Source organism: Hyperolius riggenbachi, chromosome 7, assembly GCF_040937935.1.
Source record: "Hyperolius riggenbachi isolate aHypRig1 chromosome 7, aHypRig1.pri, whole genome shotgun sequence".
Taxonomy (NCBI): Eukaryota; Metazoa; Chordata; class Amphibia; order Anura; family Hyperoliidae; genus Hyperolius; species Hyperolius riggenbachi.
In genome coordinates, this window is record NC_090652.1 from 276,315,137 (window position 1) to 276,459,315 (window position 144,179).

Here is a 144,179-nt window from a genome sequence, read left to right on the forward strand (position 1 = left end):
CATCACTAACCTGCAGGTTAACGACACAGCTGCACAGAACTCGGGTTCACTTCACAAAGAATTACCACATGCAGTAAAGCAAAAAAACTTATTTTAGTAAAAATGTCAAATGTCAGTTTACAAAGGGTGCTGCCACATGGAAAACTAAAATTCCCGGATAGTGAGGTAAATGAACCACTTCTGGAACTTGCTAATTGAAACCTTCACCATTTGGGACCTGTTATCCCTGCCAGGGCGTAGTTTTCAATTAACCTGCCGCTACCACCAATTGCGCTGTTCTCCCACCGCTGCAGCCCACTCGCCCTGCCGTCACTATAACAGCAGAGCTCTGAACCGGTCAGGAGGCAATTTCATTGGCTCCTGACCCAGTGATCACTGTCAGCCAATCAAAGGGTCACAGACTCAGGAGCCAATGATATCGGCTCCTGACTGGCTCACAGAGCTCTGCTGTTATAGTGACGGCAGGGCGAGTGTGCTTCAGCGACAGGAAAGCAGTGCGAATGGCAAGAGTGACAGGTTCCTGCAGCGTGAAGTCGTTGAGCTACATTTTATTGTACCAGCGGTCTCTGGTCCTTTAGTGGTACACAAGTGGTTAAAGACTTGTGAGGTAAATGTCAATTCACAGCACATGCAGTAAAACAAGGGAGATGTTCGGTATTTTATCTTCAGCCTGGTACGGTCTGTAAGAGAACAAACAGCCAGTTACAGAAGGATGTTAAGAACGTACCTGAGATAAACAATAGATTAGGACTTATACTTTCTTTGGGCTTACTCCAGCCCCCTGTAGACAATCTGCTCGATCACTGTCCACACGATCCCCTCCGCCCTCCAGCAGTGTGAGCCAGTAAATTCTACAACTCTACCAGTCGCGGGCCACTGCGCATGCACAGCTCCAGCTGCGCACACTTCCCAATCTCGCTCTTATGGCCGGAAGAGTTCTGAGCATGCACAGTAACAAAGACTGTGACTGCACTTGCACAAAATCGGGAGTCGAGGCCAATACCATGCGTGCAGTGGCCCGCAACATGGCTGGATCGCCGACTCAATTGCAGGAGAACGGAGGGGATCAAGAGGATTGCAGTGCATGGAGGCAAAGTTTACGAATTGATAGCACCTATGTTAATTGCTATGCTCTACATATGTTTGGTTCTTTTTGTATTATTTTATTGAATGCGTCTTTGTGTTTTGTTTTTCATAAAACTTTGTCATGTCAGTAGAGATGATCAGTGAGATGCATTTTTTTTTTCTATCTTGCATTGAAATTTAACACGCAACTTGGAATTGCACCGAACTAAATCCGCAGGAGGAGCGTTTGATTGCCTTGATTTTAAGCTGCATACAATTGCGTTAAACCTGAAGATAGAAAAATTGCATCTTATTCACAATCTTTGCTGGTCAATGCAAAAAAACAAGCACCTGAAAAGCATTGGACATAGAGGCAAATCCCGAGCCTAGAAGCAATAACAATAATGTTGGTAAATGGTGATCAGTAATTGTGTCAGTGAGGTTTTTTTGTTTAGCTAATTTGTTGCAAAACGGGCCAAAGTTTTGTTACTTGCTTGTTAGTTTTTTTCATAAGCGATTATTTTTCTTTTTCCGCCTTTTCATCACTGTGCTTGGCTCACAGTGATCATGAGGTTAGGAGCCTATGAAAATGGCTCCCGATGTACTTTAGACATTTGAGTTCTGTGTCATCGTGTATGGCTGTGATTACTGTATTTTTTGGGCTATAAGACTTACTTTTTCTCCCAGAAAAGTGTGTGTGTGGGGGGGGGGGGGGGGGAGTCACTGCGTCTTACAGTGCAAATTCAGGGAGTTCCTGAATTGTGAATGCCTGTCAATACCAACCTCCAACCCGCCGCATTGTCTGGGAATCCCTGTACTGTGCCCATGCAGAAAAAACAGGGGGACACAAAGGGGCATAGAGAAGGCCACAGGGGACACAAAGGGGCTTAGAGGAGGACACAAGGATGACAGAGGCGGACACGTGGAACACAGGAGGATACAAGGGGGACAGAGGAGGACACAAGGGGCATAGAGGAGGACACAGGGAGACACAAAGGGGCTTAGAGGAGGACACAAGGGGCATAGAGAAGGACACAGGGAGACACAAAGGGGCATAGAGGAGGCCACAGGGGACACAAAGGGGCTTAGAGGAGGACACAAGGGGCATAGAGGAGGACACAGGGAGACACAAAGGGGCTTAGAGGAGGACACAAGGGGCATAGAGGAGGACACAGAGACACAAAGGGGCTTAGAGGAGGACACGGAGACACAAAGGGGCTTAGAGGAGGACACAAGGGGGGCAGAGGAGGACAGAGGGAGACACAAGAGGTATAAGGGGGCATAATCCACAAGATGCCTCTTCACCATGAATGCACCAGGTTTAGTATATATTTTTTTCCCCTGGTTTTTGCCCTCTAAACCTAGGTACGCTTTATGGTCAGGAGCATGTTATAGTCCGAAAAATACAGTACTTCCTGCTTCAGCACATGATAGTGACCAGCAAATTAGAGTTTTAGAAACCTGATAAAACTGAATACACGCATCTACACGAGTTATTGACAGGAGCATCACTCCAGTTACTATGCAGCTTTACCATCCATTTAATTTGTTGCATGTTGCAACTGTGTTTTAGAGCTGGAGAAGAGGTGTAAATATTTTTAAAAAAAAGGCTAAGGGCTGGTTAACATTGTGATGCAAGCGCAGCGGATACGTAAACTGTGCGGCAATCGCATCCATGACTGATTGGAGACCAGAGGAAGCATTGGGCTCCCTGTTGGAGTATACAACAAATCAATGCGAATGCTACCTGTGAACAGGGAGGATTCGGATTGTTGCACCATGAGCCAATGAGAATTTTCCTCATTGCAGTTGGATTCCCACTGCTATTGTGCAAACCAGTGGAGCGCCCCATGTATCTTCTGGTCATTGATTCCCTGCAGTGGACCAAACGGGGGCAGCAGGACCGAATTCACAGGATAGGTGAGCGGTCTCCATGTGGCGACCAGCTTAGTGGGAACAGATATTGTTTGTTCCCATAGGCTTCCATTTGGTCCAATTTGTGGTGCGATTACGATACAGTTGCGGTAGAGTCCATGCACCTTGCATTCACGTTCCGATTGGCAGCATGAACACATTCTAATAATAACATAGGATGTGTTCGCAGTCTGATGTTGCGTTTTCCTGCGTTCCAGAAAAACGCTGCATTTTTTTCCTGTAAAGTAAGTGTGAGCGGGCCCATATGCACTTGAACAGTAAGCTGGATAGGTTCATTATTCATGACTGATAGGCAACTCATGGATCTCTAGTTTATGATGTAGCTATAATTTCCACCAACAAATTCCTCCACCAATAGAGGGATTAAATACACAATCTGACAGCGTCACCACTCCCCAAAATATACACATATAAACTAGCAGCGTTTTCCGCAAAATAAACATGATCTGGCATCGTTCTTTGGTGATGCGGTTGGAGTGTTTATCACTCCGCACCATGTCAGTCTAGCTGGCTCAGCATGGCCTAAGGTCACTCCGCTGCCGCTCTGCCTACTGGGACCTTGGAGGGGGGAAAAGACATACACGGTGCTAAGCCAACGGCTGGCAGGCAGCAACATAAGGCCTGGCAGGCCAGTTGTGGCCCATGGGCTGCCCGTTAGACGTCACAGCTCCACAGCAAGTGGGGGCCATGCTACCCTTTTATCCAATTCAAGCTTGCATTGTCTCCTGCTTGTGTCCCTATAATTCACACAGCTCAATGGCTTACACCAACCCCCAACTCCATCTTTAAACTGAGCACTTACCACATATAAAAGCATCTTTTGGGCAAATGTAAAGCAGGATCGTTTTCTGGTGAGCAGACCAAATAACATAGTGTATAGAAGTAGAATATAAATATATATATTTTGCCAAAACTAGGAGATATTTGAAATGGAAATAATTAAAGCACATTTGTATGAATTAGCACAAGGTGATTAGTTTACATAAAAAGAAACACCTATATTATAAGGCCTGTCAGGAACGGCAGCTGTGTTTTTAATAATGAAACATAAAAACAAAAAAACTAAAAACTGTACATTGTTAAAGCCGATCAAAGACGTCTTCATTGAGCGTTCCATGCAAATGGTCATTCGTGGCGGTTTACGGCAGTTTGTGAATATATAATGTTATTTTTACAGGTGCGTACGTTTCATTCACATTTCACCTCCCTAAAATGGTATTTTCATGTACAAAAAAATAATTTTTTGCAAACTTTCTTGCCGTGGTCTACCGTATGGTGTAAAAAAATAAAAGGTTGTATTATAGGGGACTTCACATATACACAGGAAAAGGAAGCCATTTTGTACCATGGCAGCCATTTTGTGACAAGGCAGTCTTTTTTTTTAGGGATGTAACAGAATTCCTCAGTCTTAACAAGATTAATCGATGGGGTTTGCGGTTTAGAAATCGAATGCCGGAAATATGACACCACTTTTAATTTAATATGCACAATGCTGAAAAGCAGACATTTTTTTTACTATGAATTATTACCTATCTTAAAATATTGAGAACAGCTTGTTTTGCAGTCTATTCTGTTGACAACATACCGTATATCCTCGGATATAGGTTGACCTCGTGTATAAGTCAACTCCAATATTTGACCCTCTTAAGCTGGATTTTTTTATTGACTCAAGTATAAGTCTACCCAGCAAAGGTAATGGCTGCACTTGGGGACTAGGAGGAATTAACAGCTGCACTTGGCGACCAGGAGGTGTGAATGACTCCACTGCATACAGTACTGGAGCCAATAACTCATCCAGGTCCCAAAGTGTAGCAATTATTTGCTCCCTTTCCTGCAGCCCAGTATCCCCCCTTTCCTTGTTAATTATTGTGGTCAGCACTTTCAGACCTGTGTTTTCTTGGCATTTCCTTTATCAAGGAACTATCACTTACCGCTGGATAAATTGGTGCAAATGGGAATGTCACTAATACAACACACATTACTCAGTGTTGATCATGACTCGTGTATAAGTCGAGCCCTATACTTTTATTTAGTGAGTCATACCTAAATTTCTAGATTTATAGCTGACTATATACGGTATTATACAGAGTGCAGACAGTACAGCCACATCCCTAACATCCAATCCAGTAAATGAGAAAGGCCACAATCCTGATTATTTTTACAAATGTAGGCTATTTATCTTGGGAGGGAACAGACATGCATAAAGCCTTGATAACCTTTCCATGCATACATCAAATTCTCCTTGGTATAGTTTTGAGCCATTTCAAGATACCCAGTATAATTATTGCTCAATGGCTGCTACTGTTTACAAAATAGCTTTCTTTGTTGCGTGCGGGGGATAGGCATAATTTAGCAAGAGCACATAAGTAGTTTGTGTTTGAAAAGATGTTTATGTGTATTTTCAAATAAAAAAAAAATAAAAAAAGTTTATGATAAAGGAATTTAAAGAACGACTGAGCAGTTATATCACTGACCTCTAAATAATCTCTAATATTCCTTAAAGCAGATGCAGATAATTACCCTAAAAAAAACTCACACTATTTTAACGTATTTTCAGACAGGTAAAACCCAAAGTTGTACTGTTGGGACAAATTTTTGCCTTTTACGAAACCAAAACAGTCAAAAAAAATTGTAAGGTTTTTTTTTTTTCGTTTTTGTTTTGCTGACGAACCCTTTCTACTTTTATCTATGGCTATGTGTAGCATTCGACAAGGCATGCTGGGTAAAAAAAATAAAATAAAATGACTATGCAAAGACGTACAGTGTTGCATGCTCTGCTATCCCTCTGCTTTAGTGGCTTACAGAGATTAAAAAACAAAAAAAAGTGGTGTTATTTTTGTGAACAACAAAAAAAAGGAATCTTAAACAAAAGCAAATGCAGAATGCATGCTTTCAGCATCCTAATTTCTCTGGACTTGTTTTACGGAATTTAGAAGTGTAAAAAAAAAAATTGCATTAACATTTTTTTCTATAATAAATGAAAAATCTTGTAAATTCATGTTAGATGACTCTTTATTTGGTATGAATGGGGGGCGGCTGGTGACAGTGGGCTTTGGGCGGTAAAGAGTACAAATTCAGCCCTGGGCGTCACTAGGGGGGTGAGGTAAGTATGGACCGCACCAAGTGTCACCAGCAGAGGGGGTGACACCGAGCTCCAGGCTAAGGGAGAGTGGAGTACAGGCATGAGCAAACTTGGGCCTCCAGGTGTTGAGGAACTACAAGTCCCACAATACATTGCAGGAGTCTGACAGCCACAGTCATGACTCATAAAGGCAAATGCATTGTGGGATTTGTAGTTCCTTAACAGCTGCAGGGCCAAGTTTGCCCATACCTGGTGTAGTAGGTTATGTAAGTACAGACCAGGCAGGGGCGTAACTAGAAATCACTGGGCCCCCATGCGAATATTTGGATGGGGTCCCCCCCATAGGTGCCAAATAATCGTAATGGGGCAGCGTTTCACTGTAAATTAATTGTAAAGTGGGCAGCATTTTACCAGACAATCGTAATGTGGGCCAGAAAATCGTAATGTGGGCAGAGTTCACCAGAAAATCGTAATGTGGGCCTTTAGAAAATCATAATGTGGGCAGAGTTCACCAGAAAATCGTAATGTGGGCACCAGTCACCAGAAAATAGTAACGTGAGCAGCAGTCACCAGAAAATTGTAACGTGGGCAGCATTTACCAGAAAATCGTAATGTGGGCAGCGTTCACCAGAATATCGTAATGTGGGACAGAAAATCGTAATGTGGGCAGAGTTCACCAGAAAATTGTAACATGGACAGCATTCACCAGACAATCGTAACTTGGGCAGTGTTCACCAGAAAATCGTAATGTGGGCCAGAAAATCGTAATGTGGGCAGCGTTCACCAGAAAATCGTAACGTGGACAGCATTCACCAGACAATCGTAACGTGGGCAGTGTTCACCAGAAAATCGTAATGTGGGCCAGAAAATCGCAATGTGGGCAGCAGTCACCAGAAAATTGCAATGTGGGCATCAGTCACCAGAAAATCCTAATGTGGGCAGCAGTCACCAGAATATCGTAATGTGGGCAGCAGTCACCAGAAAATCCTAATGTGGGCAGCAGTCAGTCACCAGAATGTCGTAATGTGGGCAGCAGACACCAGAAAATCCTAATGTGGGCAGCAGTCACCAGAAAATCGCAATGTGGGCAGCAGTCACCAGAAAATCGCAATGTGGGCAGCAGTCACCAGAAAATCGCAATGTGGGCAGCAGTCACCAGAAAATCGCAATGTGGGCAGCAGTCACCAGAAAATCGCAATGTGGGCAGCAGACACCTGAAAATCGCAATGTGGGCAGCAGACACCTGAAAATCGCAATGTGGGCAGCAGACACCTGAAAATCGTAATGTGGGCAGCAGACACCTGAAAATCGTAATGTGGGCAGCAGACACCTGAAAATCGTAATGAGGGCAGCAGACACCTGAAAATCGTAATGAGGGCAGCAGACACCTGAAAATCGTAATGTGGGCAGCAGACACCTGAAAATCGTAATGTGGGCAGCAGACACCAGAAAATCATGATGTGGGCAGCAGACACCAGAAAATCGCAATGTGGGCAGCAGTGACCAGAAAATCGCAATGTGGGCAGCAGTGACCAGAAAATCGTAATGTGGGCAGCAGACAGAAAATCATAATGTGGGCAGCAGACACCTGAAAATCACAATGTGGGCAGCGTTCACCAGAAAATCGTAACGTGGACAGCATTCACCAGACAATCGTAACGTGGGCAGTGTTCACCAGAAAATCGTAATGTGGGCCAGAAAATCGCAATGTGGGCAGCAGTCACCAGAAAATCCTAATGTGGGCAGCAGTCACCAGAAAATTGCAATGTGGGCATCAGTCACCAGAAAATCCTAATGTGGGCAGCAGTCACCAGAAAATTGCAATGTGGGCATCAGTCACCAGAAAATCCTAATGTGGGCAGCAGTCACCAGAATATCGTAATGTGGGCAGCAGTCACCAGAAAATCCTAATGTGGGCAGCAGTCACCAGAAAATCTCAATGTGGGCAGCAGTCACCAGAAAATCTCAATGTGGGCAGCAGTCACCAGAAAATCGCAATGTGGGCAGCAGTCACCAGAAAATCGCAATGTGGGCAGCAGTCACCAGAAAATCGCAATGTGGGCAGCAGACACCAGAAAATCGCAATGTGGGCAGCAGACACCTGAAAATCGCAATGTGGGCAGCAGACACCTGAAAATCGCAATGTGGGCAGCAGACACCTGAAAATCGCAATGTGGGCAGCAGACACCTGAAAATCGTAATGTGGGCAGCAGACACCTGAAAATCGTAATGTGGGCAGCAGACACCTGAAAATCGTAATGAGGGCAGCAGACACCTGAAAATCGTAATGAGGGCAGCAGACACCTGAAAATCGTAATGTGGGCAGCAGACACCTGAAAATCGTAATGTGGGCAGCAGACACCAGAAAATCATGATGTGGGCAGCAGACACCAGAAAATCGCAATGTGGGCAGCAGTGACCAGAAAATCGCAATGTGGGCAGCAGTGACCAGAAAATCGTAATGTGGGCAGCAGACAGAAAATCATAATGTGGGCAGCAGACACCTGAAAATCACAATGTGGGCAGCAGTGACCAGAAAATCGCAATGTGGGCAGCAGACACCTGAAAATCACAATGTGGGCAGCAGACACCTGAAAATCGTAATATGCCCCCCCCCCCCCCCGGGGCCCGCTCGGAGTTTTGTGGGTGCTGGAGGGGTGGCAGCATGAGGGGAAAGCCTTGCCCACAGTCGGCGGGGAGAGGGGTAGTTCCCCCCTCTCCCTCACCTCGGGGCTCTCCCCTCTGTGCTCCCCTCCAGCTCGTAAGTGTCTGTGGGGCTGTGGTGGGCAGCGAGCGGCGGGCAGATACATACCTGCTACCGTGCGTTCCATCGGAGACTTCTCCCTCTAGCGGCTGACGTTACTTCCGGAAGTGACGTCAGCCGCTAGAGGGAGAAGTCTCCGATGGAACGCACGGAAGCAGGTATGTATCTGCCCGCCGCTCGCTGCCCACCACAGCCCCACAGACACTTACGAGCTGGAGGGGAGCACAGAGGGGAGAGCCCCGAGGTGAGGGAGAGGGGGGGAACTACCCCTCTCCCCGCCGACTGTGGGCAAGGCTTTCCCCTCATGCTGCCACCCCTCCAGCACCCACAAAACGGCCCCAAGCGGGCCCCAGGGGGGGGCCGGGCCCCCCCGCGGGCGCAGGGGCTATTCCTACGCCCCTGAGACCAGGCTAGTGCCGGATGTGCTTCTCCCTCCTGCTCTTCTCCCTTCTGGCTGCTCCGTGCTGAGCTGATAGAGTTCAGAGGCCACCAGGCAATGTGATGATCATCTTAACATTCCCCATATAACAGTGATGGCTAACCATGGCACTCCAGCTGTGGTGGAACTACAAGTCCCATGAGGCATTGCAATACTCTGACAGTTCTAAGCATAACTCAGAGAGGCAGAGGCATGATGGGATTTGTAGTTTTGTCACAGCTGGAGTGCCAAGGTTATCCATCACTGCACTATAAGAAGACTACCTGGTGAGGTTGGAGGTCCATGGGGTAATAGAGGGTGACACCAGGAGTTTCTGCACTGGGTGACACCTCTGGGAGTGTCTATCTGTGGCTGCTCCCCGGGAGTGTCCAATCAACCGAAATTTACTATCCAATCCTAATTTTTATCAATTTTGGCCACAAATCAATCAAAATTAGGATCAATGCAGGTTGTCGAAAAACAGATAACCATCAGTTTCAATCACAGTGATCGAATCTGCCAGTGAAAATCGATGTGTGTATGGCCAAATTTATAGAAAAGATATATATATATACAACCACAGACAAAAATAAGTTTACCTGTATTTACTATGTGCAGCTTATAACAGGTAAGTGAACGCTTTAAAGTGGTATGGAAGATGTAAGTGCTAAATAAACACAGAATAATTATACACAATAATAAAGATACAAAAGCAACAGTTTGGGTAAAAAAAAAAATCATTGATGTGGATTAAAAATTACTGTACATCTTCTAGTTCTCTACCAACTTTGCACAACAGCAAATGAAAAAGGACTTTCAATAAGTTGTCCCAGTTCCATTTGAAGTGAACCTAAACTGAGTAAAATTATTTAAAATTAACACGATGTACCTGCAAATGAATATTGCATACTTACCTCACCGTCAGTTCCTCTCAGAGGCTGACCATTTTCTTCTAACAACTATCCCTTCCATTTCTGACAAGATCTAGACAGGAAGCCCCTTTTCACTAGATCAGTTGTTACTGACCCGGAAGCTGTTCATCACTATTTTTAAAATGGAGGAACAGAGAATTCCAACAATCATAGTGGATAAACAGAATGCTGGAGAGGAGAAAGAGATTGATAAGTAGACTACACGGGAGGCGTGTATCGAGGGTCGGATTCGTACCGCTTACCGCACAAGGCCCACTATCAGCAGCCGTCCAACCCCCCCCCCTCCCTTTTTTTTTTGAGTTTTATCTTACAAATCTGATGTACAGGTCATTGACAAATGCTAAGAAATTCTGCTTATGTTTTTGTGAAAAAAAATAAGTCTTGCTATATCCTCTCTTCGCTACGCAGCTACATACCACTGCTTTGTTAACAGAACTAAACATATTCTGAGTATACATTACAAGGATTAAACACCCCCTCTAAATACTAAATGTATCCTCAAGTAAACCTTCCACCACTCACTTTTAGTAGAGAAAGATAAAGAGGTGCAGGGTTGATCTACAGTGTTTAGTACACATGAAGTGTGCATCCTGTACATTGATGATATCTATTCTAACATTTTAATGTTTCGAGGGCGTAGCTAGAAATGACTGGGCCCCATAGCAAAACATTTTTATGCCCCCCCCCCCCCCCCACGACCTTCCAACCCCACAGACCGCAGACCTCCCACCCCAAACATTCCTCCAGGACACTTCATCCCAACATTCCCACACCCCTCTAAGTACAGTATAAGTAGCCAGGTCTATAGGTGTCCCCAGAATAGGTGGCCAGGGGTATAGATGTCCCCAGAACAGGTGGCCAGGGGTATAGATGTCCCCAGAACAGGTGGCCAGGGGGAGAGCTGTCCCCAGAACAGGTAGCCAGGGGGAGAGATGTCCCCAGAACAGGTAGCCAGGGGGAGAGATGTCCCCAGAACAGGTAGCCAGAGGTACAGGGCCGGTTCAAGACTGGCACATATGAGTGGGCAGTCAAAAATGGGTAGGGAGCAACATGTTCAAGGAAATGTTAAAAATGGGCGTGGCCATGATGTCATGTGGGTGGGGCTAACTGTAATGTAGTTATACCAGTTACTACACAAAAGACTAAAAACCAGGGCACTGAGGATTGCAAATGACTCCTCACACCCTGGCCACCGCTATTTCAGCATTCTGCCCTTGGGACGGAGACTACGAGCCATCTCCACTAAAACCACGAGACATAGGAACTCGTTCTTCCCCTCGGCAGTCAACCTCCTAAACTCCCTCCACTTTCTACCATCAAAGCAAACGTCAACGAGCGGCGAGGCCGGCGGCGCTACGGCTGAACAGCCGACCAGCCCACAAGACTAACTGACTTTCGACATCGTAGGGACACACTGGGATTGGAATGTTTTTTTACAATGTTGTGTTAATCTGATTTTGCCTTCTATGCACTCTCTTTCTCTTTCTATGCACTCTTCCGGAGTCCTGGTATTGTGCCAAAAACAAATCCGGGCATGTCCCCTCATGCTTGGCGAAATAAAAGGATTCTGATTCTGAGGTATATGTCCCCAGTATATGTAGCCAGAGGTATATGTCCCCAGAAAATGTAGGCAGGGGTATATGTGCCCAGTATATGTAGCCAGGGGTATATGTGCCCAGTATATGTAGCCAGCGGTATATGTGCCCAGTATATGTAGCCAGAGGTATATGTCCCCAGTATATGTAGCCAGAGGTATATGTGCCCAGTATATGTAGCCAGAGATATGTCTCCAGTATATGTAGGCAGGGGTATATGTGCCCAACATATATAGTCAGGGTATATGTCCCCAGTATATGTAGCCAGAGGTATATGTCCCCAGTATATGTAGTCAGGTGTATATGTGCCCAGTATATGTAGTCAGGTGTATATGTGCCCAGTATATGTAGTCAGGGGTATATGTGCCCAGTATATGTAGCCAGAGGTATATATGCCCAGTATATGTAGCCAGAGGTATATGTCCCCAGAAAATGTAGGCAGGAGTATATGTGCCCAGTATATGTAGTCAGGGGTATATGTGCCCAGTATATGTAGGCAGGGGTATATGTGCCCAGTATATGTAGCCAGAGGTATATATGCCCAGTATATGTAGCCAGAGGTATATGCCCCCAGAAAATGTAGGCAGGGGTATATGTGCCCAGTATATGTAGTCAGGGCTAGATGTGCCCAGTATATGTAGTCAGGGCTAGATGTGCCCAGTATATGTAGTCAGGGCTAGATGTGCCCAGTATATGTAGTCAGGGCTAGATGTGCCCAGTATATGTAGTCAGGGCTAGATGTGCCCAGTATATGTAGTCAGGGCTAGATGTGCCCAGTATATGTAGTCAGGGCTAGATGTGCCCAGTATATGTAGTCAGGGCTAGATGTGCCCAGTATATGTAGTCAGGGCTAGATGTGCCCAGTATATGTAGTCAGGGGTAGATGTGCCCAGTATATGTAGTCAGGGGTAGATGTGCCCAGTATATGTAGTCAGGGGTAGATGTGCCCAGTATATGTAGTCAGGGGTATATGTGCCCAGTATATGTAGCCAGGGGTATATGTGCCCAGTATATATAGCCAGAGGTATATGTGCCCAGTATATGTAGCCAGAGGTATATGTGCCCAGTATATGTAGCCAGAGGTATATGTGCCCAGTATATGTAGTCAGGGTATATGTCCCCAGTATATGTAGTCAGGGTATATGTCCCCAGTATATGTAGCCAGAGGTATATGTCCCCAGTATATGTAGGAAGGGGTATATGTGCCCAGTATATGTAGTCAGGTGTATATGTGCCCAGCATATGTAGCCAGAGGTATATATGCCCAGTATATGTAGCCAGAGGTATATATGCCCAGTATATGTAGCCAGAGGTATATATGCCCAGTATATGTAGCCAGAGGTATATGTCCCCTAAAAATGTAGGCAGGGGTATATGTGCACAGTATATGTAGTCAGGGGTATATGTGCTCAGGGGTATATGTGCCCAGTATATGTAGTCGGGCAGCAGCCAGCAAGTCCCCCGGGCCGGCCCCCATTTCCACCCACCCACCTCCGTTCACTGCAGGCAGCAGCACCAGGAATGCACAACATACTTACAATGCCTGCAGCTGCAGCTTGCCAGCTTGAGTCGGGTCGGTGCTCCGCTCTCCTCCTCTCAACCGGTCCGCTCCCTCCTGGTCGCACGTCCATCTGAGACTGTCCTTCTCCCTCCCTGGCTGGCCGGAAGCCGGAACTATACAGTAAGTGTCGGCCCGGCCGCCAGGGAGGATCAATATGCCGCCACGTAGTCCCCCTCCTCACCAGCCACCTTATCAGAGGAGGGGGGCCGGGGGAGGCCTGGGCGCTGTGCTAAAATTATTGGGGGCGGGGGGCCCGGGGGAGGATGGCATCATTATTATAATTTAAAAAAAAAAAGTCCTCTGACTCGGCATGGGTGACGGGCCCCCTGTGGCGTAGGGGCCCCATAGCAATCGCTATGGTGGCTATACTGAATGCTACGCCCCTGGTTTCAAAATGTAATACCCACCTGTCTATATCCCTGCTTGATCACCTGCACACTTAAGTTTACAGTTGTGCTGCTAGCCATATTCTGCTAGCACAGAGTTTGTGCATTTGCATATGTAGTGTACAGTAAGAAATAGCCTGCCCCAACATAGAGCTGAGTGAGCAGTAACTTACTGGCTCCTGCTCTCCACAAAGTTCCTGCCCTCCATAGATGTTGTAGCTGCCAGCTGACAGATTCATTACCTGTCACGTTTGTCCATGGTACCGCTACTGCTTGCCCGATCACACGATATTCATATAAATCCTCCTCCACAAAGTTCCCCTGTCTTGCTGCGCTGCCCGGGGCCATAGATCGAGCTACATATCCTCAGCATCGGTAATGGCGCCATAGACTTTGAATACAGGAAGTGAGCAATGATGCTACTTCCTGTAAACGGCACCATCATTGGGCACGGATTGCTCTCGCAGGACAGTACTGAGAGGGGCGCCGCTTCAGATATGCAGCTCTATCTATGGTCCCAGGCAGCGCAGCAAGACAGGGGAACTTTGTGGAGGAGGATCTACTTGGACATCGGGCGGGCGAGTAGGAGCGTTACCGCGGACATAAAACAAGCGGCACAGTTAATGACACAGCTGATTTGCCAGCTGAAAGCTCGCCCTAGCCAAGTTGCCGCCCTAGGCCATGGCCTTTGTTGCCTGCCCACAAATCCAGCCATGCGCGTATCACGTGTGTATGTTTATTTTGACTTTTAATTTTCAGTTCAGGCTTGGTTTATAGGGAATCTAAACCCTAGGGAAAAATGAGATTCACTTACCTGGGGCTTTTACCAGCCCCCTGCAGCCATCCTGTGTCCTCGACGTCACTCCTGGATCCTCTGGTCCCCCGTTGGCAGCTAGTTTCGGTTTTGCCGACTCTGAGTCGGCGGGCCACCACACATATCATTACACGTGTTATCGCGGTAACAGGAAGCTATAGTGGGTGTCAACGCTTACAAAGGTACGTGTTGACACCCGCTATAGCGTCCTGTTACCACGGTAACGCATGTAATTATACGCATGGCAGCCCGCCGACTCCGAGTCAGCAACAACGAACTAGCTGGCGGCGGGGTACCAGAGGATCCAGGAGTGACGTTGAGGGCACAACTCATTTTTTAATAGCAGCAAAAGCTATGCGCATCTCTCTTGATCCAATGGTGCCAGCGTCTCCTCTCCCTTCCTGTTCTGTTGAAGAGAGGAGTGGCTGTGGGCACCCTCAAATAAGGTGAGTCACATGCTCGGCTTTGCCGCTATTAATAATACATGACGAAAGTGGAGGAAGACACGGGGAAACAAACGAAGACACAGGGGGACAATAGTGGACACACGGGGACACAAAGGGGCAGAACACGGGGAAAATGGTGGACACAGAGACACAGAGGAGAACACTTGGGGTCAATGGTGGACACAGAAGAACACAAAGGTGCACAGAGGAGGGACACAGGAGGATAATGATGGACACAATGGGGCATGTAGGAGGACACAGGGTAACAATGGTGGACACAAAAAGGCCTAGAGAGACAATGGTGGCCACAAAGGGGCATGGAGGCAGGCACAAGGGGAGGTGGAGGCAGACACAAGGGGGCATGGGATAGAGGTGAACACATGGGGGAAACAGGAGGATACAAGGGAGACAGTGAAGGACAGAGGGGGACACAAGAGGTATAAGAGGGACATAATCATTGGGGAGAGCATCCACAAGATGAACCTGCACCAGGTTTAGTATTTTTTTTTTTCCCCTGATTTTTATCCTCTAAACCTAGGTACGTCTTATGGTCGGCAGCATCTTATAGCCCGAAAAATACAGTAAATTTACACACGGTCAATTTGTCTTCCCGCACCTCAACAAAACCTAGCATGTAATAGTGATCATACCGAGTAGCTAAAATCAAAATTTAAATGAGATTGGGCTGCCAGCGGCAGAGGGGGGGTTAACTTACCCAATGCGTCCACCTTAGATGATGCGCTCCATTTGCATCCTACGTCACTCGCATGCTTTCTTCTTCCGGAGAGTGACGCGGGATGCAAATGGAACACATGTTTTAACCACTTGAGGACCGTGGGCTTTACCCCCCTTAAGGACCAGGCACTTTTTTTCCATTCAGACCACTGCAGCTTTCACAGTTTATTGCTCGCTCATACAACCTACCACCTAAATGAATTTTGGCTCCTTTTCTTGTCACTAATAAAGCTTTCTTTTGGTGCTATTTGATTGCTTCTGCGATTTTTTACTATTTATTATATTATCAAAAAAAATGATTTTTTTTTAACTTTCTGTGCTGACATTTTTCAAATAAAGTAAAATTTTTGTATACATGCAGCACGAAAAATGTGGACAAACATGTTTTTGATTAAAAAAACCCATTCAGCCTATATTTATTGGTTTGGGTAAAAGTTATAGCGTTTACAAACTATGGTGCAAAAAGTGAATTTTCCCATTTTCCAGCATCTCTGACATTTCTGACCACCTGACATGTTTCATGAGGGGCTAGAATTCCAGGATAGTATAAATACCCCCCAAATGACCCCATTTTGGAAAGAAGACATCCCAAAATATTCACTGAGAGGCATAGTGAGTTCATAGAAGATATTTTTTGTCACAAGTAAGCGGAAAATAACACTTTGTGGAAAAAAAAAAAAGTTTCCATTTCTTCTAACTTGCGACAAAAAAAAAAAAAAATGAAATCTGCCACGGACTCACCATGCCCCTCTCTGAATACCTTGAAGTGTCTACTTTCCAAAATGGGGTCATTTGTGGGGTGTGTTTACTGTCCTGACATTTTGGGGGTGCTAAATTGTAAGCACCCCTGTAAAGCCTAAAGGTGCTCATTGGACTTTGGGCCCCTTAGCGCAGTTAGGCTGCAAAAAAGTGCCACACATGTGGTATTGCCGCACTCAGGAGAAGTAGTATAATGTGTTTTGGGGTGTATTTTTACACATACCCATGCTGGGTGGGAGAAATATCTCTGTAAATGACAATTGTTTGATTTTTTTTTATTTTTTTTACACACAATTGTCCATTTACAGAGATATTTCTCCCACTCAGCATGGGTATGTGTAAAAATACACCCCAGAACACATTATACTACTTCTCCTGAGTACGGCGATACCACGTGTGGCACTTTTTTTGCACCCTAACAGCGCTAAAGGGCCCAAAGTCCAATGAGTACCTTTAGGATTTCACAGGTCATTTTTGTTTCCAGACTACTCCTCACGGTTTAGGGCCCCTAAAATGCCAGGGCAGTATAGGAACCCCACTAATGACCATTTTAGAAAGAAGACACCCCAAGGTATTCCGTTAGGAGTATGGCGAGTTCATAGAAGATTTTATTTTTTGTAGCAAGTTAGCGGAAATTGATTTTAATTGGTTTTTTTCGCAAAGTGTCATTTTCCGCTAATTTGTGACAAAAAATAAAATCTTCTATGAACTCACCATACTCCTAATGGAATACCTTTGGGTGTCTTCTTTCTAGAATGGGGTCATTTGTGGTGTTCCTATACTACCCTGGCATTTTAGGGGCCCTAAACCGTGAGGAGTAGTCTTGAAACCAAATGTTGCAAAATGACCTGTGAAATCCTAAAGGTACTCATTGGACTTTGGGCCCCTTAGTGCACTTGGGGTGTAAAAAAGTGCCACACATGTGGTACCGCCGTACTCAATAGAAGTAGTATAATGTGTTTTGGGGTGTATTTTTACACATACCCATGCTGGGTGGGAGAAATATCTCTGTAAATGACAATTGTTTGATTTTTTTTTTTTTACACACAATTGTCCATTTACAGAGATATTTCTCCCACTCAGCATGGGTATGTGTAAAAATACACCCCAAAACACATTATACTACTTCTCCTGAGTATGGCGATACCACATGTGTGACACTTTTTTGCAGCCTAGGTGCGCTAAGGGGCCCAACGTCCTATTCACAGGTCATTTTGAGGCATTTGTTTCCTAGACTACTCCTAACGGTTTAGGGCCCCTAAAATGCCAGGGCAGTATAGGAACCCCACAAGTGACCCCATTTTAGAAAGAAGACATCCCAAGGTATTCTGTTAGGTGTATGGCGAGTTCAGAGAAGATTTTATTTTTCGTCACAAGTTAGTGAAAAATGACACTTTGTGAAAAAAAAAAAAAAAAAATCATTTCCGCTAACTTTTGACGAAAAATAAAATCTTCTATGAACTTGTCATACACCTAACAGAATACCTTGGGGTGTCTTTCTAAAATGGGGTCACTTGTGGGGTTCCTATACCACCCTGGCATTTTACGGGCCCAAAACCGTGAGTATTCTGGAAACCAAATGTCTCAAAACGACTGTTCAGGGGTATAAGCATCTGCAAATTTTGATGACAGGTGGTCTATGAGGGGGCGAATTTTGTGGAACCAGTCATAAGCACGGTGGCCTTTTAGATGACAGGTTGTATTGGGCCTGATCTGATGGATAGGAGTGCTAGGGGGGTGACAGGAGGTGATTGATGGGTGTCTCAGGGTGTGGTTAGAGGGGAAAATAGATGCAATCAATGTACTGGGGAGGTGATCGGAAGGGGGTCTGAGGGAGATTCTGAGGGTTTGGCCGAGTGATCAGGAGCCCACACGGGGCAAATTAGGGCCTGATGTGATGGGTAGGTGTGCTAGGGGGTGACAGGAGGCGATTGGTGGGTGTCTCAAGGTGTGATTAGAGGGGGGAATAGATGCAAGCAATGCACTGGCGAGGTGATCAGGGCTGGGGTCTGAGGGCGTTCTGAGGGTGTGGGCGGGTGATTAAGTGCCCTAGGGGCAGATAGGGGTCTAATCTGATAGGTAGCAGTGACAGGGGGTGATTGTTGGGTAATTAGTAGGTGTTTAGGGTAGAGAACAGATGTAAACACTGCACTTGGGAGGTGATCTGACGTCAGATCTGCGGGCGATCTATTGGTGTGGGTGGGTGATCAGATTGCCCGCAAGGGGCAGGTTAGGGGCTGATTGATGGGTGGCAGTGACAGGGGGTGATTGATGGGTGGCAGTGACAGGGGGTGATTGATGGGTGATTGACAGGTGATCAGTGGGTTATTACAGGGAAGAACAGATGTAAATATTGCACTGGCAAATTTATAAGGGGGGGTCTGAGGGCAATCTCAGCGTGTAGGCGGGTGATTGGGTGCCCGCAAGGGGCAGATTAGGGTCTGATCTGATGGGTAACAGTGACAGGTGGTGATAGGGAGTGATTGATGGGTGATTGATGGGTAATTAGTGGGTGTTTAGGGTAGAGAACAGATGTAAAACACTGCACTTGGGAGGTGAACTGACGTCGGATCTGCGGGCGATCTATTGGTGTGGGTGGGTGATCAGATTGCCCGCAAGGGGCAGGTTAGGGGCTGATTGATGGGTGGCAGTGACAGGCGTTGATTGATGGGTGATTGACAGGTAATCAGGGGGATAGATGCATACAGTACACAGGGGGGGGGGGTGATCAGGAGGAAGCAGGGGGAAGTTTAGGGAATAAAAAAAAATTGCGTTGACAGATAGTGACAGGGAGTGATTGATGGGTGATTGGGTGCAAACAGTGGTCTGGGGAAGTGGGCAGGGGGTCTGAGGGGTGCTGTGGGCGTGGGAATCAGTGTGCTTGGGTGCAGACTAGGGTGGCTGCAGCCTGCCCTGGTGGTCCCTCGGACACTGGGACCACCAGGGCAGGAGGCAGCCTGTATAATACACTTTGTATACATTACAAAATGTATTATACGATTTGTATGCGGCGATCCGGGTGCTAGTAACCCGCCGGCGCTTCCGAACGGCCGGCGGGTTACAGCGCGAGGTGGGCGGAGCCAGTCCCCGGCGGCCGATCGCGTCACGAATGACGCGATCGCGCCGCCCATGCCCCTACAAGGACCGCCGCCTCCGGGCATGAGCTGGTCCTTGCGGCATCCACTTTCCGACCGCCTCTGTGCAGTGGGCGGTCGTTAAGTGGTTAAGGCGGACACATTGGGTAAGTTAACCCAATGGGCAGACCCTTAACAAGCATGCAGATCAGATGTTTCTGGCAAATATCTGACAAGATTAGCAGCATGATTGTTACAGATGTGTGACTCAGACACTACTGATTTCAGGAAGATTAGCAGAATGCCAGGCAGCTGGTACTGTTTTAAAGGAAATAAATATGGGAACCTCCATATCCCTCTTACTTCAGGTTCCCTTTAAAGCAGGGGCGTAACTAAGACCCACCGGGCCCCCCGGCAGAAATTTTAAGCGAAACCCCCCCCCCCCCCCCCTCAGGGCTGTTTTGGGGAGCTAGAGGGGGTCGCAGCATGAGGGGAAAGTGTGTGTGTGTGTGGGGGGGGGAACCCATCATCCCCCCCCCCCCCCCCCCCTCCTCACCTCAGGCTCTTCCCTCTGCGCTCCTGTGGGAAAATCACTCCAAAAGTTGAGGAAGATTTCTTCAAGTGTTTACAACACATTTTTAGACAATTTAAGGCAGAAGCCTGGGGAACCTCCACAGCGGCACGGTTATTGGGCCCGGAGAGGGGCCCCCAGTATAAGTATCCTGTGGTGAAGCATTTATAAACAGCACTCCAAAAGTACAAAAAGCTAACTGCAGGTATTCAGATTGCTATAGAATTCCTTACAAATGTTTAAAAATTTGGAAGCCTGGGTCGCCGACGTTCTATTCTCATACAAACATATTGTATATACACACACAATATATTTAATAAAGCTTCAGTTAGACTTACTAAAAAAAAAGTCTATTAATAGCCCCCATCCTCCCCTAGCTCCTCAGTGGAATTAAAGTAGTTACCCACTAACACAGAGAAGAGGGAACATAAGACACCTCAAAGAAGTGTATCTAAACAACGCCTGTTGCCGGGCACTTTCTGCGCATGTGTGTGACATCATGAGTGACATCACGCTTATGCGCAGAGAGTGTCCGGCAACAGTCGCGCGATCAAAGACGCGTACCGCCGGCCCAGCGCAGCCGTACTACCCTAGAAGTAGTATTTGCCCATAGAGATTTGCTAGCGAACGGTTCGCTAACATCTCTACTTCTCACCACATAAAGTGCAAAAGAAAAAAAAAAAAGATGGGTTAGGTAGTGCCCCGAAATACCATTACCAGAAAGTCTAACTAGAGCTTTCTCCAGCCATCATACGAGACAGTGGAGAGATAAGCAAGTAATCTGAAAAATAAGACCTAGATAGAGCAGGACAACAGCCTGAAGCACCTTCCTGACAAAATGACAAGTCTTGCTTGGACAGGACCTCCACTCTGTAATGCTTGGAGAGTAGAGGGAAATGGGCTACAGTTCCGTCTAGTCAACGTCTGTTTAGAAGCCTGCTGGCCCCTGTTCTTTCCTTTAAACAGGACAAACATAGGACTAGTCTTCCTAAAATCTTTTGTCCTTTCCAAGAAAGCCATTAAGGATCACCTGACATCTAGAGAATGGAATTATTTTTCTCTGGCACAGAAAGAAGGTAACAAAATATTCTGTGATCTTCTAGCTGAGTTAATAGCTACAAGAAAAACACATCTTAAATAAGTGAGTAGTTTCAAACCAATCTCTTCAATAGGTTCAAAATGGAGGCTTGGTCAGACAATTGAGAACCAAGGAAAGGTCCCATTGAGGAAAAAAAAAAATCTTTTGTTTGACATCCAAGGACCTTTGCACTGCTTTAAAGAAATGTCTAACCAACCCCTCCTGAGCCAGTTGTCTATTTAACAAAATGGACAAGCTAGAACACTGAACCTTTAATGTACTTAACCACTTGAAGACCCAGACTTTACCCCCCCCTTAAGGACCAGCGCTGTTTTTTATGATCTGTGCTGGGTGGGCTCTGCAGCCCCCAGCACAGATCAGATTGCATGCAGAGCGATTAGATCGCCCTCCTTTTTTCCCCCGATGGGGATGATGTGCAGGGGGGGGTCTGATCGCTCCTGCCGGCTGGCATGTTGCGGGGGGGGGGGGGGGGGGACCTCAAAGCCCCCCTCCGTGGCAAAATTCTTCCCCTCCCTCTCCCCCCGCTATCAGTCCTGTGCAGCCTGTGACAGGATGTCCTCTGTCACATGGCGGCGATCCCCGGCCGCTGATTGGCTGGGGATCGCCGATCTGCCTTACGGTGCTGCTGCGCAGCTCGCAGACTAAATGTAAACAAAGGAGACAAACGTCTCCTGCGTTTACATTTAGTCTGCGAGCTGCGATCAGCGGTTCGCAGGCTATTCACAGAGACCCACTCCGTGATCTAACAGGAAACGGCTGCTCGCGCGAGCGGCCTTTCCTGATTAATTAGGGAAGCACCTGGCGACGCAGATGTGCGTCGCTGGTCCTCCAGCTACCACTTTGCCACCGCACGGTATGAGTGTGCGGTCGGCAAGTGGTTAAAGTCAATCTTCTCCAATCCATCCTTGAGAAATTCCAGAACAGACCCCAATTCATGCTGAGCCCTGCTAGGAGACGAGTACCAAGAACCATAAACGTTCATGTAAATAGCCTGCGTGACAGGTTTGCAATATCCTAAAATGGTATTAATAACTTATGGTATTAACTTATGGTATTTAGGTATTTAGGTCCGATCATCCAGCTCTCTGATGGATAATGAGAAAAGCATACACCCACATATAGGATTTTCGCCTTTCGCAGTTACAGAACTATCACATGAAAAAGCCTCACATGGCATCTTGCCAAACTAGTGGTCAAAGCAACAGCCAGTGAGGCCTCTTTTCCAGGGGCAGTTGAACTGTGTGCTCAGGAAGAGTTTGAGAGGCATCTCACTGCCTATCAACTGTTTGTGGAAATGAGGACTTACAGTGCCAAAGTTTGGCAGGAAGAGTGGAATGGGCATCAGCTTCAGCAAACCCAACTGAAAGCACAGCAAGGCCCAACAGCCAATGAAAAGAGATCCCACCACAGGCAGCACATATATACAAGGGTGGAGGGAGGGGTTAGTCACTCCATCTTGTGTTCTATGAGTTAGGAGGTAGACAGAGCCAGGAAGAGAACTATAGTGTCAGGGAGAGATTGCAACATAGTATAAGGTACCCATACATGACACGACTCGCAGCTATCGACCATCCCAATTCCATAATCAATGATGCTCATCACAGATTAATCACGAGTAACCACAGTGGTTACTCGTGATTCAAATGAGCTGTAATTTCTGCAGCTGAGCAGCTAGATGCGGCGGGGTTAATTACCCATAATGCCGCTCTCTGCCCAGCGTTTCAACGAGCTCACAAGTGTCCTAATGGACGCATAGCTGGAAGGAGGAAGTGCTCCATAGCGAGGCTTGCAACGCGTCCATTAGGACACTTGTGAGCTCATTGAAATGCTGGGCGGAGAGCTACATTATGGGTAATTAACCCTGCCACATCTTTTGAACCATGAGTAACCACCGTGGTTACACGTAATTAATCCGTGATGAGCAGCTCTGTCCATAATTATGAAATTGGGGGAAAAAAAAAAAAGTGCTGCCAACAGCATGTCCAGTTGAACATGCTGCAAGATGTCAGTCAGCAATGGTCAATCAGGTGCACGGCGGTCATGGCCAGTGATATTGGGATGAGCAACAGACACAACAGAAATCCCGGGTGCTGTTCCCCAGTGTGTAAATGTACCCCCTGTGTGTGCGCATTTATACATGACTTGTCTTATGTCGCCCACCACACGGTGTCCATTAGTCTTCAGAATGCGCCGCTTTTCCATACATGCCGCCAGCGCATAGCACACGATGCTTGTGTGACGTCACACACTGCATGCCGTGTGTCGGTGGTGTGTATGGAAGAGCGGCATATTCCGAAAATGGATGGAAATAGGCGTGGTGGACGACACAGGACAGGTCATGTATAAATGCGCACACACAGAGGGTACATTTACACACTGGGGAACAGCTGCGGACAGATTCCTGAGAAACTTCATGCTGAAATCTGCCTATCATAGCTAAATGCATGGCAACAGTGTTATCACCACAGATCTGGGTTTCATGAGATCTCACTTGCTCATCCCTTCCTCCTGAGACTCACCAGCGGAGTGGTTTTGGTATGGCTGTGATTTATTCTATGGTTTATTCTATGGTTTATTCTATGGCGTGTGTGCATTCTGGGAATGATTACCGTCATGAGATACAAATAATTTATTCTAACATTCAAATTTCATGAAAATTATACAGCTTGAACCTGTGCCAAATAAAAATTGACAGAATGTTGTTCTGATTGGTCCAACTTCAAGCTGCATATAACATTTACAAGTCATTTAAATGTTAAGAGAAATTTGCATCTCATTGATCATGTCCTAGTTAACTCCACCCCTAGTTAAATCCACCCCTCCCCAAATGTTAACTCCTCCCCCTCCATGCCATGGACAAGCCCAAGACTCACATTGTGTATCCTGTACAAATATACCAATAGAAGGGAAGCTCCATTGCACATTACCTATGAAGCAGTTTAGAAGCATTTAACAGTATGCTTCAGTGCAGCTGTAAATGTATCTGTCTGCCCTAGTGTGACTAGCCTTGAAGTAGGGGACACAATTGACTGTTTTGTGTGCATTTTCTGCACATAAAAAACTGAGAACTCTATAGGGCCTTTTTCCACTAGCCTGCGATTTGCGATTTGCTTCTGATCGCAAATCGCAAGGTACATTAAACTAATGGAAACTGCAGCAGCAATTTCCATTAGTGCGATCCGATTGCGATGCGATTTTGGTCAAAGCGCAATCGTCGTCCTGCCGCGTTTTGTATGCGATTGAGCTGGACTATAATGAGTATAGTAGCTCAATCGCAATCGCACGGTGGAAATTGAAACGCGATTGCGATCGCGATCGGAATCGCGATCGCAATCGCATTTCATAGTGGAAAAGAGCCCTTAGGCCTCTTTTCAGACGACAGTTGTACTGTGTGTTCAGCAAGCAGTTATCCGGCAGCAGTGAGCAGTTAGGCAGTAGCCAGCAGTTGTGAGAGTTTGTGTGGAATTTCCCTGCCTATCAACTGTCCATGGAAAAAAGGCCTGAGGGTCTGTTTCCACTACACGCAGATTGGATGCAGAAACACTCCAATGAATGCCTATGAGAAAATCTGCATCAGAAAAATCGTGTTTAGTGGAAACAGGCCCATAGGCATTCATTTGACACTGATTTTTTTTCAGTCAGAGAGCCCCGTCCAGACACAATTGGTCATCCAACCTTTTATGTACCTTAGGCATAGAAGGTTGGAGTAATAGAAGGTTGGAGTAATAGGATGCACAACCTTCACAAATCTGGCCGTATTGTCGTCGATGACAGACCTGGTGGCCGCATCGTCAATAATGGCAAACAGTTCCCGCCGGCACCTGCCGACCCTAGACGCAGAGACCCTCACGTAGCACTCACGCTAGTTCAAGATATCAAGGAACATACTCACATACATATTTACAGACATAATGACCACGTTGCCCCCCTTAGCAGAGGGCTTAACAATCCATTTTTTGTTGTTTTCCATCAAATCACGTAACGTTTCCCATTCCTCCTCATGAAGATTGTCCACGGATGCTCTGCGGCCTTTAAGTTTAATTAGATCTTTCTCAACTACATTGATTAAAAAAAAAAAAAAAAAAAAAAAAAAAAAGTCTTTAAAAATTTAAACTTAGACTGAAAGGAGGGAACTTTTTGGATCTGTTTCGTAACCCAATATCGTCAAGGCGGGGCAAAAAGAGAGAGGGACCTGCGCCAAAATTGATCTCACTTGTATCCGCATCTGCAGGTGTATTTTCAAGTACCAGATCATGTAATGATTCCAACGCAATCAAATCCTGATCAGACCACAATTGATCATCCCAACTCGATACCTGTTTGTTAGTAAGATCGCCATATAAAGCCTGCAGGAGAATCCTGCGGCCAAACATGTGCAGATCTACAATAGTATCAAATATGTCAGCATTATAGGTGGGGCAAATGCCTAAACCTTTAGATAGCAAAGATAGATATGGTGTTGGGATGAGGTCTACGTTCAGATTGATGACCTGCAAAGCGTCGGAACCCGACAGATCTTTTACCGCCCCGTGCTTATTTCCCCCCTCCCCGCTTGTGCTGCTGCTAAAAAACTGATGCTGATGATGAAGATGAGGAAGCGCTGATATTCAGGCTAGGTGTGAAATTCTTCAAGTGTGATTATTGTTTTGTTTGAAGTACAAGTAGAGTTTGTGGTCAATTAAGTCTAATGAGGTGATTTCTTATCTGTTGCTCTGGGTCCCCAGTCCTTTCATAGACTGAAGAGGTGCTATTTTAACCCTCAAATGTAAAAAAAAAAGATTAGGTAAACTGAAAGGTGTATATATATATATATAAATAAACCACATTTTTAGAATGCATTTTTAATTTGCTATAGAGCTGCCCTGGGAGTTAAAAAGGATACAAAAAAGGAGAAGGAGGAGCGCTCCATAGTGTAACAAAGCTTTATTAAAACAAATGCGCAAATAAAAAAATCACTTACTAGATGTAAGTTGAATACAAGCATGTAGTCAGGCTTTGCAGCCTTAAAATCCTTCCTTGGTGGGGGCACTTCAGACTACCGTGGCCATCGGAGTCGAGTGGATCAGGTGGAAAGCGACCCTCAATGCTCCCCCAAGGGGCAAACGTGTGCTGGTAGTGTTATTATGCGTTTCTGCGTTTAACGCCTTCGTCAGATAACATGTTAAAATACTTTACCACCCCAAAACAATATGATAAGGGCAGCACGGTGGCGTAGTGGTTATCGCTCTCGCCTTGCAGCGCTGGGTCCCCGGTTTGAATCCCAGTCAGGTCAACGTCTGCAAGGAGTTTGTATGTTCTCCTCGCGTCTGTGTGTGTTTCCTCCGGGTACTCCGGTTTCCTCTCACATCCCAAAAACATACAGATAAGTTAATAGGCTTCCTCCTAAATTGGTCCTAGACTACAATACATACACTGCACAATACTTACGTAGACATAGGACTATGGTAGGGACTAGATTGTGAGCCCCTCTGAGGGACAGTTAGGCGACAATATACTCTGTACAGCGCTGCGTAATATGTCGGCAGATGTGCCTTCCATCATCTGTTGCTCCTCTGTCTGCAAGTCCTTGCACTGACCGAAGAGGTAGAAGGACACCGCTTCATTTAACCCCTAAATGTAAAAAGATGAGGTAAAATGAAAGTTTTAATAATAAACCACATTTTTGGAATGCATTTTTAATTTGCTATAGAGCTGCCCTGGGAGTTAAAAATGATGCTCTGTTCACTTTAAGGTGGTGTCACAGGAGCCCTAGTGGCTGACCGCAATTGGCCTCCTAAGCGGTGCCAGCGCACAGATCGTGCGAACTCTGGTCGCAGTCAATGCGCAGGAACCGCTAAGAATTAACCGCAGACAAACCAGAAGGGAGCCTGTGAGATACGGGTAATTACAACGGACTGACTAGTCCTGCGAATAAAACGGTTAAACACACGGTATTCTGTCTAGCCAACAACAAACAAACAAACAGTAGCGTCTCTTCAGAGACCCGGGATCAGTTCTGTGTGTGCTGATAAGCAGGGTAGCGGACAGTGAATATTCACAGCAATATAAATAATTTATATATACAGACAATTATTAAAATCAACAATTATTAAAACAGTAATAGCCAGTATAAAAAATAAAAGAAGGGAGAAAAATACTTAGTTCCTGGAAAGATGTCCTTTTTGTGGGAAAAATCAGAGTTCTGGGTTTCAATCAAAGTTCAGAGTTCAGACCAGGTGGATGCCAGCATATCCTCAAGCTGGCACCGATGAGTTCAAGATGTTTTCAGGGTGGAGGACACTGAGTTTGGGTCTTCTGCCATTCTTATGCCCCTGATTCAGTAGGAGGGAGTGAGGGCGGGCCCCCACACCCCCTTAGAACATGAGATGAGTCCTCCCCTTGTCCTGGGAACCAGAAATCATACCTTAACCATATATGGGCTCTACCTCACAGAACCGTACAGGTCAGGGCAGATTTACTAATATTTTCAGGTCTGCCTCGATGTACCCAGCGCCCTGATACCAGACATGAGGGGTGGGACCCCTGTGGTATCATTAGGGCACTGTTGAACTGCCTAACTGGCAGTCTTTACCTCAGAATGTTCTGAAATGTTCTCAGAACCAACGCCAGACAGGGCCCTCCATGCTGTTAGTTTGGAGGGTCTGCCAGCCTGGCAACACAGAAAATATGACACATATAACAGTTTATGGAATATGATCTACCTCTGGGATTGATAGCAGGTCATTCCTAGGTGAGGTCCCTTTTGAAGCTGGCAGCAGCAAGCCACATGTCAGCTCCCCTGCTGGGGGAAGGAGTCGGAGGGTCTGAGTTTTCCCCCAACTAGATTGCTTCTGTCATGGTCTATACCTGATGGATGGGCCATCAGCACAGCTTGAAGCCAGGGATTCTCTGGGCCCAGGCTCATTAGCATATCAAAAGAGCCATCCTGCAGTTCGGCTGATGCTACCTCTCTGCTGGGAAAAGACTCAGCTGCTCCTACACACTCAACCCAGATGGTATCTGTTTGAAGCGCAATCGATGCAGAGAATCGAGTGCGATCGCTTTTCTTCACGGGCGGTTACAGGACGCGCCTGCGGCCCCGCAACCGTCCGTGACAGGGGCCATACATCTAGCGATTTAGCTGCACTATCGACCATGTGATTCTATCATTTTATAGAATCGAGAAAGAATCGAGTGTGTTCCAAAATTCCCATTCCATGAAAAGTGGCTAATTTCATGTTGAATTGACCAGCTGGATGCAAGATATCGGCCAATCGCATAGGAATCGGCTACTGTTCACGTCATTAAAATGACAATCGAAATTTGCATTCAGAGCATGGAGACAACATCGGTCAAATCGAATGTGAATCGCATAGGATGTAGTTTGCAGTGTGTGGGTCACTAGTCGATCAACTTTCTATCAGCCATACTGAGGTCGATGCCTTAATAAAGTTGATCGCTTTGTCAATTGAATCAGAATCCCTAGCCGTATGGCTAGCTTTTCCACGAGCAGTTGATAGGCAGTGAAATGCGCCTCAAACTCTCACAGCTGCACGGTAACTGCTTCCTGATAACTGCTCACTGCTGCCTGGTAATAGCTGTGCTGTGAAAAAAAAAAAAAAAAAAAAAAAACAACAAGAGTGTCCCCTGCCTTGAGGACCAGTGTCACAAACAAATCTGTGTCAATCAGTGATGTTTACTGCTGACACATACACAGTGCAAGTCACCAGGATTTTTAATTTGTTGCACAGGAAATAAACTTCATGAAATCAATCCTGTGCCTGTACTGGCGTCGGGACGCACTACTGCTGAGTAGGGGGAGCATAATCAGCCTCTCACCCAGCTGATTAATTTAGGAGTCTCCATGTGCATCGCTCGTTAGGAATGGTCCACATTGGCTGGGGGAGCATACATGAATCAGCTGGGTGAGAGGCTGATTATGCACCCCCTACACAGCGGTAGTACATCTCAACGCCAGTACAGGCATGGGATTGATTTCCATTTCTGCTGTGCGTCTCCTCTACTGGGCAGACTGTATGACCAGTGGTGCACATCCAGATTCCGGATAACCGAACTACCCAGATAATGCGAAATTTTTCAGCTATCCGACCTTGGATCCGAATTCCTTCGCAAATCCGAATAGCACTACGCGGATATTTATCCGCAACCCGGATATCTGGTTGGATATCCGTTGGATATCCGAATCCGGGTACTGAAGCCATGGAGATGACGTCCATGATGTCATTGAGCCAATCAGAGGGCTCCCAGCAGAAGCCCTAGTAACCAATCACAGAGGGAGAACTCTGGCCAGCCCCCACTGTATGTAAAGAGGTGGCCATGTTGAGGGAACTCGTCCTTGCTTTGTGACTGCTCACTGAGAGACATCTCCAGTGCTGTTTGGCTAAAGCAAGTGCTTTCTACTGTGTTAAGCCTAGTGTTTTTGCACATTAACACCTGTACTATAATACTCTGATTGTTGCAGTGCTGTTCAACTTCATGGGCATGGAGGGCCATTTTTTTTTCTGACCCCATGGTGGAGGGCCGAAGGTTCTTGCTGGAGCCGCAGCCCCCCCCCCCCCGCAGTAAAAAAAAAATGCAATTAAGGCCCGGTTCACATTAGCGGGCGCCGTCCGGAATCGCCGTGCCGGACCGCATGCGGGACGGACGGAACGGACGCACGGCATAGCAATGAAAGCCTATGCGTGCGTTCACATGCGTCCGTTTCGTCCGGACCGGATCCGGACTCCGGCATAAGACCCAACATGCGCTATTTTTTGGTCCGGCTCCTCCGGCAGCCGTATCCGGGGCGGAGCCGGACTGCACCATCCGGCCAATACAAAGCAATGAGAACCGGAGAGCGCACAACACACTGGCTAAAAATCCGGATGTTCTACCCCACTTCCTATGCGGATTGTTGCGGCGATTTTGGATGGGGACCCATGGGCAAGCATTTTGGAGTGGAGCAGCAGTGACTTTAAACGAGCTGGAGATGTTGGCAGCATGTCTGAGGTGGAGGTGAGTGCTAAACAGCGGAGGGCCTGATTCCACAGGTCCACCTTCTGCTGACCTCCCAGACCCCAACATTTTATTTTATTTCTACTCTCTTTTGCCAAACGGATCCGGATCGCATCCTGATGAACACCTGATGCAACCTGACCGGATCGGATCCGGATCAAAACCGTACGGTTCCGGTCCGGATCCGGTCAGGTCATCCGGTCCGTTTGGCAGAGAACCGCAAGTGTGAACCGGGCCTAAAGGACAATTAGATTGGCAGCACTTTCCACAAAATGCAATGCAATTGGCAGCAGATGCCCACAAAATGCAATTCAAGAGGTCATTGAAGTTGCGCGCGCTGAAAAACAAGGGTACCGTTCTGCGTAGCGCGCCGCGCCAAAAAATGGGTGTGGCCACGGGTGGAGACAAATTTACATGAAGTTAGCAATGTGGGACATTAGATCAGGACAGTGGTGGCAAACCTTTTGGAAGCAGAGTGCCCAAACTGCAACCCAAAACTCACTTTATCGCAAAGTGGCAACAGCAATCATGATGCCCCCAACAAGACAAATTTAGCAATCATGAGGCCCCCAACAAATCATGAGGCTCCCAACAAGACACATTCAGCAATCTTGAGGCCCCCAACAAGACAAATTCAGCAATCATGATGCCCCCAACAAATCATGAGGCACCCAAGAAGACAAATTCAGCAATCATGAGGCACATAAATAGACAGCATTTCACATAAATAGGCAGAATGCCCCCTTAATATGGTTGACACCTCTCACCTGGCTTTTAAATTCTCCTCTACTGGCTGCTGTGCCTGGCAATAGTGTTTTTGGCTGGATTGGGGATGATGTGTGGGCTGAAAGGCCTTGCGGTGATGCTGTGGCCGGGCTGGCGGTGATGCTGTGGTGTGGCCAGCTGAGGTAGGGACAGGTGCCCCCCAGTTAGATAGTGACAGGTGTCCCCCCAGCTGAGGTAGTGACAGGTGCCTCCCAGTTAGATAGTGACAGGTACCCCCCAAGTTAGAGACAGGTGCCCCCCAAGTTAGATAGTGACAGGTGCCCCCCAGCTAGATAGTGACAGGTGCCCCCCAAGTTAGATAGTGACAGGTGCCCCCCAGCTAGATAGTGACATGTGCCCCCCAAGTTAGAGACAGGTGCCCCCCAAGTTAGAGACAGGTGCCCCCCAAGTTAGATAGCGAGGTGTCCAGTCCCCGTTACCTGTCATCAGCGCTGTCCTCTCCCGTGTCCCCGCTGGCGCTGCCTCAGCTCAGACCTCACAGATCGCGGCGACTGAAGAGAGCAGAGTGCGCATAGCACCCGCGCGGAGGAACTTCACATGCGGAAGTGACAAATGATGTCACGTCCGCATGTGAAGTACTCCGTGTATGCGGGTACTACACATGCGCACTCTGCTCTCTTCAGTCGCCGCGATCTGTGAGGTCTGAGCTAAGGCAGCGCCAGCGGGGACACGGGAGAGGACAGCGCTGATGCAAGCCAGCGGGGACACGGGAAAGTGCGCGTTTTGAGATTGCAGGCATGGCGCCTATAGCGGAAGCCATGCCTGCAACTCAGGGAGACGAGCGGGCCGCAGCTGGAGGCCTGGCGGGCCGGATGCGGCCCGCCAGTTGGACAGCGCTGGTTTAGGGAATAGGATTACTGTATTTGTAGTTATTTAGTACACCACACTAGACAGGCACCCTAGTGAGGGTAGACGTGTGCTAGGCTGATATGGCACTGTAGTTCAGCAGCTCCCAAAGCATGAAGAGTAGAGATCAGCAGCACCACGAAGATGTATTTAAGCTCTTTATTGCATAAAAGATAAAAGCCCAGGGACAGCGACAGATGCTGTTTCGGAGATGAACTCCTTCCTCAAGCTGTATAGGCTCACACAAGAGAAATAACCACCACAAAGCATTTATATACATTCTCAATAAAGTTCACATGGACCAATCACATAACACCAGGATACATGTGAACACCAGTGTCCAATCATAGAACAAAGCATAATGAGAGGACCTGATGGAAGACAGATATTTAAAGGGATACTGTAGGGGGGGGGGTCCAGGGGAAAATGAGCTGAACTTACCCGGGGCTTCTAATGGTCCCCCGCAGACATCCTGTGTTGGCGCAGCCACTCCCCAATGCTCCGGCCCCGCCTCCAGGTCACTTCTGGAATTTCTGACTTTAAAGTCAGAAAACCACTGCGCCTGCGTTGCCGTGTCCTCGATCCCGTTGATGTCATCAAGAGCGCACAGTGCAGGCCCAGTATGGTCTGTGTCTGCGCAGTAGACTCCTGGTGACATGAGCGGGAGCGAGGACACGGCAACGCAGGCGCAGTGGTTTTCTGACTTTAAAGTCAGAAATTCCAGAAGTGACCTGGAGGCGGGGCCGGAGCATTGGGGAGTGGCTGCGCCAACACAGGATGTCTGCGGGGGACCATTAGAAGCCCCGGGTAAGTTCAGCTCATTTTCCCCCGACCCCCCTACAGTATCCCTTTAAAATGAGTAGCCGTTGCAACAGCCAGGGACGGATCTAGGGGGGGGGGGGGGGGGGCAAGCGGGTATCTTGCCCCAGGCGCAGTTTGTTGAATTCTTAAAAAGGCAGCAAAATGAATGGCAGCTTAAGCGCCAAAACCTGACCTTGCCCCAGGCGCAACTTGGTCTTGATCCGTCCCTGGCAACAGCACAATTTAAAAAGTGTCAGACCCATATGGACCAGTCAGCACTCACCAGCCTAAGAGAACCTGATGGGAAACCACAGCTTAGTCGTATCGCTCCTCCCAATCTCCCAGAGGGCAGTGGAAGATGCGAGCTGCCGGAAACCGGAAAAAGGAAACAAAAAACAGAACCTGAGCGTCATGATGTCAGACGCTTCCATGCGTAAAATCGTCCTGATGATGCGCAAATCAATGCGGAAAAATGGACGCAGAAAACAGATATGGAACCGTACATCTGCTCTCAAGTATGAGAACAAAACGCATAAACACGCAAACTGACGCGTACAGACGCAATAACATCATAATAAAATACTAATAAAGACAAAAACATTAAACAAAAAAAAATAGAAAAAAAATGCCGAAATGCTGTGGAGTAGAGCTGAGGGTCCATAATAGGTAAAAGACCTCTCAAAATAATGCAACATGGTACCAGATGTACAAAGTACTATAGCAATAAAGAGAATCATACATCAGAAAACAGCAACTCCCAGTGTACTAATAGTGTAACCCAGTAGGGAAAACACACACACCTGGATCCAGCAGTCACACTGACAACACAGTATGACTAACCGCACAAATATAAGCAGAGGCACAATATATACACAAATTCTATCCAATTTAAATGCAAAAGGATAAGTCATAATCATGGTTGAGTCCACCCCCTCCCAGGGTACCCAGTCTCCTGATCCACCCGCCTTCTGCCTAAGTAATTCTCTTTCCCTATCACCCCTAAAATGAGCAAGAACCCCATCTATAACCTGTACCCGGAGCTGTGGTATAGAGTGGCGGAATTGAGTAAAGTGGGCCGAGACAGATTGAGTCCTATTCCCGGCCCTGATAGCAGATTTATGCGATGAGATACGTTCATGCAGACGCTGGATGGTCTCTACCACATATAAACAGCCCACATGGGCATTTTAATAAACTACATATGAAGAATCACATGTTTAAAGACTACGTATGCTGAACTCGGTAGCTTTAGATGGATGCCTCAACTTATCTCCCTTAAATAGAGTGACCAGATTTTTGTTGGTTCAACCTGGGACAAGGGAGCGCCGAAAAATTGGGGGATGCCGAACAATTGGGAGCACCGAACAATGGGTGTGGCCATGACATTATATGGGCGAAGCTAACATAATAATGTAACAGCGAGGCAGAAGAAAGCAGTGTTTATGCCATGATGTGGTCAAACGAGGTTTCACATCATGGGTGTGCAGAAACTGTGTGATGCTATTTAAGAGCATACTGTAACCCCAAAGCAGCAAACATAGCCAACTATGACCATTAAATAATAAATGCAGCAACAGTTTCCCCCAGACACCAGAAAATAAACACAATGTGGGAAAAATTTCAGCACAAAATAAATGCAATGGACAACATGTCAGTACAAAATAAACGCATTGCGGGCAACATGTCAGTACAAACTAAACGCAATTTGGGCACCATGTCAGTACAAAATAAACGCAATTTGGGCAACATAACACCTGGAAAAAAATAAAAAGCATTTACTCACCTGGCAGAAGTCTCCTCTCGCTCCTGGCCAGCCTCTGGCGCGCTGCTCCTGGGACCGTCTTGCTCCTCCTGCAGTCTCCCGCGCTAACAGGCAGAGAAGGGCTATGGCAAGATGGCGCCCGAAGCCCTGTACTTGAGACACAAATAGTCTCCAGTACAGGGCTTCGGCAGCCATCTTCCCGTAGTCCTGCTCGCCTGCCGGTGTCGGAACACCGAAGACTATGCAGGCTGGAGCGGGGCTGCGGGCAATGAACTGGCACAGCGTCTGTAGACGCTGCTGCCGGTTCATGCAGATATAGTGGCCAGAGTCCCGCTGCTAAAAGCGGGACGTTTCCCGGGACCTCATGCATCCTGGGTCAGGGGACCCCGAATCTGGGACGTCTGGTCACTCTACCTTAAAAATCAGGCTGCACATGTGACATCCTAGACAAGGGAAAGTACCCAACTTCATGGTGCTGCTGATCTCTACTCTTCATAGTTTAGTACTGCAGTGCTAGTTGTTAGAGTAGTACTGTCTGTGTTAGCTTACTACTACAGATTACTGCATTTCTGCTGTGCTGCTGACTGAGTGTCAGTGTGTGTGAGATAGACAGTGTACACACTGTTCTACTCTGCTGTCCGTGCAGATTCATTAAAGTCAAACACCGATTTCAATAAAGTGCAAGTACCCTACATCCATCTGGCGACATCATCACACAAACTTGCACTATGTCTGCTGGCACTGGCAGCCGGGGGCAGGGCAGTAAGGCCAAGAAAAGAGGGAACATTGCTGGCACAGTCACCGCCAGGAGTTCTGTCGTGCCAGTGTCCATTCCACTGATAGCCACTGGCCGTGGACGCACTGGGTGCCCAGCTGTTGGAGTCATGCTGCAGAGGCGCAGCAGCGTGTAGCGGCCATTTTTCAGCAGGGTCGTCGCAGCAAATTGGAGGAGAAAGATGCCGAGCCTGTGATGCAGCTGATGGTGGATGAGCAGGCCACCACCAGCTCAACAACAGGGAGCTCCACCCCCACCACCACTCCTGTTCGCAGGAGAAGCAGCAGCTGCCCAGCAGTGCATGGGGACTTGTCAGCCATCATGTCCACCCCAGCGGGCAGCCTACCCTCAGTCAGCATGCTCTTTACTCCAGGTACCGCGAGCGCAATCAGGGCTGTTACTAATGAGTTTGAGGAGGATATACTGGGCGCAATGGGGTATGTAGAGGAGTCACAGATGGTGACTGTGATTGTTGGGGGAGTCCGTGCCTGATGTGTCAGCAGAAGAGGAGTTTGGGGGGTCAGCAACATCCCAGCAGTTGTTTGAGGGGGTGGGGGGGGGGTTATGGGGGAAGTATGATGCTGATAATGATGATGAGATGAAGGACCAAGACTACCACCCACGTGAGGGGGATGTTAGCTCTGAGGAGGAGGATGCGTCTGTGGGTCAAGGAGGATCAGCATTGCTGACATTGGCAGGAGCAGCAGTGGGCGTAGAATGCGGGACCCACAGCCTACTGCATTATCTTCTGCCGCTACCACCAGCCGCACACAAGGCCCCAACCACCGCAGGGAGAAAAAAAAAAAAAAAAAAAAAAAAAAGCAGCTCATTCAGGGCGTAATGGCAAATTTCTATCCCCAATCTGGCAGTTCTTTGATCTGCCCTCAGTGGACAGCCAGTTTGTAACTTGCAACGTGTGCCAGATGAAGCTGAGCAGAGGTTGCAACCCCTCCAACTACGGCACCTCCAGCTTCAACCATCTGGCAAAAAAAGCATTATGTTGAGCATGAGGAGTTTAAGAGGCTGAAGGAAGCTGGCGCTGGCAGTGTTCTGGCAAAAAGCACCACCAGAACCTACTTTGCCACTCCTGCCGCCACTGAGGCCTGTTCAGGCAGCCAGTCCTCAGCGATCTCCTCTGCTCCCTTCTCCTCATCCCGTGCAAGCAAGAAACGCCACCAGACCCTGCTGAGCGAGTCATTTGTTGTCAAGGCTCAGCCTCCTGGCAACAGTTGAATCCTCCAGCTGAATGGCCTGCTTGCACGGGCCATGTCCTCCCATACTCCTTTGTGCAGGAGGGGAGCGACATGCGTGTGCTCCTTCAGGGTGCATCGCCGGAATGGCCTACCCCCAGCCGGCACTACTTTTCCCGCACGGCCAGCCCAGCACTGCATCGCTTCACGATGGCCAATGTGGAACGTGGCCTAGACCATGCGTTGGGGGAGCGGGTCCATGTGACCATGGACTCATGATCAAGCCGGCTTGGGACAGGCCGCTACTTGTCCTTTACCACTCATTGGGTCAGTTTGGTGGAATGGGGTGAGGAGGGGACAGCAGCATCATCAAGCCAGTGGGTTGTGCCACCCCGCAGCAGGGTCAGGGGATGTGCAGCAGGTTCCTCTGATCCGGTTCCACTCTCCGGCAAACCTGCCGCCGCCAAACACCCACGTCTCAACAGCAGTGTGAAGGCCCGCCACTGCCAAGCGCTGCTGGAGATGGTCAGCCTGCGGAAGCACCGACTGACGGCAGATCATGTCCTGGCCAAACTCCCAAGAGCAGAAGAGGAGTTGGCTGACCCCCAGAGGCCTGAGAGTCGGAGAGGTGGGGTCTGACAATGGGGCCAACCTTGTTGCTGCCATCCACCGGGGAGACCTCACCCACATCCAGGTGGTGCCTCAGCATCCCTGGAAGCCATGCAGATGGAGCTAAACCTGCCCCGGCACTGTCTCATCACAGACGGTTGTGCCACCCCGCAGCAGGGCCAGGGGAAGTGCAGCAGGTTCCTCTGATCCGGTTCCACCCTCCGGCAAACCTGCCGCCGCCAAACACCCCCGTCTCAGCAGCAGTGTGAAGGCCCGCCACTGCCAAGCGCTGCTCTAGATGGTCAGCCTGGGGAAGCACAGACTGACGGCAGATAATGTCCTGGCCAAACTCCCAAGAGCAGAAGAGGAGTTGGCTGACCCCCAGAGGCCTGAGAGTCGGAGTCTGACAATGGGGCCAACCTTGTTGCTGCCATCCACCGGGGAGACCTCACCCACATCCCCTGTCTGGCCCACGTCCTGAACCTGGTGGTGCAGAAATTTTTGAGCATCTAGCAGGGGATGGACCCCCTGTTGAAAGTGGCTAGGAAAACGGTGGGTCATTTCCGCCGCTCGGGTGGTGCCTCAGCATCCCTGGAAGCCATGCAGATGGAGCTGAACCTGCCCCGGCAATGTCTCATCAGACGTTCCAACACAGTGGAATTTCACCCTGCCCATGACAGTGGAATTTCACCCTGCCCATGTTGGATCGTCTGGTTGAACAGAGGCAGGCTGTCAACCAATACCTGGCCAAAGCCACCACAGTGTTCGGGACTGGCACCACCTACCTCCCAGACATCATCCTCAGTGCTGAGTGGGGCAAAATGGTGTGGTGTGCTTGGTGCTGGCACCCTTCCTGGATGCCACCAACATGGTCAGCCGGGACCGTGCGCCGCTGTGTGAGTGGGTGCCCCAGTGTGCATGCTGGACAAGGCTGGAAGTGGGAGAGAAAGCCTTGATCCAGCAGGAGCAGAAGCCACCTGCACAGTCCACCTTTGTGTGGCAGGAGAAGGAGGTTGAGGACCTGGAGGAGCTGTAGGTCCCTGACCTTGAGCATGAGGCACAGCCAAGTGCAGCTGCCGTGGTGCGCGGGTGGAGAGAACAGGGGGAGGCTCAGGAATCAGAGGAGGAGGACCGCACTGGGGGAGATGATTATGTGTCAGCAGAGATGGCAGTCCTCTCCCCCATGGCAGCACACATGCTGCAGTGCCTGCGCAGTGACCCAAGGGTGAAGCAGATGCGTGGTCGGGAGGACATCTTGATCACCCTGATGCTGGACCCACAGCTGAAGGGGAAGCTGCATCAGTTCTTGCCTGTAGGAGGAGACCCTGTGCGTCGAATGAGGGACTTGCAGCGGTCCCTGGTTCAGCGCTTGGAGGAAGCCTTCCCCCATACTTCCACCCCCCCCCCTGCTGTCACAGTCCAGCCAGCACAGCAGCAGGTCCCTACGTCCAGCAGCAGAAGCGCCCATCAAACCTGCTGTCTCTCACAAAGGCGCTGTACGCCACGCCGGTACAGCTGCCGACTGAGGAGGTGCCTGCAGCAGCATGTGGCTTTTAAAGAACCAGCGCCTGACCCGTGTGGTGGCAGACTACATGGGGTCCTACAGCGGGCTTGACAGCGACACCCCTGTAGACCCCTTCTATTGCTGGGTCAAGCACCTCGATATTTGGAGCGAGCTGGTGCAGTATGCCCTGGAAATCCTTGCTTGCCCCCCTTCCAGCGTGCTGTCCGAGAGGTGCTTCAGTGCGGCCGGTGGCGTGGTCACCGAGAATCGCTCTCGTCTGTCCACCCAGTCTGTGGACAGACTTACATTTCTCAAAATAAATCAGGCTTGGGTGGTTGGTGAATTCCTGGCCCCTGTTGTTGGCAATAGGGGGAAATTAAGTGGCTGGAAATCACTTTGCCTGCCTTACCACCCTTTACCACCACAACCTCCAGGCTCCATCTTGAGTAATAAGCCTGGTTCAAAAAAATTTTACAGCCGTGGTACCAACACACTAGGTGCCATGGTCTAAACACAATTGCTGTGTAATTTTTTTTGGAGGTGTCTGGGCTGATAACTGTGCTGTCCGTGTTGTGGGGAGGCCCCAACTGCGGCAGTACGACCGCTTCCTGGAACCTCTACTTTGTAATGTTTTAACTGTGCCGTGGTACCAACACTAGGTGCCATGGTGGAATATCCATGCTGCCTGCCACACGTTACACTTCTCCTCCTCCTGTCTCCTGCTGCCTGTGCTGCTCCCACCGCCAGGGTGCATCTACATGACTACCTACTTCTCCTCCTGCTGCTCCTGCCTGTGGTACCCACCACCACCAGGGTCCACACAAAAATATATCTTCTGCTGCCACTACCAGCTATTACGCCCCTACAATAGCTGCATCTACCTACTCCTCCTGCTGCTGCTGCGGTACCCACCACCACCTGGGTTCACGCAAAACTATATCTTCTGCTGCCACTACCAGCTATTACGCCACTACAATAGCTGCATCTACCTACGCCTCCTGTTTCTGCTGCTGTTGCTGTTTGTGGTACCCACCACCACCAGGATCCACACAAAAATATATCTTCTGCTGCCACTACGATAGCTTCATCTACCCACTTCTCCTGCTGCTGCTGTCTGTGGTACCCACCACCACCACCAGGGTCCACACAAAACTATATCTTCTGCTGCCACTGCCATTGCCACCAGCTATTACGCCACTACAATAGCCTGCCACCAGCTATTATGCCACTACAATAGCTGCATCTACCTACTCCTGCTGTGGTACCCACCACACCACCAGGGTCTACACAGAACTATATCTTCTGCTGCCACTGCCACCACAATAGCCTGCCACTGCCACCAGCTATTATGCCACTACAATAGCTTTAATTTTTTTGAGATGTCTGAGCTGAAAACTGATGTCCCAGTTGTGCGGTTGGACTTTGGACACAATGTTGTGGGCTGCACGACCGCTGTCTGGAACCTAGTCCTGATGTTAATTTACCGCCATTTTTTCTTTTTTTTATTTTAAGTCTCCACATAATTCGTATTGCCCTTAAAGCGGAATATAACCCTGCATTTCAACTTTGCTCTAAAACATTATTTACAGTATATTATATGCAACCAGCATTTTTTTTTTTACTAGACCAGCATTGGAAGGGTTACACAGGGCTTTAAAGTCCCTAGAGATTTCTGCAGACGAATCCGAACTTGAGTTAGATACTTTTTGTTTACAAATATGTGTTTATTATGACTCATCTCTCTCACTGAGAAGGAGCTTGGAGGACAGCCAAAGAGATGTATCTATTGATAAACAGTTACACACTAACTAAATAGAATGTAACTATCTGAATGTCTGCACGGAACTTAAAACCTCTGTGTTTAACCCTTCCAATGCTGGTCTAGTAAAAAAAAAATGCTTTTTGCATATAATATGCTGTAAATAATGTTTTAGAGCAAAGTTGAAATGCAGGGTTATATTCCGCTTTAAAAAAAAAAAAAAAAAAAAAAAAAAAAAAAAAAAAACACACCACATGTTACATGCCTCATTTACCCTAAAAAACGTTTTGGAAGCAATTTAAAGGCCACTTCCGGTTTCCTATCCGGATATCCGAATCCGCACGGATAATGCGTTCGGATATCCATGTATACGCGGATACCGAAAAGTTCAGATTCTGATATCCGACCCGGATATCTGGATCAATTCGGATTTTGATAAGGTGTATCCGAGCACCCGTGTATGACTGTCTACCCTTAGCCTTGTCTGTAACATAACTGCATTTTTTCATTGTTCATATCACTGCAATTGGAAAGAGATAAAAAGGGTCAATAGTTCATAGATTTTAGTTCTGGCATACTTCTATGAATGTGTCATTGAGCAAAAACAATAAAAACTTAAAAAGATTTAAATATAAAATAAAACTGTGGAATATAAATAAAAAAATCATATTTAGGAGAAGAAGGAGGATGAATACAATTGTTTATTTCATTAGTTTATTATTTTCACCTCGGGTGTCCTTTAAAAATTAGAATAGATGAAAAACATTTCCTGTAATTATACCACTGAAGCCCCATACACACGCTCAACAAAAGTCTTTTAAATGCACAATTATCAAACAACTTTTGCTGTTGAAACAAACCAAAAAGGTTGTTTGCTATCGTTCAAGCAACTGATAAGACCCAGCTCAAGTCAATGCAACAGTTAGATTGACTTGAGCTGGGTCTTATCAGTTGCTTGAACAATAGCAAACAATTTGTTTTATAATTGTGTATTTAAAAGACTTTTGTTGAGCGTGTGTATGGGGTAAAGGCTCGTACACACACGTCTGATCAAAGGCAACGATGGGTCCGTCGTCACCTCCCGCTGGGCGGGTTTTCAGCAGACAGTACAGCGTGTGTACAGTCTGTCGGTGGACTGATAAGGCTGTTTCTGAGCGATCCGCCGGGCGGATCGCTCAGAAACAGCCTTATCAGTCCACCGACAGACTGTACACACGCTGTACTGTCTGCTGAAAACCCGCCCAGCGGGAGGTGACGACGGACCCGTCGTTGCCTTTGATCAGACGTGTGTACGAGCCTTAAGCCTGTTTACAAATCAGGGTTGTGGAGTACAAAAATCATCAAACTCAGACTCCTCAGTTTATAAAACTAGCGATTCCAACTTCAACTCCAGGTACCCAAAATTGCTCCGACTCCTCCAACTCCACAGTCGTTACAAACGTTAGAATGAGTTGTCACCTGATCCCATCTTATCGCTGCCCAGGTAGGAGCTGTTACTGTGTACGCTGATGTATGACAGGACCGAATCACCATTGCTGCTACACTCACTGCAGAGAGAAGAGAGCAGACACCATGTGACACCAGAGGAATACAGAGATTTATGTACGGACTATACACTAAACACAAAAATACATTGTAGTGTTAGGATAGAATTACGCCAGGCCCTGCCCCCACACAATATGAATACTATGGCTGCAGGCTAAATAAAAGCGCTCAGGTCGGCTTCTAGAACTATAGGAGACAAAAAAGGTAAAGGTCATGCAGAAAGCAAATAGGTGGTCTGGCACTATCAGCAGAAAGGAATCTATTCCTTCCACACACAGCACAGCGATTGTATCTATCCTAATTGAAAAGCAGCAGTCCCCCCCACCTTCTCCTCCAGCACAAGTAGCCGGGTGGCTGTCCCCCCACCTCCTTCTCCAGCACAGGTAGCCGGGTGGCTGTTACCTGCTTACCCTCCAGTACAAGTAGCTAGACAACAGTTACTACCCTTCACCCACATGGCCCAGTTAATGGGCCTAAGAGGCGACTCGAGGCCATGCCATTTACTCTCTTAGCTCTAGACACTAAACATGTTGTGTTATTTCTGTTCAAACAATACCAGTTGCCTGGCGGACCTGCTGGTCTATTTAGCTGCAGTAAAGTCTAAATCACAACAGAAACAACCATACAGCTAATCTTGTCAGATCTGGCAATAAAGTCAAAAAACACCTGATCTGCTGCAAGGCATGCATGCATGCTCTGGGTCTATGGCTAAAAGCATTATAAGCAGACGGCCAGGCAACTGGTTTAGAAAAATAAATAAATATTGCAGCCATAATATACCACTTGCTTCAGGTTCCCTTTAACAAACATACCGGAGTCCACACACTTATCCAATCGCTCCAAAAGTTAAGGAAACTCACTGGAACTCTTCACAACACATTTTTTAGCTAATTTAAAAGTGGAGGCCTGGGGCCCCGACGCAGCGGACCGCGGGTCGGGCCCTGCAAGGGGCCCACAGGCCGTCCTTGTGAAGAGTTCTAGATATAGGTCACAAAGGTTCTGTTCTGTTCTGTTCTGTTCTGTTCTGTTCTGTTCTGTTCTGTTCTGTTCTGTTCTGTTCTGTTCTGTTCTGTTCTGTTCTGTTCTGTTCTGTTCTGTTCTGTTCTGTTCTGTTCTGTTCTGTTCTGTTCTGTTCTGTTCTGTTCTGTTCTGTTCTGTTCTGTTCTGTTCTGTTCTGTTCTGTTCTGTTCTGTTCTGTTCTGTTCTGTTCTGTTCTGTTCTGTTCTGTTCTGTTCTGTTCTGTTCTGTTCTGTTCTGTTCTGTTCTGTTCTGTTCTGTTCTGTTCTGTTCTGTTCTGTTCTGTTCTGTTCTGTTCTGTTCTGTTCTGTTCTGTTCTGTTCTGTTCTGTTCTGTTCTGTTCTGTTCTGTTCTGTTCTGTTCTGTTCTGTTCTGTTCTGTTCTGTTCTGTTCTGTTCTGTTCTGTTCTGTTCTGTTCTGTTCTGTTCTGTTCTGTTCTGTTCTGTTCTGTTCTGTTCTGTTCTGTTCTGTTCTGTTCTGTTCTGTTCTGTTCTGTTCTGTTCTGTTCTGTTCTGTTCTGTTCTGTTCTGTTCTGTTCTGTTCTGTTCTGTTCTGTTCTGTTCTGTTCTGTTCTGTTCTGTTCTGTTCTGTTCTGTTCTGTTCTGTTCTGTTCTGTTCTGTTCTGTTCTGTTCTGTTCTGTTCTGTTCTGTTCTGTTCTGTTCTGTTCTGTTCTGTTCTGTTCTGTTCTGTTCTGTTCTGTTCTGTTCTGTTCTGTTCTGTTCTGTTCTGTTCTGTTCTGTTCTGTTCTGTTCTGTTCTGTTCTGTTCTGTTCTGTTCTGTTCTGTTCTGTTCTTAATTCAATATTTTACACATGTACGTATACACAGTACTGCACTAAAATTTAAGGCAGGTGAGAAACAATTGCTGACAATTTTTTTTTTTTTTTTTTTTTATTTTTATAAATCCAAGTAGCATTTATTTTTCATCATTTAAAATAATGCAGTGAACAAACAAGACGAGAAATCTTCAACAATATTTGGGGTGACCACTCTTCACCTTCAAAACATCAATTATTTTAGGTACACTTGCAGTTTTTGAAGGAGCTCACCTGGTAGGTTGTTCCAATCATCAATGGAGAATTAACCTCAGATCTTCTGTAGATGTGAAGTTGTACTCTTCCTCACAACCTTCTGTCTCCATGTAATCCCAGAAACACTCCATGTGGAAATCAGGTCTCTGTGGGGGCCAAACCATCACTTCCAAAGACTTCTTTAAAGAGAATCTGTATTGTGAAAAAAAAAAAAAAAAAAAAAAAAAAAAAAAAAAAAAAAAATCGCACAAAAGTAAACATACCAGTGCGTTAGGGGACATCTCCTATTACCCTCTGTCACAATTTCGCCGCTCCGCGCTGCATTAAAAAAAGTGGTTATAAACAGTTTTAAAAAGTTTGTTTATAAACAAACAAAATGGCCACCAAAACAGGAAGTAGGTTGATGTACAGTATGTCCACACATAGAAAATACATTCATACACAAGCAGGCTGTATACACCCTTCCTTTTGAATCTCAAGAGATCATTTGTGTGTTTCTTTCCCCCTGCAGCTATCTTCCACTCAAGTGTCAGGCTGTTTCTTCCTGCAGAGTGCAGACAGCTCTGCCTGTATGCAATTCCTCAGTATGTGAAAGCCCAGCCAGCTCAGAGGAGGATTTATTCAGCTTGTAAAAAAGAGAAGAGAGAAGCTGCCCTAATCTAAATAATACACAGGCAGTGTGCAGAGAGGGGCCTGGAGGGGGGAGATGCATCACAGAACTACAACACTGAAGAACTTGGCAGCCTTCCAGACACAGGCTGACAAGTCTGACAAGAGAGAGATAAGTTGATTTATTACAGAGATGGGGATAGTAGAACGTGCTGCAGTAAGCCAGAACACATTAGAATAGCTTTTGGAACTTGTAGGATGATAAAAAACAGGATGCAATTTTTGTTACGGAGTCTTTTTAAGCTAAACATGGTTCCTAATCACTTTGGCTGTATTTGTGGGGTTATTTTCCTGCTGCAGAATAAATGTGGGGCCTATCATACGCCTCTCTAATGAATAAGAGCAACAGCATACAGTATACCCCACCAATATGATTTTCACCTTTGTTTCATAAATATCACACATGGGAAAAAAAAGGTTCATTTGGCATCTTGCTAAACGGGTGGTCAAAGCGATAGCCAGCATCAAATTGAACAACCCCAACAGCCAATGAAAAGAGATCCAACCACAGGCAAATATACACAGCAGTGGAGAGAGGGATTAGTCAGTCCATCTTGTGTTCTACAGTGGGATGCCAAAGTTTGGGCAACCTCGTTAATAGTCATGATTTTCCTGTATAAATCATTGGTTGTAACGATAAAAATGTCAGTTAAATATATCATATAGGAGACACACACAGTGATATTTGATAAGTGAAATGAAGTTTATTGGATTTACAGAACGTGTGCAATAATTGTTTAAACAAAATTAGGCAGGTGCAGAATTATGGGCACCACAAAAAAGAAATTAAGTCAATATTTAGTAGATCCTCCTTTTGCAGAAATTGCAGCCTCTTAATGCTTGCTGTAACTTCCAATGAGAGTCTGGATTCTGGATAAAGGTATTTTGAACCATTCCTCTTTACAAAACATCTCTAGTTCATTCAGGTTAGATGGCTTCTGAGCATGGACAGCTCTCTAACTCACACCACAGATTTTCAATTATATTCAGGTCTGGGGTCTGAGGTGGCCAATCCAGAATGTTGTACTTGTTCCTCTGCATGAATGCCTTAGTGGGTTTTGAGCAGTGTTAAGGGTCCTTGTCTTGTTGAAAGATCCAGCCTTGGTGCAGCTGCAGTTTTGTCACCGATTCCTGGACATTGGTCTCCAGAATATGCCGATACTGAGTGGAATCTATGCGTCTCTCAACTTTGACAAGATTTCCAGTCCCTGCACTGGCCACAGTATAATGGAACCACCAAAATATTTTACTGTAGGTAGCTGATGTTTTTCTTGCAATACTGTGTTCTTTTTCCTCCATTCATAATACCCCTTGTTATGCCCAAATAACTCATCAGTCCACAGCCCCCTATTCCGAAATGAAGATGGCTTGTCCAAATGTGCTTTATCATATCTCAAGCGGCTCTGTTTGTGCTGTGGGCTTCCTCTGCATCACTCTCGCATTACAGCATCTCCTTGTGTAAAGTGCACCAAATGGTTGAACGATGCACATCTGCAGCAAGATTATATTGCAGGTCTTTGGTGCTGGTCTGTGGGTTGACTCACTATTCTTACCATTCGTTGCTTCTGTCTAAGATTTTTCTTGGTCTGCCACTTCGAGCCTTAACTTGAAATTAGCCTGTGGTCTTCCATTTCCTCAATCAGTTCCTAACTGTGGAATCTCTGAGACAGCTTTCTGTATACTTAAAAACCATGATGGGGAACAATCTTTGTCTTCAGGTGATTTGAAAGTTGTTTTGAGACCCCCATGTTTCTATTCTTAGTGTTTTTTTTTTTGTTTGTTTTTTTTTTTAAAGAGGGAAACTTACAATTACCCCCTAAATTCTCTTTCTCATAATTGGATACACCTGTGTATGTAGGTCAGAGGTCGCTGAGCTTACCAAGCCAATTTGAGTTCCAATAATTAGTTCTTAACGTTTTGGAATCAATGAAATGACAACAGTGCCCAAATGTATGCACCTGCCTAATTTTAAACAATTATTGCACGCTTTCTGTAAATGCAATACACTTAATTTCACTTCTCAAATATCACTGTGTATGTCTCCTATATGATATATTTAATTGACATTTTTTTATCGTAACAACCAACGATTTATACAGGAAAATCATGACGATTAACAAGATTGCCAAAATTTTCGCATCCCACTGTATGCGAGTGGAGGTAGACAGAGCCAATCAGAGAACTGTATCAGGGAGAGATTACAACATAGTAAACGTGCCCATACATTACACGGCTTGGCAACTATCGACCATCCAGTTCCAGAATTAACAAATCAGAAAACATAAAAAAATTGCCACCAACTGCATGCCCAATTGAACATGCTGCAAGATGCCTGGCTGAAATGGTCAATCGGGTGCACGGCAGTAACAGCGAGTGATATTGGGACAAGCAACCAACAACAAAACCAACGGCGCTGTCCCCCAGTGTACATTTATGTAAGATCTGTGCTGTGTCGCCCACCGCATAGTTCCAGCCATCAGAATACACGGCTTTTTCATTCATGCCATCACACACCACATGCCATGCACCGGTGGCATGTATGGAAGAGCAGCACATCCCGAAGATGGAAGGGCACCACGTGGTGAGGTACATTTATACACTGGGGAACGGCAGCGGACTTGGACAATTCCAGAGAGATTTTTATGCTGAAATTGATTGGGAATCTGCCTGCGATGTATGGGCAGCCAACAGATTTCTCTCTAAGATTCAATCAGGGCTGTGGAGTCGGTACAAAAATCTACTGACTCCAACTCAGACTTCTCAGTTCATGAAACCACCGACTCCAACTCCAGGTACCCAAAATGGCTCAGCCTCCGACTCCTTAGTCTAATACTTACCAGGGCTGTGGATTTTGTGCAAAATCATCCGACTCCGACGTTAATAAAATCACCGACGCCAACTCCGGGTACCCAAAATTGCTCCGACTCTGACTCCTCGACTCCGACTCCACAGCCCTGGATTCAATCAGAGAGATTTGTTTCTTGGTGGAATCTGCGCATCACTAAATGCCTGGCTACTGTGTTCTCACTACAGATCTGCGTTTCATGAGATCTTGTTTGTCAATCTCACTTGCTCACCCCGACCTCCCAAGACTCACCAGAAGTGTTTTGGCCCCGCGTGATTTAATCTATGGTGTGTGAACTCTGGGGATGATTACCGGAATGTGATGCAAATCATTTCTTCAAACATTCACATTTCATAAAAATTATACAAATTGAACCTGTACCACAAAAACTGACAGTTATTCTCATTGGTCCAAAGTCAAGCTGCACATAAAAAATTTACAGGACATTTGACTGTTAAGAGAAATTTGCATCTCATTGATCATCCCTCGTTAACTCCACCCTTACCTAAACATTAACTCCTTCCTCTCCATGCCAGGTCAAGCTTAAAGGGAACCTAAACTGGGAGGGATATGGGTGTTTCCTTTTAAACAATACCAGTTGCTTGTTGGTCCTGCTGATCTCTTTGGCTGCAGCAGTGATTGTATCACACACCTGAAACAAGCATGCAGCTAATCCAGTCTGACTTCAGTCAGATCACCTGATCTGCATGCTCCTTGAGGGGCTGTGTATAAAAGTATTTGAGACACAGAATCAGCAGGAGAATCAGGCAACTGATATCATTTGAAAAAGGAAAAAAAATTCCATATACCTCTTAGTTTAGGTTCCCTTTAAATGATACCCGAAGTGACATGTGACATGATGAGATAAACATGTGTATGTACAGTGCCTAGCACACAAATAACTATGCTGTGTTCTTTTTTCTTTCTCTGCCTGAAAGAGTTAAATATCAGGTATGTAAGTGGCTGACTCAGACAAGGAGTGACTACAGTGTGACCCTCACTGATAAGAAATTCCCCTTTTTACCTCTTTCTTGCTCTCAGAAGCCATTTTCTTCTAGGAAAGTGTTTTATAGTTGGAATTTCTGATCAGCGAGGGTTACACTGTAGTCACGGACTGAGTCAGCCACTTACATACCTGATATTTAACTCTTTTAGGCACAAAAGGAAAAAAAGCACAGCATAATTATTTGTGTGCAAGGCACTGTACATACCCTTTTCTATCTCATCTTCTCTCACGTCAGTTCGGGTATCCTTTAAAGTGAACCTAAAGCCGGGGAAAAAAAAAATAAAAAAAAAATATGAGATTAACTCACCTGGGGCTTCCCTCAGCCCCCTGCAGCCGATCGGTGCCCTCGCAGCCCCGCTCTGACGCTCCAGGACCCGCCGGCGAGCACTTCTGGTTCGGCCGTCACCGGCCGACAGGCATGGGAACGCGAGTGATTGTTCGCATTCCCAGCCTGTATATCACCCAGTATGCTGCTATTGCGGCCAGGAGCTTTAAATTATTTAGGCCCTAACTATCCCACGTGATATATCAGATATATTTCAGCTTAATTATGCTCCCTTACTCAAAAATAAAAAGTAGATTTAAGCAGATGAAGGGCGATATAAAAAAAAAAAAAAAAAAAAAAAAAAAAAACTTTTCTTGTTTGAGAGAGTAAATATAATTAAGATGAGCGTTTTACCTTGGTTCCTCTATAATTTTTCAAACTCTTCCAGTTGAGGTTCATCGTTCATATTTTGTAGAGATTCGAAAACTGCTCCAAAGGTTTATTTGGAATAATAAACCCCGAGGTTAAAAGATCACTTAACCACACTCCCCAAAAATAGAGGTGGGATGGCGGTCCCAGATCTACAGCTTTATCATGCGGCTGCTTCACTGGTACGAATTATTGACTGGCACCGTCATGCACCTTGGAAACAGTGGATAGAAATGGAGCGAGATATGGTCCAGCATAAGATACAGCATTATCCATGGATTAGAAATACGCCCATGATCAATAGTTCTCAACACCCTATGGTAGGAAATACTCTATCTTTTTTAGATACCGTAGGAATGCAAACCTCTCTCCATGGCCCTCTCCCCTTTTGCCTGTCTTGGACAATTCATTTTTCCCTCCAGGGACACAAAAAGCTGCTTACAGGGTTTGGAGGAAAGCTGGACCATTGAGAACGCTCCATCTTGTGCGAGGTACTACATGGGTGTCCCTTCGGGAAAATGAGATAAAGAGGGAGTCATCCCCCCCTAGATGATTGGTCATATACTCAATTTAAGCATTTTTTTGTTGAGTCAGGGTAATAAACCTGACCTTGGTCGAGATCTTACTAAATTTGAAATATTTTGCAATATGGAAGGTCTTAAGACCAATGGAATCTCTCAGATATATACCCTTTTAAAGGGAAGGTCCAAGCAAAAAAAAAAATAAAATGAGATTCACTTACCTGGGGCTTCTACCAGCCCCAGGTAGCCATCCTGTGCCCTCGTAGTCACTCACTGCTGCTCCAGTCCCCCGCTGGCAGCTTTCTGACCTCGGAGGTCAGGGCCAAATTGCGTACATTTTTACACATTCCCGCTAGCGCAGGAACATTAACACATACATTTTTACGCGTTAGTGGTGAAACGCGTAAATTTTTGTTCCTGCATTAGCTGGAATGCGTAAAAATGTATGCAATGTGGCCCTGACCTCCGAGGTCAGAAAGCTGCCAGCGGGGGACTGGAGCAGCAGTGAGTGACTACAAGGGCACAGGATGGCTACATGGGGCTGGTAGAAGCCCCAGGTAAGTGAATCTCATTTTTTTTTTTTTGCTTGAACCTTCCCTTTAAGTAACAAGGGAAGACTTCACAACTACCCTACGCACAAGATGGGAAATGGATCTAAATCAGGTGTTTACGGATTTGCAGTGGCAGAAGATCCTGACCCTGGCGCATAAAACATCAATATCAGTTCGCCTGCAGGAATCTGGATATAAATTGTTATCATATTGGTATTTTACACCAGAGAAACTACATAAAATGTTCCCCAATTCAAGCCCTTTATGCTGGCGATGCGGAGCGCAGATAGGTCCACTCCTACATATATTCTGGAATTGTCCGTATATAATTCCTTTCTGGAATTCTGTAAAATCTAAAATTGCCCTACTTATGGAGGAAGAAGCCTCCCCAGATCCATCATATTATTTATTACATAATATCCCTGGAAATATTGGTAAATATAAAAATTCATTAACTCGTCATTTAATAAACGCGGCCAGGGTCGTGATTGCCCGTCATTGGAAATCACCTCAAATACCGACAATGATAGAATGGATTAAGGAAATTAATGCAATTGAACAGTTAGAGGATCTTATGCTGGGAATACACGGTTCGTTTTTGCCTTCGTTTAAACCTTCGTTTCGATTGTGCCTTTTGTCCTTTTCGATCCCGAAATAATCGGTCATACGGTTAATATCACCACCCACGGTTTCGTTTTTTTTTTCCGATTCTGATGGTTTCGTTTTTCCAATGATCGAAGGCTGCAAAGAAACGAAACGAAAATCCCTTTTTACAGGGACGGACTAGCATAAACGAATATATAATCGATCTGAACAGCCATCAAGCCTACCAATGGCTCGATTAGATGGATAAAGAGAGATAATATCAAACATGTTCGATCACTAGTCGTTCGTTTTTGGGGTCTATTAATCGAAACTATAATGAGATTATGACTATTTTCACATACGTTTTCAACACTCGATTCGTTTACCGAACGAATCGAAGGTTTAAACGAAGGCAAAAACGAACCGTGTATTCCCAGCATTACTCAGTATAGATATGAAAGAAGTGATTAGTTTGATAGGGTCTGGAGACCGTGGCATGAATTTGTCAAGACGGATAGCTATAAACAACTCATAGATACAGGAGAGTAGCTGGAGGAAAATTCCCCCCGGGACGTAAAGATGAGCGTCCAATTACATTGGGATCAGCCAAACCAAGCAGTCCTATTGTCCGCATATTTTTTTTCTCTCTTTTTTCTCCTCTCTCTTTTTGAGGCTCATTAAGCCACACAAGAATAAATATTAAATGGCGTTGATGGAATAAGACAGGTCTAATCAGCTAACTGAAGGGTCTTAAATAAAACTAATAAAGATTTTGTGGGAAATAAAATAAATTATGCTAATATTGTTCAATACAGGAATGAGCTTATTTCTGAATATGTAGGAATAGTCTATAATATATGTATTTGTGTCTTATTCACTGAAATTTAAATTCAAAATGATAACTTACTTTATTGTAAGGAAATTAGGAATGAGAAATTAATGTGTGGATATGTATTATACCAAAATATATAGGTGTTTATTTTTTATTTGGTTTTTTTGTGTGCGTTTTGTTTCGTTATGATATGTATATTGACATAAAATGCTCTATAAATAAAGAATCTTTAAAAAAAAATAAAAAAATTTTGATATGTTAAAATTTGGTTTGGTGACTACAAATTAAATGGTACCTGAGACGGATGAAAAGTAAAGTGTTATACATACCTGGGGCTTCCTCCAGCCCCCTTCAGGCTAATCAGTCCCTCACTGTCCTCCTCCCCCACCTGGATCTTCTGCTAGGAGTCCAGGTAATTCAGCCAGTCAGCGCAGTCTGGCCACGTGCTGCTCCTACAGCCAGGAGCGTTCTGCACCTGCGCAATAGTGCTGAGCAGGTGTAGTATGCTCCTGGCGGCGGAGTGTGTGCATGCGCACTACGCCAGACTGGCTCAAGTACCTGGACTCATAGCAGAAGATCCAGGAGGCGGAGGAGGACAACGAGGGACTGATTAGCCTGAAGGGGGCTGGAGGAAGTACCAGGTATGTACAAAACTTTAATTTCATCTGTCTCAGGTTTACTTTGTTACACAGTGGTACTATACTCTACATATGCACTCTCCACAGAGCTGCAGGGAATCCACTGAGAATGTTGTGCACATTGAACACAGAGGTGTTGTCTATCGCCCATAAATCTGGTTCAGATTGTGCATGAAGAATGTGTAATAGAGGAAGAATCTCCTTATTCCCCTGCAGAGTACCTGCACATCACTCTTAAGGTGGCCACACACCATACAATTTTTAAAATATTTGTTCAATTTAAGAATTGCAATCAATTTTTCTGACTGATTGTAACATTTAAAAAAATCTGACCAATGTACCACACACCTATGTTAAATTTTTCCCCAATTATGATAAAAATGATTGAAAACTGAGAAAATTACTAAGGTGTGTGTATTAATAAATTGACAATGTAACACACACCATACAATCTTCAGAAAGATTGAAGAAAAATATCTGGCATTCTAGATCGATAAAAAAAAAAAAAAAAAAAAAAAAATCAAAAAAAAAAAAAATCGAAGAAAACAGAAAATCCGATCGGATTTTTCAGTCGAATGAAAAAATAAAAAAAAAAATTAAAAAAAAAAAAACTTTCGATTTTTTCGGGAGATCCGATCATTTTTATCGAATTGCCGTAAAATCGGATCATTTTAATTGTATAGTGTGTGGCCACCTTTACATGTACCCACAGTTATATTGCCTAGGGCCTAATAGATGTTCTTTGTTCCGGTCTGTGCCTTTTACAAGTACTAGTTTTAGTCTATGACTAAAGGGAATACATATACAGGATCTTATTAAAAAATTAGCATATTGTGATAAAGTTCATTATTTTCTGTAATTTACTGATAAACATAAGACTTTCATATATTTTAGATTCATTACACACAACTGAAGTAGTTCCAAGCCTTTTATTGTTTTAATATTGATGATTTTGGCATACAGCTCATGAAAACCCCAAATGCCTATCTCAAAAAATTAGCATATTTCATCCGACAAATAAAATAAAAAAGTGTTTTTTAAAACAATAAAAGTCAACCTTCAAATAATTATGTTCAGTTATGCACTCAATACTTGGTCGGGAATCCTTTTGCAGAAATGACTGCTTCAATGCGGCGTGGCATGGAGGCAATCAGCCTGTGGCACTGATCAGGTGTTATGGAGGCCCAGGAAGCTTCGATAGCGGCCTTAAGCTCATCCAGAGTGTTGAGTCTTGTGTCTCAACTTTCTCTTCACAATATCCCACAGATTCTCTATGGGGTTCAGATCAGGAGAGTTGGCAGGCCAAACGAGCACAGTAATTTACCAGTGGTTTTGGCACTGTGAGCAGGTGCCAGGTCATGCTGAGAAATGAAATCTTCATCTCCATAAAGCTTTTCAGCAGATGGAAGCATGAACCCACTTTTGAACCAGAAACAGTGGCAGAGGCGCCTGACCTGGGCTACAGAGAAGCAGCACTGGACTGTTGCTAAGTGGTCCAAAGTACTTTTTTCGGATAAAAGCAACTTTTGCATGTCATTCAGAAATCAAGGTGCCAGAGTCTGGAGGAAGACTGGGGAGAGGGAAATGCCAAAATGCCTGAAGTCCAGTGTCAGGTACCCACAGTCAGTGATGGTCTGGGATGCCATGTCAGCTACTGGTGTTGGTCCACTGTGTTTTATCAAGGGCAGGGTCAATGCAGCTAGCTATCAGGAGATTTTGGAGCACTTCATGCTTCCATCTGCTGAAAAGCTTTATGGAGATGAAGATTTCATTTTTCAGCACGACCTGGCACCTGCTCACAGTGCCAAAACCACTAGTAAATGGTTTACTGACCATGGTATTACTGTGCTCAATTGGCCTGCCAACTCCCCTGACCTGAACCCCATAGAAATTGTGTGGGATATTGTGAAGAGAAAGTTGAGAGATACAAGACCCAACACTCTGGATAAGCTTAAGGCCGCTATCGAAGCATCCCGGACCTCCATAACACGTGAGCAGTGCCACAGGCTGATTGCCTCCATGCCACGCCGCATTGAAGCAGTCATTTCTGCAAAAGGATTCCCGACCAAGTATTGAGTGCATAACTGAACATAATTATTTGAAGGTTGACTTTTGTTTTAAAAACACTTTTCTTTTATTGGTCGGATGAAATATGCTAATTTTTTGAGATAGGAATTTTGGGTTTTCATGAGCTGTATGCCAAAATCATCAATATTAAAACAATAAAAGGCTTGCAACTAGTTCAGTTGTGTGTAATGAATCTAAAATATATGAAAGTCTAATGTTTATCAGTACATTACAGAAAATAATGAACTTTATCACAATATGCTAATTTTTTGAGAAGATCCTGTAGCAGTCTACATATCCTTCTCACTTCAGTAGTCTTAAAATTCCTAAGTATTGGTAGTTAATGAACTAATTTCATTTTACATACTTTCAATCAACAAGATTGTAATATGCAAATTAGAGGAGTCAAGGAGTCAGAGGAATCCTAAACTGAGGAGTTGGTGGATTTTTGTACCGACTCCACAGCCCTGGTTAAAACATACCACCAATTGAAGGAAATCTGCATTGCACATTACATGAGGTGTGACATTCAATTTGATGCAGTTAAAGGCCCCTTGCACACTGCAAGCGATTCCGATTCCACTTTTTAATCAGTTTTTACATCCGATTCAGATTCCGATTTGCAGTGTGCAGGGAGCAAACTGCAAATCTGAATCTGATGTAAAAACTGATTGAAAAGCGGAATCTGAATCGGAATCACTTGCAGTGTGCAAGAGGCCAAAAGTATGCTTCAGTGCAACTGTAAGGGCAGGTTCACATTGGAACGCATCCGCTCCGGCGCTGCCCTTCCGTTAGCGGAGTGGGAACGCAAGGTCCCGACATGTCAGGAACGTCCGCTCCGATGAGCGGAACAGGAGCGGACCAATGTGAACTTTCCCATTGGGAAAGCATTGCTGACGCTGCTGCGTTTCGCTCATCAGAGCGGAACGCAACAATGTGAACCGAGCCTAAATGTATGTCACAATGCCTTAGTGTGAGTAGCCTTGAGGCAGGGGACACAACTGTCTTCATGCGTGTTTTCTGAATGAGTTCTGAGGAACTTGTTAATCAATGTCTAATACACAATCCGATTTTCGCGCACGAAAAACAAATTCTGCAGGATGATTCTCAGTTTTCTTTAACAGTTACATTAGTGGCTGTGGAGAGGAGAGGGGAAGGAGAAAAAAAAAAAAAAACACACACACACCTTTTTTCCTGCATACAAACAAACACACATGGCATGCAGAAAAACAGGCTCAGAAAACTAAAAGGCAAGTGTGTCCCTTTCCTTAAAGTGTACCAGAGACTAACAAATAGAACAAATCTATACTTACCCTGGGCTTCCCCCAGCCCCATAAACACATCTGAGTCTCTCGCTGTCCTCCCGCAGTCTGCCATTCAGCCCCGGTAACTGGCTCAGTCAGGTCCAGTCTGGGTCTTCCACGCATGTGCAATAGATCCAGACTGACATGACTGAGCCTGTTACTGAGGCTGATTGTGGCTGAACGGCAGACCGTGGGAGGACGGAGAGGGACTCGCACGTGCTTATGGGGCTGGAGGAAGTCCCGGGCAAGTATCAATTCCCTCTATTTGTTAGTCTTTGGTTTACTTTAACCTCTTGAGCACCAGAGCAATTTTCACCTTTCAGCGCTCCTTCCATTCGTCTATAACTTTATAATTACTTATCACAATGAAATGAACTATATGTTTTTTTTCGCCACCAATTAGGCTTTCTTTAGGTGAGACATTATGCCAAGAATTATTTTATTCTAAATGTATTTTAATGGGAAAATAGGAAAACAATTTTGTGAGTCACCATTGCAGAGAACCTGTCCAGGGCTGACAATGCTTTAGCTCTACTGGCAAAGCACAACAACGCCTCTACTTTCTGAGAAAACTAAGGAGCGCTAACCTCCCACAGAAGCTGCTGGTTAATTTCTACAGATGCACTATAGAAAGCGTTCTGACCAATTGCATGACGGCTTGGTACAACAGCTGCACGAAGGCTACTAGAGAAGCCCTGCAGCGAGTTGTTAAAACAGCAGAAGCCATTATTGGCACTGAACTACCATCACTGGAACATTTGTATAATACTCGCAGCGTGAGAAGGGCCAAAAACATTATCAAGGACAACACTCACCCTGGAAATGCCTTGTTTGAGCTCCTTCCATCGGGTAAACGTTTTAGATCAATCCGCACACACACAAACAGACTGAAAGACCGCTTTTTCCCATCCGCCATAAACTTGATGAACTCTGAATCCTCTCTGAAATAATTAACACTGTGTACAAATTGTTTAAACATCTGTAATACCTGGCATACTTGTATAATTTCTTCTCTTTCTTGTTACTATCACTATGTTCCCTATATGCACCGTGGGGTTGTCATGAAAAGTAATTTCGTTGTGTTACACAATGACAATAAAGTGAATTGATTGATTGAATGTGGGGAAATTTTTTTCAGTTTTCTGCCTTTATAGTTTTTAAATAATGCATGCTACTGTAATTAAAACCCAAGAAATGTATTTGCCCTTTTGTCCCGGTTATAAAACCGTTTAAATTATGTCCCTATCACAATGGTTGGCGCCAATATTTTATTTGGAAATAAGGTGCATTTTTGTCAGTTTACAAGCCCATAGTTTATAAAGTAACAGTGTTATACCATCTTGACATAAATATTTTAAAAAGTTCAGTCCCTAAGGTAACCATTTATGTATTTTTTTAATTGGAATTTTTTTTTTTTAATTTTAATTACAAAAAAAAAATATTGGGGAGTGTAGGAGGTAATGGAGTTAATTTTTAGTGTAAAAGTAATGTATTTGTATATGAAAAATGCTTTAGGGTGTAGTTTTACTATTTGGCCACAAGATGGCCACAGTAACTTTTTATGCGACCTGCAAGCGTACAGGAAGTAGGAGGCTGGGAAACTTTTTCTCACAATGATCGATCATTGCGGGGTGGGGGGCAGAGATCAACGAACGGGAAAGGTTTTTCTTATTCATTGATCTCCGGGCGGCAGCGTGTACGAGCGCAGGGGTGCGCGGACAGCGGCGTCAGGTGCGGATTTCTCCGGCCCTTGGTGTTAACAGGGTGGAAAATAACCTTCATGAAGTCAATCCTGTGCCCGTTCTGGCGTCGGGACACACTCCCACTGTGTAGGGGGAGCATAGCCAGCCTCTCACCCAGCTGAGTCACTTAGGAGTCTCCAAGTGCAGCGCTGGTTAAGAACAGTCTATGTAGGATGGGGGAACATACATGAATCAGCTGGATGATTATGCTCCCCCTACACAGCAGTAATGTATCCCAACACCAGTACAGGCACAGGATTGATTTCAGGAAGTTTATACATTTTCTGTCCACGAATGAAAAAATACTGGTGAATTGCACCCTTGTACACTTCACTGCTTGACACAGTATTGTTTGTGACACTGGGCCTTTAAAGTTACATTAAATCTATACATTCACTACTACATAGAATCAGAATATAGACTACCTTGCCTAGGGCACCATTACATTTAGCACCCCCTTGTGGCCTTTATGATAAGCTGTAGTGGAGAGGGGAGGGGGTGGAGTGAGGTGGTGGCAGGTGGACCCCTTAACGCACTTATAAATTAAGCCAGCAGGTAATTTGGGCGCAGGGTAAAGAAACTGCTCACCCGCCTACTGCAAACATTCTGGCAGCATTAATTATCATTCCCCCTCCAGGTCGCCGTGGTAACTGGGGAAATACGCAACCCGGCTACAAGCTACAAGCTTCACAGAGGTGCTAAATTCACTGCACATTGATTGCTGTGTTTGTTGTCCCCGCTTTATTGCCTGAAGAAGTGGGTCTGCTCCCACGAAACGCGTTGCAGATTTTGGGGTACTATTGAATAAATGTATTCGTTTGATTCGATGACAGACCTTGGTGTCTAATTATTGAGGGGAAGTCCACCACTTTCCCTCCTGGCAATTAACAATTTTATATTAATTTTATTCTGCTGGCGCCTCTGATCACCTACCAGTATACTTGAGTCCACCCCAGGTGGAGGGGTGACCCTACCCCATTTTTTCTGATCTACAGAGAGCGACTTCTTAATCCTGAGTGAGGACAGGTCTAATCTCCTCACCTGCCTATACAGTGGTTGCCTGAGCGGTAACCCATGTTTGTGAGTATAACCATCTCACCTATTCATTTCCCTTCGTATCTCTGACATACTACACCATATTGGGCTCTCGATTTCTCTCTTTTTTACAAGCTACTGCTGACAGACAAATTTTATTACACGGCTATCAAAGTCATTTGGCCTGCGTCTTACCCAAATTACTGTCCGAGTGCTGCTTTAGCTGTAATTCCTGTTACGGCCTATGGCAATGCCAAAACCTCAGGCGCCATTTGTACTTGCTTCACCCCTTAAAGGACAACTGAGGTGACATGTGACATGATGAGCATGTGTATGTACAGTGCTAAGCACACAAATAACTAGGCTGTGTTCCTTTTTTTTTCCCCTCCTCCTCTGCCTGAAAGAGTTAGGGCTCGTTTCCACTATTGCGGTGCAGAATCGCCTGGATTCCACCGCTGATGAAATCGCATGCGATTCCCCATGCGTTTTTTGCCGTGAATTCGCATAGGTGAGAGTATATGCGATTTTAACCATGTCGCTGCCTGTGTGAATTTACATTCGTACCTATGCGAATTCACGGCAAAAATGCATGGGGAAACCGCATGCGATTTCCCTATTAAATACATTGCATGCGATTCACATGCATTCCACTCGCAGGCGAATTCTGCGGCTCTTTTGTGCGTTTTTTCACCGCTGGAAAAAAAAAAAAAAAAAAAAAAAAAAAAACGCACCTCAACAACGCTACAGTGGAAACAGGCCCATCCACTTGCATTACATGTGCGAATCCGCATGCGTTGGACGCATGCGGATTCGCGATAGTGGAAACGAGCCCTTAAACATCAGGTATGCAAGTGGCACTTTCTGTCCGGGTCAGACTGGCTCAGACTATAGCATAACCCACGCTGATAGGAAAGTGTTTTATGGCTGTAATTTCTTGTCAGTAAATGGCTTCCCGGAGCAGGAAAGAGATAAAAAGGGTCAATAATTCATAGATTTGAGCTCTAGCATACTTCAATGAACGTGCCATTGAGCAGAGACAATGAAACAGTAAAAACCTAAAAACTAGATTTAAAATACAAAATAAAAAACAAAAAAACAAAAACAACAAAAAAAACACTTTTAGGGAGGAGGATAGATGCAATTGTTTTTCTCATCAGTTTATTTTCACATTGGATGTCCTTTAAAAGGACTTCCGAGGCCAAAATCCGGGCCCAAAACATAAAAAAAGTTAGCTACCTTCATGGCTTTGTAAGGCACGGAGGACGCCGTCCGCGCCCTCCGTGCCGTTCCGCCTGGTCCTCTCTGGTGAATAGCCCCCCGAAAGGCTGCGACCCCACGGTCCGGGTCGGCATCTTCTGCCCCTATAAAGATGGCCGCCGGAACTGGCCACGGCTGCGCAATCCGCATAGCCGCTACTGCGGCTGCGCAGCTCTAGGGCCAACCCTCCGATCCACGCTGCCTGTTACGTGATCGGGGGGTTGGCCCTAGAGCTGCGCAGCCGCAATAGCGGCTATGCGGACTGCGCAGCCGTGGCCAGCTCCGGCGGCCATCTTTATAGGGGCAGAAGATGCCGACCCGGACCGTGGGGTCGCAGCCATTCGGGGGGCTATTCACCAGAGGGGACCAGGCGGAACGGCACGGAGGGCGCGGACGGCGTCCTCCGTGCCTTACAAAGCCATGAAGGTAGCTAACTTTTTTTATGTTTTGGGCCCGGATTTTGGCCTCGGAAGTCCTTTAAAGGGAATCTAAACTGAGAAGGATATGGATTTTTCCCTTTTAAAATAATACCAGTTGCTTTACTCAAACTGATCCTGTGTTTCTAATACTTTTAGCCACAGCCCCTCAACAAGCATGCAGACCAGATGCTCTGACTGAAGTCAGACTGGATTAGCTGCATGCTTGTTTCAGGTGTGTGATTTAGTCACTACTGCAGCCAAAGAGATCAGCATGACTGACAAGCAACTGGTATTGTTTAAAGACACACTGAAGCAAACTTATTTTGCCTATTTTACCTTATAATTCGCTTCAGTGCTCTAATGCCAAGTAATCCGCTGTGTCCCCGCCGCTAAACGAGCGCTGCAGAGCCCCCAAATCCCCAGGGGGCAATCTGTCCGGCATTTCCTGGAAGGGGCAGAGCTTTCAGCTTCAGCTCTGCCCCTCCTGACGTCAATCGCGGCGGATCGTGCGGCGATTGACGTCAGGAGGGGCAGAGCTACAGCTGGAAGCTCTGCCCCTCAGCGCAGCAAAATCCACGACCAAGTTGGTCGGGGATATTTGCGGAGGGATTTGGGGGCTCTGCAGCCCTCGTTTTGCGGCGGGGACACTGCGGATTACTTGGCAGAGCACTGAAGCGAATTATAAGGTAAAATAGGCAATATTAGTTCGCTTCAGTGTCTTTAAAAGGAAACATCCATATCCCTTCTCAGATCATGTTTCCTTTAACAACCTGCCTAGGTTGCCTAGTGGAAGACCCTGTTATGTCTAGAATACTGATATTTAATGGCCTATTAAATTTCCCTTTTATAAAACATATGGATGCAAATCACACCAAAACATCACAAGCAAGTGCAAGGACTGCCAGCGGCAGCATAAACATATCACGTCCTCAAAAAATGATGCAGAAAGTCTTGCATGCAAGGTATATACAGTAGCTTAAACATTTAGTTTATGGCAAGACATGACTGCAAACCAAAATACATGTCAAATTGCACACTTGAAACATTTCTACCCCAATTGGATGGGGTGCAACTAGGAGACAAAATATAGCTCAAAATAGGAACATTGGCACCCAAAGGAATTGAAAATGGTTTTAGACCCCTATCTAACTTAAGCGAGGATGAGCAAGTCTTTAAAAAGGTGACCAATATTGGTACAATTCGCCAGATGATTGTTTACAAACAATTCTTCACATAAGCATTCAGGAATGCTGGTTTGGGACCACCAAGACAAAAATCTCCTAACCAATTCAATCAGATTGATCGAATGGATCCAAAAATCAGATAGAAATTGAATTAACCTGATCAGATTGGTTAGGAGATTTTTGTCCATCAGTGGTCCAAACAATCAATTTCCATATAGAGATAATATATATTTGTTAACCTCCCTCACGGTATTGACGGTTATACATGTGAATACAAAACATGCTGTGAACAGTATTGATGAGGGGGGGAGGGGGGGGGGGGGGGGGGGTCATGCAGAAAACACTTTTTCCGTTTCCACATGACAAGTGCCACAGTTTGGCCCTTCCCGATTACAGTGATACCTTATTTCACTACTAGCTGGGCGTGCAGCAGACCAGTATCCCAAGCATACATGTCAGTAGTGACCGGATGCCATTGCTAGGGTGACAGGTCAGGAGCCACCGTGCTGTACATATGCATCACTAGGTAATGGCAGAACAATGCATCTGTAGAGCACTGGGTCCCAAAACTATTGCCTTAGCAATAACTACTGATCACTACAGGCGGCAGTCATTAAAGGTTTATTAACAGATATAGATATTACAGGGGTAAAACAAAACAAACACTGCACCAACTCAAACCGATTTGCATCTGATTGACCACCCCTAATTAGCAGCTCTGCCAAGCAACTGGCCACATAATGCCAGTCCTGCACTCCCTTCACTGGCTACCTATAGAATGGAGGGTCCCATTCAAGATCGGCCTACTGACATTTAAATCCTTGAATAATCTGGGCCCTGGATACATGAAAGATATGTTGCAGCTACGTAGCAATCCCCGCATTCTCAGATCCACAGGTTCTAATAATCTAGTCATACCCAGAGTCCACCTGGAAACTTTTGGTCCCAGAGCCTTCTGTCATGCTGCCCCTACGTTTTGGAACTCCTTACCTCAACAGATCAGGACAGCTCCATCCCTGGACGTGTTTAAATCCAGACTGAAAACCCACCTGTTCAGTTTGGCATTTGCAGAAATACAACTTTTGTTGTGTGAATACTTCATCCTATTACCGAATCTGAGAGAGCTTAAAGAGGAACTGTAACGACAAAACGGCCCCTGGGGGGTACTCACCTCGGGTGGGGGAAGCCTCAGGATCCTAATGAGGCTTCCCACGCCGTCCTGCGTCCCTCGGGGGTCTCGCTGTAGCCCTCCGTACAGCCGTGACGCAATATTTATCTTCCTGGCTCCTGCGCAGGTGCTCTGATGGCTGTCGGCGCCGAAGTAGGCGGAAATACCCGATCGCCGTCGGGTCTGCTCTACTGCGCAGGCGCAAGTTTCCGGCGCCTGCGCAGTAGAGCGGACCCGACGGAGATCGGGTATTTCCGTCTATTTCCGTGCCGAAAGTCGCCACAGCGCCCCCGCTGGAGCCAGCAAAGGTAAATATTGAAGCTACAGTCGGCTCTGTCGCCGGCTGTTCGGAGGGCTGCAGCGAGACCCCCGTGGGACAGAGGACGGCATGGGAAGCCTCATTAGGATCCGGTGGCTTCCCCCACCCGAGGTGAGTACCCCCCAGGGGAGGTTTTTGTTGTTACAGAGTCTCTTTAAGCGCTTTGAGTCCTATGGGAGAAAAGTGCTATAGAAATGTTATTGTATTGGAGAAGAAGAAAAAAAAAAATCAAGTTACAGAATTTTGCCTGCTCATCCCTACATAAAAATATGCAAGACTGGAATACCTAAAACCAATAGAAAGTGGATTATATATCTACTAGTAAAAAAGCCGCCCAAAATATGGCGCTAAGTTACAGGCGCTCTCCCTCCCCCCAGCAACGCGAGCACAGATGTGTTCCGCTCGACCATCCTCCACCGCTGTCTACAGTATATGCACACAGGGAGAAGTTGCATGCTTGGCAGTTGGAAAAGGCTAACACACACACCTATTATTGTACAGGATATCTATCTGACCTGTGGTTATCCACCATGCATCTTCTTGATAACCTACACCTTCCAAAAAAATCCCAAGAACTCACACACTGACAGACTGATGGTCTGTGGTCAGAAAACAGCTTACAGGCTGAGCTAAGGAGCCCACCCACCAGTGTGCAGGGGGCAGGAACTCCCACAATGCAGTAGTAGGGAGGGTCAATGAGATGCAAATACTACCAAGTTAATGCAGAATCATGCAATTTTATATGCAAATATATGCAGCTTGGAAATGGGACAAATGAATTCTGCCAAGATGATGGTCCATTTTCAAGCTTGGACCATGCAGCCATGCACATTCTTGATCATACTCCTGGGGCTAGGAGCATTCTGCGCAGGTACAGTGTGCTACTCGCTACAGAATCACCATGGGGGGGGGGGGGGGGGGGGGGGTTCACGCAGCCAGGTATACACATTAGATCATGACTGCGCCCAGTCATGGCTTTACCCATTCCAGCCAGCGGAGGAACAAAGCAGCCAGCGGAGGTCAGCGAGGGAGCCCACAAGCTTCAAGGGGCCAGAGGAAGCCCCAAGTATAAATGCTTGTACACTTGAAAGTACACAGAGCATCAGTACAGAAGGGAAAAAAAAAAAAAAAAAAAGGGGGGTTTTAATGAACCCCGCCATAAGTGAGGTTTGCAACTCAGTATGCTGTTGGAAGGCCAGGGGTTACACCATTGCTTACCTACTGGGGGCTACTCGTAAAGCCCCCATTCCATGTGATGTTCACTATCCCAACCAACCAGAATCCTACTGTAAAGCAGAGTCCCGGCCACAATGCATGCCAGGAGATGCAAGCGGCAATATATACTGGGAGCTGTAGTATGCATTGCGGCCAGGAGCACACTCTACAGCAGGATTCTTTTAGGTGCGGCCAGGTACAGCTGGCAACCATCACAGGGACAAGGGGCTACATGAACAGTCCTACAGGTAAGAAATTGTGCTCCCCTAATCCCCCTAATCCCCATCAGCATACTGAGTTCCAAACCTCCCTTATGGGGAGATTCAATTTGGCAAAGAATAATAATTCTACAGGTGCACGTGAAGGAAACATGAGGCAAATTAAATCAGTGTAGCTTTATTTACCTGGGACTTTCTGCAGCCCCGAGAAGTCTGTGTCCCTCGCCGCAGTTCTGCTGTCACCCATTCATCCATTCCGTATGGGTCAGCGGCTTCTGCGCATGTATGGGTGCATGCACCGCTCATGGTCACACTCGTGGCCAGAAGTGTTCTGCGCAATAGTACTGCATAGAATGCTCCCAGGCAAGGCAGCACAAGCATCACCATTCCGTATGGGTCAGCGGCTTCTGCGCATGTATGGGTGCATGCACCGCTCATGGTCACACTCGTGGCCAGAAGTGTTCTGCGCAATAGTACTGCATAGAATGCTCCCAGGCAAGGCAGCACAAGCATCAACACTCCGTATGGGTCAGCAGCTTCTGCGCATGTATGGGTGCATGCACCGCTCATGGTCACACCTGTGGCCAGGAGTGTTCTGCACAATAGTACTGCATAGAATGCCCCAGGCAAGGCAGCACAAGCATCACCATTCCGTATGGGTCAGCGGCTTCTGCGCATGTATGGGTGCATGCACCGCTCATGGTCACGCTTGTGGCCAGGAGTGTTCTGCACAATAGTAGTGCATAGAATGCTCCCAGGCAAGGCAGCACAAGCATCACCATTCCGTATGGGTCAGCGGCTTCTGCGCATGTATGGGTGCATGCACTGCTCATGGTCACGCTTGTGGCCAGGAGTGTTCTGCGCAATAGTACTGCATAGAATGCTCCCAGGCAAGGCAGCACAAGCATCACCACTCCGTATGGGTCAGCGGCTTCTGCGCATGTATGGGTGCATGCACCGCTCATGGTCACGCGTCTGGCCAGGAGTGTTCTGCACAATAGTACTGCATAGAATGCTCCCAGGCAAGGCAGCACAAGCATCACCATTCCATATGGGTCAGCGGCTTCTGCGCATGTATGGGTGCATGCACTGCTCATGGTCACGCTTGTGGCCAGGAGTGTTCTGCACAATAGTACTGCATAGAATGCTCCCAGGCAAGGCAGCACAAGCATCACCACTCCGTATGGGTCAGCGGCTTCTGCGCATGTATGGGTGCATGCACCGCTCATGGTCACGCTTGTGGCCAGGAGTGTTCTGCACAATAGTACTGCATAGAATGCTCCCAGGCAAGGCAGCACAAGCATCACCATTCCGTATGGGTCAGCGGCTTCTGCGCATGTATGGGTGCATGCACTGCTCATGGTCACGCTTGTGGCCAGGAGTGTTCTGCACAATAGTACTGCATAGAATGCTCCCAGGCAAGGCAGCACAAGCATCACACACACCCCAGTGCTTGCACAAAAGCCACCGCTACAGAGGGGACAACAGAAGACTGGGTGGCAGCAGAACTGCAGGGAGGACTACACAGACTTTCAGCACTGAAGGAGGCTCCAGGTAAGTAAAGCTAAACTGATTTAAATGAAATGTAAAAGGACAATGAATAAAATTGCTTATTGTTTACAACGTTCATTCATAGAATATTTAGTCAGCGTCTGCCCATGATAAAATCTTTCCTCCCTCTGATTTTTATTCTGAAATTTATCACTGGAAGCTTTAGTTCTGCCAGGTGATCTGTATGGAATGTTACAGAGTTCTATGCACAGAGGGAGATATTGCTTGCTTGGCAATAGGAATCCATTATTTCCCCCAATGCAATGAGGATCACAGACAGCAAACTGTCAGGACCATATCATGATGGCATCACACTGTGGGAGGGGTGAAACCACAATATCAGTCATACAGACAGCAGGACAGCCAGGCAATGTGCATTATTTAAAAGGAAATAAACAGGTCAGCCTCCATATCCCGCTCACCTTGGCTTTGCCTCATACATCATTTAAAGGACAACTGTAATAAGAGATACGGAGGCTGCAAAAAGTATTTTCCCTTTAAACAATACCAACAATCTATTAACCCTATCTATTAACAGATAGTGCATCTTACCAATCGCAACATTACGTTAGCTCCCTTGTGCAATTGGTAAGATGCACTATCTGTCCCAGGAGAGGAAGTTAGGATGTGTGCTCCTAATCCCTAGATAGGTTTGATGCAATGAATGTGTTTGCATGTCTGCACTATGCATGTTACAGGGCCAGAGTTAGGACACCTATGTTTACCTGGGTACTTCTGCGCAGTATAGGTGACTAAGCATAAGAATGCATTCTTCTGTGAACTAAGACCCCGGCTTTTAAACCCTCCTGGCGGTATAAAAAAAATTCCGCCAGGAGGCAGCGCAGCAGTTTTTTTTTTCTTATATCATGTAGCGAGCCCAGGGCTCGCTACATGATAGCCGCTGCTTAGCGGCATCCTCCCGCTTCAATCGCCTTCGGCGATCTCCGATCAGGAAATCCCGTTCAAAGAACAGGATTTCCTGGAGGGCTTCTCCCGTCGCCATGGCGACGGGGCGGGATGACGTCACCGACGTCATTGGGAGTCCCGAACCACCCCTCAGCGCTGCCTGGCACTGATTGGCCAGGCAGCGCACGGGGTCTGGGGGGGCGCGCGGCGCGACAGATAGCAGCGATCGAGCGCGGGGCGGCGGTAATCGGTGTGCTGACGCAGCTAGCAAAGTGCTAGCTGCGTCCAGCAAAAAAAACAAAACAAAAAAAAAAATTAAACAAAATCGGCCCAGTAGGGCCGGAGAAAACCTCCTGCGCGGCATACCCCGAACTACATTCGGGGCTACCGCCAAGGAGGATAACAGTTGTCCCTGGATGAGTGAATCTGTGAATGCGTTTGAACATTTGCATGCGAGAGTGCGAAGGGTTAATCGATTTTTGGTGTTTTCTAGCCACACCCCCTTCAGCACCTCCCTTTCCTTAATAACTTATTTAATGTCCTAACTAGAGGCGATGTGCCTGGATATATGCATTTTAAACAATACCATTTGCTTTGCTATATAGCTGATCTATTTGGTTGCAGTAGTGACTGAATCACACCAGAAACAAGCATAAGATAATCTTGTCAGAAGTGCCAATGTCAGAAACACCTGATATGCTGCATGCTTGTTCAGGGTCAATAGCTAAAAAGATTACAGGCAGAGGATAAGCAGGATAGCCAAGAAACTGGTATTGTTTAAAGGGAACCTTAACTGATAAGGATATGGTTTTTTTCCTTTTAAAATAATACCAGTTGCCTACCTCTCCTGATGATCCTGTATCTCTAATACTGTTAGCCACAGCCCCTCAACAAGCATGCAGATCAGGTGCTCTGACTGAAGTCAGAATGGATTAGCTGCATGCTTGTTTCAGATGTGTGATTCAGACACTACTGCAGCCAAAGATCAGCAGGACTGCCAGGCAACTGGTATTGTTTAAAAGGAAACATCCATATCCCTCCCAGTTGAGTTCCCCTTTAAAAGCAAGTGAGTGAGCTCAGCTACTTACTGTGAGGACAGCTGGGGCAGGAGGCTGGCCTCTGTTGCTGGCCCTGGTGGAGGAGGAGGCACGAGGCTGGCCTCTGTTGCTGGCCCTGGTGGAGGAGGAGGCACGAGGCTGGCCTCTGTTGCTGGCCCTGGTGGAGGAGGAGGCACGAGGCTGGCCTCTGTTGCTGGCCCTGGTGGAGGAGGAGGCACGAGGCTGGCCTCTGTTGCTGGCCCTGGTGGAGGAGGCACGAGGCTGGCCTCTGTTGCTGGCCCTGGTGGAGGAGGAGGCACAAGGCTGGCCTCTGTTGCTGGCCCTGGTGGAGGAGGAGGCACGAGGCTGGCTTCTGCTGCTGGCCCTGGTGGAGGCACGAGGCTGGCTTCTGCTGCTGGCCCTGGTGGAGGCACGAGGCTGGCTTCTGCTGCTGGCCCTGGTGGAGGCACGAGGCTGGCTTCTGCTGCTGGCCCTGGTGGAGGCACGAGGCTGGCTTCTGCTGCTGGCCCTGGTGGAGGCACGAGGCTGGCTTCTGCTGCTGGCCCTGGTGGAGGCACGAGGCTGGCTTCTGCTGCTGGCCCTGGTGGAGGCACGAGGCTGGCTTCTGCTGCTGGCCCTGGTGGAGGCACGAGGCTGGCTTCTGCTGCTGGCCCTGGTGGAGGCACGAGGCTGGCTTCTGCTGCTGGCCCTGGTGGAGGCACGAGGCTGGCTTCTGCTGCTGGCCCTGGTGGAGGCACGAGGCTGGCTTCTGCTGCTGGCCCTGGTGGAGGCACGAGGCTGGCTTCTGCTGCTGGCCCTGGTGGAGGAGGAGGCATGAGGCTGGCTTCTGCTGCTGGCCCTGGTGGTAGAGGAGGCATGAGGCTGGCTTCTGCTGCTGGCCCTGGTGGAGGAAGCAAAGGATGGTAGGCTGTGAGTGCTCCAGGCCAGACGAGATCAGCTGATACTAATGCACAGTACAGAAGTACTACTCAAAGCTCCCACCTTTTCACATCAAATCCACGCCCCCTGCCAGTGATTGGTCAAGGGCGAGGTTTCATGTGACAGCCTCAGCCCTTAAAGGAGAACTGTAGTGAGAGGTATATGGAGGCTGCCATATGTATTTCTTTTTTAAGCAATACCAGTTGCCTGGCTGTTCTGCTGATCCTCTGCCTCTAATAGTATTAGCCACAAACCCTGAACAAGCATGCAGCAGATCAGGTGTTTCTGACATTTTTGTCAGATCTGACAAGATACCTCAGGCCTGCTAAACCAATCACCGCAGCCTAGCCTCAGCCTTTGTCCCTCCCATTGACCAATGATGTCGCCAGTTTATTTTTCCCTCCGTATTGGCCCCGCCCCACATGTGGTAATCTCCTGCAAGCAGCCAGAGAGAATGGAAGGACGAGTGTGTGAAACATGAGGATGTTATGTGAGTGACTGGCATGTGCATGCCGGTGTAATGTCAGAATGAGCAGCCCGAGAGCAGTCCAGCACGCTGAAGGGAAACGTCATCACGTACTAGAGCATTGGGCTACAAGTCATCAGAACGTGACAATGTGGTACGCATGCCAGTGTTTCTGCTGCTGCTGCCTCCGCACCCCACCACCAGCACTGTCATCAGCATAATAGCCTCCTACTGCCCTCCCCGATATCCTCCGCATCATTTTCTGCATTGAATTAGAGAGGTGTTGATTGTGTGTTATCCTTGTATTGTATAGATGGGAAGTTCAGATCTATTCAATGATTCGGATGATTCGAATCGGATCATTGAAAAGATCCGGATCTTTGATCCGAATCTCAAATCATTTTTACTAGGGAAGCATTCGGGGTGAAATGACTAGCAGGACAGATATGCAAACAATTGAAAGGAGCGCAAAAGAAATGTACTTGCGGCTAGGAGGTGGACTAGTTCCAAAGTCCCAGGGAGAAATAAAGAGCAACAAAGTACCTCAGCGCATAAAGTCAGACCACTCGGCTGTGAGCAGTGATTCAGGGATGAGTAATGAAACAGTACCTGTGTCTGTAGTTTCCCACCATAGGATTCACCTGATAAGCCCAGACGTTTTGTATGCTTGCTGTAATCCCGACACCAGCTGCTATTACAACAGCAGTGCCATTCGCTCTACGAGCTCCGCTCTCTGGACTGACTGGACAGCCTCCCCGATCACGTGACCGCCCGAACTGCCGGCTTCCGCTTCCTGCGTGTCAAGCTGGTTAGCACCTACGTACATGTGTGGGTAGATCACGGGACATACACATCTGAAAACGGGGATCCCCTCACTTAAAAAGACACTGAAGCGAGACTAAATCTCGCTTCAGCTCTCATATATAGCAGGGGCACGTGCCCCTGCTAAAACGCCGCTATCCCGCGGCTTAACGGGGGTCCCTTCACCCCCAACCCACCCCCCGCAATACTTGGTCGTAAAATGGTCGCTGGCTGTCTCTTCCTGGAGGCAGGGCTAACGGCTGCAGCCCTGCCTCCCAGCGCGTCTATCAGACGCGCATCGCCGCCTCTCCCCCGCCCCTCTCAGTGAAGGAAGACTGAGAGGGGCGGGGGAGAGGCGGAGATACGCGTCTGACAGACGCGCATGGGGCAGGGCTGCGGCGGTTAGCCCTGCCCCAACCAGGAAGCGCTCCCCCGCTGCACGGAGGGGGTTTGGGGGGACAGGGACCCCCGTTAAGCCGCGCTATAGCGGCATTTTAGCAGGGGCACGCATGCCCCTGCTCGCTATGAGGTCTGAAGCGAAATTTATTCTCGCTTCAGACTCTCTTTAAATACAGCTAGCCAGGAGGCACACCAAGTTCTCTGAGCGCTGCACTACTCCGTCAGGAGTCACTGCTAACCAGCTTGACACGCAGGAAGCGGAAGCCGGAAGTTCGGGCGGTCACGTGATCGGGGAGGCTGTCCAGTCAGTCCAGAGAGCGGAGCTCGTACAGCGAATGGCACTGCTGTTGTAATAGCAGCTGGTGTCGGGATTACAGCAAGCATACAAAACATCTAGGCTTATCAGGTGAATCCTATGGTGGGAAACTACAGACACAGGTACTGTTTCATTACTCATCCCTGAATCACTGCTCACAGCCGAGTGGTCTGACTTTATGCGCTGAGGTACTTTGTTGCTCTGACTAGCAGGACAGGACTTTCCCTGCAGTGAACGGACAGAGAAGGGGAGGGGGGTGGACGGACAGAGAAGGGGAGGGTGGTGGACGGACAGAGAAGGGGAGGGTGGTGGACGGACAGAGAAGGGGAGGGTGGTGGACGGACAGAGAAGGGGAGGGTGGTGGACGGACAGAGAAGGGGAGGGTGGTGGACAGACAGAGAAGGGGAGGGTGGTGGACAGACAGAGAAGGGGAGGGTGGTGGACAGACAGAGAAGGGGAGGGTGGTGGACAGACAGAGAAGGGGAGGGTGGTGGACGAAAAGGGGTGAGCAGAGAACAGAAATGTTTTTTGCACACATTACCCACATGTTGCAATCATATGCTCACAGTGAAAGAAAGCATTCCCCACCCCAATGTGTCCTGTTTTCACCTCCAACACGCATCATAAATGTAGGGAGAAGTGAAGTGCAGCTGTTTAGAGAAGAATGCAGGAGGATCATATTGCCCTGCAATCACAGTGCCTGCCCTTCTAGCCCAGCACACTGTCTGCAAAGTTACTGAGCTGTGCTTCTGAGCCAAAAGTTTCCCATTTGTTCACTATGCAGCACTGCACTACGGAACAGACAGCCTAAAATGAGCAGCACATTCCAGCCAGTACGTGTGCGCTACACATATCTGGCAGTGGCACCGATGTCCCCTCTCTCTCATCTACCTGTCCCTGCAAGGCTGGCTCCCCTCCAACCGAGCAATCCATCTCTGCTCTGCTTCCAGGACCCCGCTTTCCGCTGAGAGTGGGGCGTGCCGCTCCTGACTCCACTCCCTTTTTGATCAGAATCATTCACTAAGTTTATCTAAGTTCCTTCACGCTGCAGATAGGGGGGATGACGCAGCACGCACTACATCCGCATGCGCAGAACCAACAGAGCTGCCCAATCTGCGGGGCTGCCCATTCTGACATTACACCGGCCAATAAACGCCCCTTGCCTCCGCTGCGCTGTGTTCCGCTTCACAAGAGCTGAAAATGTCCGCAACAGCCGCCTCTCTGGCTGGTACCAGCCGCCATTTTCTCGAAGGGCAGAAGAAGCGCAGGCTTACGTGAATGTCGCCGGGAAAATGTCCGCTGTGGTGAGGACAGGGTGTTCCTGCCTCTCGCTGGAGGTGACAGGGGTGAGCAGGGCTACACGGGGAGCTCTGGCAGCGTCATTTACGGTGGACATGGCGCTGCTGAGAGCGGCTGTGTGAGGCCAGGGATGCCCGGGGGAGAGTGAAGCCATCCGGCATGGGGATCCTCTTCACCAAGATATGGAGGCTGTTCAGCCACCAGGGTAAGAGGCTGTGTCATGTGACAGCTGGCACTGGAGGACTACATATCCCAGCATGGCCTTCTGGGCAGCAGGAGGCAGGACTGGATACTTCTAGCATTCCTTTCTGTGTTAGCACAGAGTACAGGGATTAAACTGGTCAGCATAGAGCTATGGGAGTTTCCATTGTTCACTAAGTGTATGCAGTCTGAGAATATGACAGTATTGGTTTCAAAGTATCTAGGCTGATATTTATTATCCTATTATTACTAGGGATGGCACTAGTCTACTTCAGGGGGTCCATAGCCTCTTCTTGCTCATGGCAACTTGGTCGCAATCACTAATAAGAAATGGGGGACACAGCACACCACCAATCGAATAGGTTTACTGAAGTTGTGCGAACTAATGCTGGGCAGGGCTGTGGAGTCGGAGTCGTGGAGTCGGGCAATTTTGGGTGCCTGGAGTCGGAGTCGGGAAAAAATGCACCGACTCCAACTCCTAATGAATTTGTAACTGTAATTAAAATAGAAAATATGATAAAATGTTCTATTTCTCAGATAATAGTCATTAAAAATAATGTATATATACAGTATATATATATATACAGTAATAGCTATGCTTAGTCCACAAAAATGAAATAAACCAATCAAAATTAGTTACTTGTGCTGCTTCAATAAAGCAGTCCCCGTATTTTTAAGGTCAGATATACATATCTGATTGTGACTGTATATATGATGTGTACACAGGAATCTCTTATATATATATACTAAGTAACATCTATGCTGTAAGAATAAAGCATGATGTGTAGTTGTGTCACTAATCGAGATGGTCAACGAGATGGAAATAATTCTGCATTGATGCTGATTTATGCAAATGTATGCACTCCCTTTGCTGATGAAATCAAATAATTTGATATGTTATTAAAATTTGGTTTGGTGACTACAGGGACGGATGAAAAGTAAAGTTTTATACATACCTGGGGCTTCCTCCAGCCCCCTTCAGGCTAATCAGTGCCTCGCTGTCCTCCACCACCCGGATCTTCTGCAATGAGTCCTGGTAATTCAGCCAGCCAGCGCTGTCCGGCCGCATGCCGCTCCCACAGCCAGGAACATTCTGCACCTGCGCAATAGTGCTGCACAGGTGTAGTGTGCTCCTGGCGGCGGAGTGTGTGCATGCGCACTACGCCTGACTGGCTCAAGTACCTGGACTCATAGCAGAAGATCCAGGTGGTGGAGGAGGACAACGAGGGACTGATTATCCTGAAGGCGGCTGGAGGAAGCCCCAGGTATGTATAAAACTTTAATTTCATCTGTCTCAGGTTTACTTTGTTACACAGTAGTACTATACTCTACATATGCACTTCCCACAGAGCTGCAGGGAATCCACTGAGAATGCCGTGCACATTGAACACAAAGGTGTTGTCTGTTTACAATCTCCTCATTCCCCTGCAGAGTACCTGCACATCATTCTTACATGCACCCACACTTACATTGCCTAGGGCCTGATAGATGTTCTTTGTTCTGGTTTGTACCTTTTACAAGTACTCTTACCAAGGACTAGTTTTAGTCTAAAGGGAATAAATATAGTAGTCTACATATCCTTCTCACTTCAGTTGTCTTGTAAAATTCCTAAGCGTTGGCAGTTAAGAGACGAATTTCATGTTACATACTTTTAATCAACAAAATTGTAATATGCAAATTAGAGGAGTCGGAGTCGTGGAGTCGGAGTCGGTGGAATCCTAAACTGAGGAGTCGGAGTCGGTGGATTTTTGGACCGACTCCACAGCCCTGATGCTGGGTACACATGTTGCTATTTCCTGTGCGATTTGCAGGATCGATTTGATTATTTCCAACATGTTCAATTGTGTTTCGATGGATACAGCCGTTGATTTTGCATATTAAGTATGCAAAATCGACGGCTGTATCCATCGAAACACGATCGAAAATGTTGGAAATAATCGAATTGATCCCGCGAATTGCGCGGGAAATCGCAATGTGTGTACCCAGCATAAGGTGGAAGCTTAAGCAAGGGCCTATTCACACTCGGGTGCTTTGCACATTGCTGATCGCCAGTGATCAGCTAAGTGCTGCTGCACAAGTAATCCGAGGGGATTACGATCACTGCAGCGATTGTGCCAAATTTGCGATTATCGCCCATGGCAAATGTGCCACATGCAGCATTTTTCCTGAGATTGTGTCACAATTCTCATTCACTGGAATGAGAATCGCTAAATGCAATAGCTGAAAAATCGCATCGCCTAGATTTTGCGTTTCCAAGTGTGAGTGGGGCCTAAGTGCTATGCCCGAAGCCCAGGGGCTGAAGGGCCAGGTGTGCAATTTTCAACTAGACAGCGCCTAAATGTTTTTATGGTATCGTGAAATTTTGATCTTCTGATGAATAAGGGAGGAATCCCAGTTGTGTCTGCGGGAACTGCAGACGATTGCTCACAGGCATTTTTAAGCATGACTGTTGGTTTTGTCATTTTCATTGTTTGTTTGTTTGTTTGTGTTTTTTTTTTTTTTTTTTTTTTTTATTCATTCAGTAGCCAGTAAATTCAATGAGGAATTGGAAACGGCTGCAGCTCCTAGTGGTAACCGGTCCTATAGGAGAGAGTGCTGTTCACTTTGTCACCTTGCCAATTAAATCCTGTGCTTTCAAATGAGCTCATCTGCCACGGCAGTCATGTGATACAGACGAGAGATCAAATTACAACTTGTGATTAGTCTTTATTTGGCAGTAACATAAAATAGCAGTAGAGTTGAGTTTAAAATTCACTTTTCTGTGTGCGTTACATTATGGCATAATGCTTCGCCCACTCTATACAAGTAAGAATTGTGCCCCTGGAGGGTATAGCCGGGTGGTCACCAAAAGTAGCAGAGTGGAGCACCCGACTAAAAGAGCCTGGGGAGAACACTGGGGGTAGTCACTTCGGGAGAGGGAAGCTGCTGGATCCTAATGAGGCTTCCCCAGTCCTCTTCAGCCTCAGGGATCCAGCACTGGCAGCCCCCGAACAGCATGCGGTAATATTTACCTATCCACGCTCCTGCACAGACACAGTACAAGCTTTGCCTCTGGCGGAAATATACAAGCTCAATTGGCTATTTCCACTGGGGCCCGAGGGGAAGCTTGTACTGCATCTGCGCGGGAGCGTGGATGCATTTGGATTTTGGGGCCCATTACAACACAGTGATGTGACCCTGTCGATGCAATTGTATGAGCAGTGTGTTCACATGCAGCAACTTTCATAATGTGATCTCACCTTTAGTAGGATCTTTGCACATGGATAACTATTAAAGGGAACCTGAAGCGATTTTAAAAATAAAAAACTGATACTCTCCTAAGGAGAGGGAAGGCTCTGGGTCCTATAGCGCCTTCCCATTCTCCTCCTCCGTTTTCCCCTGCAGGCTTCCCTGTTAGCTGTCCACCACCGTTCGATCGTGGACTGCTCTCTTCCGGGTTGGGCTGGCTTCGGCAGTGCTTCCGAAGACTGGCCACTCCATACTGCACACGTGCGAGCGCTCTCTCTCAGGGACCCGCACGTGCTCAGTACAGAGCCGCCAGTCTTCGAGAGCCGAGCGCTTCTGAAGACTGCCGAAGTCTCCCACGGAGGGAGATGCAAACATTGGAGCCTGCGGGGGAAGAAGGAGACTGGCAGGAGAACAGAAAGGCTTTGTAGAACCCAGAGCCTTCCCCTCCTCTTTTTTTATTTTTAAAGTCGTTTCAGTCTCTCTTTAATTGGTGTTAGGACTAGTTCATATTTGAAGGGCGAATCACATTCGCGCATTTGTGGCTCAAAATTTCAAGTTTTTACCACGATTTGTGGTCCCTGTTTAATAGACCGAGAATCACAATGCCGTTGCTCCCATAGCACTGCATGCAGCGCGTTTGCGAATTATTCAAATCGCAAACGCTGCAGTGAGAATGTATCCATAGGGATACAATAGCAGCGTTTTGCTGATCACCAGCAATCAGCAAAACGCCACCAAAGTGCCCAGTGTGAACCAGCCCTTAGTCTAGATTCGGGGACCCAGCAGTAAACCTCATAGGGTACAGTTTTCCAATCATAGCATCATCTACAGCACAAAACAATATGATTGGCCAAATAGTGTGGGCGAAGTTTACTGCAACCTATCTGAAACCTAGCAGTGCCCTAGAGGGTGCTGCTGACCACCCAATCACATTAGTGGAATTTTCCTCAACTAGAGTAGCACTGATTAATTTACTTGACTAATCTGTCATGTCATTAGTATTGGTAGCTCTCAATATCTGATTAGCCCCATGCAAAGTTCTGGCTGAACCTTGGGAATTGTATTGCAAAAAAAAAAAAAAAAATGTCAAGTCGAGTTTGTCTTACTATCTCTATCACTTACTTTTTTTTAGAAGCAGTTGGATTACCTGCTTATACTGTATCTGCCCTAATGTGTACATTTTGAGACATCCCTTCCATGTAATATATGTAAAAGTTTCATCTGCTTGTCCCTAACTCCAATTCCTGCTTTTGCTCCTTTAGAAAAAATCACTGCAGAGTCAGAGCAATGCTTACTTCACCTCTGAGTATTATCCTTCGACTAAACAGCTTTTCCTGCCTCTTATTGTACTTGTGATAAGTCCTTTGGGATTACAGATGAGGCATCCCTGCTGAATTCTGCAGCAACAGAAGAGCAACAACATGACAAATTACAGCTTAGTTCAGTGCAGGTGCATCACAAAGCATATCACAGCGCACAACAAGATGCACTTTGCAAAGGATGGGCTTTAGCAGCAGGAGACCATCAAGAGTGCCTTAGGTATCACAGAGAGATAGGAAAAGACGCCTGTTGCGGGCCCTTGTCACATGAGCGATTGGTCTCAACTTGGTTTGAGGAACATCAATCAGAGTTTAACCAGCTCAATCCTATTGAGCATTTGTGGGACAAAGTCAAAATATCACTTCAAAGCTTGGAAACGTCACCATCCAATCTGATCCAACTTAGAGCTGCCATTATGTCAGCATGGGCCAACATTCCTCAACAACGGTATCCTCCTATTGCGGAGTCCATGCCAGCCAAGAAGAATATCGCTTGTGATCAGAGCTAAAGGTGGACCAACTTGCTATTAGAGGGTGTCTCAAATTTTTTGGCCACTCAGTGTATAAAATCTCTTCTTGTATGTCCACTGGTAGCTTTTAAAGTTAAGGGCTTGTTCAGATAATTTAGTGGAGATGGCCGTGTGATCGGAACACAACGTGTATGATCGTATGCCATCTGTGCTACTATGTGCTGCTGATCCCATTCACGTCAGTGAATGGGTCAGCGCTGCGATTCCCGAAAATGCATGCAGCAGTGCGATAGCTCATTGTACTGCTGTGCAGCGCATATGATTGGAACGGTAGAAGGGCTGTCTATGCACTTCTGCCGTTATTGCATGTCACACACTATATACGCACGGCAGCGCATATAGTCTGAACAAGCCCTAAATCTTGAAATGTTATAGCAATGTATGAGCTATATAGTTTCCTGTGTAACCACTTAAAGCTGAATTATTGCAAATTCCTTCTGTTTTAGGAAGGCAAACACTAAGAATTGCTTTTTAGTAGGAGGGCTTTTTGGTCTCTCTTAAAGGGGAACTGAAGAGAGAGGTATATGGAGGCTGCCATGTTTATTTCCTTTAAGTTGCCTGGCAGCCCTGCTGATCCTCTGCCTCTAATACTATTAGCCATAGCCCCTGAACAAGCATGCAGCAGATCAGGTGTTTCAGACTTTAAAGTCAGATCTGACAAGACTAGCTGCATGCTTGTTTCTGGTGTTATTCAGATACTACTGCAGAGAAATAGACCAGCAGGGCTTCCAGGCAACTGGTATTGATTAAAAGGAAATAAATATGGCAGCCTCCGTATACCTCTCACTTCAGTGCCCCTTTAAGGTGGCCACACACGATACAATAAAATGATCCGATTTTACAGCAATTTAATAAATATGATCGGATCTCTCGGAAAAATCGAAAGCTTTTATTTTTCATTCCCGTTTTTTTTTTTCAACTTTTATTGATCCGGAATGCTGGAAATTTTTCTGCAATATTTCTAAAGATTGTATGGTGTGTGTGTGTTAGATTGTCAATTTATCTATATGCACACCCTACCAATTTTGTTAGTTTCCAATCATTTTTATCACGATTGGGGACAAATTGAACATGTGTGTTGTACTTGGTCAGATTTTTGAAATGTTACAACCAGTCAGCAAAATTGATGGCAATTCTTGAATTGAACAGATATTTAAAAAAAAAAAAATTGTATGGTGTGTTGCCACCTTTAGTCTTCTATACTTTCCTTGTGGTTTTGGGGCACCTCGAGCTGCTTGGTTACTCTGTTGTACTGCTCTAAACCCTATTCCATAGATCCATATCCATGCCTGCCATGCACTGAGGAGGACAAAAAATCCGAAACCGGTGGGTGTGGCTCTGTAAAATGTATAGCTATAAGCATGCTATACACCAGCAGTTCTGGATTCAAGCCTGGCTTCAGGGACATAGAGATAATTTGCATATTCATTAGTGGTGCATTTTGGATAACCACTGATGTTCACTTAAAGCTGAATTATTGCATACTAGCGACCTTAGCCCGTTTAGAAACGGGCTCTTGGTCTGTTTCTTAACGCCACCACCGTCACATGTCAGTGCGCATGCACGCGCACACGCCCGGCTAACTGGTGCAGTCCTCCTATTACAACGGCTGTCCGTGCTGCGCACATGCGTAGCAGCAGGAAAAACGGACCCAAGGACACAGGGACAGGAGTACGCAGGGACAGAGGTTTTATTATATAGGATTCCTTCTGTTTTAAGAAAGCAAACTACACTAAGCATTGCTTTTCAGTAGGAGGGCTTCTTGGTCCCTTTTATACTGGGTACACACGTTGCGATTTTATGCTCGATCTGCGGGATCGATCGATAATTTCCGACGTGTTCAATCGGGTTTCGATCGATACAGCCGTCGATTTTGCATACTTAACATGCAAAATCGACGGCTGTATCGATCGAAACCCGATCAAACATGTCAGAAATAATCGATCCTGCGGATCGAGCAGGAAATCGCAGCGTGTGTACCCAGCATAAGTCCCCTATAATTGTGAGTTTGGGGTACCCCGAGCTGCTTGGTTACTGTGTGTATAATTCTGTATGTTTGTTCTGAGAATCATCGGCAAGAACTTGCTGATATTGCGGAGCTGTGATCAATAAGTATTGCTGAACTTAGTATTTCCTGCAGTGTACGGAGCTGTGACGCTGCATGTTTGTTTCTTATTAATGTTCTGAACCTTCACCCTGAGTCACTTCACTTAACTGACCTTTAAAACACAGCACATAGAAATAAGGACAATCGACAGTTATCAGAGCGCTGATGTGCTGCCAGAGAGTGACTGTGTAATGAAGGATACCTGACTCCAGGCAAGGCTAGCTAAGGTAATCACAGAGTTCATGCTGGATCCACATACCACTATGCAGGGGACAGAGGTATGTGGACCCAGCAGGAACCTGTGCTTATCTTAGGTAGCTTTGCCTTGGGTCAGGTGTGCTTTAATCCTTTAGAGACTTGCAAGTGCTCCAGGCCAGTTTATTTTAGCACATTTTTATATTTTTTTTATTTCTTATTTGTTAAATTTCTTTGATACTAATTAGTACTGCTGTTATGTGTATTTATGGCCACTTGTCTCTAGGGGGCAGTGTGAGACAATAACAGAAGACTTCTGCTTTTAGTTTCTACATCCTCTGCCAGCAGAGAGATATCAAAGCATTCCAAGAATTTACATCATAAGGAGTTTTGCCGACTGAGGTCAAAAGCAGAGCGCTTATCTTAAATGAGATCATTCTTTTGAAGCTGCTAATGGGTTAATTCTTCCATCATTTTGACCAGCGGAAAGAAAGTCGGCAAGAGAAAACGGCTCTGCTTATAGCAGCACTTCTGTAACTAAACATTTTTTATGCATTTGTTTAAAGGGAAGGTCCAGGCTTCAAAAAAAACTAAATCCACTTTCCTCTGGCTTCCTCCAGCCCCTGGCAGCTGTCCTGTGCCCTCACCGCAGCTCCGGTTGCTCCCGGTCTCCTCCGCTGCAGATGCCAACCTCGCCAGGTCGGGTTTCGGGTTGGCTTCTTCTGCGTTCCATGGCACGGGTCACGTGGTCCGACCGACGTCATCAGGATTGTACTGCGCAGGCGCAGATCTACTGCCGCTGCGCAGTACAGTCTGGATGACATCAGCGCCACTATGTGAGCTGCACGTTGGAGCGCAAGTAGTCCTCGTATTCCGGAGGGGGCCCTGGGCCACCGGCCTGGAGCGGAGCTGCAGCGATGGACAGATAGGCTGTCAGGGGCTGGAGGAAGCCCCAGGTGAGTAGATTTTTGCTTTTTAATCACCTCAGAACTTCCCTTTAATGCTTTGGGACGGGGATCTAAGGGTTAATTTCTTACCTGATGTGAATTTTTTTCGCCCTGAAGTGAGCTGCAATATCACATGATTTCCCAGAGTGCTCTGGGGAGAAGGCTGCGTGACATCTTTGGTAGGCTAAATATCAATGGGAGGGTGGAGTTACTTACCAATAAATAGAATTTTGTGATGCTGAAACCAAGATAAGGTGAAAATGGGTTTCCTGAATTGTACATTCTACGATTTCTCACTGCTTTCAGCAATAATGATTTGGGGGGGGGGTTGACTCTTAGCCATAGTAAAAGTGGACACGGGGGATGGTATACTGGTTAAGGGCTTTGCCTCTGATGGGGACCAGGGTTTGAATCTTGGCTATTCCTGTTCAGTAAGCCAGCACCTGTTCAGTGAGGATACCTTGGGCATGACTTCCTAACACTGCTACTGCCTGTAGGGTGTCTCCTAGTGGCTGCAGCTCTGACGCTTTGAGTCCCCAGGAGAAAAGCGCAATATAAATATTCTGTGTGTCTAGATTGTGTACTGATCATGATTTAAAAAGAGTAAACACAATTGTTTGACAATAAATGGCTTCAGCCAAATACTAACCATGAGTAAAGGAAAAGTGTTTTTTTTTGTGTTATCAATGTCCTATGAAAAATGATTAAAGGGGAAAAAAACAAAAATAATTTAACTTATCTGGGGCTTCTTGCAGCCCCCGCAGTCATCCTGTGCCCACGCCGTCCTTCTGAGACCCTCTGGCTAGTAGTGACGACCCCCTGAAAGCTGTCTGACATGTGCTTCCTTGTCGAGTCCCTGCACATGCCAGCATTCTGTGCATGCGCAGTACGGGAAAATCACTACTGCACAAGCACATGAGAGCAATCCGGGTGTGTGCAGCTCAGGGACACAAATGCACAGTAGCCTCCGAATGGCCACAACCGGCGAGCTTTGAGGGGGTCACCGCTGCTGGCTGGAGGGACGTGGAAGGACAGCACATGCAAAGGATGACAGCAGCGTGCTGCAAGAAGCCCCAGGTAAGTTGAACTATATATTTTATTTATTTTTTTCACTTAAAGGACTTAAAACTGCAGTGAGAGGTATATGGAGGCAGCCATATTTGTTTCCTGTTCAACAATACCAGTTGCCTGGCTGTCCTGCTGGTCCATTCGGCTGCAGTAGTATCTGAATCACACCAGAAACGAGCATGCAGCTAACCTTGTCAGATCTGACGATACTGTGAGAACCACATGATCTGCTGCATGCTTGTTCAGGGGCTATGGCTAAAAATATTAGAGGCAGATGATCACCAGGACAGCCAGGCAACTGGTATTGCTTAAAAGGAAATAAATATGGCAGCCTCCATAGACCTCTAGCTACAGTTGTCCTTTAAGTAACCCTTTAAGAAATCATACATTCTGCCAGGGTATGTAAACTTATGAGCACAATTGTAATACTGACAACGATCCCAGAACAGGAGCTTAGTTAGCCTCTGCTTTATAATGCCTGAATGATTGACTCTCTGCCAGTCCACAGTGTTGAAAGCAGATTCTGATCCACCCAATATATTCTGATCCTATTAATCATTTAGTATTTGTGCGCTTGGCAAAGCGTATTCCTTACTCGCTTGTAACATATCTCCTCAGTGCTGAGCATTCTATGGCAACAAGTGTCATTTGCTTTATCTGAGCCTCTGTGGAAAATGAGCGCTGATTCAGATTGGTTTTATCTCCTTTTGGGGTATACCGCAAATAATGGTGGTCTTAAATTGAAGGTATTCATGTATTTGTCACTAATTGACCTAAACCTGTTTAAAAACAGGCTCTAGGTCTCTGTTGCACCGCCACATGTCAGTGCGTATGCACGCACACCACCCGAATTCCCCATCCCCCCCTCCCGCACGCCCTAGTGCACCTGTCCGCCACACCCGCCTGGCTCCTTGGCCCCGTCCTCCTGTCCCAATGGCTGTCCGTGCTGCACATATCCTGTAGCGGAAACGCACGGACACAGGGACAGGATGAAGCAGGGACACTTACGGTTTATTATATAGGATGTGACTTGGGCTTCAATTCACCAACAACTGTTCAGCCATGGCTGCGGCATAGTATGAAGTACGGCTGGGCCCAAACCATTTAATGACTACTAATATTGTAGATTTGTGTTTTACAATACACGTGAAATTGGGGGGGGATATATTTCCGTTAAAGAGAAACGGTAACCAAGAATTGAACGTCATCCCAATCAGTAGCTGATACCCCCTTTCCCATGAGAAATCTTTTCCTTTTCACAAACTGGTCATCAGGGGACTCTGTATGGCTGATATTGTGGTGAAACCCCTCCCACAGTGTGATGTCATGACCATGGTCAACTGTCAACAATGCATGCAGCATCTCCTACTGACATCACCGGCCAGCAGTAAAAAATGTCACCATGTGATAAATGTCAGACTGTAAATCGGGGAGAGGAAATATTTTACAATGGGCAAACACTGAATACATCATTTATACATAATTGTAAGAATGAAGCACTTTTTTATTACATTTATTTTCACTGGAGTTCCTCTTTAACTTTCTTAGTTTCCTGAATGCAGTACTCTTGTCTCTAGCCTCTGTTTCACCTTCTCTTTCCATCTTAACTCCATTCTGTAACCTTACAAATTAGGTTTTATCTTTCCTACAGCTCACGGCTGGAGATAAAATACCGAACATCTCAATTGTTTTACTACATGTTCTCCTTTGTGAATTGACACTTATGAGGTATTTACCTCACAAGTCGGTAATTTACCTCACTAGTTTGTCATTTTAGGTTTATGTGGTAACAGCCTTTGTGAATTGACATTTGACAAAATGTTACGTAACATCAGTATTTTTTCTGCTTTACCGCATGCAGTAATGCTTTGTGAATTGGGGCTTTAAAAGGAACCTAAACTGTCAAAAATAGAGTTTTACTTATACCTGGGGCTTTTACCAACCCACTGCAGCCATCCTGTGCTCGTGCCAGTCCTCAATGACCCTCCTTTCCCCCTCCGCCAGCTAGTTTCGTTTTCACAGACTCTGAGGTGATGGACCACTGGGTCTGCGCAACCCTGGCAATGCGTATTCTACTTCGCGTTGCCGTCTGCAATAGCGTCCTGCGCCTGATACGCGTTGCCAGGGCTGCTCCAAAACAAAACTAGCTGGTGGCGGGGGAACGGAGGATCGCTCAGGACTGGCGTGGGGACTCGGCAAGGACGGCTGCAGGGGGCTGGTAGAAGCCCCAGGTGAGTGAAACTCTTTTTATTTTTGACAGTTTAGGTTCCTTTTGAAGAACACCGGAGTAGTAATTAAACAGTTTCCTTTTAGTTACTTGGGGCTTTTTCCAGCCCACAACAAAAATCATAACACAATTGCACCCAAAGCATCGCATGCAGAATGTTTGTGATTTATGCAAATTGCAAATGCTGCAGTGAAAATGATCCCATAGGGATACATTAGCAGCAGCGCATTGCTGATCGCCGGCGATCAGCAAAGCACTGAAAAGCGCTCACGTGTGAACCAGCACTAGGACCCATTCACACTGGGGCTGTTACCGTGGGATGAACGCTAATCGCCGGCGATTGCTTTTTAAAGCACTTGTGCAATATTAACTAAATGGCAGTGATCTCACTGCCACGATTACTGGTGAATTGTGGTTAGCGGTGATCGCCAAACGCGGTGCATGCAGCACTTTATCTCAATTCTAGAGCCATCACTATGCTAAAAAGCACCAGTCGTGATAGCTCAAAAATTGCAAGAGTGTACAGTGATTTTACTGCGTTAATTGCGGTAAAATCACCAGCGCAAAATGCTAGCGCTAATCGCTAGGGTTTTGCATTTACAAGTGAGAAGGGGCCCTAGTGTGTTGATTGATCAAGAAATCTTTCGGAATCAGTAGTGATTTGTGTCTTTTCCCTAAAGGAGTGTTACATTATAACATACATTATTTTCTCCCTGTTTTGTATTTTAGAACACAAGGTGATAATTGTGGGACTGGACAATGCTGGGAAAACAACAATACTGTACCAGTTGTAAGTTATTTTGATTTATTTGAAAATTTAATAAAACATACAGGAAAAAGCTGTGTTCATAGTGCTAATGTTTGAAAAAGCACCAAGATTTCTGTGGTGCTGAACAAATAAATACTTCACAAACAAGCCACAAGGGCTGTACAGCTAAAACACAATTGCACTGCGTGGGGTGTGTGTCTGTCTCACACAAAAGAGAAAGTCCTGTCAGCTTCAGCTTCAGACACACACACACTTGCAATTTGAAACCATTGCTCAGGATCGTGTTTCCAAGTGCTTACAGGTGTCTCCTGACAGCTTGTTGGCTTGCTTTAGTGGCTTACTCGACTGCCACTTCCACAGAAATGTTAAATGATCTACAATGATTATTTCAGACTGAGGCGCTTGTAGCACAATATTGAAAGTGGTGATCTGCTCACAAAGGTACTGGCCCTTATTCAATTCACTTTTTTCCTAGGAGATACTTTTTCATCTTCTGTTTAAAATAACTTTTCAGCACTTCTTAATTGAAAAACTAACAAAAAGTAAGTGGAAAAACTGCTGTCAAAATTATTCTGAGTATTTTCTTGCTTGCTGGTGGCTTATTAGGCATTTTATTGATTACTAGCAGACCTAAACCCGTTTAAAAACGGGCTCTAGGTCTATTTTCTACCGGTGCCGCCCGCCTCGCCTGCCCGCCCACCTCGCTCCCTGGTCCCGTTTAGCTGTCCATACTGCGCACATGCGCAGTAGCAAAAAACAGGGACAGCTGGAAGCAGCGACACAGGGAGATTATTATAGAGGATTAGGATTACTTAGGAGAAAAAGTAAATTGAATAAGGGCCATTGTCTGTTTGCTGTGCTAATTTGTGCAAATGAGGAAAAAAAGTGAGGCGCCGCTCTCCTCTGGGTGTACATTACTATAGTAATAAACAACAACGTTCTCACCATGGTAGCAGGGACGGATCGGGGGGGGGGGGGGGCAAGCGGGTATCTTGCCCCAGGCGCAGTTTGTTGAATTCTTAAAAAGGCGGCAAAATTTGAATGGGGAATGGCAGTTTAGCCTCCAAAACCTGACCTTGCCCCAGGTGCAATCTGGTCTAGATCCGTTCCTGCATGGTAGCTGGCTACTTCTTTGTATGGACTCCTGGACATGTGCTCCATCAGGCAGTAAAGAAGGGAGAAATCTGTATGCAATCCAACAGCAGGAACCAAGGAACACGTGCACCTTCTGTCCGTGATGAATAGTGCATTTATTTCAATAGTTGACTGTGTTCTCTTCAGAACATTTTCCAGCTGGGTGGCATGAAAAAGTAAACGGGTGCAGCGCGACGGGGGGAATGCAGAGGCAGCGCTTCTCTGCAACTCTGCTTACAGCATAGGAAGAGGATGAGGAGGTGAGCTGATAACAGCCGGGCTAAAAGAGCCAGGGGAGAACTCTGGTCAACATACAAGGATAAAACTTTAGTGGCCAAAAGTATTCTGCACAGTGTGAGGGTTAACCTGGCATCCGTAAGAGTGGAGATGGGTGGCGGGGACAGAACGGGAGCTCACAATTGCCATTTTGCATTCTATGGACACTTGGTCCCGCTACATTCCACTGCACAGTGGAAATATTTCAGCCTCCTTATCCCTCTCACTTCAGGTTCCCTTTAAAGGATACCCGAACTGAGACATGTGACATGATGAGATAGACATGGGTATGTACAGTGCCTAGCACACAAATACCTATGCTGTGTTCCTTTTTTTCTTCCTCTGCCTGAAAGAGTTAAATATCAGGTATGTAAGTGGCTGACTCAGTCCTGACTCACAGGAAGTGACTACAGTGTGACCCTAACTGATCAGAAATTCCAACTATAAAACACTTTCCTAGCAGAAAATGGCTTCTAAGAGCAAGAAAGAGGTAAAAAGGGGAATTTCTTATCAGTGAGGGTCACACTGTAGTCACTTCCTGTCTGAGTCAGGACCGAGTCAGCCACTTACATACCTGATATTTAACTCGGGCAGAGAAAGAAAAAAAGGAACACAGCATAGTTATTTGTGTGCTAGGAACTGTACATACCCATGTCTATCTCATGTCACATGTCAGTTCGGGTATCCTTTAAGAAAGTGAACACCAGAGCCACAGCTAGAGCAATCTCATTCTCCTACAGTGTCAGTGGATACTACAGCACCCTACATAAACACTATGGAGTTCAGAGTCTGGAGGTTGCACAGCTGAAGACTGTTTTTTTAGTACCTGTTCACACTGTGTGTAATTGCCTAGGTAACACAAGTTGCACCATTTGCTATTTCACTGGCGTAAGTACCGCTACAATTTTATCGCCATTTGCTGAAAATACCTCATTGTGCCCCATATGTAGGAACTTTGCATGTCTGATATTGCCACTGTGTTACACTGCAGTGCAGGACTAGAGCACACTGCCACACACACATCATTCACTGTATTGAGCGGTGCAGCATAAAGATGCAGGAGGTTGTGCATGGCAGTACAATGCTCATCCACCTGATTTTTCTGACTTTGCCTGAGCCCTCAGTGTAGCAAGTCTGTGCAGGTCAGAAGACAAGATGGTGATTACGCGTCTGCCTGGTGGAGATGCTAACTGCTGCCTGTGTATTTGTGTCTCCCAGCTCCATGAACGAGGTGGTGCACACTTCCCCGACAATAGGAAGCAACGTGGAGGAGATCGTGGTGAACAACACTCGCTTCCTGATGTGGGACATCGGAGGACAAGAATCTCTGCGATCCTCATGGAACACCTACTACACAAACACAGAGGTCAGTGTATTCTTGTGACATGGCTCAAGGTGGAAACGGGCAGATGGCATTATCTTACCTCTTTGGCTGTGTAAACACGCTAGACTTGGCCAAGGCGGCTTTGTGTGTACAAGGCTTAAAGTAAACCAGAGAGCCCAAAATCTAAAGAATCGATAATTACCCGGAGCTTCATCCAGCCTCATAAGCACGTGTTACTCCTCTGCCGATCAGCCCCGTTAACTAGTTCAGTCGTGTCAGTCCGGGTCTATTGCGCATGCATGGGAGGTCCGCGCATGCGCAGAAGACCAAGACTGGACCCAACTTAGCCTGTTACCGGGGCTGATCACGGCTGAACGGCAGACCACGGGAGGATGGCGAGGGACTCGCCACACAAAACCTAAAGTGTCGATTCTTTAGATTTTGTGATCTCTGGTACACTTTAAAGGAGATCTGTCAAGGAAAAAAAATTAAATATATATATATATTTTATATATAATTTTTTATTTTTTTTTTAGTATAAACATTTGATAATGAATAGTGCTATTTAAAGAGAACCCGAGGTATGTTTAAAGAATGTTATCTGCATACAGAGGCTGGATCTGCCTATACAGCCCAGCCTCTGTTGCTATCCCAAGCCCCACTAAGGTCCCCCTGCACTCTGCAATCCCTCATAAATCACAGCCGTGCTGTGAGGCTTTGTTTACATCTGTAGTGTCAGTCTCAGCTGCTCCCCCGCCTCCTGCATAGCTCCAGTCCCTGCCCCCGTCCCTTCCCTCCAATCAGCAGGGAGGGAAGGGATGCAGGCGGGGACTGGAGTTCTGCAGGAGGCGGGGAGAGCAGCAGACTGACACTATAGAGATAAACACAGCCAGCTCTGACAAGCTGTTTGTCAGCAGCGTGGCTGTGATTTATGAGGAATTGCAGAGTGCAGGGGGACCTTAGGGGGGTTTGGGATAGCAACAGAGGCTGGGCTGTATAGGCAGATCCAGCCTCTGTATGCAGATAATATTCTTCAAACCCACCTCGGGTTCTCTTTAATTTAAAAGACTCGGCATCATACAATTATAGAAGAATGTCAATATATTGTAACATTGATGTTTGATGGGCTAGGACTAAACTAAGTAAATGGGGAGAGTTGTTTTTCCACTCCACACATATAATATGGCATTCCTCTTAATTTGTTATATGCCTGGCTCATAGCCGGTAATGGCAGCTGTCACCCACAGGTTCAGGAAGTGCTCTGCTTCAAATTCTCGCAGAGAGAGAGAGAGGATCCTAAAGGTTCAGTCAGGCAAGTGCTGGACAGACTGGGAAACCTTGTGTGTGTCAGATTATCCACTGGTGATGTACCAAAAGCAAGGACCCCCAGGCAGAGCTGGCATTGGAGTATTACCACATACCACAAACCAATAACCACAAACATGCACAGGTGGGATAATTAGTGTATCAGCAGAGCTGTTTAACTACCTCTGTGGATTTCCACAAATCATGCACTGTTGGTGGGCCTTGAAGACAAGGTTGGGAAGCTCTGCTCTAGAGGCCTGTTCAGAAGCTTCTGTGGTGACCGGAGTTGGAGGAGAGGTAGATATGCTTCCATCGCCCTGCTCTGCATGGTGGGGGCTCGGGTGCCACATTGGAGGAGTGGCTAATCGCCGAATCATGGCTTTTGGCCAAAAAGTGTGTGTGTTTGGGGTGGGGGGCGACACACAGGGATATACAGTATAGCTAAGTAATCTATCTTTTTATTTTTAAACACTCAAAGATTATTTTAAACAACCATTACGATTTTTAAGACTTCTCTGTCTTCTCTAGGGCAGCCAGGAACCGCTCGATCAGCTGAGTTCAGCAGAGCCTGTGTTCACACCTTTATAATTCGCTCTGTCAATTCCTATTGGTAGAAAGTACATTAGTGGCTTCTCCCTTGCACTCTCCCTTGACTGTGGTCAATGTGTGGTGTGAAATAATAGACTATGCAGTGCTTATGCTTTCACTCACTTGTAATGTGGTGTTTTTCTTGTGATTTGTAGTTTGTAATTGTGGTCGTGGACAGCACAGACAGAGAGCGTATCTCCGTCACCAGAGAGGAACTATATAAAATGTTATCCCATGAGGTGAGTAATACACCAGAACTATGTCTAACACATAGAGCACTATATATGTGATTTGCAGTTGTGTTTTTCATCAAAGCATCGCTCCGAGCACAAATATTTTTTTAGATCTGTGTAGTTGCAGAACTGGTTTCAATCTATGTAGAGGCTCCCTGACTGGCTGATGGCAGATTCATTACTAGTAAAATACCTGGTTAGGCCTATACCTGCACCGCTGTACTATAGGCTGAAATTTCTCCGGAGGTCCAGCCTGTGTCCTGCACCACAGACTGTACTATAGGCTACAATTTCCCCCGGAGGTTCAGCCTGTGCCCTGCACCACAGACTGTCTGTACTATAGGCTGCAATTTCCCCGGAGGCTCAGCCTGTGCCCTGCACCACAGACTGTACTATAGGCTACAATTTCCCCCGAGGTTCAGCCTGTGCCCTGCACCACAGACTGTCTGTACTACAGGCTGCAATTTCCCTGTAGGTTCAGCCTGTTCATTGCACCACAGACTGTCTGTACTACAGGCTGCAATTTCCCTGTAGGTTCAGCCTGTTCATTGCACCACAGACTGTCTGTACTACAGGCTGCAATTTCCCCCGAGGTTCAGCCTGTGCCCTGCACCACAGACTGTCTGTACTATAGGCTGCAATTTCCCTGGCGGTTCAGCCTGTGCCCTGCACCACAGACTGTCTGTACTATAGACTGCAATTTCCCCGGCGGTTCAGCCTGTGCCTTGCACCACAGACTGTCTATACTATAGACTGCAATTTCCTGAAGATTCATCCACTTCCCTGCCCCACTGCAGTCAGAACAGCACGATGACTCGATCAAGGCAGTAACAGCCCCTCCCACAGAGCATGTGAAATGATTCTTTGTACTCAGTTGCGTCTGGTTATGTGAACAAAATTTCAGGACTAGGATTTTAGGGTAGTAAAAACTCTCACTGTAATGTCAGGAGTATTCCTTAACTTCCCAGCTGCTCGTAATTCATCCTGTTCTGAGCCGCAGCCAGGTAGTGGTTGGTGACTTAGGATCTGACAGTAGTTCTCCAGCTACATGCGCAATATAACAGTCTGTGCGCTCAGCCCGTGGTCCCAGTCCCCGGAGATCCATGAGTGCATGCACAAATTTGCTAAGCAGTGCCTGTGAGGTAACGTGCAGCATGTGCAGGGATCTCACGAAAGCTAGAAGCGTGGCATCGCTTCTGTGAGTCTTTACTACCTTGACATCGGTGAGCACTGTCAATTTATCTCAGTATTCCTTAAAGGGGCCAGTGCCTGCCAGTTCGCAAAGGGTTCATGAAGATTTAGTGATTGCTTTGTTTTTCTGTTGTTACCATGATCATCCCAAAGCAATTGGGGGAGCTTGTACAAATTTGGCTTTCCAAAACAATTATTTCTGTATGTTGCTTTGAAACCAGCAGATCTGTCCTGTTGTCCACACAGTGGCAGAGGTTTATAAATCTAGGGTCAGTACCTATTCCGTAAGGAGTTCAAGGCAAGACTCCCTAACACTGCAGGGTGGCCTCCTGAGCGCGTCCCAGTGGCTGCAGCTCTAGAGCGCTTTGAGTCCAACAGGAGAAAAGTGCTATATAAATGTTTGGATTATTATTATTATTATTATTATTATTATTATTAAATCATCCAGATTTCCCAGCAGTAAAAGTGATTGACTAAAGCAAACATGCAGTGAAGCTTCGCTGTGTTTATTGTAAATATCCGGCCCATCATTTACTGTACAGAGCTGCGTAGTTTGTCGGCGCTTTATTAACCACTTCGCATTCCTGAATATTATTCTGTACGGTTCTGACCAATTTGACCCTTTAGCTATGTTGCTATTAACGTTTTTATTTCTTTCAGCATTCAAGTGTCAAAATAGACATAAATACAGAAAATACACTTTTTTTTCAGTTTTCACCCTTTGTCACATAACAAGTACCACAGTTATAATGCCTATAAAAAATCTATTCTATAGCCCTTCCCGATTAAAATGATACTTTACATGCCTTATTTCATTACTAGCTGGACATTCGGCTGACAGTTATCCACAGATATTAGTCGCTCGTCCTGTTACTACTGCACATAAAATAGAGGGCAGCACAGTGGCGTAGTGGTTAGCGCTCTCGCCTTACAGCACTGGGTCCCCGGTTCAAATCCCAGACAGGCGCTACAAGGAGTTTGTATGGTCTCCCTGTGTCTGTGTGTGTCCCCTCCAGGCACTCCGGTTTCCTCCCACTTCACAAAAACATACAGATAAGTTAATTGGCTTAGCCCTAATTTGGCCCTAGACTACAATGCATACACCACATGACACACACACTCACTCACTCACTCACTCACTATTCTCATGCACTCCCACACAAACACACACACTAATATTCTCATGCACACATATATAGCCACACATGTCCACTACAATATTTTTACACACACACACACACCACACACACCACACACACCACACACCACACACCACACACACCACACACCACACACACACCCACACACACCCACACACACACACACACACACCACACACACCACACACACACCACACACACACACGGACACCACACACACCACATACACCACACACACACTGACACCACACACACCACACACCACACACACACACACACACACACACACACACACACACACACACACACACACACACACACACACACACACACACACACACACACACACACACACACACACACACACACACACACACACACACACACACACACTCTGTACAGAGCTGCGGAAGATGTCAGCACTGTAAAGATACTAAATAATAATAATAGAACATGTCAGCCCGAGATTTTCCAGCATGCTCGATCGATGCATGCGACCTATCAGGCCTCAAAATTGGTCACGTTTGATTATAATAATAAACAATAACAATAAAATTTCTATAGCACACTTCTCCCATAGGACTCAAAGCGCTTAGGCCTCTCAGATTCAGTAATTGGTGGTAGGATGAAGTGTTAACTCAACAAAATTATACATCTGCAAATGCCAAACTGAACAGGTGGGTTTTCAGTCTGGATTTAAACACGTCCAGAGATGGAGCTGTCCTGATCTGCTGAGGTAAGGAGTTCCATAACGTAGAAGCAGCATGACAGAAGGCTCTGGGACCAAAGGTTTTCAGGTGGACTCTGGGTGTGACTAGATTATTAGAAACTGTGGATCTGAGATTGCAGGGATTGCTACGCAGCTGTAACATTTCTTTTTAATGTATCCTGTGCCCAAATTATGTAGTGAGTTAAATGTCATTTATGCCTAATCAGATGGTCGATCAGCCGCCAAGTAGCCTGATGTATGGCCACCTTTAGAAATCCGTATGCTCAAATCAACTATGTCCAATTTTTTTTTTTTGTTCTTTTAAGGACCTGAAAAAAGCGGGGCTGCTGGTCTTTGCAAACAAGCAAGATGTGAAAGAGTGTATGAGCGTAGCAGAGATTTCACAGTACTTGAAATTAACGTCGGTGAAGGACCATCAGTGGCACATACAGGCGTGCTGCGCCCTCACTGGGGAAGGGTGAGACTTTATTTTATGTATTTCTTTATTAACTGATAAGTAAAAATGACTTTTGTTTTATCTCTGAAAGGAAATCCGAGCTTTGTCAAAACAAAAAAAGTTAGACACTTAGGCCCCGTTTACACTTAATCAGTTGGTATGCGTTAGTGTGCGTTGGTATGTGTGTTTTCCATAGCAATGCATTGGGAAGAGGATATCAGTTAAAACGCGTTAAGTGTGAAAGGTGCCATAGGAAAACATGGGCATTACTTTGAAAACAGTTTTAACTGAAAGCAACTGATTAAGTGTAAAAGGGGCCTTACCTAAGTAGAGGGACGCCTCTGAATAGCCTAGAGACTTCCCTTCTCCTCCTCGACATCAATGTTGTCACACAGGGACCCTCTGAACATACTCGAAGATCAGCACAACCACAATTTACCGTATATACTCGCATGTAAGCCGACCCATGTATAAGCCGAGATACCCACTTTTCCCTCAGAAACCAGAAAAATTTAACTGGCTCACGTATAAGCCCCCGCCCCAAGTACAGCCCTCTCCACAGGAGGCAGTTTTGCCCTCGGTACAAGTACGCATAGCCAGACTTGCCCCGAGGATGATACAGCTGTGTTTCAAGACGCCACTAGATGGCGTCATAGATATGAGACAGAGCAATTGCCACACAGGAAGAATCCCTGATCATTACACCGCTGACACGTTGCTTGCACGCTCCGCTCCACAAGCCAGGGGACACGGGTAGTCTTGAGCAGAGCACTCTGCACACCATGTTGTAGGGGATGGGGGACACGGACACAGCAAGGAGCCAGCTGTCAGGAGCAGGATTACTAGTGCACAATCCTTACACTGCTCTGCCAGTAGCAAAACCTGCTATACTATCTGTTCTGCTCCACTGACTCGCATATAAGCTGAGGGGGTAACTTTTTAGCACATTTTTTTGTGCTGAAAAATTAGGCTTATACGCGAGTATATAAGGTAGAAGATGGGCCTGGCCAGAGGTGGTGGGGTCGAGAAGGACGTGGGAAGGCACATCCAGAGACTACCCACTTCTTTGGTCGTTATTGTATTTATTGTTTTTAGACCCAAAGCTCAGGATTGCTTTAAGTTGACCTCCAGGCACAGATCCCAAAATACCATTATATGACTTAGTAATCGGAGCGTGCAGATTTTACCTTCTGTTTTAAGCTGTTTGCAGCTACAGCACAGACAGTCCATGGTAAAGGAGGTGGCCAGTGTCTGGGCTTCTGGTCATATAGTTTTACAAGGAAGTTATTTAACATGACCTAATTATGTTGCTTATAGAAAGAAAATCAAGCTCTGCAAATGATTGTCTAAACAGGATAACAGGTTAATGCCCCATTCACACTCGGGCGTTTTTGCTCACGATTCACGCTTTGTTGATTACCAGCGACCAGCAAAGCACTGCTGCACAAGTAGTCCTATGGGATTACTCTTACTGCAGCAATTGCGGCCTGTTTGCGATTATTGCCGATCACAAACGCTGCTTGCAGCATTTTCCCGGTGATTGAGTCAGGATTCTTATTCATTAGAATGAGAATCGCAATTGGGCCTGTTGTAGGGGCACCGCTGTCAGATCCGTTCTGGCATGGCATTCCAGATGTGAATCTGTTCGTTACTTTGGTCTTCTTGAGTCTCACGCTGTACCGCCTAATAACTATATTGCGCTGGCACACATGCAAGGAGTCCGCAAGTTCGATCTGCCCCCTCCCACTGATGCCAGCTTACCTCCTCACTCTAGAGCAGGCTTTCTCAACCAGGGTTCCCTGGAACCCCAGGGTTCCTTGAGAACTCTGCAGGGGTTCCTTGGCATTTTACCCCATCGTGGGGGAAGTATAATAGAGCACACCATAATAGGTGGTACTGTAACAAGAAGCACTATATTGGGGGGTCAGGAGACAGTATAATGAGTGGCAGTATAATAGGAGATAGTGAAATTAGCAGCCTAGCCTATTTAAAGACCATGCCTCCCAAAAAATAAATGTAGGGGTTCCTCGAGACCAAAAAATTGTTTGCAGGGGTTCCTTGAGATCCAAAAGTTATTTACAGGGTTCCTCCAGGGTAAAAAGGTTGAGAATGGCTGCTCTAGAGCAAAACGGTAAAGACCCTGCGAATGCCAGCAGCCCACTTGTGCTGGGGGCAGCACAGTGGAAAAACTGGGTGATCGTGAAAACTGTTTAAAAACTGTTAAGAACTGTAGATGGGATTTAAAAGATAACTGTACTTGCACTTCCCCAGAAATGTTGAAATTTGATAAATAATGTGGGGTTTAAAGTGTAGACTGTCAGCTTTAATTCGAAAGTACTTGCATCTCAAATGATTGAGTGGTGTAGGAATTATAGCACTTTTTAATACAGTATGTGTAAAGCGGTATGGTTTCTAGTTGCTCAACAACCCAATATAGAAAACTTTATTAGGGCAAATGCACTGTGCACTGTGCAATGTAGCAAATCTAACAGGCAACATTTAAAAACATGGTAAATCTAACAGCTTTGAATGGTACAAGTAGAGGGAAATTGCACAAAGCCAACTGGGTCTCAGGCCTCTGATTTTGTTTTTTGTTTTTGTTTTGTTTTTTTTAAATTATACAATCTGATTTTTGATTCTGATTAAAAAAAAAAAAGTACTGCATGCTGCTATGTTTTTTAATCGGAACCAGAATTCGGATCGTATAAAAAAAAATAGTAATCGCATGTAGTGTGCAATAGATCTCAAGCCTGCAAGTAGGAAATTTGAGGGTAAGTAAGGTCTGGCAGCGGACAGTTGCTCGTTTGGTGTATACCTTGGCAAAGGGTCCAGTGCTTCTAAATGCGGCATTGGGTGACACCATAGATCACTAAAAACGGATAAGGAAAACATCTGTCCCCGTAAGGGGCATTTACTGGTTTCTTGACATTACCGAAGGGTTAACTCCGTAGTGTCAATGCCTAGGTGGATGTGTCCCAGGCTACAAAGTTTTTGTATGCTCACGCAGATGGCAAGTGCAGCACATCTGTTGTGAGTTTGTTGCTGTGAGACAACGTGATCATGCCTTTCTGCACACATCCAGCTGATTAGTTCCATGACAGGAATTGTTTATACACTGAGCTTCATTAGGTGAGCCAGATCATATCAGATCAACTGTAAAACATGGTGGAGATAGTGCTATGGGTTGAACCTGTATGGCTGCCAGTAGAATTTGACCAATTGTTTTTGTTGATAGAAGTGTATAGGTATATGCTTTGGTTGCGTCAATAATATTTACATTTTTTTTCTTTTTTCCTTTTTTAGCCTGTGTCAGGGACTCGAGTGGATGATGTCACGACTTAAGTCCAGATGACCTCAGTCAGATGCCTACAGAGACACTAGACTGCTAATAATACTGTATTTATGAATCCCTGGACTGCTGCAATCCTACAAGTATTTATGAGCATTGTGTTCCACCAGTGGCAGAGCACGCCCTCTCTCCAAAGGCAAAACTGTGACTCCTCCCCCCGTGACTACTTCTGAAGGTTTCTGCTGAAAGCTGCCATTGGCCCGATCATTACTTTTTAGCCCCGCCTCTGCGGAACGTCATAGGAGATGGGAGAGGAGGGTTTTTTTTTTAAAAAAGAAAACTTTTTATGATGTCACTTTTACAAATGAATGTTGGGGGCGCTCTTTACATGAACTAAAGACACAGAGTGGCTGAGCAGTATTCCTTTAGCAAAACCTACTGATAAGGCCGAGATCATCGGACATGGGTATTCTCCAGATTTCCTTTTCTTCCTTTGGGATCTGCATGTGCCAGCAGGGCATGTCAAGCATGCTGAGACTTGTAGTTGCCCAGCTACTAGCCTGTGGCTCATTTTTGCATTGACAACACACATTCTGTACATATTTTTGTATTTCCTGTGTGTAAGCATGCTCCTGTCTGGTACTGATGCCTTGACAGCAGTGACGGTTGCACACTTCCAACTGAAGGAGACCTGTCACCTTTTTAAATCCTTCATATTAGGGTAGCAATGCACCAATAACTAAGCGTGCATAAAACAATTTAAAATGAGGCCTCAACAATGCAATGTAGTTATTACTGATTTTTGACCATGCTTCATACACATTTTATCTCCTGCTTCTGCTGACATTTCATAAATGGCTCCTCAGCAGTCTGTGTTGCCTACACAGTGGCCTAAATTCACTAAGCAGTTTAGACTAGTCTACTGATGGTTTTTAGTTTACTGATGGTTTGGTCAATTGCATCAAAGGGAAATTCACTAACACCGAATTTTTTTAGACCTGGTCTAAAACATTTGGTAATTAGGAGGGTAAAGCAGGGGAAATGATCAAAAGATGCAATTCACAAACAATTAGCTATGACTGACATCATTCTCCTTTGATGAGCTCTCCTCTGCATACAATTAAACTACTGCATAATTAATTCAAAAGGTTCCATCCTCACATCTGAAATACCTCACAGAATTACTTTACAGACAGAAATTAGTTGATCTAATCTCTGTCAGAAAAAGTGGGCGTGGTTACTCCTTGTTTGCCTTTGTGAATTGTGTAATTACTGAATGTTAGACCTGGTCTAAAAACAGGTCTAAAACATTACACCAAACCATCAGTAGACTAAAAACCATCTGTAGACTAGTCTAAACTGCTTAGTGAATTGAAGCCAGTGTAGCTAGCACTTGAATAGAGGGATAACTGTGAGTGCTGGGAGTCAGTTTAACCCCGTAGAGGCAGTGGGGGGAAGGTTTTAGACAAAGCATTCAAGCAGAGACGATAATAGACTAGCTTTTTCTTTAGTATGTACGGGCATGCGGTCCGCGGCATATGGTGTTTACTTGCCCATGTCGCCACCTGTTGTCGATGCACTGCACACTGCTCTGCATCTTCTTGACACTTCAGTCTTCACAGCAGAACTATGACTTGAGAAGACAGAAGTGTCATAAGAATGGAGAGTGTCTTTTAGTACAGTGCAGTGTCTTGCAGTGCATAAACACGCCCCCTGCTAGGCAGGAAGTACATCACTGGGATTTCCATCAGTTTGCACATGCACGATGCACCATGCTCCGTCGTTTACACTTGCTGTGTGTCGCCCATAGATTTCCATTACCCCAAGCTCCATGCCTTAAGTGCGGTGCTTGTGGTAACGTGCCGCAGACCTTGTGTCTGACCACATACTGCCGGCACACCACAGCGGACCGCATTAGGTATGATAGTCTCCATAGAGTAGACTGTCATTGCTTTTGCAGTCCCTTGTGGACAAATAGGGTAATGTAACGTAAGTTTAACCTGTGAGTGAAAAAGGGGCTTTAAAGGATACCTGAGGTGACATGTGACATGATGAGACAGACGTGTATGTACAGTGCCTAGCACACATAACTATGCTGTGTTCCTTTTTTTCTTTCTCTGCCTGAAAGAGTTAAATATCAGGTATGTAAGTGAGGGTCACACTGTAGTCACTTCCTGTCTGAGTCAGGACTGAGTCAGCCACTTACATACCTGATATTTAACTCTTTAAGGCAGAGAAAGAAAAAAAGGAACACCGCATAGTTATTTGTGTGCTTGGCACTGTACATACACATGTCTATCTCATAATGTCACATGCCACTTTGGGTATCCTTTTAAAGGTTTGAAATAAAAGAGCATCAAAAACTTGTGAAAACCTAAATCTTAGATTTCTAGTGTTTTTTTTTTGTTTTGTTTTTTGTTCTTCTTTTTCAGCCACTCATGAGTTTTATTACCTGCAAACAGTTATCAGAGAATTAATGCAGTTCCGACTCCAGAGAAAGTGTCATTCAGAGCCCTGTATTATTAAAGGACACCTGAAGCAAGAGGTATATGGAGGCTGCCATATGTTATTTTCTTTAAAGGAAACCGGAGCTGGACTAAAATAAACGTTTTATACATACCTGGGACTTCCTCCAGCCCCATGCACAAGGATCGCTCCCACGCCGCTGTCCTCAGTCTGCTCCGGTACCGGATACCGTTACCTCCTCCAGTCATAGCCAGTCTGCGCAAGAGAAGTGCGCTATTTACGTATCTCTCCAGCAGCCGCCAGAGAGATACGTAGAGGGCGCACTTCCCTTGTGCAGATTGGCCGCAATACAAGTTGCCTGGCTATCCTGATGATCTTTCTGGTATTAGTAGTGTCTGAATCACAAACCTAAAACAAACATTCAGCTAATCCAGTCAAGAACATATGATCTGCATGCTTGTTCAAGGTCTAGAGTCAGGGTGTCAAACTTAATCATGTAAAGGGCCAAAGTGAAAACCTAGTTTAAAGGTGCGTACACACGCACTACGGCCACCAGCGACTGGTCCGTCAGAACCTCCCGCTGGGCGGACTTGCAGGCGACAGTAGCGCGTGTGTACGCGCTGTCGGCGGACTGATGAGGCTGTTTCTCAGCGACTCGTTTCGAAACAGCCTGATCAGTTGCCTGAAAGTCCACCCAGTGGGAGAGTTTGACGGACCCGTCGTTGGCGGCCGTAATGCGCGTGTACGCACCTTCAGTTGTAGGCCAAATTGTTTATTAATGCTAGGTACACACAATACAATTTTCTGACATTTACGGTCAGATCATTTCTTTCCAACATGTCCAATCTGATTTCCGATCGATTTTCCATAGAAGTGAATGGAAAATCAATCGGAAATCAGATTGGACATGTTGGAAATAATTGATCAGACAGTAAATCTGTCAGAATATTGCATATTGTGTACCTAGCATTAGGTTTCAGTTTCATTGAATAGTCTCAAACTAAATGGCATAACTCTAGCGACCTTGGGGGACTTGTTCCTCCCCCTTCTGCAGAGTAGCGCAGTGGAGCAGTTTAATATTAATCTGCCCCAGTGCTGCTTCAGCAGAAAAACTCCAAGATGAAATGTGGGTGGGAAGGCAGTGTGCTTGCACATTTAAAGCTCTGCAGGGCCACATAAAATGGCAAGGAAGGCTGCATTCCGCCCGCAGGCCTTGTGCTTGACACCTGTGGTCTAGACTAGAGCATCAACATGGCAGCCTGGCAATTTGTATTATTTAAAAGAAAGTACCGTATTTTAGCCTCCATATTCCTCTCACCTCAGCTTCACTTTAGCCTTTCCTGTGAGGGGGGAATAAAGGAAGACGGGCTACTTCTGAGTAGGATTGGGACTGTGCATACACATTGATCTCAACCTGTAAGTCCAGATACTATTTGTTTAACAAACCTGTAGCACAAAACCGTATTGGATCTCCCATCTTCTTGCTCTGCGAAAAGCCAACATTAAAAGTTAAACAATTATTACTGTTCGCACTGCCAGTCCAGACACTCTTCTGCTGTTTACAAGTCCTCCCTGGACCTCTCTGTATACTTCATGCTTTAGTTTTGCAGGGTAAGGTAACGATTCTGAATGAGGAAGAAGTGGGAGAAGGTTATGGGCCGGCTATGTGAGCGAGGGTGCAATATAATTAAACGGTACTTGCAAAGTAAGGGTATTGAAATATTTTATAACAGGCCTCAAACTGACCATTTCTAAAATGACAGGGGTTTTTTTTGTTTTTTTTTTCCATCTATATAAAATACTTTTGGCACTTTTTTCTGTTATGTGGGGTGTGTATGTGTGTTTTTATCTTTCTTCTTTAGTGTCCTCTCTTTCTCCTTTAGAACATTCCTTGGCAGAAGCTGAATCGCATGTTGCATTTCCACTCGTTTTTGTTTCACTTTGTACTTTGTTTTTCTGTTTTTTTTTGTTTTTGTTTTGCCTGTTCTACTCTTATACCAACAATGTACAGAATATGTCTGATCTTGTGATAATAAAAAGGAGAGAAGGAACTTCCTAGTTGTGTCAATGATGTCAGTTACAATTCAGTCTGAGAAACGCTAGATCAGAGCGGTTTTCCCGGCGTTTTTTTACCGAAGCTGTTCAGTAACAGCTTTTACTGTAACAATATATGAAATCTGCTACACAGAAACGCTCCAAAAAACGCTAGGCATGTTTAGAAAACCTCTCTAAGCCTCGATTCACACTTGAGCTGGAATCGCGTGATTCCCGCTCAGCGCAAAACGCTAGCGGTTTTAAAAACTGCTAGCCCATGTAAGCCTATGGCAGTGTTCATGCAGCGTTTTGCTGGCGATTCGCGATTAGCATGCATAGCACCGCTAATCGCGTTTGCTCCCAAAAATGCTGCAGTGTCCAGTGATTTTTTTTTCCGCGTTAATCGAGGAAAAATCACTCCCGCAAAACGCTAGCGGTAATCGCTGGCATTTTGCGGTTTTAGGTGTGAACTATGCCTAGAATCGCTATGAAAATTTGCTTCAAAAACCTCTAGCGTTTTGCGGATCTGCTAGAGGTTTTTGGTGTGCACTGGTCCTTTTAATGTTTACTTTATTAGAAATGAAAGGTAGGAAGGAGTGGAAAATTCTAATGTACACACATCCACCTACCCCAGGAGCTGGAAGCTGCCCTAGCAAATGAAAGCTACTAACTCCCAGTCAGTTAGCTGGCATCTGATTATATGAAGTTTTCGACATCCAGTAAAACGGGCACGGGATGCGCCTGTTAATTTGGGCATTGCCATGAAGTTTTTTTTATTCTAATTTTAAGGTCTTGTTAAACGTCTTAAAATGCACCGATCATTAAGTCAAAACACTGGTATGATTATTTTATTTGCATTTTAAGAACCAGAAATATAATTTCCATTATGTACAGTATAAACTATTACTCTGTGTTTATACGTATGGTGACTTAGCTCCAGTGTGTGCGGATTTCATCTTTCAAATGTGTGCTTCTTAACTACTAAAAGACCAACGTAGTTGAAATCTACGCCCTGTTTTGATGGCTATCTGGCTGGCAGGGCGTAGGTTTGAACTCACCGTTACAGCGCGCATTCGCCGTTTTCGTTGCTCCCACCGATCTCACCTCTAAATCCCCGCCATCTCCCACTGCAGCTCACTCACTCTGCCTGTCTTTGACGGCAGTGCCCTGTGAGCGGGTCAGGAGCCAATTTCATTGGCTCCTGGCCGTGTCTATCAATGTAAGCAACTCCCATTGGCTTACACAGATAGGCAGGGTCAGGAGCCAATGAAAGCGGCTACTGACCGGCTCACAGGAACTCTGCCATGATAGAGACGGCAGAGTGGGTGGCCCAGATTCCCGACAGTTGCGGCGGGTATGTGCGGCGATTGTTGGGATTCCACCGTTTCTGTACCAGCGGTCTCAGTACTTAAGTGGTTAAGGCTGGTTTTACACCTAATGTTTGCTTTGGGGATGCAATGTACCTGTCGCATCCCACTGCTATTCAAAACTTGACAAACATGACCCTTCTGCAGAGAGCGCCAACAGTGTAATGTGCATAGCAGACAGGAAGTATGTCACTGGGATTCCCGTAGGTGCATGCCACGACGCACTGCACTCTGACGTTTACACTTCCTGCGGCGCCCATAGACGCACCGTGTGTTAAGCTCGGTGCTTGCGGTAACGTGCTGTTGCCCTTGCGTCAGGCTTGGATACTTCTGGGACTGCAATAAGTGTGAAAGTCTACATAGACTTTCATTGCTTTAGCGGCAAAATAGGGTAACACAATGCAGGTGTGCCCTGCTAGTGTTAAACAGGTCTCACTGTTCTGCTCTTTATCCATGATTGTTAATTGTCCCTGCACAGATTGTTACCAGGATTGCCTGACACACTGAAGACAGAGTATGGGCTAGCCATGAGTTATCTCTAGAGCTACCGTAATTCACTCCGTATACAGTACAGCATGTATGTTGTATGATATACAGGAATATTGCAATATTTGTTACACCCACGCATATGATGGCGGCAGTAACATGCTGCTGCTCACATTTGTCTTTGTGCTGCCTCATTCACTGTAATGGGAACAGCGCTGCAGGTGGCTGAGCATTTCTGCCTAACACACTGCCACCACGTACCCGTTATTTAGTTTAAACACAGACTGACATACCAGTTTCTCTAAAGCAAAGTGTGAGAAAAGGATTATCCAAGGGCTTTCCAATACGGAGGTACAGTGGCTTGCAAAAGTATTTGGCCCCCTTGAAGTTTTCTACATTTTGTCACATTACTGCCACAAACATGAATCAATTGTATTGGAACTCCACGTGAAAGACCAATACAAAGTGGTGTACACATGAGAAGTGGAACGAAAATCATACACGATTCCAAACATTTTTTACAAATAAATAACTGCAAAGTGGCGTGTCCGTAATTATTCGGCCCCCTTTGGTCTAAGTGCAGTTAGTTGCCCATAGACATTGCCTGATGAGTGCTAATGACTAAATAGAGTGCATCTGTGTGTAATCTAATGTCACTACAAATACAACTGCTCTGTGACGGCCTCAGATGTTGTCTAAGAGAATATTGCGAGCAACAACACCATGAAGTCCAAAGAACACACCAGACAGGTCAGGGATAAAGTTATTGAGAAATGTAAAGCAAGCTTAGGCTACAAAATCTTTTTGAACATCCCACGGAGCACTGTTCACGCGATCATTCAGAAATGGAAGGAGTATGACACAACTGTAAACCTACCAAGAGAAGGCCTTCCACCTAAACTCACAGGCCGAACAAGGAGAGCGCTGATCAGAAATGCAGTCAAGAGGCCCATGGTGACTCTGGACGCGCTGCAGAGATCTACAGCTCAGGTGGGGGAATCTGTCTATAGGACAACTATTAGTCATGCACTGCACAAAGTTGGCCTTTATGGAAGAATGGCAAGAAGAAAGCCATTGTTAACAAAAAGCATAAGAAGTCCTGTTTGCAGTTTGCCACAAGCCATGTGGAGGACACAGCAACCATGTGGAAGAAGGTGCTCTGGTCAGATGCGACCAAAACAGAACTTTTTGGCCAAAATGCAAAACACGGTGTGTGGCAGAAAACTAACACTGCACATCACTCTAAACACACCATCCCCACTGTCAAATATGGTGGTGGCAGCATCATGCTCTGGGGGTGCTTCTCTTCAGCAGGGACAGGGACGCTGGTCAGAGTTGATGGGAAGATGGATGGAGCCAAATACAGGGCAATCTTGGAAGAAAACCTCTTGGAGTCTGCAAAAGACTTGAGACTGGGGAGGAGGTTCACCTTCCAGCAGGACAACCACCCTAAACATAAAGCCAGGGCAACAATGGAATGGTTTAAAACAAAACGTATCCATGTGTTAGAATGGCCCAGTCAAAGTCCAGATCTAAATCCAATCGAGAATCTGTGGCAAGATCTGAAAACTGCTGTTCACAAATGCTGTCCATCTAATCTGACAGCTGGAGCTGTTTTGCAAAGAAGAATGGGCAAGGATTTCAGTCTCTAGATGTGCAAAGCTGGTAGAGACATACCCTAAAAGACTGGCAGCTGTAATTGCAGCAAAAGGTGGTTCTACAAAGTATTGGCTCAGGGGGCTGAATAATTACGCACACCCCACTTTGCAGTTATTTATTTGTAAAAAATGTTTGGAATCCTGTATGATTTTCGTTCCACTTCTCACATGTACACCACTTTGTATTGGTCTTTCACGTGGAATTCCAATAAATCTGATGCATTTTTGTGGCAGTAATGTGACAAAATGTGGAAAACTTCAAGGGGGCCGAATACTTTTGCAACCCACTGTAAGTATCTCAGTTTTAATCCAATCTTCACTTCTGGTACACTTTAAAAAGAAATTAAGATGATTTCAACCAAACCTTTTCTAGTCCTAGAGCAGGGTTGTCAAACTCTAATACAAAGTGGGCCGACATTGAACAATAGGACCTAGCCGCAGGCCAACATCAATGTCTACTGGCCACCTTATAAAGTTCCCTTGTGTCCAATTTCTCCCCCTCCAATTCCTATACAGTTCCCTGGTGTCTAGTGGGTCTCCTCGCTCCCCTATACAGTTCCCTGGTGTCTAGTGGTCTTCCTCGCTCCCCTATACAGTTCCCTGGTGTCTAATTGTCTAGTGGTCCTCCCTCCCATACACAGTTCCCTGGTGTCTAGTGGCCCCCACCCTCCCCTATACAGTCCCCTAGTGCTTAGTGCTTTCCCCCACCACTCCCATATGGCTTCCCTGGTGTTCTAGGGCTCCACCTCCAATATAGCTAAGTGGGGAAACCTCTTGAGGGCCAAATTTAAGGTCTCTTACAGCCAGATTTGGCCCACGGGCCAGAGTTTGACATGTATGTCCTAGAACAGTGTTTCCCAACATTTTATTGGTATGTACCCCTTTTTAAAACCCTGTACTCGCCAAGTACCCCCTAGCATAGTAAACATTATCACAAGTACCCCTTGACAAATATATATTTAATCGTAGTACATAATAGGTTCTAAACACTTTCCAAGCATTTACTATTGCTCTTAAATAGCTAAATTTGGTGGTGTTCAAATAAAATTTAACATTTTCTAAAACTCTAAATGTGTTTCTGGTTAAGTATATAAAGCCCAAGTACCCCTGGAACCATCAGGAGTACCCCCTGGGTAGTGTTGGGCGAACATCTAGATGTTCGGGTTCGGGCCGAACAGGCCGAACATGGCCGCGATGTTCGGGTGTTCGACCCGAACTCCGAACATAATGGAAGTCAATGGGGACCCGAACTTTTGTGCTTTGTAAAGCCTCCTTACATGCTACATACCCCAAATTTACAGGGTATGTGCACCTTGGGAGTGGGTACAAGAGGAGAAAAAATTTAGCAAAAAGAGCTTATAGTTTTTGAGAAAATCGATTTTAAAGTTTCAAAGGGAAAACTGTCTTTTAAATGCGGGAAATGTCTGTTTTCTTTGCACAGGTAACATGCTTTTTGTCGGCATGCAGTCATAAATGTAATACATATAAGAGGTTCCAGGAAAAGGGACCGGTAACGCTAACCCAGCAGCAGCACACGTGATGGAACAGGAGGAGGGTGGCGCAGGAGGAGAAGGCCACGCTTTGAGACACAACAACCCAGGCCTTGCATGAGGACAAGAAGCGTGCGGATAGCATGCTTTGTACCGCCATGCAGTCATAAATGTAATAAAGATAAGTGGTTCAATAAACAGGGACCACGCGGCAACGCTAACCCAGCAGCAGCAGACGTGATGGAACAGGAGGAGGCGCAGGAGGAGAAGGCCACGCTTTGTGAGACACAACAACCCAGGCCTTGCATGAGGACAAGAAGCGTGCGGATAGCATGCTTTGTACCGCCATGCAGTCATAAATGTAATAAAGATAAGTGGTTCAATAAACAGGGACCACGCGGCAACGCTAACCCAGCAGCAGCAGACGTGATGGAACAGGAGGAGGCGCAGGAGGAGAAGGCCACGCTTTGTGAGACACAACAACCCAGGCCTTGCATGAGGACAAGAAGCGTGCGGATAGCATGCTTTGTACCGCCATGCAGTCATAAATGTAATAAAGATAAGAGGTTCCATAAACAGGGACCGGCAACGCTAACCCAGCAGCAGCAGCACACGTGATGGAACAGGAGGAGGCGCAGGAGGAGAAGGCCACGCTTTGTGAGACACAACAACCCAGGCCTTGCATGAGGACAAAAAGCGTGCGGATAGCATGCTTTGTACCGCCATGCAGTCATAAATGTAATAAAGATAAGTGGTTCAATAAACAGGGACCACGCAGCAACGCTAACCCAGCAGCAGCAGACGTGATGGAACAGGAGGAGGCGCAGGAGGAGAAGGCCACGCTTTGTGAGACACAACAACCCAGGCCTTGCATGAGGACAAGAAGCGTGCGGATAGCATGCTTTGTACCGCCATGCAGTCATAAATGTAATAAAGATAAGTGGTTCAATAAACAGGGACCACGCGGCAACGCTAACCCAGCAGCAGCAGACGTGATGGAACAGGAGGAGGCGCAGGAGGAGAAGGCCACGCTTTGTGAGACACAACAACCCAGGCCTTGCATGAGGACAAGAAGCGTGCGGATAGCATGCTTTGTACCGCCATGCAGTCATAAATGTAATAAAGATAAGAGGTTCCATAAACAGGGACCGGCAACGCTAACCCAGCAGCAGCAGCACACGTGATGGAACAGGAGGAGGCGCAGGAGGAGAAGGCCACGCTTTGTGAGACACAACAACCCAGGCCTTGCATGAGGACAAAAAGCGTGCAGATAGCATGCTTTGTACCGCCATGCAGTCATAAATGTAATAAAGATAAGAGGTTCCATAAACAGGGACCGGCAACGCTAACCCAGCAGCAGCAGCACACGTGATGGAACAGGAGGAGGCGCAGGAGGAGAAGGCCACGCTTTGTGAGACACAACAACCCTGCCTTGCATGAGGACAAAAAGCGTGCGGATAGCATGCTTTGTACCGCCATGCAGTCATAAATGTAATAAAGATAAGAGGTTCCATAAACAGGGACCGGCAACGCTAACCCAGCAGCAGCAGCACACGTGATGGAACAGGAGGAGGCGCAGGAGGAGAAGGCCACGCTTTGTGAAACACAACAACCCAGGCCTTGCATGAGGACAAAAAGCGTGCGGATAGCATGCTTTTTACCGCCATGCATGCAGTCATAAATGTAATAAAGATAAGAGGTTCAATAAACAGGGACCGGGCGGCAACGCTAACCCAGCAGCAGCAGCACACGTGATGGAACAGGAGCAGGCGCAGGAGGAGAAGAAGGCCATGCTTTTTGAGACACAACAACCCAGGCCTTGCATGAGGACAAAAAGCGTGCGGATATAGCAGCAATGCTTTTTGCCGCCATGCAGTCATAAATGTAATACAGATGAGAGGTTCAATAAACAGGGACCGGAAACGCTAAACCATCCCAGATGTTCATTGGTCATGTTACTTGGTTGGGGTCCTGGAGTGTTGCGTAGTCGTTTCCAATCCAGGATTGATTCATTTTAATTTGAGTCAGACGGTCTGCATTTTCTGTGGAGAGGCGGATACGCCGATCTGTGACGATGCCTCCGGCAGCACTGAAACAGCGTTCCGACATAACGCTGGCTGCCGGGCAAGCCAGCACCTCTATTGCGTACATTGCCAGTTCGTGCCAGGTGTCTAGCTTCATGCCCGGTTTCAGGTCCAGCGGTGCCAGCCACAAATCCGTCTGTTCCTTTATTCCCCTCCAAATTTCCTCCCCTGTGTGCTGCTTATCCCCAAGGCAGATCAGCTTCAGCAACGCTTGCTGACGCATGCCAACAGCTGTGCTGCACTGCTTCCACGATCCTACTGCTGCTGGTGCTGGGTTAGCGTTTCCGGATGAGGTACAGCTTTGAGATGCGTTGGAGGAGAAGGAGTCAGAGAGGTAGGTGCTGCTGTTGTTATCCAGTGGGAGGGACGGCGGTGCAGCTGTTTGCGGCGTGGGCAACACCCGCGCCGTAGCAGGTGAGGAAACGCTGCCAGGCTCCACAAGGTTCACCCAGTGCGCGGTAAGGGAGATGTATCGACCCTGGCCGAACGCACTCGTCCAGGTGTCAGTGGTAAGGTGAACCTTGCAGGCAACGGCATTCTTCAAGCTTCGGGTTATTTAGCTGACCACGTGCTCATGCAACTCAGGCACTGCAGAGCGCGCAAAGTGGTAGCGGCTGGGAACCACGTAACGTGGGATGGCCACTGACATCATGCCCTTGAAGCTGTTTGTCTCCACCACTCGATATGGCAGCATTTCGCAGGCCAGAACCTTGGCTATGCTGGCTGGCTATTACTGCCACGACCCGGGGGTCATTTGCTGGCAATTTCCTCTTGCGCTCAAACATCTCAGAGACAGACAACTCAACCGTAGGGCTGCACACCGAAGGGCTGTTGGTTGTTGTGTTTGATGAACACTGGGAGACCTCAAGAGCACTAGTCCGGAAAGTGACAGTGTCGGCATCGTCTGATGTTTGTGAATGTTGTGAACCACGCAATGGCTGGGCTACTGCTGCTGCTGAGGCGGGTCTGGTGGTGAGTCTGGTGAACCCAAGGGAGGCAGTGTTGCTGGTGGTACCCTGTCCTGCCGCGTTTGCCCACAGAGTGGGATGTTTGGATAGAATGTGGCGGCTCATGCTGGTGGTGGAGAGGTTGTTAATACTTTTCCCCCTGCTCAGGCGGGTCTTGCACACCTTGCAAATCGCCATGGTAACATCCTCAGTGCAGTCTTCAAAGAAAGCCCAGACTTTGGAGCACCTGCCTTGCTGGCGATTTCTGTTTGCGCCTCTTTTGCCTCTCACTTGAACTTCCATGCTTGCGGTGCCTGAAATTGCGCGCCGCCTACCTTGTGGCACAAGGCGAACTCGTGCAGCAGTGGGTTCCTCAACAGACTCATCTGTGCTGCTGCTGCTACGACGGCGATGTTCTCGTTCACAAACAAAATCTGGGTCTATGTCCACATTGTCCATACCCTCCTCTTCCATCTCCTCAAACTCGTCATATGTCATTGTGGGGGGCCGCCGCCGTGGAGTAGAGCTCCCCAGAACAACCTCTGCGCAGCTCACTCCAACGTCGTCTGGTTATCTGGCAGTTGTGTGCGTGGTGTCGCTGCCGGTTGTGTCAGCTTTGTGCCCACTGGCTCCTTGTAACTGGCTGAGGACTCGGACCTCGTGCGTGATGTGCTGGTGCTGCTTAACCCACTGCTGGACGCTTGAGAGGTCATCCAAGTAATTATCTGGTCCTGTTCTTTTGGATCTGTGAGGGTTGTTGTCCTGGACAACATGGGCGGTATTGAGTGGGTTTTCTTGGGTGCTCCCCTGTGGCCTGTACGTGAACCGTCAGGGGAAACACCTCTTCCCTTGCCCCTCCCTCTTTCACCGGATTTCTTCCTCATTTCACTTATCCTTAAAGTACACGCTGACTGGCAGCAGTACAGTGGCAGTACAGAAATGCTATACAGTGGTGGGTGAGCGGTGTACCACTATTGTCAGCAGCGACACAGAGCACAATGCTATACAGTGGTGGGTGAGCGGTGTACTACTGTTCCCAGCAGACACAGAGTGGAAGTAAACACAATGCTATATAGTGTGGCTGAGCCGTGTACACAGAGTGGCATTAAACACAATGCTATATAGTCTGCTATATAGTCACCCCGAACAGGGTGATGTTCTGCAGAACCCGAACAGTGGCAAACACTGTTCGCCCAACACTACTGGGAGGGAACGCAGATTTTAGTACCTAAACACACGATACAACATGTTTTCCGGGGTCGGACTCTGAGGCACATACAGATGGTCCCGATCATCATCCTCATCATACAACTCTTCTCCTGAGTCTGACCCACCCACCACCTCTGCCACCCCAACCTTCCCAGACACAGACCCCTCATCGTCCTCAACATTAACTTGGGATGCTGGCCTGAGCCAGACCTCCTCCTCCACATCAGGCCCCATCATCTCCTCAATGGCAGCCCTCATTAATCGCTCTGGCGACGGACCGATGGACACAACGTTCTCCTCCGGGGAGGGCTGCTGCTGACCACTGGCTGCTGGGGTGGATGTTATAGCTTGCGTGGGGCGTTGGCTGTTGCTGTTGTTGGGAGTGCTGCTCACAGCGGAGGTCTCTGGGGAACTCATGTTGAGCTCATATAGTGGTTGACGGTGAGTGGAGTATTATTGATCCCAGCAATATACACACTGACTGGCAGAGTACGCAATGCTATATAGTGTGGCTGAGCGGTGTACACAGAGTGGCAGTAAACACAATGCTATATAGTCTGGCTGAGCGAGCGGTGTACTACTGTTCCCAGCAGAATCAGTGTGGCAGTAAACAATGGTATATAGTCTGGCTGAGCAGTGTACACAGAGTGTCAGTAAACAATGCAATATAGTCTGGCTGAGCGGTGTACACAGAGTGTCAGTAAACAATGCTATATAATCTGGCTGAGCGGTGTACACAGAGTGTCAGTAAACAATGCAATATAGTCTGGCTGAGCGGTGTACACAGAGTGTCAGTAAACAATGCTATATAATCTGGCTGAGCGGTGTACACAGAGTGTCAGTAAACAATGCTATATAATCTGGCTGAGCGGTGTACACAGAGTGTCAGTAAACAATGGTATATAGTCTGGCTGAGCGGTGTACACAGAGTGTCAGTAAACAATGGTATATAGTCTGGCTGAGCGGTGTACACAGAGTGTCAGTAAACAATGGTATATAGTCTGGCTGAGCGGTGTACACAGAGTGTCAGTAAACAATGGTATATAGTCTGGCTGAGCGGTGTACACAGAGTGTCAGTAAACAATGGTATATAGTCTGGCTGAGCGGTGTACACAGAGTGTCAGTAAACAATGGTATATAGTCTGGCTGAGCCGTGTACACAGAGTGTCAGTAAACAATGGTATATAGTCTGGCTGAGCGGTGTACACAGAGTGTCAGTAAACAATGGTATATAGTCTGGCTGAGCGGTGTACACAGAGTGTCAGTAAACAATGGTATATAGTCTGGCTGAGCGGTGTACACAGAGTGTCAGTAAACAATGGTATATAGTCTGGCTGAGCGGTGTACACAGAGTGTCAGTAAACAATGGTATATAGTCTGGCTGAGCGGTGTACACAGAGTGTCAGTAAACAATGGTATATAGTCTGGCTGAGCGGTGTACACAGAGTGTCAGTAAACAATGGTATATAGTCTGGCTGAGCGGTGTACACAGAGTGTCAGTAAACAATGGTATATAGTCTGGCTGAGCGGTGTACACAGAGTGTCAGTAAACAATGGTATATAGTCTGGCTGAGCGGTGTACACAGAGTGTCAGTAATCAATGGTATATAGTCTGGCTGAGCGGTGTACACAGAGTCGCAGTAAACACAATGCTATATATAGCGTGGCTGAGCGAGGTGCACAGTGGCAGTACACACAATGCTATATAGCCAGGCTAAGCCGTGTACACAGAGTGTCAGAAAACACAATGCTATATATAGCGTGGCTGAGCGAGGTGCACAGTGGCAGTACACACAATGCTATATAGCCAGGCTAAGCCGTGTACACAGAGTGTCAGAAAACAAAATGCTATATATAGCATGGCTGAGCGAGGTACACAGTGGCAGTAAACAATGCTATATATATAGTGTGGCTGAGCGAGAGGTGTACTACTGTTCCCAGCAGCGACACACAATGACTGGGGGGGACCCTGGCTAGCGTGGCTGGAGAGCGAACTACCCTGCCTGCCTACCCAAAGCTAAACCCACAGAGAAATGGCGGAGATATGACGTGGTTCGGGTATTTATTTACCCGAACCACGTGACCGTTCGGCCAATCAGAGCGCGTTCGGGCCCGAACCACGTGACCCGTTCGGCCAATCACAGCGCTAGCCGAACGTTCGGGGAACGTTCGGCCATGCGCTCTTAGTTCGGCCATGTGGCCGAACGGTTTGGCCGAGCACCGTCAGGTGTTCGGCCGAACTCGAACATCACGTGAACAGGGTGATGTTCTGCAGAACCCGAACAGTGGCGAACACTGTTCGCCCAACACTACCCCTGGGGTATGCGTACCACACGTTGGGAACCTGTGTCCTAGAAGATATCACTCCTACCAAGAACCTCAGATCTAAAGTGTGAAGGTGATTCCCAGACAATTGTAAGTATAATAGGTAATCTGGTTGCTTCAGCCAACAGTCTAGCTATTTCCCTCTTATTATGCAGGTGTCAAAGCAGCTAATACAAATCCTGCAATAAACCTGCAGTGTGTTTGCTTCCTGCTTTCATGGAACCAGACAGAGGGTTAACATCCTGTGTTTACATATTAGCTGTGTCTGCAGAGGACTGCTGAATTTCTGTGCTGACAGAGCTGAGAGATCAAGTTACACTTGTGATTACTTGAAGATGAGGGGGAATTAGACATGCTCCTCTCTCTAAAAACACACGGGGTGCATTTCTCTCGGTTTTCCTTGCGACCTGTTCAGAATGTCCTCTCTGCTCTAAAAGGTACACAACAGCATAATAACCTTTTTACAAAATAAATACAATAATACAATAATACAATAACATTTCTATAGCGCTTTTCTCCCATAGGACTCAAAGCGCTTAGGCTCTCTCAGATTCAGTAATTAGTAGGATGAAGTATTCACACAACAAAAGTTATATTTCTGCAAATGCCAAACTGAACAGGTGGGTTTTCAGTCTGGATTTAAACACGTCCAGGGATGGAGCTGTCCTGATCTGTTGAGGTAAGGAGTTCCAAAACGTAGGGGCAGCATGACAGAAGGCTCTGGGACCAAAAGTTTCCAAGTGGACTCTGGGTATGACTAGATTATTAGAACCTGTTGATCTGAGAATGCGGGGATTGCTACGCAGCTGCAACATATCTTTCATGTATCCAGGGCCTAAATTATTCAGGGATTTAAATGTCAGTAGGCCGATCTTGAATAGGACCCTCCATTCTATAGGTAGCCAGTGAAGGAAGTGCAGGACTGGCATTATGTGGCAGTGACGGGGTTGGTTGGTTAGCAGTCTGGCAGCAGTATTCTGTATCAGCTGTAGTCGGTACAAGACCTTTTTTGGAAGGCCAGTGTAGAGAGCATTGCAGTAGTCCAGTCGGGATGTGATGAAGGCGTGGACTAAGGTTGGCAGATCTTCTGGGGTATGAGGTGCTTGATTTTTGCAATGTTCTTCAGGTGAAAATAGGATGATTTCACCACAGCAGAGATTTGAGTTCTGAAGTTTAAAGGGACTCCGAGCTCTGTTTAAAAATAAAATTTGAACTTACCTGGGGCTTTCTCCATCCCAGCCCTGGTCGGGACGTCCCACGCCGGCCTCCTGGCTCTTCTCCCGGCGGCTGTCCGCATAGCGCGGACAGGCCGGGCCCCCGGGCGACACTGGCGAGTGTCGGGGCTTCTTCTTCCTTATACGTCACGAATGACGTCACACGCCGGCCGCCGCGCGTCATGACGGCGGCCGGCGTGACAGCACGGCGCATGCGCGATTAAACCGCGCATGCACCGTGCTGTCACGCCGGCCGCCGTCATGACGCGCGGCGGCCTGCGTGTGACGTCATTCGTGACGTATAAGGAAGAAGAAGCCCCGACACTCGCCAGTGTCGCCCGGGGGCCCGGCCTGTCCGCGCTATGCGGACAGCCGCCGGGAGAAGAGCCAGGAGGCCGGCGTGGGACGTCCCGACCAGGGCTGGGATGGAGAAAGCCCCAGGTAAGTTCAAATTTTATTTTTAAACAGAGCTCGGAGTCCCTTTAAATCCCAATCAATTACAACTCCCAGGCTACGCACATGATCAGAGCTGCGTAGATTCGTGCCTCCTATTCCCAGTGGTGAAGACTGCAAGTTAAGTTGTTTTGTTATCATGCTCTGCCCTCCTATCAGAAGGACTTCAGTTTTGTCTGCATTTAGTTTCAGCCAGTTGTCATTCATCCATTGCTGTAGTTCACGTAAGCAGGCGTTTATAGTTAGAGTTGGGTCTGTCACACCAGGCTTGAAGGAAAGATATAGTTGAGTGTCGTCTGCATAGCAGTGGTATGTCAGGCCATGTTTTTGGATTAGTTTTCCCAGCGGTAACATGTAAATCGTGAAAAGCATGGGAGAGAGGATTGAGCCCTGGGGCACCCCATACCTAAGTGATACAGGGGTGGACAGGAAGGGCCCCATAGACACTTTGTGGGTTCTGCCACTCAAGAAGGATTGGAACCACTGAAGAACTATGCCATCAATGCCGCAGTATTCCTGTAGCCTGTTTATCAAGATGTCATGGTCAACTGTATCAAAGGCTGCAGAAAGGTCTAGCAGTATGAGGATGGAGCACTCTCCTCTGTCTCTTGCCATGAGCAGGTGGTTGCATATTTGGATGAGGGCCGTTTCAGTGCTGTGGTGTTTCCTGAAGCCAGACTGGAATGGGTCATAACTGTTGTTTTGTAGGATTTTGGCTTCTAGCTGGAGGTAAACAGCTTTTTCAATTAGCTTGCCCAGAAAGGGAAGGTTAGAGACAGGTCTGTAGCTGGTCATTGCATCTGGGTCCAGGGAGGGTTTTTTGAGGAGAGGCCTGATGATTGCTTCATTCAGTAAAGCAGGAAATATCCCTGATTTTAAGGAACAGTTAACAATTTTTAGGAATACCGGTACGAACAGGTCGGGGCAGTTCAACATGAACTGTGTTGGGCCAGGATCTAGGTCACAGGTAGTTAGGCGGACGTGAAGGAGGATGCTTGATGTGACTTCTTCATCAATTTCTTTGAAGTTTGACCAAGGTGTTACATTGTTACAGCTGATACGAATCCTGCAATAAATCTGCAGCGTTTCTACTTCCTTCTTTCATTGAAGCAGACATATTGTTAACATCCTGTGTGTGCACATGAGCTCTGCGTGGCAGTCAGGTGACAGGGAGGGATCAAATTACAACTTGTAATTATACACAAATGAGGGGAAATTAGACAGGCTAAACCCTCTAAATAAATACAGGGTGCATTTCTCTGTTTTCATTCTGTCCTGTGCAAGAGTTCAGGTCCTCTTTAATGAAGATGAAGATGGTCTTTTAAATGTCTAGGTAATGCTACCGTAATAATAATAATAATAATGAAAAAAAAAACTTTTTTTCTGTGTTTATTGTACCATAGTCCACAAAGACACACGACGTTTCGGCCGACAGGCCTTTATCAAGTGCATCACTACACCTTTGGTGGATCCGGGTGTGTGATGGTCGACTCCCTGGTATAAATGTATAGCAGTGTGAGCTGAGGGACAGTCTTTTCTACTAGTGTCAAAGACCCCTTCACCTGTTTTGGTTATGGTTGTCACAGTATCACTTAGGCCCGGTGCACACCAAAACCCGCAAAATGCCAGCAGATTTTTAAACGCTTTTTTTTATTTTTATGAGGGGTTTTGCTAGCGTTTTGCGGATTGCTGCTGCGGATTTCATTGTAGCAGATTTCATATATTGTTACAGTAAAGCTGTTACTGAACAGCTTCTGTAACAAAACCACCTGGCAAACCGCTCTGATCTGCCGTTTTTCAGAGCGGTTTGCGTTTTTCCTATACTTAACATTGAGGCAGAAACGCCTCCGCAATCCAAAAAATGCCTCACCCCGGGAGGATTCGTTTCTGCAAAACGCCTCCCGCTGTTGTGTGCACACCCCCATTGAAATGCATTACCCTAGCATATCCGGAAAACGCTTAAAAAGCCGCTCGGTGTGCCCCAGCCCTGAGCCTGTTTCTCTGGTCTTGCAAACCAGTTTTCTTTTCTCAAATTGTGCATTTCACTATTCTCAAAAGATCTCCCATTGTGCACAAAATGTTGGTCAATTTTGCTTTGTGAGTGGTTGCCTGCCCTCCCCAACGTATAAATCTCTGCACCCCTCAGTACACTGGTAGCCTAAATTTAACAAATTGTTTTTCTCGTGTTAAAGAGGATCTTCAGCCTAAACAAACATACTGTCATTAAGTTACATTAGTTATGTTAATTAAAATAGATAAGTAATATAATCTCTTACCCACCCTGTTTTAAAAGAACAGGCAAATGTTTGATTTCATAAAGGCAGCCATCTTTTTGGTTGAAAGGAGGTGACAGGGAGCATGAGACACAGTTCCAACTGTCCTGTGTGTTGATCGGCCCTCCCAGTTGCTAGGCAACGTGAATAACAACATAGGAAATCCCATCATGCTTTGCACAGCATCAGGGAAAAAAGCCTGGGCAGTTTTCTTTGATGGGGCGGAGCTTAGCTAAAAATGCAGCTAAAAATTAGACTTCTATAAGAAAAGCAAAGTTCTGATGCTGTGAAACTGTTAAACACAAAGCCTTTTCAGTGCTGCTGAGTAGATTTTTAGTCTGGAGGTTCACTTTAAGGAGTTGATCTTTAGCATATACAGGTTTCTGTTTCAGGGTGTTTTCTGGCTTTGAAGAAAATGGTTAGTTGTGTTAGGTTTGGTTCACACTGAAGCACTTTTGTTGAAGCCTTTCAGCACTTATTTGATCGCTGGCAGTCAGCAAAGAGCTGTGATGAATGTATCCCTGAGGGCTGTATCCCTACGGGATCATTCTCACTGCAGAATTTGCAATTTGCATAAATCACAAACATGCTGCATGCAACGCTTTGTGGGTGATTGCGATATGATTGTTCTAACAGGAATCACAACGCAAATTGCAGCAAAATCATGATTTGCATTTCGAGTGTGAGCCTGATGGATCATTCCCACTGTAGCACTTGTGATTTGCATGAAATGGAAATACACTGCATGTATCACTTTGGCGGCGATCAAAATGCGATTTTCAATCTGCTGAATGGGAATCACAAAGCGCAAAAACCAAAATATTGCGCAGCCAAATAGCGATTACTAGGTAATTGCATTTTGCAATCCTAGTGTGAAGTAGGCCTTAAAGGGACCTGTAGTGATCACAAAAGTGGCAATATAAAGCTGGTCCCAGATAGAGGTCAAATCTGGCCAATCTTATTATTAAGATTGTATTATTCACAGTAAAACTGCTCTTTTGGTCGGCTACAAATAGTTGGGAATGGTAAATTCTTCACCACAATATATCAAATGCTCAGAGGTAGGTACCCGCCAAACATCAAAACTAGAAAAGGCTTACCAGCTCCCAACAACCCACATTATTATTATTATTTAGTATTTATATAGCACCAACATATTACGCAGCGCTGTACAGTATATATATATATATATATATATATATATATATATATATATATATATATATATATATATATATATATATATATATATACAGGATCTTCTCAAAAAATTAGCATATTGTGATAAAGTTCATTATTTTCTGTAATGTACTGATAAACATTAGACTTTCATATATTTTTGATTCAAATACACTCAACTGAAGTAGTTCAAGCCTTTTATTGTTTTAATATTGATGATTTTGGCATACAGCTCATGAAAACCCAAATTTCCTATCTCAAAAAATTAGCATATTTCATCCGACCAATAAAAGAAAAGTGTTTTTAAAACAAAAAAGTCAACCTTCCAATAATTATGTTCAGTTATGCACTCAATACTTGGTCGGGAATCCTTTTGCAGAAATGATTGCTTCAAAGCGGCGTGGCATGGAGGCAATCAGCCTGTGGCACTGCTCAGGTGTTATGGAGGCCCAGGATGCTTCCATAGCGGCCTTAAGCTCATCCAGAGTGTTGGGTGTTGCGTCTCTCAGCTTTCTCTTCACAATATCCCACAGATTCTCTATGGGGTTCAGGTCAGGAGAGTTGGAAGGCCAATTGGGCACAGTAATGCCATGGTCAGTAAACCATTTACCAGTGGTTTTGGCACTGTGAGCAGGTGCCAGGTCGTGCTGAAAAATGAAATCTTCATCTCCATAAAGCTTTTCAGCAGGTGGAAGCATGAACCCACTTTTGAACCAGAAAAAGCGGCAGAAGCGCCTGACCTGGGCTACAGAAAAGCAGCACTGGGCTGTTGCTAAGTGGTCCAAAGTACTTTTTTCGGATAAAAGCAACTTTTGCATGTCATTCAGAAATCAAGGTGCCACAGTCTGGAGGAAGACTGGGGAGAGGGAAATGCCAAAATGCCTGAAGTCCAGTGTCAAGTACCCACAGTCAGTGATGGTCTGGGGTGCCATGTCAGCTGCTGGTGTTGGTCCACTGTGTTTTATCAAGGGCAGGGTCAATGCAGCTAGCTATCAGGAGATTTTGGAGCACTTCATGCTTCCATCTGCTAAAAAGCTTTATGGAGTTGAAGATTTCATTTTTCAGCATGACCTGGCACATGCTCACAGTGCCAAAACTACTGATAAATGGTTTACTGACCATGGTATTACTGTGCTCAATTGGCCTGCCAACTCTCCTGACCTGAACCCCATAGAGAATCTGTGGGATATTGTGAAGAGAAAGTTGAGAGACACAAGACCCATCACTCTGGATGAGCTTAAGGCCGCTATCGAAGCATCCTGGGCCTCCATAACGCCTGAGCAGTGCCACAGGCTGATTGCCTCCATGCCACGCCGCATTGAAGCAGTCATTTCTGCAAAAGGATTCCCGACCAAGTATTGAGTACATAACTGAACATAATTATTTGAAGGTTGACTTTTTTGTTTTAAAAACAATTTTCTTTTATTGGTCGGAATGAAATATGCTAATTTTTTGAGATAGGAAATTTGGGTTTTCATGAGCTGTATGCCAAAATCATCAATATTAAAACAATAAAAGGCTTGAACTACTTCAGTTGTGTGTATTTGAATCTAAAATATATGAAAGTCTAATGTTTATCAGTACATTACAGAAAATAATGAACTTTATCACAATATGCTAATTTTTTGAGAAGATCCTGTATATATCTTGTCACTAACTGTCCCTCAAAGGAGCTCACAATCTAATCCCTACCATTGCCATATGTCTATATTATGTAAGTACTGTAGTCTAGGGCCAATTTTTTAGGGGAGCCAATTAACTTATCCGTATGTTTTTGGAATGTGGGAGGAAACCGGAGTGCCCGGAGGAAACCCACGCAGACACGGAGAGAACATACAAACTCTTTGCAGATAGTGCCCTGGCTAGGATTCGAACCAGGGACCCAGCGCTGCAAGGCGAGAGAGCTAACCACTACGCCACCGTGCTGCCCACATTATAAGGTTGTGAAATGGCTCAGGTCACAGATAACGTCCAGGGAACATCAGACGTCGTGAAGATCCAGTGGACATCCGTATGGAGGTAAAGTTTCAGGAATTTATATAGGAAAACAAAAACGGCAATATCTAAGCGTAACCCATTTATTTAGATAACATTTCTTTAACCACCCTGGCGTTCTCCTGACGTCAGCCGCCTCCGATCCAGCCCTTAGCGCTGGCCGGAACTATTTGTTGCGCAGAGCGGCGGCGATCAGGCAGCACACGCGGCTGGCAAAGTGCCGGCTGCGTGTGCTGCTTTTTATTTTATCAAAATCGGCCCAGCAGGGCCTGAGCGGCACCCTCTGGCGGTAATGGACGTGCTGAGCTCGTCCATACCGCTAAGGTGGTTAAAAGGCAGTAGACATAAAAACGATAACTCACATACGGGGCCCATAAACAGGGAACCCCGGAAGATTAGCGCGCATGTAATGGTCAATCGTAGATCAATAGACAATGGTGCCGCCTGTTACCTTCCCCTAAGGGGAAGGTAACAGGCGGCACGATAGATACTACCCTAAAGGAAGGTAACAGGCGGCACCATTGTCTATTGATCTACGATTGACCATTACATGCGCGCTAATCTTCTGGGGTTCCCTGTTTATGGGCCCCGTATGTGAGTTATCGTTTTTATGTCTACTGCCTTTTAAATAAATTTTATCTAAATAAATGGGTTACGCTTAGATATTGCCGTTTTTGTTTTCCTATATAAATTCCTGAAAGAATTTAAATGATCGCGAATCAGAAGTACTTTGCCCCCCCCCTCTTCCCATACCACCTGTATATACCCACTTTTGTGGTCACTACCCTTTAGGCTTAGCTCCCAACTGTCCCTCTTTTGGAGGGACAGTCGATCTTTGGGAACTCCGCTCTGCCTCTATGCGGAAGATGCCTGCCCGTACTTCCGTGAGTTTGGGGTGATCGGGGGGTTTGCAGCCGCGGGAATGCAGCGTTTTAGGTGAGACTATAATGTTAATGAGGTTTTTAAAAGAAAAACCTCATTTTAGCGAGACTTCAGAGTCTCTTTAAAGAGGACATCCAGAATCAAAACGAAAAGCCGGCAGCCTGCAAGTAAAAGAAAGTTATATTTCTTGTCCCGCGATGCCATCCCGATGTCCCTGCATCACCCGACTTCCAGTGCCTGGCCTCGCCTCCTCTCTCTCCCTGCAGAGAAAACCGCCAAGCTATTTACTACAGTAAACATAGACCATGGTCAGCAGCCGCCCCCTTCAGTAAAGGTAGCCAGACGACCCCTTCCCCCCTCCAGTATATATAGTCACATGACCCTTCCCCCTCCAGTATAAGTAGCCCGTTGACCCTTCCCTTTAGTATAGGCAGCCAGATGACCCTCCCCCCATCCATATAGATAGCCTGATGACCCCCCTTCTCCAGTATCGGTAGCCAGGTGACTCCCTCCCCCCAGTAAAACCTGCTGCCCACACATCTGTGGTTCTGAGGTGCGCTAGGCCATGGCCTATGCAGCCTTGGCCTAAATCCGGCCCCGCCTGAGATTCTCTAAAACCTCTAGGAGGACATGCAATCACTATGATGCTCTGTCATTTATGATTGTCTCCAATGTTCCTTGTTCAGATACTTAACCTTGCTGTTTTTTTTGTTTTGTTTTTAATAAAGGCCTTGTCTGGTACTCCTTCACTCATTGTAGGTTTCTTGAATGGGGCATTCAGAGCACGAAAAGGTGTCCAGTTGAAGCTAGCGTATGTTTTTCTATGTTTATACCATGATAAGTGAGAACCTTCACAGAATTACTCCTGTTTTCTCACAGAGTATCCAGGTAAGTCAGAGAACAGTCGGACTGCTAGGATTTTTGCAAAGGGAACCAAAAAGCCCCCATTATTAAAAAGAACAAAACAGTTTTTAGGATGTTTTGGCCTTCATCAGTGCTACATATGGGTTAATATGGTTCTTAGACCTACATTTCATGTTGTCATAATTATATCATGTATTTCCACAAGGGGGTGCTCCATATGCTTTGGGATTGCAGACAGCTGACTCCTGTAATGGCACATTTGGACAAAGCTACTGTAAAGCACAATTTGTCATCAGACTGACATCTGCTCTCCCCTTATGCCTGGCACACACGGTGCAATTTCCCCTCAGACTGAATAAATCATTTCCAACAGGTCCAATCAGGTTTCCGATCAATTCTGCACAAAATACAGTGATCTGAAAAACTATTTGCCCCCTTCCTGATTTCTTATTCTTTTGCATGTTTGTCACACTTAAAGCGGACCCAAACCAAACATTTTTTTATTAAAAATATTTAGTTGCACCACTCTAACACATACAAAGATAAATAAACATTCCTTCAAACCTATGAGCATTTCAGTGCATGCTTTTCACCTTTCTCTTCATAACTAGGGTTATACAGGGGGCAGCCATTAGCAATTCCTCCATTGCCGGACACGACCTACTCCACCAGTTTGCCGGATTTTTCTTGGCAATTTGAAAGGAAGGGAGGGGTTCTTCCAATAAATGTAAAATATTGTATATTTGTCATCATGCAGCTGAAAAAAGGCTGCTATTTACTATTATAATTTAGAAAATAGATTTTATTTCTGAAATCTTGTATTTTTAATTTGGGTCCACTTTAAAGAGACTCTGAAGCGAGAATAAATCTCGCTTCAGAGCTCATACTTAGCAGGGGCATGTGTGCCCCTGCTAAACCGCCGCTATCGTGCCGCTAAACGGGGGTCCCTTCACCCCCAAACCCACCCCCGCAAGACTTGGTCGTAAATCTTCCCTTCCTGGAGGCAGGGCTAACGGCTGCAGCCCTGCCTCCAGTCGCGTCTATTAGACGCGTATCGCCACCTCTCCCCCGCCCCTCTCAGTGAAGGAAGACTGGCAGAGATACGCGTCTGATAGACGCGCGGGAGGCAGGGCTGCGGCGGTTAGCCCTGCCCCAATGCGGAAGCGCTCCCCCGCTTTACGGAGGGGATTTGGGGGTGAAGGGACCCCCGTTAAGCCGCGGGATAGCGGCGGTTTAGCAGGGGCACACATGCCCCTGCTATCTATGAGGTCTGAAGCGAGATTTATTCTCGCTTCAGACTCTCTTTAAATGTTTCTGCTCATCAAAAACCGTTAACTATTAGTCAAAGATAACCTAATTGAGCACAAAATGCAGTTTTAAATGATGGTTTTTATTATTTAGTGAGAAAAAAAACCTCCAAATCTACATGGCCCTGTGTGAATAAGTGATTGCCCCCCTTGTTAAAAAATAACTCAACTGTGGTTTATCACACCTGAGTTCAATTTCTGTAGTCACCCCCAGGCCTGATTACTGCCACACCTGTTTCAATCAAGACATCACTTAAATAGGAGCTATGTGACACAGAGAAGTAGACCAAAAGCACCTCTAAAGCTAGACATCATGGCAAGATCCAAAGAAATTCAGGAAAAAAAGAGAACAAAAGTAATTAAGATCTATCAGTCTGGTAAAGTTTATAAAGCCATTTCTAAAGCTTTGGGACTCCAGCGAACCACAGTGAGAGCCATTATCCATAAATGGCAAAAACATGGAACAGTGATGAACTTTCCCAGGAGTGGCCGGCCGACCAAAATTACCCCAAGAGCGCAGAGAAAACTCATCCGAGAGGCCACAAAAGACCCCAGGACAACATCTAAAGAACTGCAGGCCTCACTTGGCTCAATTAAGGTCAGTGTTCACGACTCCACCATAAGAAAGAGACTGGGCAAAAAGGCCTGCATTATGTTATCTTTGACTAATAGTTAATGGTTTTTGATGAGCAGAACGGCCTACATGGCATATATCCAAGGCGCAAACCACTTTTAAGCAAAAAGAACATTAAGGCTTGTCTCAATTTTGCTAAAAAAAACATCTCAATGATTGCCAAGATTTTTGGGAAAATACCTTGTGGACCGACGAGACAAAAGTTGAACTTTTTGGAAGGTGCGTGTCCCGTTACATCTGGCGTAGAAGTAACACAGCATTTCAGCAAAAGAACATCATACCAACAGTAAAACATGGTGGTGGTAGTGTGATGGGCTGGGGTTGTTTTGCTGCTTCAGGACCTGGAAGGCTTGCTGTCATAGATGGAACCCTGAATTCTACTGTCTACCAAAAAATCCTGAAGGAGAATGTCCGGCCATCTGTTCATCAACTCAAGCTGAAGCGATCTTGGGTGTTGCAGCAGGACAATGACCCAAAACACACCAGCAAATCCACCTCGGAATGGCTGAAGAAAAACAAAATGAAGAGTTTTGAGCGGCCTAGTCAAAGTCCTGACCTGAATCCTATTGAGATGTTGTGGCATGACCTTAAAAAGGCGGTTCATGCTAGAAAACCCTCAAATAAAGCTGAATTACAACAATTCTGCAAAGATGAGTGGGCCAAAATTCCTCCAGAGCGCTGTAAAAGACTCATTGCAAGTTATCGCAAATGCTTGCTTGCAGTTATTGCTGCTAAGGGTGGCCCAACCAGTTATTAGGTTCAGGGGGCAATTTCTTTCTCACACAGGGCCATGTAGGTTTTGATTTTTTTTTCTCACTAAATAATAAAAACCATAATTTAAAACTGCATTTTGTGTTCAATTATGTTATCTTTGACTAATAGTTAACGGTTTTTGATGAGCAGAAACATTTACCGGTAAGTGTGACAAACATGCAAAAGAATAAGAAATCAGGAAGGGGGCAAATAGTTTTTCACATCACTGTAGATCTGAAACCTGATCGGACCTGTTGGAAATTGATTGGACCTCTCGATGTTAAAGTGTACCAGAGACGCTAGAACATAAAAGTATTATACATACCTGGGGCTTCCTCCAGGCCCATGAGCATGGATTGCTCCCACGCCACCATCCTCAGCTTTCTGTATCGCCCATAACTGGTCCCATAACTTCGGCCAGTCTGCGCAAGGGAAGTGCGCTCTCTACGTATATCTCCGGCGGCTGCTCTGCTGAAGTGAAATTGCTGAGCTGACACAGCTGAGAGATCAAATTCACATTCACAGATGATGGGGATTTCGGCTAAACTCAGGCTAAATTAGGCTAAATACCTACAGTTTGCATTTTTCTCTGTTTTCCTTCTGCCCTGTGCAAGAGTTCAGGTCCACTTAAATATAATAGAACGTCCACTATATAGTAATTTCGTCCCAAAAATATTTTTGTTCTGCTGAAAATAAACCCCTTCAATTTCAAAGTAGCATCTTTTTTTTTGTAAATTGTAAAAACTTTATGAACAATCAACTTTTTTGCTTCATGACATACTGTATAATGCAGTAAAGTGGAAATCTCTCTTGGGCTGCCCAAGTAGCGTCCAGCACAGGTTCTATATATATAAAAGCCAGCCAGCTGACTCTTCTCATCGCTGATTGGCTGCCTGTGTGTTCCATAGACGACCAGGGCAGCTGTTCCTCTCACTCCGGCGTGAGAAAGCTTGTTCAGAAAGAAGCGAGAAGTATGCTGAGACCCAGCACTGCAGTTTAATGTTCCCATGTTAGTGTGTACATTACATATCGGCAGTCTTGCCTGTGTTGTAAGTGGATTTTGTGGAGAACCAGCAGGCTGGAACCTGGAAGCGACATCGTTAGAATTTTTGCTTGTGTGATATTTCAGCCCGAGGCGTCCTGGTTTTGGCTGGTCTTCATCTGGGATTCCCTTAGGTCTGGTGAAATACTAGAACGCTGTCATCATTGTCACTACTGTCCCTAAATACTGTCAGATGTCCCTCATGTTCTTGGGCCAAGGCGGCCGATTATGACCACCTCTGCTGAGAATCCAGCGTGTCTACGGCAACCATCCACCGCTCGGCCAGTGATTGGTCTCGGCGGATCACTGCAGCCGAGCACATTGTTCTTCCCACTTGCTCCGCCTGCCGGATGATGTCATTCCTGTGTCGCTCTGCCCCACCTCCCCTGCATAGAACACATTGCTTGCTTGTAAGCCAGCAATGCATCAGCACAGCCACGGCCTTGCAATGTCACCTGAGGGATTGGATTCCTATCCCCATTGGGCAACATTGATTGTGCGTGTGTACAGGCCTTCAGAGAGGCAGATCAGTCATCTTTATAGCAAACCTGAACTCAGAGCTTCCTCTCTGCTCTAAAAGATAAGCAACTGCATAATAACCTTTAAAGAAAAAACATTTTGTTACAGCTGATATAAACCTGCAATACATCTGCAGTGTGTCTTATTCCTGCTTTCTTGGAAGCAGGCATAGGGTTAACATCCTGTGTTTACAAATTAGCTGTTCTGCTGTGGCAATCAGCTGACACAGCTGAGGAATCTAATTACACTGGTGATTAGTCACAGGTGAGACTAAACTCTCTAAATACATACAGGGTGCATGTCTTTGTTTTTCTTCTGTCCAGTGCAAGAGTTCAGGTCCACTTAATGCATCCTGGTGCCAACCATATACTGTACATATAGACCGTTCCTTGAGCAGTATCGCTCCTCTTCCATATGCTGCTCCCCATCTGCAGGCTTCTCTTCCATATACAGCAACCACTTTTCCACATCCAGCTTTCCCCTTTGGCAGCAGCCACCCTAGGCCTTTGTAGCCTTTCCAATTATACGGCCCTGAGGTTTGGACACTATCTACAGAGGATTCCAAGTTTCCATAGTGCGGAGGTGCAAAGGATCGTGTGTTAGTGGTTAGCAAATGCTCTGGGTGCAAATTCCATTTGGCCGAAAATGGAAATGGGCGGTGCTGAATAGGGATGGTCGCAAATGCAGATTTCCAATTCTGCAGAAATTCCGATTTCTGACCACGCCAATTACCGATTCTGCCGATTTCTGAGGAGTCTGTTTTTAATTTGGTCATGTTTTGCATTTGTTGATTTGTCCAATGCTTCCGAGTTTTGTGATTGGGCTAAAATTACCAAGTTGCGGTAATGCGGTATTACTGCAGAAATCAGATTTTGGTTTTCCAATTTCCGAGAAGTTTTTTTTTTTTTGGGGGGGGGGGAGTCATTGTTTTTGTTGTTGTTTTTTTATTGTTGTTTTTTTGCATTCTCTGATTGGCTAAATGCTTCCGAGTTGACTCTGCATTCTCTCATTGGCCAAATGCTTCCGAGTTGACTCTGTATTCTCTGATTGGCCAAATACTTCAGAATTGACTCTGCATTCTCTGATTGGCCAAATACTTCAGAGTTGACTCTGCATTCTCTGATTGGCCAAATACTTCAGAATTGACTCTGCATTCTCTGATTGGCCAAATACTTCAGAGTTGACTCTGCATTCTCTGATTGGCCAAATACTTCAGAATTGACTCTGCATTCTCTGATTGGCCAAATACTTCAGAGTTGACTCTGCATTCTCTGATTGGCCAAATACTTCAGAGTTGACTCTGCATTCTCTGATTGGTCCAATGCTTCCGAGTTCTGTAACTGGGCTAAAATTACAGAGTTGCTCTATTTCCACAGAAATCTGATTTCCGTTTTACGAGTTCCGATCGGAAAGGCGGAAATTTCATTTCCAGGGAATTTGATTGACCCTCCCTAGTGCTTAATCAGAACCAGGACCTACTAATCGGCAGCTGTATAAATGAATCGGTTTACTGATTGCCAGTTCCTGATTCTGATTAGCCCCTTCACGATTCCATATCTGTTGGAATGTATATTTGCATACAGAGCCATTTTTTTTTCCTCCTGTATTTGTTTTATTTGTCACAGTGCATAGAGGAGTCGGCACTTTGATAAACAGGGACCCGCCCCTTACTTTTCACCCTTTCATTTTACAGCTGATGTGTCACCAGGCTAGTCACACTTCTGGATTTAGCACCGCACGCAGCTGAATAACATTACAATCTGCCAGGTTTATGGAGTGAGGCTCCGTACAGCTGATGTGTCATTCCTGAGACACTTATTCAGCAGGAGGGAAATAATAATGAAGAAAAGAAAAATGTGAATTCTCAGATCTTCACAAGGACAGTATAACTGAGGAAATATTCCACTTTTGTTACTGACCATAATGGTAGAAGCCACTCCCCCAGTTTTGCACCCCTCCCCCTGCTGTTTTCATATACAAGGGTTGGACAAAATAATGGAAACGCCTAACATTTTGGCATCATAATCTTTGAACATGTTTTAAGCAAGCAAAACTTGACATATGTTAATTTTTTTTTGTTTATTATTTTTATTTGATACGTTTAATTAAAATAATTTTTTTACAGATATTTAAACAAAAGTTGGTTATAATTGATAAAAATAGCAGATCTCTCAGACTTTCAAAGAGGCCAAATTGTTGGTGCTCGTATGGCAGGCGCTACTGTAACAAACTGCCCGAATGCTTGGCATTTCAAGAGGTACTGTCCCAAAAGTACTGACTGCCTTTGAAAGAGAAGGAAAGACGTCCTCAGCAAAGCACGGTTGTGGCCGAAAGTCAAAGTTGTCTGAGAGAGACTGTGGACTCTAAATCGAATTGTTAGAAAAGCTCACAAGACCACGGCTCCTAAAATCACTGCAGAGCTGAATGAACACCTACAGAACCCAGTTTCCACAAAAACTGTTCGTCGGGAGCTGCATAAATCTGGATTCCACGGACGAACTGCAATTAGAAAACCTCTGCTCTCAAAGACAAATGTTTCAAAGCGTTTAGAGTGGTGTAGAAACCACCAGAATTGGTCCCTCGAGCAGTGGAAAAATGTGATTTTCTCTGACGAATCATCGTTTACCTTATTTCCAACCTCCGTCCGAGTGTAGGTTTGGAGATAGCCGAAAGAAGCATTTCATCCAGACTGCCTTCTCCCAACCATAAATCATGGTGGGGTTCTGTGATGATCTGGGGTGCTATTTCTTGGAAATCCACCGGGCCAATGATTTCCCTTCGTGGAAGAATTAACAGCCGAGACTATTTAGGAATTTTGGGCGACCAAGTTCATCCTATGGTTCAAGAACGGTTTCCGGAGGGGAATGCCATCTTTCAAGATAATGCCCCAATCCATACAGCTAGAATTGTTAAAGAATGGCACGAGGAACATTCTAATGAAGTTGAGCATCTCATCTGGCCACCACAATCCCCAGACCTCAACATTATTGAGCGTTTATGGTCATTTTCGAGATTCAAGTAAGAAGTCAATTTCCGCAGCCATTGTCTCTAAAAGAACTGGAGGGTGTTTTAACTGAAGAATGGGCTAAAATTCCTTTGGAAACAATTCACAATTTGTATGAATCAATACCTCTGAGAATTGAGGCTGTAATTGCCGCAACAGGTGGAACTACACCATATTAAAATATATTTTGTTGATTTTCAAGGTGTTTCCATTATTGTGTCCAATGCCTGTACATTCATATGTGATGGGCATTCCTGCAGTGGGACACTAGGCCTCACTGCCCGGTCTGCATATAACCAGAATGGGTTGACTAACACAGCATAGCATTAAGCATTTAGCAGAGTATTCCCACCTATCCAACTGGCAAGCTCCCTCCTGTGTCCTTCCATCTCCATTCCCGGACACTGGCACCTGTTCTCCATGATGACCTGGTGGCATGTTAACCTCCTTGGCAGTAACCCTAAGTCAGGCTCAGAGTACAAGAAAAACGTTGCTGGGAGCGGTAATCCCGGGGAGGCGTGTCTGTGCAGGAGCTGCTGCAGATCTCTCTGCGGTATGTCTTTTTCTTGCTCTTAGGGTCTAAAAGCAGATGAAAAAATGGTATCGCTTTTAGACCCTAAAATCAGGTATAAATTATACCGCCAGGAAGGTTGAGTATGTATATCCCACTGGGTCATGAAGAAGAGGCAGCTGTGGGGACGGAGACAAAGGAGGGAGGTGTGCCAGCCGAACAGGTGAATTCGCTTTACTGCTAGTACTTTGCATTGAAATGGAGCCCCAGGTGATCCCTATTAGCTTGAGGGAGACTGTGGGGCCCCGGGGAATAAAACTGGGGAGAAAGGGGCCACCTAATGCTACATTCAGGAGTGAGGGGGAAGCTGGGAGTAACCTTATACTGCTTTATTTGGGGGGGTTGTACCCAATCTGCATATAACCAAAATGGGTTGAGTAACACAGCATTTAGCATTAGAGCAATGCTGAAGTGATCCTGTGAAAAATAGTTAGATGCTCACCTATTGAGTGGGAAGGCTCTGGATCCCTTAGAGCCTTCTCAGTTCTCTCTCTGTTCCCTCAGTCCACCACTGCCCCCCTGTGAAAGTCCACTCCTTGTGGCCTCCTCGGAAAGCTTCAGAAGCACCGGCTTCCCCCGAGTGCTACCGAACACGAGGGACTCCATAATGCATGAGCGCAGTACAGCCCCGATCATCATCAGAAATATACAGGGACACGAGTGCTTCCGAGGAGTCCCTAAGGTGTATTTGACCAGTTGGTGAATAACCTACACAGGAAGAGCAGTGGACCAAAGGCATGGGAAAGGGACAGGGAAAGCTCTATAGCAGGGATGTCAAACCGGTCCTCCAAGGGCCAAAGTCCTCACACATTTTTGGTCCAGCTCATATTAATTAATGGGGTTGAATCAGGAAAGGTGTGATCCATCAGGTAGAAAACATTCCTCTCTTTCTTTGTCCATCCTAAACACTGGCATGGATCTGGCCCTAAATAAAGAAAACAACATAAATTGGCCATAAACACCATATCATCCTAGTTCAATACAAATCTTTATTGCACAATCTACACCAAGTCACAGGTATACGCCTTTAAGGAACCAAAACACAGATAGTATTATAAAAATGTTTCTGCGCAGAACCCAGTATAAAATTTAAAACCAAGGAGCCATCCCGCATACCCCGTGAATGATCAATCTAGGCTTGTGTGCATGGAGTCTGTCGCCCTGAAGAAGCGACATGTGACGCAAAACGCATAGGTGGGAGGAGCCTATTGTCGCATCACGCTACCACGCCAACCCTGCTGCCTGAAGCCGACCCAGCTAGCCGGCATAGCACCGACACTTGCTGACTGCCTGCCGTTAGAAACAGGCAAGGCGTGACTGATGCCAGCCAAGGTGTTCCCATGGTGAATGGACACCTGTGAGGTCACAAGACGCGCACGTACACCAGCTAAGTAGCAGTGGGAGGAGCAGAGAGTATGCGCCCATGGCTGGGGACAAAACATGCTGAGTAGGACACACGGAGGTGAAATTGCACACAGTCTGATGCCGGAGAATGCTGTACTAATGGGCCAAACGCAAGTATCTTGATTTTTTTGAACTATTGTTTGACAAAAGAAGGGATGATGTTTGGACAATGACAAGGCCCTCCCTGGAGCTGGGAGCCCAGGCCACCATGTCCGTGAAAAGCTCCAGTAATTCCTCACGGTTTGTGGCTCCTTTTCTTTCCTTATTTTTGGATGAGTCTACCTCCATGTAGTCCTCCTCTGTCTGCTTCCAGGAGTAGTTATATCATAGCTCCCAACTGTCCCTTTTTCGGAGGGACAGTCCCTTTTTGGGAGCCCTGTCCCTCTGTCCCTTTTTCACCCTCATTTGTCCCTCTTTCAGGACTTTGTCCCTCTTTCTATATAAATATGTATATTAATATGCTAAAAATGTGTTTAATTGACTCTAAACTTTATTTCCATCCTTTAAATTGATATATTACTAATTTTAAAATGTTACTATGAAGGAAAATTAACCAAGATAGAAAGGACCAGTGTGGTTTGAATTATAAAACAACATATTTTTCTTATGAAATCTTTATGGTATGCGTGACTAGGGGCGTGGTGGGGCGTGACAAGGGGTGTGACAGGGGCGTGGCTTAAGTTTCCCTTTTTCTCATCTCAAAAAGTTGGGAGGTATGGTTATATTGGTTTCAGCATTTCTTTTAGATGTGGTAGGATCCATGAGGGCATGGAGCTCTCTCAGCATGCATCTGCCATACACAAGTGTCAGACCCCCCCCCCCCCCCCCCCCCCAATGAATCGCCTCTTCAAAACACTCATATTTTGTTAAATATCAATCCCCCTTTGTTGTGTAAGGCTTGCATTAACAGAACTATGGAAATATGACAAAAACCTATATTAAACCTATATGGATGACCAATTCTGCTATGCAATTTTGTACCTGAAGAGCAGATGACATTGTGGTTTCTTTTTATGCTTCCAGAAGGAGTGGTTTGGGATTTTGATCTGGACTCTGGCTTCTCAGTTTCTTATTAGTTTCCTTCTGTATCAGAGGGTTCCCTTGCTTCCATAGAGTCTGGAGTTGATGGAGGTTTTATGGCACCTCTAGCAACCAGGCTTTGGCAATTAATGCTTGTTCCCCCACTTCCTTTGGAAGGGGCTTTGCAATGTCAGCAGAGACACTTCTATCTTTTCATTTTTATACACACCAACTTTAAGGGAAGTCTTGTTGTCCCCTAGCGCAGTATTTGCGTTGAATTCGGATGAATTCGGAAGTCATAGTCTAGGTGTTCTCTGCAAAGATCTAGCCTTGGTCAGGACAACCTTAGTAATTCAGGACCATTGCTATAGAGACTGCGGGAAGATGCATCCACCAAGTTCTGCATTAGGGCTGGTTCAGACGGGTGTCTGAACCAACAGTGACTGTGTCTCATTTAGACAATGTCAAATTCTTTTACGCTACTGAGCAGAAAAGCATTTGGCAACCTTTAGCAGTGATTTCTGGCGTTAAATTGCTGAGCTGCATTTTGACACCCGCATAAGAACACAGAAGTGGCAAATGTAGCCGAGGACAAAACAAGACAACAGGATTGAGCACAGTGTTTGTGAGAATGATGGGAAAAGCCGTACGGACGTTCAAGCAAATTCCATTTGACTGGACGTCGATTGAGCAACGACTGTGTGTTTAACGCCTGTGTGAACCGAGCTTTACACAACTCCAGATCCTTAAAAAAAATTTACATTTTTGCATAGGTTGTTAATAGGTTACTTATGGAAGCAATAAGCTTTTCCTTCTGCCCACAAGACTTTCTGTCAGCATGGGACAGAGCAAGTAATGAATACAACTTTCAAAACATAAATATTGTGTTAGTCTGCTTTTAATTATTTGCAGAGTCCTCATAGTAACACTTCAGTGTGAAAGAGAATACTTTAGTTTATCAGCTGTAAATAAAGACAAACAAACAAAAAAGAATACATAAAATTAGATGTACCTACAGGCCGGTAATGAGAAGCGATGCTGTGGATTATAATGGCAGGTCATGATCTAAATTGGACGACACAACACAACCGGGTGGATGAGCCATTTCTAAATTAACTGGACCCTACATATCACCATGTTATCCCCTCTTGATCTGTTTTCTATTAATGTCTCAAGAGTCATGGTCATCCATGCAAGTGCACAGACAGCAGACATTGTTGCACAGAGTAAACAACTTGTGTTTTGATGGAAAGTCACCTCCACAGACCTTGTAATAAAGAAGCAACAGACCCCGTGATAGAGACTAGGGCTCCATATTAAATTTTAAGGGACATTTTATATTAAAGGTATGTAATGAAATAAACATCCCCTGAGGGGTACGTATCTTGGGAGGGGGAAGCCTCTAGATCCTAATGAGTCTTCCCCTGTCCATCTCTGTCCCTTGGTTCTAACGCTGGCAGCCTCTGAACGGTGGAGAGGTAAATATTTACCTACCGCGATCCAGCGCAGGCGCAGTGGGAAAGTCTCATTAGGATCCTGAGGCTTCCACCTCGAGGTAAGTTTCCCATAGGGGCTGTTTTTTTTTGTTAGAGGTGTGCTTTAAAGGTTTTGAGACTCCATCTGCAAATATTTTTCTTGTCCTCCAGAAGGTAGAAAGGGGTTGACCAAAACCAGCACCACTGTCTTGTGGTGGAAGTTGAATTCCAAAGGCTAACGGTAGGAACCCTGACAGTAAATCAGCATGCCTTGAAGCTTTAGGTGTCAGCCCCACCACCAGGATCGGTTGCTGAAGACTACTAACCTGCACACCTTAAATCAAATTATTACTGAAACTTAAGTGAAGGAAATCTGGGCAGACAATCAAGGAAAAGTAGTTAAGATTGAACATAAACAGTATACAGGTAGTCCCCGACTTACGAACGCCCAACTTACGAATGACCCGCCAATACGGCATTTATTCTGTGTTTCCATGGGAACAAGTAAAACATTTTTTGGGAGAAAATCAATTTTAAAAAATTCAAAGAAAAAAATGACTTTTAAACTTGTATAAGCCGGTACAGAGGGCAGAGGTGACACAGAAAGGAACACTGGAGGCACAGGGGGGCACAGAGGAGGTACAGGGGACAGAAGTAGCACAGCGTTCCGACTTAACAGATTCAGGTTCTTGTTCGTTAACTGGGGACTACCTGTAGTTTGAATTGCAAAAATACATATTTTTACTCAATACCTTTTTTCCTGATATGTGTGATTAAAGGTGTGGAGTGGGCATGGCAAAGGCATGTCCTAAAAGTGTCTTTTTTATTATCTCAAAAAGTTGGGTGGCATAGTTTATATTCTTGGTTAAGTCAAGTGATGTAGTAGACAGCTGCTGGGACCATTAGGGCTCTTTCTACTCTTTCTCCAGTGTAGCTGCCTCTGGGATTTGCTGCCATGCCACCTGTTCTGATGTCACTTTTAAAGTACTTGTTGAGCAGTCCCTTAAAAACAATTTTGTGCAGAACAGACTTCCAGAGCTGCAGGCTACAATCATTACAGAGAGTGCTCTGAGCCCTGTGCAATTTCATGAGCCTGCTGAGGTTAACCCGAGCACCAGCTCCTGCACATTCTTCAATCACCAGCTGGGCTACTTCAGGCCATAATGAACATGTTAAACTGAGTTTATGTGCAAGATCACACGCTATCTGAATATTTCTCTATGTATCAATTAGCATTGACTCTGATAAAGGGCCCTTTGGTGAACAGGAGACACATGTGGGTGATCACAGATAGAGATGGGCCGAACTCATGGCATGTTCAATTTGCCCCCTATACATTATAATGGTGCCATACTTTGACCCCTCACCTCAAAGTCAGCAGACACATGGCAGCCAATCGGCTATCCCTCCCACCTGGACCGCCCCCCATCTATCAGAAAGCCAGCACAGAAGCCATTTTATACTCTGACTGTGGCTGCTGAGCTAAGCAGATCAGGGAGAGTGTGCTGCTGACAGGGAGAGTGTTAGGTAGGCCTGTGTTCTGTGTCCTGTGCAGATTCTTGCTGCTGCCACATTGTCCTGAACAGTTAAACCCTTTTGGCTGATACATTGTTTTTCTTGCTTTGTATTTCTGTTCTGTGTCCATTACACAAGTTAGCTGTTAGAGACAGGTCTGCTGGTCCTAGTAGTGCACCGACCATAACCCAATAATCCTTCACCACCACTACTGGCATCTAGTATCCACTACTGCTTCCTGTATAAGGCCTCAGTGCAGAATCAGTGGTTTTTTGGTCACTTAACTGTCAATGAACTACCTTAGCCTGACCATAGAGGGTGGAAAACCACGATTGCCTGCACTGCAATGAACTTGCGCACAAGCACGGCGGCCACTACACACCACGACACAAAGACTGCCGCCCAGAGAACTAACATTTATGTCCTGGAGGTGTCAACTAGTAAAAACAATGATTTGCTCACTTGTCGTTATCACTAATGCACTTTGCAGTTGTTTGCGGTGTGTTAAATGCAGCGTTTCATCTGTCAGAGTGAACCAGGCATAACCCTTTAGAGATTAAAACACAACTCTGCGTCAACTAAGTAATTTTTGGTGAGATTTTTGCTATGGATCCCCCTCTGGCATGCCATGGTCCAGGTGCTAGACCCCTTGAAACCACTTTTCAATCATTTTTGTGGCCAGAAACAGTACCTATAGATTTTAAAATCCGCCTGCCCATTTAAGTCTATGGCGGTTCGCAGATTTGCCAGATTCGCAAACTTTTGCAGGAATATTTCGCGTTTGAAGTTTGCCAACCTACATTTTGATGTTCAGCCCATCACTAATCACAGACCCCGAAATCCCCCTCCCCATCCACTAATTGTTTCTGTTTATATTCTAATCTTTCTTCATGTATGAAGTTCTCTCTTTCTCTGTATCCAATCTTTTATACATATTATAGACCTTAGAGGTAGGGCTGCTCAAATCCGTATCCGGGAGATACACGGATAATTACTATCCGGATATCTCCTAGTAAATCTGTGCGGGATGGGCGGGGGAGGTTCAATCTTACCTGTCTGACGTCTTCTTCGTCCGTCCCTGGCGCCTCCCACGATGTGCTCCACGCTCGTCACGTGATTACAAACACTTCCTCCTTCAACCCGGAAGGAGGAAGTGTTTGTAATCACGTGACCGGCGCTTGGACCACATCGTGGGAGGCGCCGAGGGACGGACCGAAGAAGACGTCAGACAGGTAAGATTGACGCCCACCCTGCACAGGTTTACTGGGAGATATCCAGATAAAACTATCCGGATGTCTCCCGGATCGGCAATACATGAATGCAGCTACATTTGAGTCGTTAGCAGGTGCTCGTCAGCCAATCAGGATGCACTGTCATACACCCTTTACCTTGGCTGACGAGCACCTGCTAACGACTCAAATGTAGCTGCATGCATGTATTGCTGTGTTCTATTGCTTGTGTGTGTCGAATTTAGCATTCAGTATGGAGGCAGTGTTGGTGGGTTTGCTGGATGTGAGAGGTCCAGAGCCTGGGTGTGAGAGGTCCAGGCCCACCTGCACTCCCCTCCAGGTATCGCGCATTGGCCTTGGGGCCCCGGCCAGTGAGAGAGGTCCGGGGCCCCTGGCCATCGTGCGAACCAATCGTGTGTTTTTAAACGTTTTTTTTCAGCTCTAGGACATGGCGGACAGGTGAGCGGTTAGGGATGGACCCCTGTGGGAGGGATGCCTGCACGGGGCGGTCCTGCTAGCGACGCAATCTTGCGATTTGCGTCCAACTGAAGCCTCCCACCTGAATGTTAATGGCTGCTAGATGTGGTATGGCAGGTAAAGGGTGTATGACAGTGCATCCTGATTGGCTGACGAGCACCTGCTAACGACTCAAATGTAGCTGCATGCATGTATTGCTGTGTTCTATTGCTTGTGTGTGTCGAATTTAGCATTCAGTATGGAGGCAGTGTTGGTGGGTTTGCTGGATGTGAGAGGTCCAGAGCCTGGGTGTGAGAGGTCCAGGCCCACCTGCACTCCCCTCCAGGTATCGCGCATTGGCCTTGGGGCCCCGGCCAGTGAGAGAGGTCCGGGGCCCCTGGCCATCGTGCGAACCAATCGTGTGTTTTTAAACGTTTTTTTTCAGCTCTAGGACATGGCGGACAGGTGAGCGGTTAGGGAGGGACCCCTGTGGGAGGGATGCCTGCACGGGGCGGTCCTGCTAGCGACGCACCTTTGCGATTTGCGTCCAACTGAAGCCTCCCACCTGAATGCTAATGGCTGCTAGATGTGGTATGGCAGGTAAAGGGTGTATGACAGTGCATCCTGATTGGCTGACGAGCACCTGCTAACGACTCAAATGTAGCTGCATTCATGTATTGCTGTGTTCTATTGCTTGTGTATGTCGAATTTAGCATTCAGTATGGAGGCAGTGTTGGTGGGTTTGCTGGATGTGAGAGGTCCAGAGCCTGGGTGTGAGAGGTCCAGGCCCACCTGCACTCCCCTCCAGGTATCGCGCATTGGCCTTGGGGCCCCGGCCAGTGAGAGAGGTCCGGGGCCCCTGGCCATCGTGCGAACCAATCGTGTGTTTTTAAACGTTTTTTTTCAGCTCTAGGACATGGCGGACAGGTGAGCGGTTAGGGAGGGACCCCTGTGGGAGGGATACCTGCACGGGGCGGTCCTGCTAGCGACGCAATCTTGCGATTTGCGTCCAACTGAAGCCTCCCACCTGAATGCTAATGGCTGCTAGATGTGGTATGGCAGGTAAAGGGTGTATGACAGTGCATCCTGATTGGCTGACGAGCACCTGCTAACGACTCAAATGTAGCTGCATGCATGTATTGCTGTGTTCTATTGCTTGTGTGTGTCGAATTTAGCATTCAGTATGGAGGCAGTGTTGGTGGGTTTGCTGGATGTGAGAGGTCCAGAGCCTGGGTGTGAGAGGTCCAGGCCCACCTGCACTCCCCTCCAGGTATCGCGCATTGGCCTTGGGGCCCCGGCCAGTGAGAGAGGTCCAGGGCCCCTGGCCATCGTGCGAACCAATCGTGTGTTTTTAAACGTTTTTTTTCAGCTCTAGGACATGGTGGACAGGTGAGCGGTTAGGGAGGGACCCCTGTGGGAGGGATGCCTGCACGGGGCGGTCCTGCTAGCGACGCAATCTTGCGATTTGCATCCAACTGAAGCCTCCCACCTGAATGCTAATGGCTGCTAGATGTGGTATGGCAGGTAAAGGGTGTATGACAGTGCATCCTGATTGGCTGACGAGCACCTGCTAACGACTCAAATGTAGCTGCATGCATGTATTGCTGTGTTCTTTTGCTTGTGTATGTCGAATGTGTATTATTTAAAAGGAAATAAACATGTCAGTCTCTGTATCCCTCTCACCTCGGTGCCCCTTTTAGCTTACTTACCCATATATACTCGAATACAAGTCGACCTCATGTATAAGTCGACTCCAATATTCAACCCTCATAAGCTGGAATTTTGTATTGACTCAAGTATAAGTCTACCCAGCAACGTTAATGGCTGCAATTGGGGCTCAGGAGGGATTAATTACTGCATTGCATACAGTATTGCAGCCATTAATCCCTCCTGTCCTTTAAAGTGTACCAGAGCTCTAAAACTAAAAAGATTGTATACATACCTGGGGCTTCCTCCAGCCCCATCCGCCCCGATAGCTCCCACGCCGCCGTCCTCCGCTGCCCGCAACTTCGGGAACCGGGTCCCAGCACTTCTGTCAGTCTGAGTCAGTCTGGCGTAAGAGAAGTGTGCCCTCTATGTATCTCTCCTGCAGCTGCTGGAGAGATACACAAAGAGCGCACTTCTCCTGCGAAGCGGGCCCCGACTGACGACAGTGACGGAACCCGGTTCCCGAAGCTGCGGGCAGAGGAGGACGGCGGTGTGGCAGTGTTTGGAGCTGATTGGGTTGGAGGAAACCGAAGGTATGTGTAAAATCGTTTTAATGTTAGAGCTCTGAGTCCCTTTAAGTGCAGCCAATACCTCCTCCAGGCCCCCAAGTGCTGCAATTATTCAGTCCCTTTTATGCAGCCCATTATTTTCCCCCCGCCTCTTTCCTTCTTAATTGTTGTGGCCAGGACTTTCAGACCTGGGTTTTCTTGGCATTTCCTTTCCTCAAAGTATCACTTACCACACCGGGTAAATTGCTGCAAATGGGAATGTCACTATTAGTACACACATTACTCTGTGTTGCCCGTGACTTGTGTATAAGTCGACCCCTTTACTTTTATGAAGTGAATCAGACCTAAATTTCTGGACTTATACTCGAGTATATACTGTAAATGTGAGCAATCTGCAGGGCTCCTGACTTAGACTGTGCATGGGTGTCTCTAATGAGTAACAAGGGCTCCCACTCTGTGCAGCCAATTACTCCTGTAGCAAGATGGGAAGTTTTAGACAGACTGTACTCTACAAAGAATACAAATCCCAAGCTGGCAAATGAGTGCAATTTCTACTTCAGTTCGTTTGGGAAATACACAGCTTTCTCAAGTTAAAAAAAGAAAATTTATTTTTGAATTAAAGAAAATCACTAAAAGCGGAGAGCTGTTACAATTTTCAGTGAAAGTGGAGTTTCACTTTCATTAAAATAAAGGTACAGGAGCATAAGAACATGTCTTCCCAAAATGGGCCACACAGCTGTGCTGCAATTTATTCAATCAGTATTGCCAAGAGAGGGAGGTAGGTATTTCTGGACCTTAATAGCGCATACCATGTTATAGAGGGCAAGCACTGCAGTCACGTGACTCCTATTTTTACCTTTATGTTTAGGGACATCTGTGTACTTATTTTAAATTAAAGACCAGATTAGAGGATTTGAAGGTGTGGTTCACTTACAACCTTTGCATTGCTTCCTGGAGCATTCTATTTCAATAAAAGTGGGGGTTCAAATTTTAGTACTAAAATTGCAGAATTGTTGCAGTAGGTGTTAAAGAGGAACTGTAGTGAAAATAATGTAATAAATAAAATGTCCTATTTTTTTACAATATTAATTTATAAATTATTTAGTCAGTGTTTTCCCGTTGTAAAATCTCTCCTCTTCCTGATTTACATTCTGACATTTGTCACAGGTGGTGACCTCTTTAGTTTTCTGCAGAATGCTTGTTTACTGAGAGCTCTATGCACAGCGGGAGATATTGCTTGCTTGGCAGTTTGAAACGGCCATTATTTCCCACAATGCAATGAGGTTTACCCACAGGAAACTATCAGGACCATGGTCATGACATCACACTGTGGGAGGGGTTCCACCACAGTATCAGCCATACAGACCCCCTGATGATCTGTTTGAGAAAAGGTAAAGTTTTTTTCATGGGAAAGGGGGGTATCAGCTACTGATTGGGATGAAGTTTATTCCTGGGTTAAGGCCTCTTTCACAGTGCAACGTTAAAGTCGCACATTAGAAAATTTTATAACGCAGACTAACGCACAGCAATACTAAAGTCTGTGCAACATTCACAGTGCACACGGTGCGTTTGTGTGTAACGTGTAGCGTTATTAGAAATTGCTACATGCTGTGCGTTTAGCAATGAATCTGCTGTGTTAGTTGTGTTGCACATGCTCAGTAATGTTTTTTTGGTTTTTTTTATGTAACGCATGCGCCATTTTCGTTCCATCACTGTGCAACGAAAACGGCACACCAAATGCAAGGCTAAAGAACGCACTATAGTGTCCAAGTTATAGTGCACAATGCGTTGCGTTAGGGGCATGTTGTGCGACCTTAACGTCGCATCAAACGCAACGTCCTGATGTGAAAGTAGCCTATAGTTCCTCCAAACAGTCCAATTTGATCAGAAATAATCTTAACAACTAGATTATTCTTCTCGCCCTTTTGATTATGTATAATTTTGTTTTTTATTGAACTGAATTGTATCAAACAATTGCAATTGAAATGTGTGTACAGTGTATCCAGCATTTTCCTGATTGGCTGTCGCCGGCGGTAACGCCAGTCTTCCACGCTGCGCAGCTCCTCTGAGTTTTGCAAGGTCAGTACAGCAGCACTAATTGTGTAATTTGCAGTGAAGACGGCTCTGACTGTATCCTGTCTTGGTTGGCGTGTAAGCATGGACGTAATTTCTGGTCTATAATTAGGACGCTTGAAATACATTTCCTCCACGATGATGGAGCTGTGATGTCTGTCTAATGGCTGCAGGCCTCTTCTATGTACTAAACAGTGATTAGATGAACATACAGCGTTCAGCTGGTGCTAATCCTGCCTGAAATGCCTCCTGGCATTCACCATGTGCAGCATGTGCAGTATATTCTGGCATACATCATATGGTAAACATGGGCCTTAATGGGTAAATCAGATGCCTGCTGCCTGTAGCCAATGTGAATGTAAATAATGGTTGAGGGAGGTGTAAAGGGGGTGTCCATGTCAATGAATACAAACTATATGTATTTTATAAAAAAAATCTGGAAAAAACCTAAGCAGTGGAGTGGCCAACTCTCCCTGTCTGTACAACTCACATGTAGCCGATGTGAATACAGTATCTAAAGTGAATGCCCACTGGAAATCGCAGAATTGCTAAGCGATTTTTAGTATTGTTGGAGCGATTTCCAGTGCGTTTGAAGTGATTTTTGTTTTAAATCTAGCGATTGCGATTTGTGTGTACAACCATTGAAAAGTGATTTTGTTGCCATCCTATACATAGTAAATGCTGCTGGCAGAGGAAAAGTAGTAGATCTTGGGCCCCCTTGTGGGGTTTTTGGTAAGTTGAAGTGGGGGGAGGTCAAAGAAGGTGGCAGGTGGGCCCCTTGACACCCACTAGGCCCCAGGCACCTGCCTAGGTTGCTTGGTGGATGATCCTGTTTTGGCTGCAGACCCTACAGTTGTGAATTGTAGTAATCACAATCGCTCCTGTGGGTTTCCTCCATTGACTTCCATTAGCCTAGTGCTTTTGGAATGGCTGGTGACTCCAAAGCCCGCCTGAAAAAGCTTCTGTGGTGCCCCCCATCACCACCACCACCACCACCACCAACACACACACACACACACACACACACACACACACACACACACACACACACACACACACACACACACACACACACACACACACACACACACACACACACCATGGAGGCCCCAGGCCTAATTTTGTTTTTCACATCATTTTGCATTTATGATTCTGATCGTAATTAGATTTTCTGGTTGATCTTCATTTTGTGTAATTTTTTCACAACTGCATAGAATTACAATCTTGCATCTTATAGTGAACCCGAGGTGGGGTACTGACAATGAAATCCGCATACAGAGGCTGGGTCTGCCTATACTGCCTAGCCTCTGTTGCTATCCAGATCCCCCCTAAGCCCCCCTGCGCTCTGCGATCACCCATAAATCACAGCCGCGCTGCTGACATGCAGCGTGTCACAGCGGGCTGTGTTTACCTCTGTACTGTCAGTCTGCTGCTCCCCCCACCTCCTGCAGAGCTCCGGACCCCGCCCGCGTCCCTTACCTGCCCGCTGATTGGAGGTAAGGGACGCGGGCGGGGATTGGAGCTATGCAGGAGGCGGGGGGAGAGCCGAGACTGACAATACAGAGGTAAACACAGCCCGCACAGCGCGGCTGTAATTTATGGGTGATCGCAGAGTGCAGGGGGGGCTTAGGGGGGATCTGGATAGCAACAGAGGTTGGGCTGTATAGGCAGACCCAGCCTCTGTATGCGGATTTCATTGTCAGAAACCCACCTCGGGTTCTCTTTAAATTACATCTATCAACCAAATGTACAAATTATATCTAAGTAGCTGTGTAAGCATTTTTCTACTTTTCATGTTACATATCAGAGGCAAAACTGTAATTCATTGTGTGTAGATTTTAGCTGCATTAGAATGATTTATTAGCAAAGGGTGGTCTGTGCTTTGTGAGAAAAGTGACAATACAGCCAGTGCTGGTCTTTCCATCTCTCAGAAGACTACATAGTACTGCAAAAAACAAAACAAAAAAACAACAACTTTAGTATGAAAATCCTACCTTGGTATCAAGTTTCACACACTAAAGAGAATGTTTACTTATGCTGCAGATTGGGGGTAGGAACACACTAGGCAAAATCGCATATACGTTTTCCACTATGTGCTATGGAAAATGCAATGTGAGATTCTGCCTAGTGTGTTCCTACCCTGATACATTTCAGCCTGCTAGCTCTGCACATATTAGTGTATTATTCTCCTCAGAGAGGCAACCATCAAAGTCAGGACAGCTCAACTACAGCTGCAGTTTAAAGGAAAGCTGAGATGGCAGCAAAGCAAAAATGTATACATACCTGAGGCTTGTGGCTGTCTAAGCCTGATTGGGGCATAGGGTTTATGCCACCTGCCGTTTCCACTCCCAATGGGATCGTGCACACCTGAGAGGGGAGATTAAGCTGTTATATGACAGCTGACATCTCCCCTCCCTGATCAGGAACCATCGCGATTGGCTCCTGATCACGTGATCACTACGATGCCAGCGGATCGTAGTGATCACTATTACAGCAGCGGCGGCAGGAGAGGAAGAGGAGGATCCACTCACCTCCACTCTGGCCGGCATCCCCGCCTGCTTTGACGTAAGTGTCTGGTCCCGGCTTGATGATGTCATCAAACTTCAACCCAGAACTTAACGACAGTGCGAGTGAGGATGCCGGCAAGAGCGGAGGGGGCTAGAGCTGCTCATTGCTGGAGCCTTGGAGTTGAGCAAAGGCTGCTGGCTACAGGGGGGACATCTACCTATACTGGGGACACCATACCTACCTAGCCATACTGGGAATCTGGCTGCCTGACCCCCCCAAATGCACCCCCTGCATGTAAAATGGCCTCGTTCTTAAAGAGAATCTGTACTCTAATATTCTTACAATAAAAAGCATACCATTCTATTCCTTATTTTCTCCTGTGCCCCTCTGTGCTGTTTCTGCCACTCTCTGCTGCAATCCTGGCTTGTAATTAACAGTTTTAGGCAATGTTTACAAACAAACTAACCAGCTTCTAATAGGCTCAGCTAAGCATAGTGTATGAGTCATTCAGAGTATGCAGGGGGCCTGCAGAGGGTGTGTATCGCTTCTACCAATCACAAGCAGCCCTGCACATTCCACACAATCAAGCTTTAGCCCGACAAACAGGACAGAGGAAAGATACATTGATTTATTACAGAGACAGTGCAGTTAGGAAAGACTGCAGTAAGCCAGAGCAGATTAGAACAGGCATAGGAACTTATAGGATAGAAGAACTAAGGCTGAAAAAATTGTTACAAAGTCTCTTTAAGGGGGGTTAGGTAGCTGGTCCCCAAAGGGTTAAGCTAGTGAAACCGGTCATCTGCTGAAGGTATAAAGTACACACAGGTTTAACAGATGTAGAGAAAGGGATCCCCCCCTCCACTCATGATTCACTGGTCTGAATCCCTGGTAACATTAAAGGAAGAGATAAGAAAGGGAAGATATACAGCAGTTCTTAGGAGCAGTTAGGGCTTGTTTCCACTACACGCAGATTCTGCATGCAGAAAACTGACTCCAATGAATGCCTATGGGAAATCTGCATCAGAAAAATCGCGTTCAGTAGAAACAGGCCCATAGACATTCATTGGAGTCAGTTTTCTGCATGCAGAATCTGCGTGTAGTGGAAACAGGCCCTTAGGGCTCGTTCCCACTATCGCGAATCTGCATGCGTCCAACGCATGCAGATCCGCACATGTAATGCAAGTAGATGGGCCTGTTTCCACTGTAGCGTTGTTGAGGTGCGTTTTTTTCAGCGGTAAAAAAACGCACAAAAGAGCCAACGATTTCGCCTGCATCGGGAATCCGTGCGAATCCCCGCTAATGTATTTAATAGTAAAAACGCATGCGTTTGTTACATGCGTTTTTACCCGCGATTTCGCGTGCGATTTCGCACCTTTTTCAATTTTATTTAGCCCTGGCAGTGTCATGGTTAATTTCGCATGGCACCCTGCCA

General features: G+C 46.1%; 2 protein-coding genes across 7 annotated transcripts; one reads left to right on the top strand and one right to left on the bottom strand.

The window, feature by feature from the left end:
* Positions 1-652: 652 nt before the first annotated feature.
* LOC137525849 (uncharacterized) lies at positions 653-71,574 on the bottom strand. 4 transcript variants are annotated; one of them, XR_011023033.1, is made up of 7 exons: positions 71,431-71,574; positions 67,670-68,519; positions 56,383-56,523; positions 43,874-44,047; positions 41,721-41,809; positions 26,664-26,846; positions 653-680 (listed from the first exon to the last, which is right to left on the bottom strand). XR_011023033.1 is itself a non-coding variant. In XM_068247069.1 (5 exons), the coding sequence occupies exons 2-4, from the start codon at positions 68,494-68,496 to the stop codon at positions 43,894-43,896; spliced, it is 1,122 nt and encodes a 373-aa protein (XP_068103170.1). In that variant the 5' UTR covers positions 68,497-68,519; positions 71,431-71,574; the 3' UTR covers positions 41,571-41,809; positions 43,874-43,893. The 4 variants fall into 4 exon arrangements, 1 of the variants encoding a protein (XP_068103170.1); XR_011023032.1 differs by lacking the exon at positions 653-680 and having other exon boundaries at positions 26,183-26,846; XR_011023031.1 differs by lacking the exons at positions 653-680; positions 56,383-56,523 and having other exon boundaries at positions 26,183-26,846.
* Positions 71,575-71,733: 159 nt separating this feature from the next.
* ARL5A (ADP ribosylation factor like GTPase 5A) lies at positions 71,734-98,313 on the top strand. Of its 3 annotated transcripts, none has more exons than XM_068247072.1 (6): positions 71,734-71,843; positions 84,390-84,450; positions 87,058-87,205; positions 89,212-89,295; positions 92,676-92,827; positions 96,110-98,313. In XM_068247072.1, the coding sequence occupies exons 3-6, from the start codon at positions 87,062-87,064 to the stop codon at positions 96,156-96,158; spliced, it is 429 nt and encodes a 142-aa protein (XP_068103173.1). In that variant the 5' UTR covers positions 71,734-71,843; positions 84,390-84,450; positions 87,058-87,061; the 3' UTR covers positions 96,159-98,313. The 3 variants fall into 3 exon arrangements, with proteins under 3 accessions (XP_068103173.1, XP_068103171.1, XP_068103172.1); XM_068247070.1 differs by having other exon boundaries at positions 71,748-71,885; XM_068247071.1 differs by lacking the exon at positions 71,734-71,843 and adding an exon at positions 71,893-72,043.
* Positions 98,314-144,179: the final 45,866 nt, after the last annotated feature.

Bases quoted from the DNA above. Each gene is read 5' to 3' on its own strand.
- LOC137525849 (XM_068247069.1), bottom strand. From the start codon at position 68,496: ATGCCTCCTCTACCACCAGGGCCAGCAGCAGAAGCCAGCCTCATGCCT. The intron at 56,524-67,669 runs GTAAGTAGCTGA...ATTTGTACACAG, and splicing joins CTGCCCCAGCTGTCCTCACA to TGTTAATTATTTCAGAGAGG. The intron at 44,048-56,382 runs GTGAGTGTTGTC...TTCACAATACAG, and splicing joins TCAAACAAGGCATTTCCAGG to ATTCTCTTTAAAGAAGTCTT.
- ARL5A (XM_068247071.1), top strand. From the start codon at position 71,998: ATGGGGATCCTCTTCACCAAGATATGGAGGCTGTTCAGCCACCAGG. The intron at 72,044-84,389 runs GTAAGAGGCTGT...TTTGTATTTTAG, and splicing joins GAGGCTGTTCAGCCACCAGG to AACACAAGGTGATAATTGTG. The intron at 87,206-89,211 runs GTCAGTGTATTC...TGTGATTTGTAG, and splicing joins CCTACTACACAAACACAGAG to TTTGTAATTGTGGTCGTGGA.